The sequence below is a fragment of the Nelumbo nucifera genome, chromosome 6 (genome assembly GCF_055504915.1).
Source record: "Nelumbo nucifera cultivar China Antique chromosome 6, China Antique-T2T, whole genome shotgun sequence".
Taxonomy (NCBI): domain Eukaryota; kingdom Viridiplantae; phylum Streptophyta; class Magnoliopsida; order Proteales; family Nelumbonaceae; genus Nelumbo; species Nelumbo nucifera.
Genome location: NC_142654.1, coordinates 1713826 through 1858004, shown reverse-complemented (window position 1 = coordinate 1858004; position 144179 = coordinate 1713826). Strand labels below are relative to the sequence as shown.

Below are 144179 nucleotides of genomic sequence, written 5' to 3'. Positions count from 1 at the left end.
CCAAGTATGCGATCATAGTGAGCTCGCGTGCTTTGTACTCGCCTGTAACTTGGTTGACAACGAGCTGGGAATCACTGCAGATAACTACGTGTTTTGCTCCGACCTTGTGTGCTAGGTTCAACCCGGCTATCAGTGCCTCGTACTCCGCCTCGTTGTTGGATGCCGCGAACTCAAAGCGTAGTGCGTATTCCAATTTTGTTCCGCTCGGGCCGCGTAGCACTATTCCAGCCCCGCTGCTCTACTGGTTCGAGGAGACATCTACGTGAAGGATCCAGGGCTCCTCATCGCAGTTCGCGTTTGGCCTAACCATGAGAGATGCTACACTGGCTGCTACTTCACGGGGTTCGGACTCTATTGGCTTGGGAGCTCCGAGCTCGCCCGAACTGGGGATCTTGGGCTCGACTAGCTCAGGGGCTTCGAAGCTAAACGTGCACTCGATGATAAAATCTGCCAAGGCTTGGGCCTTAATAGCAGTTCTTGGCTTGTACTGGAGGTCATACTCGCTGAGTTCGATGGCCCATTTCGTCAGTCGACCGGAAACCTCGGGTTTGAGTAAAACTTGCCTCAGAGGTTTGTCAGTCAGGACGATGACGGTGTGAGCCAGGAAGTACGGGCGGAGTTTCCGAGCTGCTATCACAAGTGCGTATGCTAGCTTTTCTATCTGCGGGTACCTTGTCTCTGCTCCCAGTTCGGTTCGTAGTGGTTCCTCGACGGAAGCACCGATTTGTAGTGTGCGAGTTGGGTCTGTAGCCGAAGTCGGGACTACGACTGTTTCCTCTGTGGGCGAAGCTCATTCCTCGCCTTGCTCTGCAGACCGCTCTAGTTCAAGGTCGTCGGGCACCTTGGTTTTTCCCTTCAAGGCGGCAACATAACACTTGCGGGACTCGAGCTGGTCGCTCCGCGCTACCCCCACACCGAAGTCCGTAGGGAACTTAATGGCCAAATAGTAGGTGGAGACCACCGCCCGCAGGATATGCGTGATTGGCCGCCCTATTATGGCATTGTATGGGGAGGGGGTCGCGACCACCAGGAAATCATGGTTGAGTCTAACCGCACAAGGCCACGTGCCAACTTCCACAGGTACTGTTATTTTTCCGAGGGGCCTGACTTCCTCTCCACTGAAACCCACAAGAGGAGTGTTCGCGGGCTTCAGTTCACTCCTCTGTAACTGTAGCTGGTCAAATGCTGATTTGAAGAGGATGTCCGCTGAGTTGCCCGAATCTATGAGTACGCGTCTGACCTCGAAGTCGCTGATCCTTAGTTTAATGACAAGCTCGTCATCGTGGGGGTAGTGGACCCCTTGCACGTCGTCTTCCGTGAAGAATATTGGTTCTTTGGTCCTTGGTCTTTTTGGGGGGTTCCGTTCCTTGAGGGCCGCTTCGCGAGCTGAAGTCCGGGCTGCTGCCGAGGTACACCCGGCTACCACCGAACCTCCCACAATTACATGGATGGTTCCCCGAACTGGCCTCTCTTCTGGAGGCTATCGCTGCAACGGTTCGACAGGTCTGCTACTAGATTCGGGGGCATCCTTTTCGTGCTCCCCTTGCCGACCTGCCTTATTGTTATTATTGTTATGCTGTACGAAATTTCTTAAGTATCCACGACGGATGAGTCCCTCTATCTCGTCCCGGAGATTATTACATTGTTCGGTACTATGACCGTGGTCTCTATGGAAACTACAATACAAATTCTTATTTCTCTCGTTTGGATTTCCCTTTAGGTGAGGTGGCCACTTAACGTATGGGGCGTCCTTGATTGTCATTAAGATCTCGGTCTGCCTCGCGTTTAACGGCGTGTAATCCGTCCGAACTGCTAGGGGAGCTCGGAACGACTGGTTTGGCTTCGGCTCTCGGGCCGGGTTTTTTCTGTCGACTGGGTTGGAGGGCTCGCCTTCCCTCTTTCTTTTCTCATTCCCGCTTTCGGTTCGTTGGATGATCTCTTCCTCTGTCCTCATGAACTTGTCCGCGAGCTTGAGGAATTTGGCCACGGTTGCGGGCTGGTTAGCTACCATGTGCCACTTGAACTCTTTGTGCGTTACTCCTCTCTTGGTCGCCGTGAGCTGCACCGCGGGGTCTAACCGCGGTATCTGTAAGCATGTTTCATTGAATCGCTTGATGTAGCCTCGGATGGATTCTCCTTCCCTCTGGACTACTCCGAAGATGCTTTCCTCTGTTCTGGGGCACCGTTTGCTGGTGACAAAGTGTGCGGTGAAGACCTGCACGAACTGGGCCCAGCATTTTATTGACCCGGGGGCCAGGTTCCTGTACCAAGTGCGGGCTACCCCCCTAAAGGTGGTGGTGAAGGCCACGCACATGCACGATTCACTGGCCCTGGCGAGGTGCATTTGGGACTGGAAAGCGTTAACGTGGTTGTTGGGGTCGAAGGACCCATCATACTTGTCCAAAGGTGGGAGCTTGAAATCCCTGGGCAAGGGGACCGCTAGGAGTTCTGATGCGAGGGGGGAAGGAACTGAGAGAATCGGGGCAGCTCCTACCTCGTCCGAGCTCGTCTCTTCCTTGCCTCTGAGCTCTGACAGAACACGGGTGGCAGTTCGGCGACTTTGTCGGCGTCTTCCTTGTTGAGTGGGCCTGGTACTGGCGCTGCTAGCCTCTGTGTTGCCGAGCTCGATGGGCCCGGAATGCTGGTAGTCTGCTGCCAAGGCGCCGAATCGGTTTTCCGTGAGCGGGAACTCGGGCTTGGAGCGCCGAGGTGCCGATCTTGCGGGCGAGGTTCCTGACCCACCTGCGAGCTGCGAGGCGGGGATGATTTTTCTCTCTTCGGCCTGGGGACGAGGCCTGGCTGTTAGGGGGGTTCTGGGGCCGGGAGGCCTTTCCCTGGTGGGGGCGTCCATCCAGTGGGGAGGCCTTAACCGGCCTCGGAGTAGGGTGCCGAGGTGGAAGTAGTGGTTGGTTCAGCGGCAGTTGGGGGAACTGCTGTTGATAGTGATACTAAGAGATGTGTGCAGTACTTGGTGCTGATGAAGCTGGTGTTGCTGGAACTGTTGCATTTGGGCTTGCATTGCCCGCATGCACTGCATCAGGTCGTCCAACCGGTTTTGGCTGGCTACCAGGGGGACGACAGTTGGTTCAGTAAAGGTTGTCTCAATAGGGGGAGGAAAGGGGATGCTCATGGCAGGAAGGTTTACGGGCGCCACTGCTTGTGGCACATTCAAGCTGGGGATCCCATCCACCGAAAGGGGGATGGTGAACTGTCCAACGCACACCACGGGGACTTGAAGTTGTTCCCCGGTGGTGTTTGTCTCCGTGCCACGTCCAGCGTTGCCGGAAGAAGCCATGAGTGTTGGGTTTTTTGAAGAAAAGAGGTTATGAGAGTTTGAAGGGAGGCTTTTTGAAGCGTTTCCCACAGACAGCGCCAATTGATGGTGCGCAATCCGGCCGATCTTAGCTGTCAACGACCTTGCCTCTGAATTGAGTAGCAGGGAACTTGAAACGTAGAAGATGAGGAAGCTCCGGGGGGAACCCGATGTAAAGGCTCCGAAGCTCAAGTTAGAATCCTTCAAAGGCAAGATAAAACCAGATAGCGCAAAGTTTGCATACCATGTTCTTGGGGGGTAGAGAGCCTTTTATAACCACCTCGCGCACTCACTCCTAGACTTCTGTCAGGTCGGGTATGATTACTTCCGTGCTTCTGCCAGTTCGGGTGTCATCACCTCTGCTGGGACAGAACCGCCACTGCTCCTTTTGTCGGAGCCGTCTCTGTAACTGGAGATGGCAGTGGCAGGTGGCCATTGAAGTGCGACTGTCAAGCGTCAGATCCCAAGTCAGTCAGGTGCGCCGCCCCTGGATACGGACTCCTTCGGTGTCAGGTACGGTGTGGTTTGTCTAGTTCGGCGTTTTGGAGGCGAAGTGCTGGAGCGGTGTGCGAGGCAAAGTCTTGAGTTCGGATAGGGGAGTGTCCCGAACTGCCATGAGGCGGGCCAGTTTGGGTCATTGTTTTGTGTGGCTCGGGGCCTAAGGTAGAGCCCGGGCTCTTCGTAGGGAGTTCGGACAGGGGAGTATCCCGAACTGCCATGGGGCGGGCCAGTTCGAGTCACTGCTTTGTGTGGCTCGGGGCCTAAGGGAGAGTTCGGGCTCTTAGTAGGGAGGTCGGGCCCCTCGTAGGGAGTTCGGGCTCCTCGAAGGGAGTTCGGTCTCCTCGAGGGGAGTTCGGACTGCGGGTTTCTTCCCTTTGGTGTTTGTGCCCTGGGTACGCTGCTTTAAGTGTCGAGCTATTTGTTTTTTGCCACGTGGCGTGATCGCGAGGTCGGACCAAATCTTCCTTCATCACTTCCCATAGTTTGCGGGTCTAAATTATTCTGTGTAATTGTGCCATTCCCTCAAAATATTTATTCAGTTATCACATAAAACTATTTCAACGAACCAAACTGGTCAATCGATTAACCAATCGACTTCGATTCGGTTTTGATTACTGGATTTCCAAAAACGGTAATACTGTATCGACCGATAACAGATACATGCAAGTCTCATTCTCTCTCATTAATTTCATTAAATTATATTTAAGGTCGAATTACCTCTCATTAATTATATATTTACTCCTATATTTAAATGAATTTCTCTCTCATTAATTAGTTAATTACTCCTATAATTAATGCATAATTTTAAATTTAAATTTCAGTTTTAGCGCTTTATTGGAATTCTCTTCTCATTAATTTCGAGAATTAATAACCCTCTTTCTCATTAAATTCGTTTTGTTAGTATAAAACTACAAATTAGTAAAAGCAAAATTCGAACCGTAAACATTAGGCTTTAAGAACTAGAGGTTCACCACTAAGCCATGCCCATTTGATTGTTATTTGTTTATGCATTTTTATTTTAAAGTAATTTTTCTCTTTTTCTTAGTGTATGCTTATCAATAAATGTTAGAATTAATTATTAGAATTTATGTATTAATAAATATTAAGATAAATTATATTGATTATTTTAAAACTAATGTATATCAATATACATTTTAGTTTTTTTTTTGTTTTTTCACGTTTTAGTTATTCCATCATTTGTCAATAATTACTAAGTGTGTCTCGATATCTCAAATTTTATATAGAACATTAAATTACAGTTTTTTGCTTTTAAATAACTTATTTACAATCATCTAAAACTTGTAACTATCGTTATTAATATATTTTTTAGGATTTATTTAAGCTTTTTAGCATATTTATGTGTATCTTGATTTTTCGTCTATATCTATACGTATCCAAAGCATATCCCAATATGTCTCTTAAAATTATCTTTTCGATACATCTTACGTTTCCGATACTTTGAACCTTGCTCATAACTTGGTCAATATGGAATAGAGACGTAAATGTCATTCTTGTATACTTTTTCCTTATTTTTTTACCTATTTATCTTTAAAAAAAAACCCTATTTCGAAAGCCAAATTTTAATTGAATGGGGGCAATTGTAAAAAAAAAATTAAATTTCTTTATATAATTTTTATAATTATATAAAACCTTTTTTCAAATCTTAATAGGGGCAATTGACCACATTGGATTCTACTTCTACATGGATCCACCACTGCCCATGAGAGAGGGGGTTCAGAAATGGCCATTCCCCATATGGGTGAATCCCATTCCACCTAGAATGGGAATGAGATTCCCATTCCGATTAGCATAATGATTGGTAACAAAATGCGATATTCCGATTCCAAACACTTGTTTCTTGTCAACCAAATGGATCCTAAAGATACGTAGTACGAATAATTTTGATCGCCACCTCTAGTTGAATGAACCAACTAACATATCAATTGAACTAAAAGATACGATAATTTTCATCCGTGACCACCCCTTATCAGTTGGCTTTGGAGGATTACTAAAAGGTCTCGTTGCAGAAGAAAGTTAATAAATTTTTATCCATTGTAACTCAGTACGTACGATCATGGTTAGAGGTAAATCTCAGTCCGAAAAGACTGTTTTAACAACTAATTTGCTGCTTGATCGGACAAGATGAATGACACGAGAAAACCTCGAAAAATGAAGAGGGAGAGAGGGAGGTTGTATAGACAAATGGGTTTGGTAAGCGAGGAAGAAAGATGGAAAAAGACAAAGGGGTTTGAATCAGATTCACTATTCTATTATTAGGGAAAATTCCCGATTACTACCTTGTATTTTAGGCTTACTGTCACTTTGGTCCCCAAACTTTAAAATACGATATTTTACTATCCAAATTTTCAAAATGTGCCAATCTAGTATCTATTGTTAATCAGCCCGTTAAGTTGAATTTGAAAAGACATAAATACCCTTTGAATATCATCTAATTTTCTTTATCAACCATTCAAATATTGACAAAAATTGAACAGTCCTAAATCATTGTCTCTTCTATTCAATAAAGTTAGGGTCACATCTGAATGGTTGATAAAAGATTTGGGACCATTCATTTTTTGTCAACGTTTGGATGGTTGATGAAGAGAATTAGATAACATCATAACATCTAAAGGACATTTGTGTCTTTTCAAATATCACTTAATGACTGGTTAACAGGCTCATTAATTGCAATAGACCTGTTCATGGGCCAGGCTTGGACTTGGCTTTTGTCAAAATTCTAATAGGTCCGGCCCAAAGCCCGAGCCCAAGACAGTATAAAATTGGGCCCAAAACCCGGCCCGTGAACAGCTCTAAATGACATGTACTGAATTGAAATGTTTTAAAGGTTCGAATACTGAATTATCATGTTTAAAAGTTGGGGAACCAAAATGACAGTAAAATAAAAGGTACTAATCGAGATTTTTTCCTTGTTATTACGAAATTGCACAGAGAGGAAATTACACAGAAGAGGTACATAACGGCAGTACGATTGTTGTAAATTTTGTTTCATGAACGTAAGATTAGCACTAGGGAATGATCTTCGCTATTTCTGGTATTTTCTTGTTCAAAAACTTCAGAAAATTTGGCCACCTCCCTAACAAATTTTATTATTTATAACATGCTATGTTTCAATTTATTTTTAATTTTGACCATTATATCTGAATTTCAACCAAATAAGTGGATGAAATTCCAAATTTTGGAAAGATCCAAAAAGTTTGAATGAAATAAATGCACCCAAAATTTATTCCAGTTCCCCTGCTGGAACTGAGGGCAATTCAATATATGCCCTCCTTAGTGGACCCAAACTGCAAAACGGATTTCAGATATGCACATAGATAACTGTTAAGTTAAAATAGAGGGAAAAAAAAGGAAAAGGAAAAATATATATGTTCAATTCAGTATTCGTTGAGCCACCATAAAGATTCGGCGAAAATAATATAGTAACCAACCAGCTATTGCTAGGATTTTTTTTTTTTCCTGGTTGTTGTTGTTGTTGAAAGCTATTACTAGGACCAGAAAAAATTGAGAAATATATCAACCGTCAAACATGTCTAAACATATCGACCACATATTGCACGTGTATTCACCATTCATCTTTATTCGCGATGCGTGTGATTTTCAATCCACGGAGAGCCTTTTGAATCAGTTACCGTGTAAGTATGGAATCTGCAAGGTTACTTAACAAGGAATTAACGTGGTTTTGTTTCAAATTATCTAGTAAACTATTTCAGACACAGTCATACAGGGTGTAAATATAAGGGGAAACAAAATAAAAAGATATTATTCCTCTTACCATGTATAACTTTGCTTTCCTAACTAGACAAAAACGGAGGCAATTTTACATCTCCAGGACAATATCTGCATTCACAACATGCATTTTGCATCAATTATAATGACCTATTTCTTCCTCCTCTTTTTCTGTCACTCTCATATATGTGAATATAAGCATACATGAAGATCAACATCTCATAAAAAAGAACTTACACTCGGAATCTGTCTTGACCCATTTACATCCATCATCTTCATTCCCTGTTTTGAGCATTTGTCTGTTTTCTAGGTATTTTTTGGTTGATGATGTACTTGAACTTCGTGGGTATATCCTTTTGTGAAGCATATCCTTTAGAAGCTGCAGAGTGCAGACCAAGTCCCAAAGCTTAATTTATACATGGATGTCGCCCATATACAATAGAAGACATGCAAGCAAGCTTTGTCTAGCATGAAAATATATCCAAATTTCACATGCCCAGATTGATTTTTTGAGGCAGATGATGTCCATACTCCAAGCTGAACTGTTGGGCTTGGATAATTGACGAATCCCATATTTGTATATTGGAGGTGCTATTAATTGTTGCACACTATGATCATATGGGCTTTGTCAATTATCCAAGAATAGAATTCATATTACATATGCACAATAAAAAATTAATTTGCAGGAATGTATGCATGCATGTATGTTAATGTATATATGTACCTTCTCCATCTTCGATTCTTGAAGCTGATCTCTTAAACTGGGAATTGGTGTAAAACCACTTCTACAAACAAAGATCTTCTTAAGAAGAAATGATATCGATCTTCTTCGGATTGCAGTGTTACCTTCCAAATTTACGTCTTTGCCTTTACTCACAACACTGCTACTGCATCCCGGATGATCATCATCTCTGTCATCCAAATCATGGCAAAACCTTTGACAAATCGTCCGATCGACCTCCAAACTTGATGGGCAGTTTAGGAATTTGTCTAACGGGAGATGGGTGGCTTCTCCTTCTGTTGATTCAGCTCCAGTAGGAACTGGGTTACGTGACAGTAGCTTGGTTAATTCTTTCTCTAACTTGCCAACTTCTTCAGGTGTAAAACCTAGCAAGTCTTGCGATGAAGATGGATCCTCTGGAGGGTCACACATCTCTGGCTCTTGTTTTAGATCATTATTTCCGAATGTACCAATTGCCAGCAACCCATGAGGCCAGTCACTGAATTCTTCTTTGGGCTTGTAAGGTTCTTGAAAATTTTGATCTATACAATTGATGGAAAACAAAACAATGAAACACCACTAGAAATCTTCTTCCTTTAACCTTTACTAGGTAGAGGGCAGCCGTTTTAGATTTTAATAAAATAAAATGGCAAACCATGAATTAGATGTATAATTGTTGGTTTGACGACGATCTTCCATGATAAGGGTAATTGGTTCACTAGCCAGTGAGACTGGTATAAAAAGAAAGCATTTCTCAGCAAAAATATGAGCCCTACATGATGACCCACTACAAATGCATCTTTAGCCCAAGAGAATCCTAAACAATAAACAAATTGCTGTTCATGGAGAAGTTGGAGTTCCGAGGAAAATTCTATATTACCTAATCATGCATTAGAATCCTAAAAAGTCACCTAAATTCTAGGTTAGGTTAGGTTATTTGATTCACGGTATTAGAGACATTGGCTCTGTGTATCTTCTTTTGAGGACCCCTGTGGTATCTCTCTCATATACCCATCGTGGACAATCCTATAGCCACTCCTTCAAAAATATCAAAGTCCAAGAAGGCTCCACTCACACCCTATGCCTATGGGGCCAAGAGATGCGTTGTATTTGTATGAAAAACAGAAAAAACCGAGGTGGGCAATCGAGGGAAAAGGCCCAAGTACCAAATGGATAGGGATAGGGATAGGTAGATGTGTTTGCTTTTCAGTTTTTGGGCTTATGGCCCATGGACGGACTAATCCACGTATGGATATCCAGGACAATTAATCACGCGCCGCGAGCCACCTGTATAGCACACGCCGTATAATACGTGAAAAAGAAGCCTTGGGAAAAGTCGGCCCAAAAATTTCCCAAACTAATCTCAAGGCTCAAGTATACTTTCTCCCTTTTCATGGAAAAGGAAGAGTAGGATTTAGGAACGGACTTTGACTTATCAAAAGAAACCCCTCGCGATCTGGATTTCATCGATCTGTTGAACGACCCAGATTTTGCAAAATGTCAACGTTTGAACAAAAACGACGACGACCACCCGAACAACCGGAAAACACGATAGACCTGCCTCAGAAATACAACCACCCAAGTCCTCAGTCACCCACTCAGAGAGAAGTCTATGCAGCCATTGTTGCAGTTTTTTTTTTTTGGCAACCATCAAGACTAAAAGCTAGTGGCTGATCTGATCAGAAGGTCTGGATGGCCACGAGAGGGGGCCCACTTGTCAAATATGGGTCTTGATGGCCAGAAAATGACTGAAGGGTCCCTCCCAGTCACAACAACACCCTAATAAGAAAGGAATTACGGACAACAGAGAAGAAAACAGGACCATACATAAATAGGTTCAGGCTTTCCGCTATTGGAGGATTTGAATGAATCAGGTGGATTACCCATAAGAGTTGAAAAAAAAAACACAGGTATAAAAAAGAATGAGGTGGAAGACTAGCCCATTGTTTAACAAATGGAGGAACAGTTCGATTCCTTTTGATAATTATTAACATTTAATCAACAAACTAAAAACATCAAATCATCAACGAATATCACAATATAACTAGGTTTAGATTACAGTTCTACAAATGCTAAACACAAGAAAAAGGATATATATATATATATATATATTTTTTTTTTTTTGGGAGGCGGGGGGGGGGGGGGGAGTGGGGAAACAGAAAGAATTGAGGTAACTGTAAAGGCTTTCAGAAACAAATAAAACATTATATTCCCACACCACAACATTAAAAACGAAGCCAAATATGGAAGTAGTGTTCTTTAATGTGATATATACTTCAACTGTGAAGGAAAAAATGAATTGATCCATCAGGCATCTACAGAGCAAAGAACACTTACGGTTAGCTGAGACCCCACTTTGTTTCTTGCTCCCCTGTTTCCTCCCCTGAAGCTTATTTTGCACCCAATTGAAGATCTGTAAGCAATTCAAAAGCCCCTGTCAACTCACTGAAGATACTAACTATCCTTCTTCACCTACATAAAAATGAAAATGACACCAAAAAAGCCTTCTTTGAAGGACATAAAACAATAACAAAGCATTTGGTTTATTTACCTTCATTATTTTTATCCGTTTTGCGTAGATTGACAGATATCGGAGTTCTATTAAAAACGCCTATGGAGGTGGTGGTGATGGGAGCAACCAATGGTGCAGGAGGTGGTGGTCCTAGAGGAATCAGGTGTGCAAGCAGAGATACTCTGAGCCAATGAGAAATTTGGTGTGTTAAATAGAGGTTCGAAGTTGGAACTTGGACTCCTGAGCCAAATGAGAAGCTGCTATTGGTTCAACTTCCCAATGCGACCTTTCTCTTCTCTCTCTCTCCGTCTTTTTTCATTCTTTTTTTTTTTTTTTCCTTTTTCCAACTACTATGCCCGTTACCCCACCATATAGTTTCATCATTGTCATATCTTAATATATATTTGGGTAAATTACACATTAGCCACCCTCCTCTTTAGAGGAGTTATGGAGTTAAACACATGACTCCGGGGAGTCAGAATCATGCATGCTCGAATCCATAGCTTGCCAACTTCCAAGTGGACTCCATTCGGAAAGAATGGGGTGGGAGAGTCACTGTGCGCAACTCCTTTGTTCAAGCAATTTGACTCCGTTTACTCTCTCATGTTTGAGTCACTTGACTCCCCTAGATCAATTTCCTTTCATACCCGGCTGACACACGTCAACATTTATAAACTAAAGGAGCTTATAAGTAATTAAGAAATTTAACTCATTTTTTTATTCTATATGGTTTTTATATGCGGAGCTAAAACTCAAGCTGACCAATTATATTTAAATATTATGCATTTTAATTTAATTTTAATAAATAATGTTTTAAATTTTGCATTGGATTTGTAATTTGGGAGTCGGTAGGCTTCTACTTCTAGTTTCAGTTAAATAAGACCCCATCTCACAACATTTACATATAATGTTTAAACCTTTTAAAATGTTAAAACTCTCTGTAGTTAGCCTGTCAGTGACCCTGAAAACTTGTATCGATACTTTTAACCTTGGCACTGAATGAGTCGTCAATCTGTAGGTTAAGAGATGAATACTTAGATTTCAATCAATGGACAAGTTGGTTAATTTCTAAAACTCAAGCTTTGTCCAGCAAATTACAAACTAGAAGCCCAAACGGGAAAACAACGAGAAGAAAGTAGCGAGGGCGTTAAGCACCTTCTTTTTTTTTCTTTGTTTTTTGGACAGTGCTGCAGGTACAGCCGTACAAGGAGTTATGGGCAAGCTCAGCCATGCAACCCAAGTTCGCGTGGGGTTGTCCCTTACCGACCGGACCACCATTCAAACATACCGATCATTCATCTTGGGGAGGGGGTCAGTTTCTCCACAATTCATTGCCATGCACAGTGCTCAATCTTCCCTCCTCCTACCCCTAATTACCTTTAGGGCCTAATGAATTAATAATTGATCCAAACATAAACAATACAAAATGGGACCCATCTCGGCACATCCATTTTTCATAAATCGGGCATATCCCTAGTGGCATGGTCACTGGAACTTCAAGGATTCCAAAAGTTTGATATTCTTTGATTATCCTGGATTTGGATATTAGAATTTGTATTTGATCAATAATCAAATTGTATGTGGATTTAATTTCGTCCAATTTAATTAAAATCAGAGTTTGACAATAAATTATTATATATATATAATTTATAATTAAAAATTATTAATTTTTAAAAGCTTTTTATTTATTTTTTGTTGTTTTAACTTTTAAATATAATAAGATAAAAGCTACAATCGGGAGTCGGGAATCGGGAAAACAGGATCCACCCGCCCGAGCCTCAATATATCAACTTGACCTAGAGTCGAGTTAGCATGTAACAGATGGTGTGACCGTGGATTTATCGTATCCATTTGGAAAGAGAATTTCATTGAGGCTGCGTTATATGAGAAAGAAGCCGAGGAAAATGTCAAACATGATGTGGGAATGCACAATAGGTGGTTTTAAGTGAATTAGTTAAACACAACTGATGATCGGGTTAGGTTGGTTGCTGGTTAAAGCATCAAGATATGTGGTAATTGTAGGAACCATTTAGTGCTGGATCTTGAACCATAGAACTTTATATATGATAATCTAAGATGGGCTCCACAGATAGATTTACATCACCCTCTTCCTTGGTTGCCCTTCTGATTTCTGATTAGTGAGGTTATGCGCAATTGAAGTGGATGGGCAGGAGCAGGAGGGACGTTTGAACAAATGATTAATTTAATCTATGCCGCAATTTCCCCTTTCAGATTGGGGGGCAGTTCACGGGGCAGGACTAACTCACTAAAGGAGTCATCAGAGAATCAGGTGCGTGCTATTAGGTATTAGCAACGAATCCTGAATGCTTGGGAGTTGAAGACTCCGCATTCCAGATTTCACCAGGACCACCACTAAAGCCGAATTCACATCTGCTAATCAAAGTATGAAACACGGACACAGCACAGCAGGATACCCCTTTTTGATTTAAATTCAAGACACTAAACTCCAAACCAAAGTGATCTGCTTTTGCTTAACTGCTAATGTGTCCATGTTTCCTTGGGTGTTGCAAGAAAGTATTGTAACCGTGGTCGCAGCAGTAGATGTGATCTCATTACATGCATACACAGTAGTAGACTAGTAGTACACACATGAGAATAGCATTACCGCCCAACTCAGATATGAAATAGCAGTATACGGGCAAGAGTGATGGCCCCATGTTCCGGACTCCGAAGTCCACGCCTTAATCTTCATCTCGGCTCTCAATTATCTATTCAGTGGTCAGTGCAGATCCCAATAGGTGATAATTAATTATGAATTTAACTAAGCTAAGCTTGACACAAAAATTATGCCTCCAGCCCGGCACCCCTCCCCAATTTCTCGTCATGAGTGCTCCATTGGACACCATCCAGCCACGTGAAAGTGGAGGGTTTTGGTAATTCTTTAGTGCAAGTGGGTAATATATCGGGGTGGGGGGTGCAGCCACGTGTCACGACAACATTGGGATGATTTGTACCTCTGTTTTTTTGGCTCAACACGTGTGTCAAGGGGTCGGGTTGACTTTTCTACGATATCTATCTCATTCCCCATACGGCCATACTCTCACTGGTCTACTGCTATGGTTCTCGTTAAGCCTGATTCATTAACTCTACTATATTAATAGTTTCACTCGTTAGCCTCTAATACAACTTTTTACCTTCTTCACCGCCAATCCATCACTAACATCACATCACTCTAGAAAAGTATCTTATATATATAACTATTCGATCTGTCTATTTTACTAAAGATGGATGGTTAGGATGCTATGATGTATGAATGTTGTACTACACAGATAAATATCAGGACCTCTTCTTTCTAATTTTTCCCCTAGAATTCAATTAACACAAACACACTACCAAAGAATTAAAGGAAAATCAAGTGGTTTGTTCTTTAACATGCAACGTAAACACTAATTGGTAATTGCAAGCTGTCTTTCGGTTATTGTGAAACTCTAGTCCATAGTCGTAGTTGTGAGCTCTAGATACAAGAACAGTACTGGACCTTACTCCATGTGGTTTAGTTAGAAGTTTCACAAAGATTATTTCACTATCATGCCTAGAATTCCCCATTCAGATCCCTCGAGATGTATGTCTAGGCCCAATGAAAAAGAGGGATATTAAAGCAACAAAAGGAGAGCACTCTAACCACCGCATTATTTATAAATTTAGCAAATGAGGATGAAGCCATGTGATTCATCTCAACAAGTGGGGTTTGGTATTCCAAGTGAAAACTTGTTCATATTTTCAATACTTCCTAAATTTGGAAAGCTTTTCACCCTAACTCAGCCATAAAAGTTGAGTTATATCCTCCACAAAAATGGCAATGGCTGCTTTTCGAAGTTTGACTGGCTCCATGGCTCATCTTTCATGACTTTTAAAGTAATTTGTAAATTGTAAACAAGTATTTTCAGTCTTGAACAAAGGATGAGACGTCAAGGTTAATTTGAGATTAATAAAAAGTGTTAACATGAGGGAGATCTTTTTTCTTTTTCTTTTTCTTTTTTTTTTCAGATATTGCATTATAAGGGGACTATGGAGTTGGAACACTATGAAATGGGAACATATGAAGACGCAAACAGTCACATGTGAAGTCCACTGACCTTGCCAGTTGCCATGAAGAGCCTGCGGTTACACAGGTTTGATCCTTATACCTCTAATTTTGGAGGGGGTGCAGAGGTGACCTTCTCTGTTCAGCGGCAGTGGCGGTGGCAACACATTCCCCACCACAACAAGAGCACCACCTCCTCAGTCCCCACCAGGTCTCTCTTTCTCTCTCTCTCTCTATTTTCTCTTTTTTCACCCACTCACAAATAACCACCACGGCACCTCAGTGGTGCCTCACCACCACCGCACCATTAAGCCTCACCAGTGTAAACAATGTCCGCGAATCCAATTTTTATACCTAATGACTATGAGCTTATCCATATCACCCAAATCTTGTAGGCTCCTTAATGAGCAAGAGTAGAAGCATGATAGAAAGTGAGAACAAAAGGTTTTAATAATTTAACAAAACCGGTAACAGAAGATCAAATCAAATGTTTTCAAACAAGTACAAAGCATAGTGAATTCCAGTTTCAACTTATATTGGTGCTCACCACCATGGACCACCTTGCTGAGATTCTAGGTTGGGCTTTGCGCTTGGGCTCAGGTATTTATGAGGGTCGGACTTGGGCTCAAGCTTGAGCAAATTCTATTAATGAAGAGTGAAAGCCCAGCCCGGTGAACAGGCCTAATTATCAACAGCATGGAAGAGATCTCGTACTCATAAAAAAGGCGGTATAAATACATAAGAAACACAAATTTTAATAATTTATGTAAAGTATGAATTATTGAGATACATTTTGGAAATACTACAAAATGGAATAAGAATTACGATATGCAAATATACCTCGGGAAAACAATATGAATTTTATTTAGCACCCAAAACTAGTAATTATAAGTTAAAAACTAGAACCTATATTATTTTATCAAATCTTATAATATCTAGTGGTGATTTCTCATCTTTCATACGAGATGAGAAAATTAAGGGAGTTACTACTAAATAGCCTTGAACTCTTCGTAATAACATTTAATGCATAATTTGTATACATTTTTTAAGAAGGGTTCATCCTCTGGATTGGTTCTCTAAACATTGATTGGACACATGACAGCTAATAATGATTGTTCATAAACTATTATAATTATTGTGAGCGCACCCTCAGGCAATACTACTAAAATAAAACACCAAATATGATTAAGAAGGTTCTCTAGCGAAAGGGTTAGCTGAACGCTTTGGCTGTTCAGCAGGCTGTAGAATCAATGAGGTTCTACTCTAGCAATAAAATACATGGGCCTCCACCTTTCACAGTGGGGCTCATGAATTTATTACTGACGTGAAACCTCATTATTCATTCCACAGGCCGCTGAACAGTTAAAGCGTTCAGCTAATCCGGATTCCCTTTATTCCGTGGGGAGATAAAATGCGACCAAACTATACAAAGTCCACTGGATAGGGGGACCCTCTAGATTCGCTATATGTTCGTACCATGGTTTTTAAAAATAAACCGGTGATCGAACCGATTACCGATTTGAACAATCTGACTGTTCGATTCAAACGGCTGGCCCGTTCTAACAAAAAATTAAAAAAATTAAAAAAAAATAAAAAATTGAAAAATGGTCAAAACCATTCAAACGGTTAACCGGTTCGTTTAGCGGTTTGCTGACCAAAATCAACAGTTTTAAGGGAAAAAGCGGGTTTGTAGAAAAAACAGAACCGGTCAGATTACCGGTTCCCAAAAAATGTCCAACGGCCCGGTCCGGTTTTGAAAACAGTGGTTCATACCACTAATCCACATCAGACCTGTACCCCACCTTGCATTGGTATTTGCATGGGTAGCAAAGGTTCTAGGCATGAAACAAGGTGGCGAAAAGAACAAGTTCACTTTTACCCACTAAATATTTGAAACTTCAATTTAGCATTACTTCAAAAGAAAAAAAAAAGCATTACATTAAAAAATTGCCCCAGCTTTTTTTTTCTATGTACATTTTCCGCAATGTTGTATTTGCTTTGAGGCGCAAAAAGTGGACCCCAAATTTTGTATCCAGTGCACCTTCTCCCTTGTTTGTTTTGCAAGCACTTTCAAAATGGGAGGTAAAATTTACACTGGGACAACATCATTTGCATTTCCATGGGGTGTAAAATCTGCATTCCAAAAAGTAATACAAAAAATTACTCCCCTTGTTGCCTCTTCCCTCTCATATAGAGTGGGAACTAGGGGTGAACAAATGGCTAGGTTCTACCCAGAATCGAATGAAACTGACCTTGTGAACCAGCCTTGAACCAGCCCTACCCGATCTGTTACAGGGTAGGGTCTGGTTCCAAATTCTTGGAACTGACCCCTACCCATGCCAGTTCCAGGGTCTAGGGGTTTATCCTACCCAAACCGGCTGATAGTCTACATATTAACTTACACAATTTAACCAATAAAGATGATACAAGTTTTAAACTATATATATCATATTTATTGAAAATCAAATTTTTAAAGAACATGTTTTTTTTTCAAAGGAGAGAGTAAACAAAGAACAGGTTCCACGGGTATACCTGGAACTGACCCCGGAACCACCAAGGCCCTAACCGACCCTGGAACTAACCTTCAAAGGGTAGGTTTCGGTTCCAAAGACTTGGAATTGACTCCTATAGGGTAGGTTCCAGGTTCTACCATGGAACTGAACCATACTGACCCATGCTCACCCATAGTGGGAAACATCATTTTACTTCCCTCTAAACAAAGCAGAGGAAAATGAAATTTGAACTCGAAACAAGCATAACTGAAGTCTTTGCAACTTACAAATCTAGCATTACTTATGAAAAATTTTAATAGAGAATAGAAAATACACTGAAACTGGTCAATGGGTGGATCACGCAGGCAACCCTTTAGCATGGGTAAAATGGGTAAGGTTGTCTAGGGTAAGCACCCAATTGGCCCGTTCATAAATAAAAAAAAAACTATCCCCTTTTATTCTATACCTAAATAACTGTTCATAAAACCTTTTCTCTTTGTTCTATCTTATTTTGGTTGAGAGCCTGAGACTACTCGGCTTCCCTACCAAAATCCTGAATTTAGGGGATGCCCGACTCTAATAAAAACTTGCTACCAACTCTTTCTACATACACCAGATATTAGCACATTTTATGTGCAGGGTATTCACATTATAATAGAAGTTCAGGTGTTATTATACTCAATCTTGACATAGGCCAGAGCTGCTATACAATCGAGCTCAGAGTTCTTTCCCTTTCTAAGGGCATAGGAAATATTGGTTATGTGATTTCCTTGTTCAGTGCATGTTTCGTAGTTAATATTCTGGTGTTCATTGATCTAGAAAAGGCATATGATAGAGTTCCTAGAGAGATAATATGCTGGGTCTTGGGAAAAAAGGGTTCAAAATAGGTATGTAGACCTAATTTAGGATATGTATAAGGGGGCAAAACCAACATTAGAACACCAATGGGAGAGACTTCAGATTTTACAGTTACTATGGGTCTTCACCAAGGTTCAGCACTTAGCTTTTACCTATTTGCACTGATCCTAGATGAATTGACTAAATGTATTCAGGAGGAAGTTCCATAGTGCATGTTGTTTGTAGATGAAATTGTTTTAATTGATGAAACTAATAAAGGAATAAATGCAAAATTAAGCTTATGGAAAAATGCCTTAGAAACAAGAGGTTTTAAAATGAGTAGGACTACAATAGAGTATATGACATGTAAATTTTAGTAATAATAGGAGTACAAATCAAGATACACTTGGGAAAAAGGCATGCACTTATTGGGTATTTTGTTTTTTCATTTAATTGTTAGCATGTTTGTGTTTTATTGTAGGGAACAAGGAAGTATTGTAATCATGTTAATTCATTGAAACCAAATCACACAGGCAAGCACTCATTTAGTGATTTGGTTTTTCATTCGATTGATAGCATGCTTGTGTTTCATTGGAGGGTCACATGCAAGTATTGTGGTTGTATGAACTCATCATTCAACTTGTTAGGCTACATTGGTATTTCTAAATTGCCATAGGTAATTAGGTAATAGACCCTAGAGGTAATCTCTATTTTTTTCATATGTTAGTAGGTTGCTAGTGTGTCATTTGGGGTAGCAACAACAAGATGCAACTCACTAGATAATTTGGTTTTTCGTTTGATTAGTTGCATGTTTGTGTTTTATTAGAGGGTCTCACAAATAAGTGTTGGGACCATGTGAACACATTGAAACCAAATCACTAGGTGATGGGTTTTTTAAGGTGTCTAGCACTACCGGCCATAGTTAGAAGTGCAACAGGCAGCTGTCTCCTGAGAACCTCCTAACCTATAGAAATAAGAAATTGGTCTAGCCAGCAGCAAATAGTTTCAAATTATTAGACCAAGTGAAACTAGCATTTTGAAATGGCAGATCAACCACCATTTCTAGTAATTCAATCACCATTAGATTTTTTCATGGACATACCTTGTGACATTTAAATCCCCCCCAATACACCAAGGGAGTTGGCCATAAATCCTATCAGACTCAAGCTCCTTCCACAAGCTCTCCCTCAGCCTCGGATTATTCAGATTGTACACCCTAGTGAAAACTGAATGGAGATAGAAAACTGTCCTCTGTCCACTTCAATCCCTGACACCACACTTTCATTCCAAATTACTAGAATGCCACCAGAAGCACCAATTGAAGAAATAAAAGCCCACTCTTATTTTTTATCCCCCAAACCACCCTTACAAGCCTTTCTATTGTAATCTTCTTTCTCCTTCCTTAGGAAGATTCAGTACTTTGTGTATCTCTATGGATGCTTGTAAAGCTTTCAGTTATTGATTAATAAAATTTGTTTTTACTTGTAAAAAAAAGATTCAGTACTTTGTTATAAGGATGTAGCATTATGCTGATAGATACTCATACTTAGTATATTGGTAAATGGCTACAGAATAGCATGTAAACTTATGTGAAGTAGAATAAAGGCATAAATGTGGTAGAAGACCAAGACCAAGCCTGGTCTGAGTTGTGCTTGGTCAAGCTTGGCCTGGCCCAAGCCTGAGGTCTAAGTTTTTTGGTTTGTCCTGGGTTGTCCCTCAACCTGATCCAGCCCACCCAAGTTGTACCCTTAGCTAGAAATGGCCCAAGTTAATGTGCTGTCATGGGTGTCTTAAGTGTGACCTGCAAGTATGGTTCATGAGATCCATGGTCTTAGGACAGACCCTTCTTTTTAGCCAAGTATTTCATGCCACTTAGATGCATACCATAAGATAAGCATCCTTGCCCAAGAAATCAGCTAATTGATGTGCTGCCACATTGATTGCCAACAACATGCAGCCGAAAACCAGATTAACCAGGAACTCCAAACCACTACTACAGTAAGAACATAAATGTGTAATTGGCATATGGCTTCTCATTGTTAGAGCATCCAATTGTCATATCTAAGGAGAAATGGTCAAAAACATTAATCATCTAATGATTTTCCTCATTGAAGTAGATAAGGCACTGACCTGATGAACAACATATCTCCAAAGAAAAACAGCATTTTCCTTGCAGCAGATTGCAGAGAATCTGAACTATGAACACAATTTCATTCTGAGTCCAATCCACAGATGGCACTAATGCTGGAAAACCATCATCATCACAAAAGTAAGAAATGTATGGCATCCACAAAATAATACTTTCAAATGCCACAAAACACAATGAAAACTAACCAAAACCTGTGGTATTTGGTAATAAAACCCATGAAGAAGTATAAATTGTAATTAATATAATCATAAAATAAAAATGTGGAAGCAATTAATATATGTGCACCAAAATGTCTATAAATACATACAAACATATATATTATTGCAGTAATCAGCATTATTTAAGAATTAGTAAAATCATATAAGGGTGTTTGGGTGTTCAATTGCTTAGACGGTTAGACCTCATGGAGGGCCTCCACAATAAATTGCAAACACTAGTAGGACCCAACAGTGGAATGGTTTAGATCAGAATGCACATAGGCAAAATGACTTGCAGACAGATGATTTCTCATGCTGCACTTCACTATCAGGTATGGTATCATCCATATAATTTCAGAAACAACACAAATCCTTTGAGATAGATCTTAAGAATAAGTAAAAAGTTATCCATATCTTTTCCTTTTAACATGTACATATTTTGATTTTTATTTCATTACATACCACCACCATTACCTAGATGTAATTCCAAAAGATTTCAGAGGGATGCAGAAAGCAGTTTAATCTAAAACAGTCATTCTTTTGTGCTTGTGATTATGTGATACGACAAAATCAAGCTGTCTGCAAACCTCATAATCAAGAAAAGTTGGGAAAATTGTGAAATTCAAACCACAAACCAAACACATACATAAATAAATAGATAGATTACATATATATAAACACATATATATATAATGTCAACAGTGTCAGGGTTCATAATCCTAGCTTTCTTTGCATCAGTTGATTCTATCAAAGCACACCGATCTACGATTGCAATCACCTTCTCAAATTAAAATATTGTTAGGTTTGAATTCGGCCATTCACCTTCTCAAGAACCATAAAAATATTGGGTCAGCTACATGAATCCTGTTGCCCACTCGCCCATAAATCATTTCTCACCATTTCAACTCATATCCTTTAGGGTCAACCCCTAACTCTTCTAGACCTTCAGCTTGTGATAGACCACTTCTCATTAGTGCTATAGACGATCTTCTCTACACATGATGAAACCATCTCAGTCTACTTTCCCTCATTTTATCACCTATTGAAGGTACTCCTAGACTCTTTTGAAGTTCATCTCTAATCCTATCATTTCCAGCCCAATAAGGATGGGACAAAGGAAAGGGGGGAGATTCAAAACAAAAAAAAAGGATTTTGAGATGAAACAAGTATATTGGAGAACCAATTTGGGTTTATGCTAGGGAGATCAAACATGGAATCTCTCTCTCTCTCTCTCTCTCTTGCGATAATTGACAGAAAAGCTTAGAGAGAAAAAAAAAGAGATCTTCATTTGGTGTTTATTGATCTAGAGAAAGCATATAATGGAGTACCTAGAGAGATAATATGGTAGATCTTGGAAAAGAAAGGTGTTCCAAATAGGTATCTAACTATCTATTATATATATTAAAGCGGGATGGGTGTTCGCTTTGGGCTATGTGGCCCGATTTGCATGCAGGAAATGGTATCCACACATGAATTTATGGATTGTGCAAATAGATAAGGAATGAAGGTCCGGGGTTGCTATTCAGATGCTTATACTTTGTCGTCGTTTATTTATTGCCTCAATCACATATGAAGGCATGGGGTTGTTTTTCGTCTCTCACCAAACTCCACCATTTCTTTGTTCTTCGTGGAGTTGCCTTACTTCTCCACATAACCTTGGGTCTCCTCTCCTTTAGCTCTCGTTTATATGTTCCAAGGTCGGTCACTTCTTCCATCTACCTTTTATTCAGCTTAGCTGGATAGAACGATCCATGCTTTCTTCTTATCTTCCGATAGGCATTCGAAGCGGTCATGAGGGTTGAGAATAGAACTTCTGTTATTTGTTTAATTTTTTGTCGTTTTATTCTAGGATTCACTGAATCAATGAATCTCTTCACCTCACCTTTATTCTAGTGTTGTTTGCAGACCTTCATTACCAGTGCTGAAAGTGCCAACTGCGGACCTCCACTACCATAGCTACTGATCTATTGTTTGGACTCCCCATTTCATTTTTCTACACTTTCTCCATTTATGTATCAATACAAATCTCTACTAGAAGTTTTGGAACTGAATACATTTCTTCACAAGTGCTTGCTTGTTCACCACTAACAAGTACAACCTCTTCATTTTTTTTTATCTATTTCTATTTGAGGTTGCGTATGTAGTTCCATTTATTACTATGTGGCAAGTGTTCCATTCAACACTCACAACCAAATGAAGGAACTTTGGGATACACCTCACCTTGTTTCATTAGGTTTTTTTTTCCTCCGGTTCAATTAGGGGCCAACATTTGGGATGTGCTTGAATGACAAAATTTAAGTATGGAAGTTTCATTTGGCTTTTCTTCTTGGATGTTCCCTCAACACTTGAGTGGTTTTTAATAATCTTTTTCCATTTTTAATAAAAAATTTTGTTTACTATAAAAAATGCACATGAAGATCTCCTTTAGAAATTCATTCTTTTTGCAAGCTTGTGCATCACACGGGCTCTTCCTCTAGTATGGACCTAATTAAGAATATGTATGTGGGTGCAACAACCAGTGTTAGAACACTTTTGGGAGAGACGATAGATTTTACAATTACAATGGGTCTTCTCCAAAGTTTCAAAATTTGGTACTTAGCTTTAGTGAACTGATTAAACATATTCAGGAGGTTCCATTGTACTACTACTATTTGATACATAAAATAAACTTTTTTTTTTTTTTTTATCAATGATACGTAAAATAAACTTTATTAATCTTGAGAAGAAAAGTTATGTACAATGGTTGAACCAATCATCAACAGTAGCTGAAACAAATAAAACCCTTTACAATATACCCCAAAACACTTGCTCCCTTAGAAACAAGAGGTTTTAAAATCAGGGTACACTTAGTATTACAGACCAAGAGATAACTCAATGTGACCTTTTTTGATACCTGGATTGATAATTCATAACAAGGAAGAGATTGAGGACAATGTCACCCATTGAATTTGAAAAACAGGGGGGTGCATCCGGAGTTTTATGTGACAGGTAAATAAAGGGAAACTCTATAAAATAGTCATAAGGCCATCAATATTGTATGATGCAAAGTCTTGGGCAGTCAAGAAACAACATGTCCAAAAAATGAGTGTAGCATAAATGCATATGTTGAGATGGATGAGTGGAAAAACTAGAAAAGATAGGATTAGGAATGAAGTAACTCAAAGGAACGTAAGAGTAGGTCCAAATCCAATAGGTGATAAAATGAGAGAAAGTAGACTAAGATGGTTTGATCACGTGCATAGAAGACTGTCAACAACATTCTTAAGAAGAAGTGATCTATTGCAAGTTTAAGGGCTAGAAGGGCTAGGGGTAGACCAGGAAGGACATGGGTTGAAGTAGTAAGAAATGAATTAAGTGCCTAAAATTTAACCATGGATATGACATTAAACAGAATGAAATGTCAAAACAGGACTCATGTAACCGGCCCCATATGGATGGGGTAAAGCTTGGATGATGATGATGATGACCTATCCCTTCTAGCTTTCCCACTTATCCATCTCAAAATCCCCATTTCTGCTACACCAATTTTTTGGACACGTTGTTTCTTGTCTGCCCAACACTCAAACTCCATGCGACATTGTTGGCCTGCACAATAGGATACGTCTAAGTATGTTTAATTGTTTATGTACATAAACACAAACTCAGATACCACTGACACTATCAGCCCTCTAATATACAGTTTCCTACGGGCACTCTTGTGAAATTATTTAGGCGGTGGAAATGATTCATATTAAATTTGATAATCTTTTTTTAAAGTTTTGCATCTTTACTAAGTAGAGAACTTTTTACCTCATTGATTGCTAAAATAAAAGAAGTGATGACATGATAGTGCAGAGAAAGGCTCAACAAGAAAATAATAGAACCTGCATGACTACAACAGACCATATGAATAGTGAAATCTATATCCAAATTGCTACTCCATCTTAGTTGATAGCTTTAAAGATGTATTGTCAAGAGCAAATTTGATACTTGTTATCGAGAAATCACGATACCTGGTCAAGTATTTGATGTGACTAGGAAAGAAGCTCCTTTTTAGAGTCGTCTGCATAGAAAGAATCTCATATTTGGCTCATCTGCGTAGAAATTTGATGCTTACTACCAAAAGAAATGGCCTCATCAAGCTGAACCATCATCTCCTTGATGATGCTAAAGCCCGGTTGCAGAATGCTTCTCTTTGTCGTATTTGTGTAGTTACCAACGAAAAGATCCGGCTTTATCATTGCCAGCATATATTCTATCTCTATGTTCGCATAGCCTGGAGATCTCCTTACAAATTAAAAAAGAAAAAGTAGAAATTAGAGGAATGGATTCGTAGAGGCTGAAACAAAAATTTCTGTGGAGAACAAATCAAGCATCAGCAAATATTGAATTATAACAATTCAGGATAGCTGTAAAGATCATCATGTAAACAAGTCCAGAATTACAACTGAAAATTTTAATTGGATGATAGCAGTTTTTTTCCTGACAATATGAACTGGAAAAATAAGGCGATGTTTTACATCACTGCAATATAAAGACATCAAATCAACGAAGAAGTTCAAAAAATCTGTGTCTTTAACTCCACATTTCTCACATAGAAATGCAAAGCTCCATCCAAATTTTAAAGATATCCAACCCAACTTGATTACGATGAGATTTATATTTACGCACTTGAGCAGAAAATCAGAAACCATGTCAATCGAGAAACCTCTTTTGAGGAAAAAATTTGATTGTATAAGAATTTCTGCGATCCAATTAACAAAATAAAATGGATAAATTAAAAAAAAAAAATGCATGATAAACCTAGTTTTGCTTCTTACCTCAGTATGGAGATCGAAAACGCAGAAAGGAGGGCGGGAAGGAATATGGGGCATGGACTGGCCACGGTAACATGAGGATGGGACGACTGATGGCATATAACCTTAGGCTCAGTTTGGAAGGAGTATAAATACAAAATGTAGAGTGCAAAGCCTTATATTTTGTATTGTTTTGTATGTATTTGCACCGTATATAATTGTACTTTTTCTAAACTGAGCCTTATGTGCGATTTAGGTGGGTTCAATCCGAGCCCGGGTCGATTCAACCCGCAAATTTACGTGAGATGGGCTTGGATTTTCAGTCATCGGCATTGGGTAAAAAGTTTGGGTATTTTTAATTATACATGCATTTTTTTTGATAAATCTTATATATATGCATACACATATACATTTATGTCAAATTATAATGTATGTAAATTGACTAAAGCCCAATCAGAGTGCATCTAATTTCAATGTAAAATGGACCTGGCTTGAACAGTTCAGTATCGAGTCTTTTAACCTCACGTTTGATCCTTAACTCAATTCTTAGGATTGGGCCTAGGTTGAACTTAAACCCAATCTATGAGAGATCATGGCCTGACCGGGCTTCTAATATATATCTTAAACTCGATAATTTGGTTGGCCCAATTAAAAAAAGAAAATTGGATCAGTTTTAATTTGATTTTTAATACAGTGGTTGTTATACGATCCCAATGAGAGATTCGAAACAAAGCTCTTATTTCGAAATTGAGTTGGCAACTCCTACGTGGCTACGTGATCCAAATTCTTTGTGGGCAAAAATTCTTGAGGTGAAATTTTTGAAGGGTGAAAATTGAGATTGACTTATACTGATTTGGAGGGCGATTGTTTTACAGTTATCAAATGACTGTTGGAGGATTATATTAAAGCCTGTTACTTTTTTGGATCTTGAGAGGGAGGAAGTTTGTCAATGGAATTTTGGTTTTCATTGATCAAGATATTCATGTTTTTTTTTTTCAGATTCATGTGGGTTTGTGAAAAACTTATTTTCCTTGAACAGCATTTACCCAATTAATTGATACCCATTTTCCACCTAGGAGAAAGTTGTCAACACTTGAATGAGACAAAATTATTTATTTCAATAATAAATTTTTATGGTTACAAATAATTATTTTCTTATTTAACTGAAAAATAAAAAAAAAACATGAATAAATGTATTACAAACATAATTGCTAATTGCAGATTGCTTATGGCTTCCTTCCCTCATTGCTCGGTATCTTGGATTGAACCAGCGGGTAATAAGGTTGTTCACTCATTGGCTAGCACATGTCCTATCTCTTCATTTTATGTATACTGCTCTATTACTCAATCTTTTTTGATAGACATTATCTCCTCTGATTGTAATGCTGAGCAAATTTCCTAATGAATGAAGTTAGAGTGCTCTCCCTTATAATTTGCGCTTCAAATAAAAAGGCACCTTAAAATTAAATATAACCAACTATCACATCAACAAAATTATACTGTTTATACTAATGTGACAATTGTTTTTATTTTTAAAAATAAAACCAACTATATTGTCGAACACCCCTTACTGCTATGTTGTACTCAAGGCTGTGAAGTGGAGTATTGGTGATGAATGGGCAGTGGATTTTTGTAGTGACCCATGGGCCATGGTGCAATGCTGGTGTTTTACTGAAAGACCATCCCGTTAGGGTCACTGCACAAAGACGAGTTGCCATTGCCAATTTTATTAATCATATTTCCATGGTATGGTAGAAAAACCTTTTGCTCTCATTCCTCCCAGCATCTCTTGTTGATTTGGTCGCTCAAGTCCAGATTCCAAATCGCTGTGTTAATCTCCCAGATAAGTTATATTGGGCACCAACACCGCAATGCCGCATGGTACTTATTCTGCTTCCTCCTCTAGTATTAGCCTATTAGGGTTTTAATGAGTTCTCAGCCTGCAGGTTCATCTATAGGGATAGCAACGGGGTGGTTTTCGTAAACTCTCAATGCAGTCCATCTTTTTAAATCTCCCAATTTTTATTTGCCCAAAATCCATAGTGGGTTGGATTTTGAGAATCCAAACCCTCTTCATACATAAAAATGCAAAATGTTCTCTAATTTTCTAATTTTTTTTTGTTACATATAAGTAATAAATAAGTAAAATAACACAAACAAATAAGTAGGGGTGGGTTGAATTTAGAATTTGTATCTAATTTTCTATTATTTTTTGTTACATATAAGTAATAAATAAGTAAAATAACACAAACAAATAATAAAATTTCCAAATATTTGATTAAGACAAATAAAAAACACAAACTATCAATAATCCTTCACATAAAATTCAAAATATTATTAAATTCAACAGCTAATATATAAAGCTTATATACTTTCTAATAATGTATAAATTGGGGAGGGTCGGGTTTAACTTAATACCATACCCTATTTATATTTATATGGGTAGTAGAATTCCAAAACTCATCCTTAGACTTAAAGTAAAAAAAACTGTCCCATTGGAGTGGGTATCCACCGGATAGGACAGAAATTGCCATTTCTATTCATATATTTGGTTCGTATTTGGTGACTCTCTCAGCCTCAGGAATTTCATTCCTTCCCTCAAATTGTTTATTTGGAACTGTGTGAAAATTTTTGCTTCTATTGATAGGACGTTTGTTATTTATTAAGCGGGTATTGAATCTATCTAGAATCATATTTCATGCCCCGGGAGCTAAAGTTATTTGGTTTGGGTCTCAACTCAATTTCCGGCCGATGGAGCGGGAGTAAATACAATTAATGTTGGACCTGTTTCCAATCTGGTGGAATTATGATAAATCTAACCATGAGGAAGAGGGTGGTTTATTTTTCAAAGGCAGTGTGTATATTAAGCAAATATTGGCAATCTCTCAACGAGTTTTTTTTTTTTTATGGTGTTCAGGTCAATTCAATCTTATTGGTATCATTCCAAAGGTCAATGCCTTGTTAAATTTCTGTTAGCCACTTCTGTCCCCATGACTGCTCCCTCTCCTTCTCCAAGTGAAATAAATATAGTTTCATTGGAGTAGGCCTCCATTTGGAGTAATTAAAATTAAAGTTGATGCAGCGGTGTCTTCTAATAAGGCTTCAACTGGTCTGTTGTTAGGGGTGTAAATGGATCAAATTTGAATAATATCCGAATTCAAATTTGATTTGATATCCGATAGATATTAAAAATTAATAATTGTATTTGAATTCGATTCAAATTCAATTAATAAATTATTTTAGATAATTAATAAATATATAAAATAAATTTTTTATTGATATTAAATATATAAATTATTTATATAATTTAATTATTATATATAAATTATATAAAATAATTTTTATTATATATAAGAATTAAATAATCAGTCAAATTCGGATATTTATCAAATCGAATCAGATCATATCCGAATTCGACCATTAGATATTCGAATTATCCAAATTCGATTCAATTATATCGAATATCAAATTCGAAATTAGATTTTTGAATTCCATTTACACCCTTACTGGTTGTTAGAGACCACAATGGTCGTTTCTCTTTGCTCGTGTATTTGCCATTTACTATGGTTCCCCTACTGAAGTTGAGTCACGGGCTTTTCTTTCTGGCTTTGCACTGTAGCCCGCCAAATGTCCTCTTTCACCCATTTCCCCCTCAACGGATGTGGAGCTGTTAGCTCGTCCTATTAGCTCCCAATTTCATCCAAAACGAAAATTTATCCCCATTCCTGCTCATACTCTCTTAGACTCTCGACCTGCCCTATGTAACCCTCCTGCCCAATTTCACTAGTTGTTAACAGTTGTAGCCAAATCATGAGTTCTGTGTGAGGGAACTCATGGATGGAGGAAGTTTTGAAACATCCATGCCCGTAAAACTGAGACAAATATTTCCGGCTTTCCGGCAAGCCTCCTTTTGGTCTCCATGACTGATAATCATTTCTTCTTAGCTGCTGCAGAGCGCATTGCTTTTAAATGAAAGATGATTCAAAATTCAAATGACTTCTCCTCTCCGATGCATCCACTACTAATGTGTTCTCCAGTCGCAGGGATTTGATTGGCAATTCTCTCCCTTGGATTGCTATATAGAAAATAAATTGTCTGGAGAACAAAATGTGCATGTATTTGAGGGTCCAGCTCAATTGCAGCATGGAATACAGATATGACGGTATAAATCTCATTCAAGCATTGGTTGTCTGTTATCAACCTGAGTTGAAGCAAACCACAACCAAAGGGGGTTAGAATCAGAAGCTACAAATTGAGCATCCACTATTGCTCAGTATTCCAGAAATTAAACTGCACAAAAATGCGATCTAATGTATTAAAGTGGAACTTTCTGCTCCAAAACTAGTCTTTTCTGTTGCACACTTTTAAGAACATATGGTTTGTTCAATTCACAATGGTGATCTGAAACAAGATTCATATTCTAGATCTCTCTCTCTCTCTGAGTTCCTGTTAAGACTGAAAGTGTATTCTTAACCAAGAAATAGTTGATAATTATTGGAAAACCCTGGATATAAATTGTGTATTTGCTTGAAATATTGTGTGAAGTTTGCTAACCATAATACCCACAACAATAAATAAAGAAGAAGGGAAGATATGAATCCATGGCTAAACGTGGAAATAAATTCTGAAGTAGGTATAAGTTGGTGCAAGATCAACAACAATGGATACCATATTCCGTTGTTTGTTTTTTTTTTTTTCATGCATGTGGGGATCGGTTTGTTTCAGAGCGGAGTGTTCAGGTTGAAAAGTTCTGTTCTTTGACGAAGATCATCTGAAGTCTGAACCCTGGAAGAACCAGAGCATTTTTCAGTTTTGCACGCGTGCCAATGTGTTGTAGAGAACATAAACCTCAAAGTACCAAAATCACAAGGAACATCTATCTCAGTTTTACGGACATGGATGTTTCAAAACTTCTTCCATCCTTGAGTTCCCTCACATAGAACTAATGATCCGTGAATATGAGAGAGACGGAGGATACCTCCAGTGTTTCTGCCAGATTTCTCGCCAAGCTCTGATGGAGGAGGTGCAGGGGTTAGAAAGATTGCACAGGGCAGGTCGAGAGTCTGAGAGAGTATGAGCAGGAATGGGGATACATTTTCGTTTTGGGTGAAACTGAGACTTGGGAGCTAACAGGGTGAGGCCGTCCTGTTAATTCACACACGCTGAGGAGGAATTGTGTATGAGATGACACTTGGCAGGCTAAGATCGTGTGGAGGCCATGAGGCGCAGATTTGAACTCCTACTAAACCACTGTTTAATTCACTTTCGTGGAAAAATCTATGATGTGGAAAAGATATGGTATGGGAAGAGTTTTGACCAATCAAGACCCACCCATGAATTGTGTACCACGTTTATGGATAAACACTTGTAATTACTTGTGTAGTAAAGACAAATACCAACAGTATTATAGGAGATTTGCATTTGACACAGCTGATTGCATCATATTTTTAGCTGTTAAATTGGTTTCAGATCCTTTCTTTTTTTCAACCAAAAGTAGTGCTGCATTTTTTAAGCAAGGGTTCGACTATGATATGGAAAAGATATGATATGTAAAAAACTTCTGACAGTCAACTGGGATCGTAAATGTGGTAGCCAATCGGGTGTGATTTGTCAAAATTCATGGGTGGGTTTTGATTGGTCAAAACTCTTCCCATACCATATCTTTTCCCCATCATAGATTTTCCCACATAAAAATGAAAAGACAAAAAAGTACAATTATAGATGTCACAAAAGAAGTTTCAACCATGTTTTAGTCAACCGGCCTCAAATACAAGCTGAGGGAAATAATATATTTGCAAGACAACATACAGAGAGCCAAATCGGAATTACTGGCAGTTTCGATGATCAATCGTTGCCCGAACAACAGATGAAGCAGCCAAGATACGATAAAGCAGCACCAAGCTGAAGAAGAACAGTTGCACACTCATTGTTCACCTTGGAACAAGCTCGGATACAACATAGACAACAACAATCATTAGCCAACTTGCCACAACAGTTTGAAGCTGCCTTGACAAATATCTCCACAGGTTCAATGGAAATTTCACCAGGTTCGAGAGGAGTATTATCTGCAGTTGCAGCCAAGTTTCCAAAGCCCATGCCCAAACTCGGCAAGAGAGTTATATCGTAGCCTTTAGACTTCACCAGCTTTGCAAGGTCAATTTTGTTCAAGATCTGCTCATATGGACTTAAAAAGAACTTATCAGAAGGTTACACCCAACAAAAGTGATACCCTACATCAAATTAAATATAATTAAATGATCTCAAAAGTTTCTGAGTTATTCCATCAGGCAGCTACCAGGCCGGGGTTAGTATTCAAAGACCAAATTGACAACTAAATTCCAAGTATCGATGGTATTTGCAAGCTTGCTCATAATTATTACACCATCTATGGTTCAAAAAATGACAGCTCCTGTGATAGTAGCGGTTCAGCATGGCAGGCATCCAGGCGACAAGGAGTTTTGTAAGGGGCATCTTTATATCATGCCAATTTTGCTTAAGTGTTTAGAGCCCTTTGACACAAGCAAAAGGGCAAGGTGAGCACCTTATCAAGTTATTATATTACTTTGTTTGTTTGTTTGTTTGTTTTTTTTTTTTTTTGGGGGGGGGGGGTGCTTCACAATACCTAAAGATTAAAGCCATATAGCATGTACTAGTATGTTCTTCATTGCTAATTTGCTTGGATTTAGTGTGTTGTAGTATATATTTTCTTGAATTCACTATGCTTATTGACTTATTGACTTGTTGATGTGCTTGTTTGTTTGGTTTCATACTAACAAAAATTCATTTTAAATGAATGTGTTTTCATATGCATGCAAAAATCATATCCAATAAATTATGTCTTATTTGTCAAAAACCATACTTAACCGGCACATTGGTTATCTTTATAGGTTTCCTTAAGTTTCACACCCACTATTAAATTTTGAATGCAACATTTTTTTTATCAATTTTTTGAATGCAAATATTCTTTGTATAGACACAAACAATTGGTTGGTTCTATTTCGTGGGAGGCAACATGGAGGAAGGGAGGTTTCAGCAGACTGAGGTTCGAAGAAGATCTCTAAGGGTGGAAGCAAAGCAGTTCCTATTTGAAAGTTACAGGGTGAAAGGGAAGAAAGCTTTAAAAATCAGAGAAATTAATATGGCCATGGTGTTGCTGGTAGGGGAAGAAGCATTGGTGTGGTTTCAGACTTTCATGGAAGATGCTATTCAGGTGAGTAGGAAGTCTGAATACAAAGATTCAATTGAGATTAATGTCAGGAGATATATAGCAGAAAGAAGGGAGAATCCTAAAGGAAGGTACGTGGTGCTTATGGAATTCTTTGGGGAAGGAAAAAAGCAGATAGTCTGCTTCCCTGAAGGTAAGAAGTGGAATGGCTGGGGAGAAGTTTCAGGGATTTTGAAGGACTTCATTACATGGGAGGAAGCTAGAGAAGAGAGTAGAAGGGCGCTAGTAGAAGAAACACAGGGGGTTTATGAAGACTCTACAGTGAGGGAGCAGAAGGAACTGCTAGAAGAGGTAACAGAATGCAGCTCATGGCTCAAGCAGCAAAGGACTGTAGAATGGTTTGCAACATGCACAAGAATGACTGAAGAGAATTGCTGAAGAGTTACTAAAGAAGCTGAAGTTAAACAGTACTATTATTTTAACCCCCTTTGAAAAGTGTAAGGCCCTTCTAGAGTTAGTAGAAGATAAAATGGAACTTCAGGCTGTGTTGTCAATTGGAGTCAGCCTCTGTGACTGTTTCAAAATGGACTCCTCATTCTAACTCTAAGGATCTGCACGCGAGGGACAAAGTAATTGTTTGAATCTTGGGGCTACCATTTCACCTATGGATTTCAAATGTTTTTGTCTCAAAAGCAACCCTGTGCAAAGCAAGGTTAGAGGGATTTTTTGTTAAAGACCTCCATTCAGCTGCAGTATGTTTGAGTAATGTAAACTTGGAAGATATCCCACGTTCAGTAAAGGTACTGGTTGATGGAATCTCTTATTCAGCCTGGCTAGTTACAGCCATTGAAGCTGAGCTATGGAGGGAGGGAAGAAGGGAAGAAGATGAGAAGGTAGAAGAAGAATGGTTATGTGGAAGAAGTCAAGTGGAAGCAGGAAAGGAGAAAGGAAATTACACTGAAATGGCAAAGAAACTGGGGAGAGGAAAAGGTGAACTAAAAGAGGAAGAAGTTTATTAGGCAAGGAAAGAAAGGGATGTGTGAAAGGAAATTACACACAACTGGCCTTATGCTTGAGGCTCTGACTAATGGACCTCGATGTCTGAAACAATCCTAAATTCAAATTTCAAAAGAAGGGGTGGGTCAGCCAGCTGGTATATCAGACTTGAACAGAACTGATCTATTAGGGTCAAAGGTTAATAACCCATCACGAGGCACTTTAAGTAATCGTGTGATGGGTAATAAGAAAAATGGGCCTGGGCTTTTGAAACAGGGGCTGGGTACCTTGAAACATACTTTGGGCCCAGCTGTTGGGCCTCAAAGGGCAGCGGCACATGACATACATAAAGGGCACGTGAGTCCTAAGGACAGACTATTTATGGACGATAATTTTGGTCCATCTTCTTCCCCTTCGATCGAGGCAGTGACAAAAGGAAACCAAAAATACCAGAGGCAGTGTTCGTTGATGCTGGGCAGGGGCGGAGCCAGGGGGTGGCGGAGGGGAGCCATGGCCCCCCCTATGCCTTCAAAATTCCCACAAAACCCATTTAAAAAATAAAAAATAAAAAATTATAATATTATAATATAATATAAATAATAAAAAATAAATTTAAATTATAAAAAATTATAATTATAATATTATACAATTATTAATTATTAGCTTTTGCACCCCCCTATCCATGTTTTCTAGGTTTTGACCCCCCTCAAGAAAAAAATTCTAGCTCCGCCCCTAGATCTGGGTAAGAGTAAAGGGAAAACTTTGGCTTCTCCAGAAAAGCGAAACCCAAAATTTAATAGATGCGATGGTAAAGGTAAAGAGAAGGTGCAGGATCCAGATTCTGAGTTTGAAGAGAGTTCCAGTGAGGGCGATTCAGACTCGAGTGAATACTCAAGCTTGGGCAGCATAGATTAAACAGTGCAGATTGATACGAACGAAGCAGAGTTTCAACACTGAAGAATTGTTCTTGGAAGAAGAAAAGGAAAAGTCAATCAATACAAAAGAAACAAAGGAATCTGGGTGGGCAGTACATGCAGTCGAAGTTGAGCAGACAACACCCTCCCCTGATATAGAGAGATTACCTCCAATGTTCCAGCAAGAACAGGATGCACAGGAAATGAGTCAAGGGGAGACTTTGAAGATGAGTATGGAGGCAATAGAGAAGGGTGCACTTGAAAAGGTTATTGGCACAACCAGAATTGTTAATAATCCCACTCCCACTCAACACAGGCAAATTTCAGGGGATGATTCTGATATGCTGCGCTCCAAACAGGACTTCCCAACCACATTTTTCTTTGATCCTCATCCAACGTCTCCAAGTGGAATATGCCAACAGAGATATAAATGCTGTTTGACCCATCTACCTTTGCTTTACCAAAGAAGAGGGGAAGAGTTATGTGGAGGTACACTAGAGCAGCAGTGGTGTGGACCTTGTGGGACGAGAGAAATGCCAGAATCTTCCAAGAGAAAGAAAGGAGCAAACAACAAATTATGGAGTGTGTAATGACTAGGGTTATACACTGGCTACAAACATTGGAACTATTCGAAAATTTCACATTTGATGATATTTGGAGGAATTGGCCTTTAGTGGCTTCTAGCTTAGTGCAGAAGGTTAAGGCAAGGTTGGCTTGGACACCTCCCATTGAAGGATTTCTGAAACTAACTTCAATGGGAGTAGTCAAGGCAACCCAGGCCTAGCTGGAATAGGAGGGCTCATCAGAGACAAGGAAGGAAATTTAAGAGCACTCTTCTCAGGACCGGTGGGGAATGGAGACTCCTTAAAGGCAGAATTGTACACAGCCCTACAAGGAGTACAGATTGCAAGAGAGTTAGGATTGGAAAATTTGGTGATAGAAGGGGACTCCAAGGTGGTGGTGGGTTGGCTAAAAAACCCAGATTCAGTGATTTTGGTTTACAGAAATGAAATGAAGAAATTCAAATGGATACTCAGCAGATAGATGTAACTATACAATGGGTGGGGAGGGAGGCAAATGCTTTTGCTGATTCTCTAGCTAAACAAGGAGTAACTAGAGAGCAGTTGTACTGGGCCCACTTGTAACTTTATGATGTTTCTGTATTAATGAGTGAGGCTGCATCTTGCCTCATATTGGGATGCTTGTAACAGACTCTTTATCATTTGCTTCTAATGAAATCCATTGAATTTTTATCTATCAAAAAATAAAGAAAAATTGAATGCAACATTAATCTGTACATTTTCTACCAAATGAAAATTACACTATCACAGGAACCCACCGCATTGACCATGAAGTAATCTCTATACAATTTTTCATGGGTCAAAGATTTCCATTGTGAAAGGTAATTTTGGAATTTTAAAGTAGCAAACAATCACAGGAATGAAAAAAGAGGATTCTTCTTCAAAATGGTAATGATTCCTGAGGTTAAATTTGGACGGTGAAACAGAACTAAGGTGGCAGAACACACGACCCATAACTTCAGCTGCCACTGCAAAAAATTTGTTGTTTTCGTTCAACATAATAAAAGTTAATAATTAGTATTCCCTGTCTCCATGGTGCCAACTGTCAACATCATCATGATTTGCCTTATCCCATTTAAGTGGTTTTGGCAGCACGGACCCTTCTCCTTCCCCAAGCTATATCCTAACCTAAGGTCATATCTTCTGTGAAAGAGTTAAAACAACTGCAATATAAACACTATTTGAAAAAAAAAATGTTGCATACTCTATTTCTTTTAATAAAGTACTAAAACCATCAACATAATTCCAATAAAATTGTAATTCAACAATGCATTGGGAAACACTTACATATACTGATAAATTATTCGATTCTTGACATGTCCTAACACATACAATATTCTTTGCAGTACCTACTACCTAAAGCCTTCCACTACATAAATTATTTATAATATAGAAACCGCATCTACCTTTTAACTGCAAAAGTACAAGCTTCCTAATTGCAAAATTTACAAACTTCCTAACAGATAGGGGCTGGTTTTTTTTTTGTTGCTGGCTGCTCAAAAAGGAACTGGGTGTTCTAACAGTATATGTAACTTATAATTCATCAAACCAGCATATTTCTATGGTACTTCATAAGAACTTACCTCTTCTGATCCAAATGATTCTGTCACTTTCTTCCCTATTTCAGTCTGAAGTAAGACCATACGTGTATACTCAGATGGAAAGCCAATCCGTAAGCTCATTTTTGCAACCTGTGGGATGAAATGAGGAAGGCTTAAGCAAAGCAACCACATCTACCATAAAGGCAACATACAACCAATCCAACCAAATGGTTTGCAATAGATCCCCTCAAAGTCTGGATGATCCCAGACTGAGATATGCATTATGACTATTTCATTTGTAGACAAATTGGTCTGCAGCAGCTGGGTTGCTTATGATCTCAAAAGTCAAAACCATCTTTAATTCTTCTTTTTCCTTTTAAGGCCAAGGATATCGCTGATGGCTCAGCTTGGACTACTGATCAGAGAACAATCTACCCCACAGATCAGGTTGACTTCCAAACTCTGGGCTATGTTTTAAAACATGACGAAGAGGAACACTCTAATCAAGATACCAGGCAGGAAGGACCTTTGCAATACATATGGCATATAAAATCTCCATTAAGTACAAGAAAAGGTCCAGCAGATGATCCTAAAAAAGTCAATCATTAGAAGTCACACAACCTTTTGGATGGGCATCGGAAGATACGCCGGTTGAGAAAAAGTTTAGAGATTGAATTGCAGTCACAAGATCAAGATAATTTGTAATTTAGAAAATTTCTTAGGTGGCATAGATCAAGTAATTGTCACAATTGCACTGGGAAAGCACCGTGTATATGCCACAACTAAGGGACAATTTCTTTTCATATCCTTTTTTCTCAAACTTTCATCCTCCTCTATAACACCATTCTATTTATGAATGTTAATAATTTCCACTTTAAATAGGGAGGAGCATTATGTATATGCTACAGATTTTAGTTATAATGTTAGTATTTGGTCCAACCAGTTACCTGACTATTTTATTATTTTTCAATCTTCAGCACATGGATCTCCCTCCCCCCCAAAATAAAGGAAAAAGATAAAAAAATGGAATGGAAGAAACTGAAAAGAAGACCTTCTCTTCAATAGGTTTGCTCTCTGAGAACCATGCTTGAGTAGTGAGTAAATCAATTTGATTCTTAGCAGAAACCTGTTCAGATAGACAAAAGTTAAATCAAGGAATTGGATATATTCAATTTTCTACCTTGTGAGTTAATTTTCTTTTTTTTCCTCATCATGATCAATTAAAAAGGAAGCAAGTTGAAAAGCAAAATATGTTACCCAAGTATGTCTAGGACATGGATAGATTTGGTGTCAGATAGAGAATTTACACAAAAAATTGAAGTATATGACATGATAAAACACCCATGTACAGTTGGTGTCATAGAAATCAAGTGCTCAAGCAAACAAGTCACCAACCTATTCTAACACGAGCAGTTACGGGTGGTCACCTTACATGACTGATCTTTCACATACTAACAAATACTTTCCAAATCATTTTCCATTTAAAAATAGTGACTGCAAGTAATATGATGCGACAGACAAATGAATAGAAGTTCAACATAAACAAGCGTTATGCTTATGCGCTTGGAATATTGCCATAAACATCAGTAAGCCAGTGTAGAATTAAAGCCACTTGAACCAAGAATGTAAAACTACTCACCTGGCCAAAGTATTTGTCAGAATAAAAAAGAAGCAACAGATACACCATAGTAAAGTCAACAATCAACAATCAAGTATATTAGAAACAAACTAAGAATAATATTTTCTACTCATTTTCAAATGGACCCTATTTTTTTCTTAAGGAATTATATCTCCTAAAACCAAAGGCATTCAGAATTACAGAAAGAAACGAAAAGATCTATTTAGTGGACAATATATGATACACTGAACATGAAGGCAGCAAAAGAAATCTAATTAATGTCTCACAAAAAATATGAAGCCGTGACAGTTTAAGTAACAATACTACAAAACAAGATTAAATAAATAAAAAATAGAAAGATAAAAGACCAACAATACTAAATAGAATTTCAAACTATATAACTTTGAACAAAGTGTATGAAAATACCATGATATGAAGTTATTTGCCTCATAGAATCACAGATTAGCCTCATAAAATGCATTTTATGGCTTATACCTTGAGGTTCATCCCTAAAATGTGGATGAAAGAAAACATACTGAGGCTCAACCTTAAGTCTTATAATGTCAAACTATGAGGCACAGGCCTCCATGTAATGCAGCATGTGATTTATTTCATAACTTCTTTTAACTATTGTTGACACTGAGGATCAATATTTTTTCATACAAATTTATGATTGAATATTACTCTTTTAAAGTTCAAATAAAAGAAAATAGAATCTTAGTTGAGGTGTTTTCTGCATTTTTATTTATTTAAGGGAAAATTCCACTTTAGTACCCTGAACTTTGGGGGTAGTGTCTTTAGTACCCGAACTTTCAAATGTGTCACTGCAGTACCTAAACTTTCAAAAAGTGTCAAGTTGGTCCCTGCCATTAACCGACCGTCAGTTATCTGTTGAAAATGTCAAAACTACCCTTCAAAAGAAGAAACTGTTCATTGTCTTCTACCTTGAGACTGAACCAGTTATCTTCAAAGAAAAAGAAAGAAAAACATGAAATATGGAAACAATAACTGAAAGCAAATAAATAACTAAACAAGAATGTGTTTCAGATCTAAAGGTAGAAGACAATGACTTCATTAGTCTAGAATCTCAAACACCTCAACTGGTTCAGTCTCAAGGTAGAAGACAATGAACAGTGTCTTCTTTTGAAGGGTAGTTTTGACATTTTCAACAGATAACTGACAGTTGGTTAACGGCAGGGACCAACTTGACACTTTTTGAAAGTTTAGGTACTGCAGTGACACGTTTGAAAGTTCGGGTACTAGCTTGACACTATCCCCAAAATTCAGGCACTAAAGTGGAATTTCCCCTTTGTTTAAATATGGTTATGCCACTTGTAAATATAGAAGTATGGTTTCTCAATTGATTTTGTTTAATACTTGTTCCCATTTGAATTCATATTTCTATGAGAATAAATGAAGTCTGAGGTTTAATAACATGCCTTGAGGCCTATACCTCAAGCATTTGAAGCACATATTATTTTGCCTCGATACTTTGCCTTCTAAAACATTGACATGGATTTTACTTTAAGACATAACTTCAATAGGATAAATCAGGTTCACAAGTCAGCACCTTACTTTGTCTAGAGGGATATCCTTGGATTTTTGCACCTTCAAATCTATTGTGAAACTGCTCATGTCCCCCAAAATACCTCTGACTTTTACAGGATGAGGAAAACTCCCTTGGTATCTACCTGATACAATCAATGGACATCCAGATAAAAGGTCTGGAAGATGGTAGGGGTACACCTATGATCAATGAAGGGATGGACACCAATCAGAAAATGTGAAGAAAGAGATGAATCAAATGCATCAAAACGGAAAAGTACATTGAAAATCTTAGTGAACTAAATAAAATAACATGTTTTAGTACATAGAAATGGGTTCAATCCAAATCTTTTACATTCTTGCAATTATCTAAAAGGAAGATATGGAAATCCAATGAGGAAATGCATGTAAAATATAAAAAACAAATTATTCCAATCTTCCCAAAGATCAGTTCAACTGAAATGCTTATTTGAGGTCATCCTATGCAAAATGTGGTCAATATACAGAAAGAAGCATTATGCAAAACTAAAACAGAGATAATGCAAGTAATATTATCTTAGATCAATATAAAAAAATATATAAATCAAGTTGACACAATATTGACCCGCTAATTTCATTTGATGAGCATCTCCTAGCAAATATGGTAGTTGTTAAGGGATAAAGAGATACATAAAATGTTCAAAATTGCCCAAACAAAGCAGATACTAAAGATGAAACTACCTCAAGTCCATCAAGTTGCTCCAAAGCATCAATACTAATATTTGCAAGAATAATAGATGAAGCTGTACCAAGTAGTTTTTGCAATTGAGCATATATTAAATCTGCATCCAAAAAAAAAACCATAATTAACTTTGCTTTTCAAGAAGTCTTTTAATATGTAAGATTGGTATTATCAAGATCTATATTGTAGTGACATGCATTTTTTTTATTGGATATAAGTTTGGTCTGACCTGAGCCCAATTAATAAACCAAATTTAAGTAGGTAAAGAAAGGGTTGAATAGTGCAGCAACCTAACAACCCAAACCTGTGTTGTATTTGTTTATGTGTGTATATTTGTGCCTAGTGTTATCATGTTGGGTATTTATTTAGATACTAGTAAAAAATAAGAACAAAATCATTGACTTGATGACAGATGAGTTGCATTAATCAAGGTTGTCAGTTGATGTCTCTCAGACCTCTTTCAAATGACAACTCATCCAAAATACTTTTTCCTGGTCATTTAGATCAGTTTCGACTTTATTACCCAAGGGACTTCTCTTTAATATTCAAAGTTTTTGGTCATTTACATCATAGGAAAGTTGTTTCGAAGGATAGGCAAAAGAGTTTGTGTGAGTAATTCAATTTGACCACCTTGAGCAAAATAGCTTTTGTTTTCCTTTTCTTTAATATAAAATAAATATTACAGCAAAGTAAGTGGGATTAATGAAAAAACTGATAATAATCTAGATGTTCTGGTACGTGCCATGGTTTTGAAATAGAAAGGAATTTTGTCAGGTTTGAAGAATGAAAGTTTGGATCTTCACAATACTTCTATTTGAAAATAAATGTAAAGCTTGCAATAGGTCAATAGTTGCTTCCCAAGGGATTTTTCAGAGCATGTGTTTTTAAAGTCCTAATAAATGGATACATTCTGCAGGGACCTTAATTTTATTCCCATAGATGAAAAAACCAACAAAACACAACTAAAATGCAAAATGTATGCTTGTAAAGCATTATTTAGAACTTGCAATACTGCACAGCATCATGAACACTAGAACTCCTAAATAAAACTCAAAATGAACGAATACAACTATGCTACTGTTATAAAATGAGTACTGACCTATATCATATGCAGCATCATAATGACCCCGGCCTATTAGTGCAAGCATTTGCAAAAAGTAATGATTACAGTATGCACCTGGATTTTTCCCCACAATACAAGTCAGTCAGAAGAACTAAAAATGAAAATATTCCAGAAAAAGATTTCAGCATGCATCTATGTCTTAAAAGCAAAAAAGAAAAGTAACAACAGATTAGGCTCCAAGATCTCTAGCATTATAAAGGGCACATGCAAGCAACTTTTTTTATAGCCTAAGCATACAAAATGGGACTTAGCCTTGGGGGTTTTTGTAGACGTTTTAGTTCAGCTCCACCACAGAATTAATAGTTCCTGGATATTAGTCCATGTTTAGGCTTGTGTCTTGGTTATGCTGGCCCTGATTAATGTGTGCTGGCATGGGCCTAGCTCCTAGATACCCATCTAGATCAGCAAAGCCTTTCCTAGTACATTAATGTCTTGGTTATGCTGGTAGGATTGTTATGGTTAACTAAGTTATTTAAAAAGATAGTGAAAGAAAAGAAGATGCTTGATGATTGAAGAGACAGTAGTATGGTGTCTATATTTAGGAAAAAGCGGTGATATACAAAGTTGTAATAACCATTGGCTATAAAACTTTGGGAGAGAATAATTGAACAAAAATTATGGCTTGAAACAAGTGTATTAGAAAACTAATTGGCTTTATGCAAGGAGACCAACCATGGAAGTAAGGGTGGCAATTTTTCACCCAACCCGCTGAGGCGCTGAACCCACCCAACACACCCAGTATCTAACCCACCCAACCCGCTCATTTATTTGGCGGGTTGGAAATGGATTGATCACCCATTGGATCAATTTAAATGGGTTGGGTTGTGGATAACCATTGGGTTAACCACTAAAGATATAAGTATTAATTCCTTAGCCATTTTCTTAATTTTCTTCATTTGAATGAAATAATTTATAATTAATGCATTAATTTTCTATTAATTATTGACTAAAATTAGTTTTGTCTCGAATCAACACACTTCACCAAAATCAACATAAATCCAAATCAACTTGACCCGAGTTTAGACCAGCTCAACTTGGTCTAAATATGAACAGGCCCGATCACCTCAGGTCGGTTCATTTGGGTTAGTCAGCCCAGTCCAAACCTGACCCGGGACAAGCTGATTTGGGTCGACCCGAATCCAAAACAGGACCGGGACCGGGAAATCCGCCCACTTGCTTTGCCCGGTTTGGATCGCCCGGTCTGGTTCGTATTTGTACAACCCGATCCGAATCCGAACCGGTCCAATTTACTACTATCGACCCACTTTGGGCCAATCGGTTCAATCCCAAGCCCATGTGCAAACCTGATGTGGGCCGGTCCAAGTCAATCCGCCATTGATTGAACCGGTCCAGTTTGGTCCAATCGGACTGATCTAAACCTAAACGGTTCAACCACTTCTTGATGTGATTAGCTCAAAGACAATTCAATTAGATAGTTCAAGTTGGTCTGACCAGTTTGAACCTAAGTGGTTCTGTCAAACCCGAAACCTGAACATAGTCAAATGGCTTCGTCGCTTGTAAAAATAACATGCATGTAATGTGATTTGAACCTTCACCACTTGTGTAAATAGCAACTACTATTACCACCAAGCTATGACCAACTTATTTGTCAAGAGGGAGTTAGTTTTTTGTTTTAAGTACTTAAATATAAGATTAATGGGTTTGGGCAGGTTGAATTGGGTTAAAGCGGGTTTGGGTTGAACCCAAACCATTTAATTTTATATAATTGGGTCATTAATGGGTTGGCGGGTTAGATGGTTTGGGTTGAAACTCAACCCAAACCAAACCCAACCCAACCCGCCCAATTGCCACTGCTACATGGAAGCTATATTTCTTTTGAGATGATTGATAGAAAAGTTCAAAGATAAGAAGAAGGATCTTTATATGGTGTTCATTGATCTAGAAAGTACATATGATAAGAGTTCCTTGAGAAATTTATTTTGATAATCAAGTTCCTAGAGAGATAATATGGTGGGTAATGGAAAAGAAAGGGATTCAAAATAGGTGCACAGACCTAATTAATGAAGAAATCTTGTCTAACTGCCTACAATTAATGTAATACACATTTTTCCCTCTTGCTCGAAAATAAAATGTCTAATAGAATATATATTCATATTTCCCGAAAAAAAAGAGCGTCTAATTTTCATCACTTGAAAAGCAAAGAAATGTAAATGCCAGGGGTTTGTGGCTAGAGACCGGTGAGCAAAGGAAATATATGGTCCATCTGTGATCTCTCATCTCCAACAACTGCACAAGTTTTTCTTTTCCACCCATCAATGATTCTAATTCCTTTCCCCTCTAATGATTCAGTTCAGAGAGGTTATAGATCTTCCCTATTCTTTCATAATCATAAGAGATAGATGCCCTGATGTCTTTCATATGAAATCAGGAAAACCATGAATTTTCTCTTTCCATAATTATTTAGTGCTGATTGAATTAAATTGATTTTTTTTTTACATTAAAGTTTCCCTCTTTTTGAAATTGCCAAAATTTGATTGAAATATAAAGAAATTCGACCAGTGTTTTAAAAGGCGTGGGAGGCATACGCCTGGAGGCGCACTTCTAGGCGAAGCGTTCCCAAAACACCCTGAGGTGTATGCCAGAGGCGCTAACACCTCTGAGGCATTTACCTCAGGTGCAAGAGGCGTACGCCTCTTGTGCTTTTTTCATGAGGTGTGCTAGAGGCGTACGCCTCATTGTTAAGGGCCCGCGAATAGGATCTTGTCACAGGTCGGTTAACGGGGAAAACTTCTTGTTTTCCCTTGTTTCTCCCTTTTCTCGAGGAACCTATCTTTAGCGCCTTAATGGTGATTTGTTAAAGAGATCACCAACTCTCCTCTGCTCTTTCTTGACTGAAAATATCGATAATTTTATTGAATATCATTTGCTCCTTTAAATAGGAAATTACAAGAAGATAAGAGTCCTTCTTTAGGAACACTTCCTAACAACATTTATCTTTAAATAATAATAATGCTACTACCTAATTAATAGGAACACTGGATTTAGCTAAGAAATAAGATAGGGACACTGAATCTAGCCAAGAGATAAGATAGGAACACTGAATCTAGCCAAGAGATAAGATAGGAACACTGAATCTAGCTAAGAGATAAGATAACACTGAATCTAGCTAAGAGATAAGATAGGAACACTGAATCTAGCTAAGAGATAAGATAGGAACACTGAGTTAATCGCCCATTATTGTTGTTGTCCATTAAACACTGAATTAATCGCCCATTACTGTTGTTGTTTGCGGCTGTATTTCTTTCCACAACATTACTCCCCTCCTGAACTAAGAGCTTGTCCTCAAGCTCGAATTCAGGATAGGTGTCCTGAAACACAGTCAAAGGAATCCAGGTAGCTTCAGCCAATGGTAAGCTGGCCCATTTCACCAGAACCTCAACAACACCTCGATTAATTCTGGAACGAACAATAGACTGAGGTCGGGGAATGATTTTGCCCTCCTGGATCGGGTTCCAATGAAGAGGGTTCATCCTCCTCTTGTTCCACCAGGAGGCAAAAAAGTCTCTTGCACTTGTACCCTACTGAGTAAAGTTCATCACAATTAAAACACTGTCCCCTCGCCCTGCGTCCCACCATCTCAGCCCTGGACAAGCGCTTAATAGGGGATGCAACAACGTTGTTTCCCACACCGGATGCCGATCTGGAATTGTTGCTCGTCTGTGGTTTCTGTTCTTGGCTAGCTACTGAAGATGGAACCATTCCGAGTGGTTTCGGGGCTGCCCATGTTGTTTGAGGCCGCCCTATACTGATACTTCCGTGGTTGAGTTGCAATTTGCGTTCAAAAGCGCGAGCCAAATTCATAGCAGTAACCAGATTGGGGGGATTTTGCATCTCCACATCCACCCTCAAAGTTTCCGCTAACCCCGCGGTAAACATGTCAACCTGTTGGTCTGGTCGTACCGAAGATGCTCTTGCAAGGAGGGTCTGAAACTGACGCTGATACTCAGCCACAGTTCCAGTTTGTTTGAGATTGACTAGTTCGCCTAATGGATTGCTTGTTAATGGGGGTCCAAATCTGAGAAGGTAGTAGGATTTGAATTGGGTCCAACTGAGCCCAGGTTCCTCCTGCTCCAATTTATAAAACCAGAGTTGCGCCCCCTCTGTTGTGTGGAATGCGGCTAAGCCTACCTTGTCCCTGTCCTCTGTCCGTTGGTTGCGGAAGAACTGCTCACATCTGTACAGCCATCCCAAAGGATCTCCAGCTCCATTATAGGAAGAAAATTCCAGCCTGCTGTATTTGGGAACGATTGTGGTTCCCTGGGCCACGACCTGTTGCTCGCCAGACGATTCTGCCATGTCTGGTCGGCGGTCGCCTGTGGTTGCAACCCCTTCTGAACTCTTTTCCTTGCTGGAAAAATATAACTCCATCAAGCGCCTCAATTCTCGGACGTCGTCCTTGATCTCGCGCACCTCCTTGCTGTTTTCCACGAGTTTGTGCTCCAAATCATGAACCCTAGTCTTCAATTGCTCAAAATCACCCATGACGCCCTACTCTGATACCAAATTGTTAAGGGCCCCGCGAATAGGATCTCGTCATAGGTCGGTTAACGGGGAAAACTTCTTGTTTTCCCTTGTTTCTCCCTTTTCTCAAGGAACCTATCTTTAGCGCCTTAATGGTGACTTGTTAAAGAGATCACCATTAAGGCTGAAAATATCGATAATTTTATTGAATATCATCTGCTCCTTTAAATAGGAAATTACAAGAAGATAAGAGTCCTTCTTTAGGAACACTTCCTAACAACAGTTATCTTTAAATAATAATAATGCTACTGCCTAATTAATAGGAACACTGAATTTAGCTAAGAAATAAGAGAGGAACACTAAATCTAGCTAAGAGGTAAGATAGGAACACTGAATCTAGCTAAGAGATAAGATAGGAACACTGAATCTAGCTAAGAGATAAGATAGAAACACTGAATCTAGCTAAGAGATAAGATAACACTGAACCTAGCTAAGAGATAAGATAGGAACACTGAATCTAGCTAAGAGATAAGATAGGAACACTGAGTTAATCGCTCATTACTGCTGTTGTCCATTAAACACTGAATTAATCGCCTATTACTGCTGCTGTCCATAACTGCTGCTGTTTGCGGCTGTATTTCTTTCCACAACACTCATGTGCCTCATGCACATCTGATATAAAAAGACAAAAAAAAAAGAAAAAAGAAAAAAGAAAAAAAAAAGGAAAGGAAAGGAAAAGAAAGGGAAGTGAAAGAAAAAGAAAGAGAAGAAAAAAAAAAGAGAAGGAAAGAAAAGGAAAGAAAAGGGAAGGGAAGACCCCCCCCCTTTCAACTAATGTTATGCATCTTTATTCTTCTTAATATAAAATATTTTTATTAAAAATAAAGAAAAAATGAGATCCCCCTTCCTCTTCATCCTCCTCCTAACCCCCCTCCTTTCAAGGAGGCTTGTGTTCGGGAGGCTTACACCTCTTGCGTTCTGAACTACGCCTCACGCCTCTAGGTAGTGGAGTGCCTCGCGTCATGCCTCCGCGTTTTAAAACATTGGACCAAACATTATACTTTCAAATTCATGCTTCAACCCCACCAGAACCAAATTGTTTTGATCAAACTAACTCGGTTCCAACTGAAGCTTAAAACCATGCATTCAACCACTAAAAAAGGCTTCAATATCAATAAATTAGCTAAATAGGACCATTGATTCTTCACATTGGAATTTGGACCTTCTAATGTAAGAAAGGGCAAATTCTACTGATGTTCCCTCGCATAGAGAAACGTGAAATAAATAATAAGGTGCATGAGATCCAGCAACCTTTTGATCCACTTAATGAATGATGGACAATAAGAACACGTGGAGAAAGGTCATAAGCATTGAATGTAGAAGATATTTTAAAACAAGAGAAACGTGAGTGGAATATAAGATACAGTGACAAAGAACAGGAAATAATAACACTCCACCACACCACACGGGCTTTCACTGAGCATGAAATGCCTAATGACCTCTTTGGCATGTCTGAAATTTCAGTCTCTGTTCTCTGCTTGGATCAATTTTCTTCAGATGGAGTCATCCTCATAGTTCACTTTTAACAAGGTATAACTTAGGCTAACATGTGCTAGATATTAATTCATCCTCATAATTCACTTTTAGGAAAATATATACAGTCCAACCTGTGCTAGGTTAGTAGATTAGTATTGAGTCATCCTCATAATTCACTTTTAGCAAGGTCTAATGCAATCCAACCTGTGCTAGGTTAGTCTTAAGTACATCAGGATCAGATTTGGCTTCTGTTGATCCAAACTTGGGTTGGTCAGATTACAGCTGGCATTCCAGTTCCTGGGTTGGGTTTAGTTGGTTCCAAACCTGCCTGAGCTCTCCCATTGTCATAATGGTGACTCTTGACACAAGTATATGCAGCATGTTTCTTACAAAGAACCAGCATCAAGACGTCCACATTTGTGAATATATCTCATGTCTCTATATGTCCAGTTATACAAAAAAATGGTGACTCTTTACAAGTATATGCAGCATTTTTCTTAAAAAGAAACCAACATCAAGATGCCCAAATTTGTGAACATATCTCATGTCTCTATGTTACAGTTTTCAATTACTATTTAACAAGTTTAGATGATAAAAAAAAACAATTACAGAAATAGGCCAACAATGTTCAGTTCTTTATTTTTCATTTATTTCATGAAGAATGGATCCACAAATACCCATTTATGAGCCAACATTCAATTCAAGCTTTGCAAACTTGCAAAATGTTCCTGACAAACAAATCAAATACAATAAGCATGGCTCACAAAACTAAAGAATGAAAATTACATATCTTACTTTCATAAAACTAGCAATCATTTGATTACTGGTAAAACAAGATCTTAGCTAAGAAAAATATTTATTATATCATAAAGCATTAATACATTGTATATGCATGAATCTTGTGAAACAAATAACCATGTTAAAGAAAGTTAGGCGACAATAGTACCCTGGAAACAAGAAGTGAAACCTAAAGATTAGATGCTTACCAATGCCAAATGTAGAAATCCGTGGTGACATAGATCCTCTATTTTTCAGTTTAGTTTTCATAACCTCACAAATGTGTCTTTCATCCTCAACAGACCCATCAGTAATTAGGAAAATCAGAGGAATTGAATCACAAGTTTTGGATAACATCTCTATTGCCTGAGGAAACAGATAAAACAGAAATTACGGATATTTCCTTTGGACTTTATGTCAATGAAGGATTTGGGTGAGAATATTAAACTATTAATGATGCAGCAAACAAAAATAAGTATAATGAACATTTTTTTATGGTAAAAGAAACAGGTTGACTGGAATTGATTAAAAAAAAAAAAACAGGTTGACTGGGGTCCTGATTGGCATGCAGCAACAAGCAGTGAAATTGCTTATCTTGTTGAAAGGTTGAAAGATCTGCAAGAGGCCAATAGAAAGATAGGCTATTCCACAAAAGAGGGCGGTTCCCAATGTAAGAAGGATGTTGTATTCTTGGTCACAGAATGTAGGTGAGAAGATGACATAGTTGTAGGGGAGGAGAAGAAGGAGGTGAATGTCCATGTAAAGGAAGTGGGTAAGTTGCAGGAAAGGATGAGGGTGTTGTATGTTAGCTTGGTTGGCAGAATAGTTGGGAAAGAAATGGAGGTTGAGAAAGTTGAAGCTTGGGCAGGGTTAGAATAGGGAAGAGAGAGGGTTAAGGGGGTGAGGAAGTTGAACAGAGGTCTGTTACTTTTCATGTTCCACAATAGGAAAAAAGCAAAGTGGGTATTGGAATATGAGAGTTCAAGAAAGAGAAGCTTTGATCTGCACCCTGGCTGGTGGTTCCTGGCGGCCGGCGAAGTGTCTGTAGGTAGAAGGAGATGAGCAGTGTGGATTGGGGTCATCGACATTCGTTTTTTTTATGAACAAGAATCATTTTATTAAGTCAGGAACTGATTTGCATCGACATTCCTTTACATTATTTTAACATTCGAAGAAATAGGCAACAGGTGTCAAAGATTTTTGAAGTACGATGACAAAAATCGATCATAGGAGAAACTGGACATGGCGAGAATCATGATCAAGGTAGAGGATGCCTCTGCTATCCCCTACAAAATGAATCTTAGTTTTCCAGGTGAAATATATGGCCTAAGAGTGATAGTAGAAGGGGAAGATGTAATGTTTTTAGGAGGGGGGAGGAGGTGTTGACAAAAGATCAGAAGAAGGTAGAAGAAGAAGAAGGGGATGAGGGGGAGGGGTTGCTGATTCAGGTGCAGAGGTTTAAGGCAGTAGAGTAGACAAGGAGACGGGAGGAGAGGGAGTTGAAGAGTCGGGTTGTGGGAGAAAAGGATGAGGTAGCAGTGGAAACAATAAGAGATGGATGAGTGGCTATCCTGAATTTAGGTGGAAGGGTGGAAGGTGTCCATGTGGAGCAGGAGAGGTTTAAGAAGGGTGAAGACCAGTGAGCGGTAAGTGATTCTCATATTAAAGATTTTAAATGTAGAGACTTCCGCTTAAAGAAGATGGGTAAGGGTTTTAAGAAGTTCAACTGGCACAAACAGTTGCAGGTTTTAGGGGCATTTTTGGAAAAGATAGGTTGGAATCAAGTGTTAGGAGAAGATGAAAAGATAGAAGGAAAAACTTAGCCTTGGAGAGCTCATCAAATGAGTGGGTCTGGGTGACTGAGATTTAAGGGAGAGAAGAAGATAGTATTGATTGATCGTGGCGAAGCAAAGCTATATGGGAGGAGCAATGTATGCACACTTGGCCAGAAGCTGGGAGGATCATTGGGTTTTGATGAGAAGTGGATTTGCAAGATTGACGTCTCAACCAAGGATAGGAGGGCATCTCCTCGTTCCAGATCACTTCGCAGTCTATGGTACAGTGTCAGGAGTCTAGTATTGATAACGGAAGAGGAGTGCTGAGGAATGCAGAGATTGAAGATAGGGAGGAAGGAAATGCTAACAAGGTGAACTATTCAGCGGCAACAGGAATAAAGGAGAATGTTGAGGCTCACTCAAGAGCATTAGAGATTGTCGCTTGTCTGAATATTGGGGTAAGTCCGATTCCCTTATCTGAGCCAAAGACACTGGAGGAAGCCAATAGGATAAGAGGTGATCAGAGTTGAAGAGGAGGGTGAGAGGGGAAGCAAAAGAGAGAGAAAGACTCACAATTTGGAAGAAAGTTGGAGACAACATAAGAGTTTACAGCAGAAAAAGAAGGATAAATTTTCAAAGAGATAATGAAGATGGGAATGGGAAGGGGAAGGTGAGAGAACTGGAGGACTTCAGAGAGGGGATTAAGGAGGGGAATGAGGAGGTTGTGGATCTCAAGCGAGAAGAGATTCCAAAAGAGGATGGTGTAGGGAAGAAGAGGGTGGGAATTGAGAAACTAGTGGTGAGACAGGTGGAGGTGGGTAAATCTCTCAGTTATTTTTATTTTTATTATTTTTTTGGAGAGGGGAAAGGGTGGTGGTTACTGTCTGTATTTGTCTGTATTCAGTTCTATAGAAGAAGAAGAAGAAGAAGAGAATAGAAGAAATGGGTGGCACACCTCTCCAGCCCTCCAAGACAACTTTTATACTAGGGCAATAAGAAAGGGATACAATGACAAATCTGCCCCTGATTAGTAGACAGTAAGAAAACATAAAAACAAAGTAGGCCCAGGCCCATTTAGCCCAAGAAGGAAGTTACACAAGTAAATGTTATGAAATAACATAAATAGGCCCAAGCCCACAATGCTAGGCTACACAACACTCCCCCTCAAGCTGAGCATAGATATCTATCATACCCAGCTTGCATAATAGCTCCATAAATCTGGATTTTGTGAGTCCTTTAGTGAAAACATCAGCTAGTTGTTTTGTTGATGGCATGTAGGGAATACAAAGTTACTCCAGAGACAATCCTTTCACGTGCAAAATGTCTATCTATCTCGAAATGCTTCGTTCTATCATGTTGGACTGGGTTATTTGCAATGTTAATTGCAGCTTAATTGTCACAATAGAGCTTGAGTGGTCCAGCTATATCTATTCCCAATTCCTTTAGGAGGATTCGAAGCCAAAGAAGTTCAGCAACACCATGAGCCATGGCTCTGTATTCAACTTCGGCACTTGATCTTGCCACAACAGCCTGCTTCTTGCTTCTCCACGTGACCAGATTTCCACCCACAAAGGTGCAATATCCTGATGTAGATCTCCTGTCTCCACGGGAACCAGCCCAATCAGCATTTGTGAATGCTTCAACTTCTATTTTGTCATGCTTCTTAAATAATAATCTTTTCCCAGGACATGACTTGAGATATCTCAAGATTCTCAATATTGTTTTCATATGTGAGACTTGTAGGTTATGCATGAATTGGCTAACTACATGGACTGAATATGCAATATCCGGCCTAGTGAAAGATAGATACAACAGTTTTCCAACCAATCGTTGATATCTTTCTTTGTCAGGATAAGGTTCCTCATCACCTCCTTGCAATCCATGATTTTGCTCTATGGGAGTGCCGGTAGGTCTGATTCCTAACTTCCCGGTCTCCTTCAACAAGTCAAGAGCATACTTTCTCTGACATATGTAAATCCCTTCCTTGGATCTAGCCACTTCTATTCCCAAGAAATATCTCAAGTGCCCTAGATCCTTGATTTCAAATTTTGAGGCTAAGAAACCTTTTAATTCCATAATTTCCTTTGCATCATTTCCAATAACCACCATATCATCAACATAGACAATCAGAGTTGTCAACTTCTCACCATCCCTCTTATAGAACAATGTATGATCTGCACCACTCTGTTTGTACTCTATTTCCTATATTGCTCCGCACAATATCTCAAACCATGCTCTTGGGGTTTTTTTGAGCCCATACAAGGCCCTTTTTAGTTTACACACCTTTCCTCTCATGTTGATCTGGACACAAGAGAAAAATGAGCCTTCATACCCAAAACTCTAGATGGCATCCTGTTTATGAGATAAGATGCAGTGAGAACAATGAGACCAGAATTTCTTTGGCACCCTGTTTTGAAACAAGAGAGCACGAACAGTTTCCAGTAGATGTTTATTTTTCCTCTCTGCAACTCCATTCTAGTGTAGAGTGAAGCTGCAAGAGGACTGATGCAATGTTCCCTCATCTTCAAAAAACGCATTTAGAAAATTCATGAAGTATTCTCCTGCATTATCAAAATGAAATTTTTTAATCTTTTTCCCAAATTGAGTCTTAATCATTTTATAGAAAACCATGGTGATTCTAGGTACTTCCTCTCTTCCTTTCATCAAGTAAATCCAAGTACATCTTGTAAAGTGGTCAATAAAACTGATAAAGTAACGATAACCATCCATAGAAGTAATGGGTGAAGGACCCCACACATCGGAATGAACCAAATGAAAAGGAGAATTAACTTCATTGCTAGAGTTGGGATAACTTGTTCTACAATGTTTAGACAACTGACACACTTCACAAAATAGACTCTCAATTGACACATTTTGAAACAATTCTAAAAACAAAAATCTTAACAAGGTAAAAGATAAATGACCCAATCTAGCATGCCAATGATAGATGGTAGCACTAGACTCCTTGCATTCCCCAATATGACTTGTTGAAGCTTGATGAGATGAACCGATATCCTCATTGAGGTAGTAGAGACCACCAGCCTCATGACCACTCCCAATCATTTGCCTCGTCAGCCAATCCTGGAAAACACAATGTGTGGGGAAAAAGGTCACAATACAATCCAAGTCTTTGGTGATTTTAGAAACTGAAAGCAAATTTGCAGTAAAGTTTGGAACATGCAAAACAAATTTAAGAAGAAGATCCTTTCCAAGTTGGATATCCCCTTTTCCATGAATTAAGGGAAAGAGAACCATCAGCCCCTCTTACTTTATCTTGCTCAGAACCAAGATGACAAGATGAGAAATAAGAGGAATTGTTTGTCATATGTTCAGAGGCACTTGAGTCAATCACCCAAGGGTCATTCGGATGAGGCTGAATAGCACTAAGGGTAGAAAACATACCTATCTTGGCAAAGGATGAGGAAGGAATAGTGGATTGTTTTAATCGAGCTATGGCTCAATTTAGAACGTCTACCTCTGCTGTTGTAAATTCAGGGAAGCTACTTGGGGAAGTAGTGGTCTGTCCCACACATGAAGAAGCACTCAAGGTTATAGGCTTTTGCACTCCATCCACCAGATTTGAACTTGCCACATGTCCATAAGGTCCTGGACAATTCAGTTTTTTTTTTATCAATAAGAGCTGTCGGTTTAAGGTGAGGATGCAAATGGAGGGGCTCCTACCTTCATTTCTTTTCTCCGGATCTCCCCATTTCTAATTAAGTAATAAACATGCTGCAAAGAGGGAAGTTCATCTCTCCCCAGGATCTGAGAATTGATGCTCTCATAAGAAGAGTTGAGTCCAACAAGAAATTTGAACACTCTCATTTCCTCAATTTGCTTTTGGTGCATTTCTTGGTCCTCAGAATTCTTCCAATCAAGAACAAGATGATGATCAAACTCTTCCCAAATCCCCTCAAGAGTAGCAAAGTAGGTTGCAACTGATAAACTTCCTTGAGTCAAGGCTGCAATGTCTTGTGTCAGTCTAAAATTTCTTGCACTATTTTTCCTTTGTCCATAGGTAGTAGATAATTTCTCTCAAATCTTATGAGATGTAGAATAGCGTTGGACTTCCTAGCAATCTTTGGTGCCATGGAAGATAACATCCATGTCATAACAAGTGCATTTTTTTTTGTCCAAGTTCCATATGTAGGTTCTTCCTTCTTAGGTTCTTTGACTTGTCCATCCATGTACCCTAATAAACCACGACTTATGATGTGAAGTTTTGCAGAAATGGACCACTCCTTGAAGTTGTATTCATCTAGTTTCACATTAGTGATATGAAGATTTGGGAAGCTAGTGTTCTCCATGTTGAATAAGCTTTCACTTGGCTGACTTTCCTTGGAGGTTACCTCACTAGAGTTTGAGGACATAATGAACTGTTTCTGATGTGAAATTTCACCCAGAAAACAAAAGAGAACAATCAGTACTACCAGCCTGTAGACCGGAGAATACTCCAACACAAAACAACAGGACAAAAATAGAGGAACTTGGGCTGCAACAGAAAACAAACATCTGGTCTGCAACCAGACACTGTTTAGCTTCTAAAAACTTGAAGTAGAGGGCAACAACCTGTACTTCACTCCCAGTCTAATGGAAACCTCTAACCTAACATAAAAAGTCTTCCACAAAGATATCTGAAAACCTCTTGCACTGCACCTTCCTGCAGTTCAAAATCTTAACCTGCTTACTGCAGGTTACTCTAGTAGTCCAGAGAGTCTACTCACAGCTTGTCTTGTCCTATTGGAGCATTGCCGAACCTCTTCTAGGTTCCCTTGGATCTTCTCCCAAGGGAAAACCCAAGAAAGCAACTGGGTTTAGAGCACCACAAGCAGAACTAGGGTTTCTTTAACACCCCAAGTAAAAAACGAAAAAGAATAGAAGAACAGTATATAAGATTTTGAATCAGTGAAGAGGATAGTATCAATGCTCTGATACCATGCTTGTATTTGTCTGTATTCAGCTCTATAGAAGAAGAAGAAGAAGAAGAGAATAGAAGAAAAAGAAGTTTAGAAGAAATGGGTGGCACACCTCTCCAGCCCTCCAAGACAACTTTTATATTAGGGCAATAAGAAAGGGATACAATGACAAATCTGCCCCTGATTAGTAGGCAGTAAGAAAACATAATAACAAAGTAGGCCCAGGCCAATTTAGCCCAGGAAGGAAGTTACACAAGTAAATGTTATGAAATAACATAAATAGGCCCAAGCCCACAACGCTAGGCTACACAACAGTTAAAAGGGCAATTGGGCAGTTTGAAAGAAGCAGAAGAGAAGAAAAAAATAAGAGAAAAAGTTATTGGGGGGGGGAAGAGGAGTGGGAGGAAGGGGAAGAGAGGGAAAAAGATTGGGCCAAAGAAGAGTGAAGGGGTTATTGGAAGAAAAAGATAGGAGGGTAGTGGAAGCCGTGACAGAAATAAGGCTGTTATCCTGGAACGTTAGGGGTTCTGAGAGACAGGAGGTGTTAGTAAGGAGTGTGGTGAGACGCAGAGGAGAAAAGATAGCTAGAATAATCAGCAGCTGTCTTCCATTTGCCATTTTATAGAATGCATGGAAGGAAAGGAATAGAAGACTTTAGTGAAGTTAAGAAATGGAAGCTGGACAAACTGGTGGTGACCATTGGTGAATCTGTTGCAGATTGGGTTTTGATATTGCCTAAGTTTTCTCAGGCCAATAGAGTAGACTTGGGAGAAAGGTTATGGGAGGTGATGGGATTTCAAAATTATGATATGGATAATTGAAAATATGTTGTTTTTGTATTTGTTGTTGTTGTTAGGTGTGTTACCTTTAACACCTATCCAGATTGTACTTTATTTTCTTTTAGTGAAATTTACTTTCACTTGTCAAAAAAAAAAAATATTTATGAAAGGAATGATACAACTGAAATAAGGTGTTGAGGCAACACCTTCATGCATCTTAATTATAAATTCAAGGACAACATTTAAATTTTTAATAGTGTCCCAGAACCTGTCTCCAAACTCTGATCTGCTTGTCTGAGCTAAATCAGGTAGAACCAATCCATAACCATTTTACCTATATTAGCCATGATTATTTCAATCCTCCTAGATTTGTTTTCAACAATGTCATATTTCTCTCCTACCATATTCCCAAATAAATGGCAACAGGGGTGCAACTCCAGCAGATTTTGGCTTTTTTTGCTTCTTTGAATTTTTGAGAAAAAAAAAGAAAAAACCTCTTCTGGAGAAATGATCATTGACTGCATGCATACACCAATATATATTGCAAAATGTGAATGGCATAAATCATTAAAGGTCATTTCACAGATTTCAGAACAAACCTTCTAAAAAGATTTTAGCCATTCTTTGTTTCAAGTTGTGAATTAAGTGCAGGGAATTTACTAATTGGAGGTAGGATAAACCAGAAAATGGACTATTAATATAGACCAATTTGTAGATGTCTTCTGAGAGCAGCCTCTGTGTGCAACAAAAATTGCCAACAGTTATGTCCATATCCACTCCACCCCCTTCAAAGACCCTTGATAGATGAGACCAACATTTGGCAATGGCCTTTTGACCAATTTGTGGATATGTATATTCATGGGAAAGGTGCATACTCCTAATAATAATACCAAAAAAAAATTGTTTAGGTGACAGTACTTGATTTAAGGGAAGTAAAATGCTTGTTCCACCACCTGCAACAAATTTTACACTAATCCACTGAGAAGCATTCTGAATTGCTTCCTTAGTTGCCATTTCCATTGAGGGTGAAAATAGATATGTCTCCCCGTTGAAAGCTATGATGTTAAATGAATCCTCTGGATTGAGCTCAGACAGTGAAGCACATAGTCCATTTTTGACACTTTCAAGTGGCCTTCCTTGCATGCTTCCACTTATGTCAACAACAAAGACCACAGCCTTTCTGAAAACCTACCAGATTAATTAAATTGAGATTCAGAATAGAGATGAAGTAATTCTTTCATACATTAACTGCTGATAGAAAATTCTTTCATACATTAACTGCAGATAAATGATTTTTAAGGGCTGTGACATCATATCCCTTGAAAAAAAAAAAAAGAGAGAAGATACTCATCCTTCATGGGCTTACATGAAACATGTAGTGAACAACAAAGGTAAGCTGGGGCTTTAATGTTTTCTCTCTTCTTCTGGCAAAAATAGCAACACAAGTTGCTTGGTTTTCAAAATGTACATGCCAATTATGTATCTAAAACTATATTTAGTACAATTTCTTACTATATAAAAATCTAACTGTTGGCTAAATTTGATATTTTTGCAAGATTCACTAAGATAAAATCAATATCTTTTGGCAAATGGGACAGCGGATACTTTAGCTAAACAAGGGATTGTTAGACAACAAATATTTTAGGCAAAATTTTAAATTGTTTCTTGGTGGAGATTTTTTCACCTTGCTGTAATACGTGAGTTTGAATTTAATAAAATCTCTCTTTATTGAAAAAAAGTCCCTTATCTCAACATAAAAAATAATACAAATGATCAGGAGTTTGGATACTAAAATAAAGAGAATGGTGAATAAGCCACAAACCAAGGGTATTTTCTCATAATAGTATATGATATATCACCAAATTAACATGAATCACATAATCCAAGTAACGATATGCTGATAGAGGAGAATATTTGATGAATGGAAGATTAATAAACAGTATATCAATGTCAACAGACCTTCCTGTTTTGGTCATTTCCTGGGAAAAGATAAAAGAAGAACATTTCTCTCTGATCAAAGTCATTAATGAGTGGAGGTTGCAGCAACAAGGAACCATGAATTCCACTTGAACATATCTGTACATGAAGAAAATCTTGGGCAATAAGTTGAACTCTGGGAAAACATAAAATGAAATTTCTTCTTCTTTTGAATTCATGGTATAAGCAGAACATATACATCCACAATCCATATAACCATTTGGACCTAGAGTACTATGTTCAGAAAACCACAGAAATAATGCCTACAGCTCAGGGTCCTACCATATAAGAAAAAGTAAAATCCACGCTTGACCATGCAAGAACATCTGCTTCATATGAGAAACCCAACCTTCCTGCCTGGCGTCTTATTTCCTGTAATGTCCAGAAAAAAGAAAAGGAAATGTCAGTGGGTTTATTCATGGAAATTTTATATGGGAGTCCAACTGGAACTTTTATTGAAGACATACCTTCAAAGGATGGCTACTTGTCCTGCACAGGACTTCCATTTCACTACCGGCATTCACATTCAATTGTATCTTTTCTCTTTTCGGAATTTTCTTTCCAGCAGGAGAAACATATTCTGGAAAGCTAAAGGGAATGTTGAGGGAGAACTGACCATCATTATACAATAATTTCTGAGACCAACTGAATTTAATTGAGAGGTTCGATCCTCCATCAATCTTGAAACAAACACAAGAATTAGATAATTGAAAGAAACAAAATGGAAACTAAATATAAGCTCTACAGAAGAATTTACCTCTGGAATTGTCATAGTAAATATATGGGGCTTCAAAAAGCCCCCATCTTTGACCTTGGAAACTTTAACAATATCCATATTTTCTTCCATTTTAATCAACTGAGTGCGATAGGATTTTCTAATAACATCAACTTCAACACCTAGAACTGAACCCTGTTAACCAAATCATGTTTTGCTTGAGAACAATAATAAAAAGTAAATACCAAGGTTTATGAAAGCAACCTGAAACAAATACAATTTATTACGTTAATACAAGGAAAAACTCAATAAAATATTTCTATATCCAAAAGTATGACTTTTTTCTATATTTTCTATTATCTTATTGCGCATATATTGTTCAAATGATATAGAGGGGTGATAAAGACCAGAAGAGCAATATTCTTTTCAGCTTTTCAGGCCCAGCAGGAAATGGAAACTCATTACGGGCAGAAATGTTGGCCATGGTTTAAGACTTATGAATATGAATGGTTTGACAGAGGTGGAGGTAGAAGGAGACTGCCAAACTGTAATTTTTTGGATGAAGAAACAGGAGCTTCCATGGAAATTTAGGCCTTTGGTTAGGCTTGCACAAAATCTAGGTGCTAGTTTGGAGAACTCATTCAAATGGATACCTAGTGTAAGGGGATCGACCTGAGTAGCAACACAGATCAATGACCGCAACAAGACCAACCAAGCCCAGGTCAATTCGGGCCATTAAATATAAGTGGAGACAAAAATCAAGAAAGCATTCTTGGATAAGAGACAAGCATTGAGAACATTCTAGAAATAAATCCAGCTAAGCAAGGAAATAGACATGTGATTTAAGGCTCAGTTTGGAAGGAGTACAAATACAAATTTGTAGAGTGCAAAACCTTGTATTTTGTATGTGTTTGCACTGTACTCATTTGTATTTGTATTCTTTCCAAACTGAGCCTAAATGACAAAAGGGTAAAACTGAAAATGTCAATAAATAAGATAATTCTAGAAAGATATTTAACCACATGTTTTATGTGTAAAGAACATTCTAGAACAAGAGGGTTAAATGGGAAAACACAAACTTAAGAAACCTCTAGAATGTGCATCCAAAAACTATAAATAAGGACCTTGAAACCATTCTTGCCCCATCACTTTGATGTCAACCCATTCCCTTTCTCTCATTCAGCCTCTTCTCCATTTCAGCCATCACCACTTTCACTCTTTTCTCACCGGAATTCCAGCTTCGGGTGAACTACAGTAGCCTGATCTCTCGCGGAGGGTATGTAGGCACTAGGCAGCCCCTTCTTCGGGGTCCGACCACTTGCTTATTTCCCATTTCTTCCCATTTTTTATTCAGTCAATTCCTCGGTATTGACTGCGCCACATTAACGGCCTTACACCTAGAAGTGCAAATGTGGTGGGTAATTCATTGACAAAGACATGTGCTGTAAGGGATCACATAGAATGAGGTTCACTGGGGCCGGCCATCAATTTGTAACTCTAAATAGTGTGTTGATTTATCTTTTGTAAGCCGGCTTTGTACTTTTTTTTAGGACTACTGCCTTATTTAAGGGCAGCTAAGAGTTTTTGATTAATGAGGTTATTTTGTTACTTATTTATCTTCATAGAAATCATCATTTGAATAAACTAATGTTTTAAAAATGAAAGAATATCTAAAGAACAAGGGGTTCTTAGAGCCTGACACATAATGCTAGGTGACCACCTGATAAAGTGAGGTGCCACTTTTGAAAAAAAAAAGATATAAATTCTAAAAGAAATTAAGTACCTCAAAAAAATCTATTAGCTTAATTGGTTAGGAAATAATGCTATTAACAATATTTTAGCCTTGTACATTCAAGTGAGGTAAATCAAGATTGAGCAATAAGCCAAGTAGGGAAAACATGAGTTTAAGCAAGGCAAAGCCTGCAAAATGAACCTTGTCTGTGAGACTTGGGCATACTTCTTAAAACACTAGGATAATGATGACAAATATCCTAAAACAGAAACAAATCAAAGATGGCTAGACCAACTGACCGAAAAAAGGCCCTATGTGGTCCATTCAAATCCTCTAACTGGATTTGCACCAATAAATGGGTAAAATCAGTCGTTTTCAACCAAACCAACCAATTCAGTGGTCTTTTTATATCTATATATGAAACAAGAAAACTTTCCTAAAATTTATCGAAAGAGAACAATAATAATAAATCATGCCCTTACAAGTAACAACACAAGAAAGCCTCAACCACATCTCTATCAACATTCCATGAAACAGCATTTAATTACTGCAGAAATAAAACTAAACAATAGGATGCACTTTGTGCCAGCTGAATCATGGTATAGTAGACAACTCAGCCTTAGACAAAAATTTGACAGATTCATCCTTTTTTTTATAGGCAACAGAATTTGACAGATTCATCTTTAATATAAGATGATGCAATAGGTGATATCAAGTTGACGTATGTGCCAACCAACTAACAGTATGTTGGACAAACCTGTAGCAGCTAACCAGAGTAAAAATAATCTTAGTTAAAAATACATTTTTCCATTGTTCTCTTTTTCTTCATTACTATCAAACTATGATTAGAAAGCTTCTCATCTTTACCTTGTGCCACTTTACCCCTAAGCTAACAGTATCAGGCTATCAACCTAAAAGTGCATAATCTAGTTTCACATTTGTATACTACACCCCCTACTATTGCTGGCTATGAAATGAATTTTTCTTATTTGATGGGTTAAAAGATAGACCTTGAAAGAAGGCCCCCTTCTTGCTGCCATAATAGCTATATACCAGCATTGTTTTTTCTCTCTTTTTACATATCCCAATCACATATTTATTGATGTGGTTAATGTTCAATTTTCTTTTCTTTCTCTTTTCCATGCTCAGACACTTCACTTTATCCTCCGTCACTTGATAATTTCAGGGGCCCACACTATAGATATTTTTGTTGGATGACTCAAGTATACCTTTCAGTGCTAGTGTCAAAAAGTTACACACTGGAAGAAAGTCATAGCTCACTACCAAAAACCAGATTAAGCTCAAGCTCTACATGTAATATCTCTTTGAAAAATATCTACCTTCGACGTTGTCGCAATAAGATACATTATGATGGTGGACTTGGCCCTCTAGTGACATCATGACACATGGCATCTCAGAACAGCCAGATGACACCCCAACACCACCTAGGCGATGACTTGCCTTAGCCAAAGTGATGGGGTCCGACCTAGCGACCTGCCTCCGCCAACTTGGTGGAAATCTAGTTGGCGACCTCGTCCACAACTCAATGTGGCTTGCAGCACCTCGTCCAAGGCCGACCTGTGGTACCTCATTAGTACGGTCGAAGTGACCTCGATGAGGAGCGACCTCCCTCGAGGGCTTGCCGATCTGATTGAGGTCCAGGTGGCGACCTGCGAGACGTGCTCGCCGACCAATTCTGCATGCATATCCCGTCACTCCCGGGTTTCTCAGAAGTTGGCCCCCAACCCGAATGTTCCAGAGGAAACCGAACAAGGCGCGAAGACTGGTCTACGTGCACGGCTACCTCCGAGGACTTCGGACCGGTTAGGCACGTCTTCCCGGAGACCTCGGACATAATGCATGAAGCCCACGCCACACGACGCTTATATAAAGGCACCAACTCCAATGACACAAGGTACGTGCGATTACTTACTTACTAGCTCTCATATTCACAAGTTTTCAGCTCGCAACATAACCAGCATACTAACTTAAGCATCGAAGTGACCACATCGGGTTAGCCGCCCCGGGTTCTCTGAGCTTTCCCCTTCTTGCAATTCGACTCACCAGCCAAGCAACCGACGTATGAGCTGCCATCCAGCTAGGAGTGACCAGATCGCGCACCATCAATTGGCACCGTCTGTGGGAAACGCAACAAAAAGCTAAGTTCTCACCTTCTAGTTTGCTAAGTTCTCACCTTTATCAACTCAATGATATTTTTTAGCAGCACCAACATCAAGAATGAAGTATTAGTTACTAGGGGAAAGAGCATTCGTGATGAACCTTGAGAACCCCTTTGTGACAATCAAGTAAGTTCAGTGCCCCTAGCAACCATGCTGAACCCAACACTCGCATTACCCCAGACAAGCACACCGCTACCTCATGTGAACATCCCTCTCCCCGCAATAGAGCCATCAGCGGTTCCCGCCGGGATTGAAGCACGGCAGTTTTATGAGCTGAAGCATGAATCTCCAGATGTGGGCATGGGAGGAGAAGTTCGGTGCATTCATGCCGCTGCAAAATAATCAACAACAAAACGACCTCAGCAACCAGCAGTCTGGCGACAGGCACCTTGAAGTAAAGCCGCCCCCGCAGGTCGGGCCCTTTGTGGTTCCTACGAGAGTTGATGGCCAACAGACTGAGCAGCTCTGCCGACCTCAATTCAGCCCGGACAAACCTTGTCAGCTCTGTTCGCAAGGTCGCCTCTACAGGTCGAGCCCTTCGTTGCTCTCGCGAGAGTCGACAGCCAACGAATTGTGTGGTCGCCCTTGCAGGTCGAGCCTTCTAAGGCTCCCGTGCGAGTCAACGACTTACAATTAATAGAGCTGCCCCCGCAGGTCGAGCTCCTTGTGGCTTCTCGTAGGAGTAGACGCCCAGCGTCACCAAGGGGTTGATGCAGTGTAGCCGTGGCACCGACCTACCGCCCAACGCCAACAGCAACATATGTATCGACAAAGCCATCACAAGGGGGGCAGAATATGAACGACTAGCCCGGGCGAGCTTCAGGGATCTGGCCCAGATTGTATCCCAGCCCGAACTGCGAATCCTCACTACTGATCGAACTCTGTATGGCTCCCTTGAGAGTTGGAAGCGAACTGAATGTGGAACCGGCCTCATAGGTCGAGCCCTTCGTGGTTCTCGTAAGAGTAGGCAACCCGCAGACAGTAGAGCCACCCCCTCAAGGTGAGCCTCCCATAGTAGAGGGCGGCCAGCAGCTCCAGGAGCAGGTGTAGTACATGTATGCCATGGTCTCGCAAGCACCTACCCAGAGAAGCCAATCCCACGCGATGGCATGGAAGCATCCACATTTAAAGCTACTACGGAACAGCCATCCGCTTTAGTGACCTGGTCAATTTGAGTTCTAAGGGAAAGCCATACCGCTTTTTAGCTAAGGCGCCCTCAAGCCAACTTCGAAAGCATGACGGCAACGGATAGACTGATCTAAGCAGGTCGGCCCCCTATTTATCTAGCTCGGCAACACGTGTAAATCGATCTCGAAGGACATCAGTATCTCACCGCCAACTTTAAAAAAAAAAAGGAAAGAAAAAGAAAAGAAGGTAGGGAAGACTAGTTCGCTTTCAGCACCGTGGCGGATGTGCAAACTTGGCCGATCACTTCACAGCCAACCTCCACCTTGGTTTCAGGCTCCACATCGACCTCGTTGGCTACTCTTTCGAGAATCGGCTCGAGGGACATTGTGTTGTACTCTACCTGAGTGGAGCAACCTGACGAGGCAATCATGCAGTTAGAAGCCCCTCTTGAGGACGGCATGACAAACTTCACTCTTGAGGTATTTGGCTGAACTGCAAAACTCCTTGATGGTTGCATCCCTAGTAAGGTAGATGTCCACGGAGTGCTTGCTTCGTCTCTCCTCGAGCAAATGAATTCGGTCTTGCACCTCGATAATCAAGACAGTAAAGTCCTGCATAAGGTTGCATTCAACACTTAGACTCTTCTAACCTGGAGAGCAAACTGGACTGACGCCTACGACTACGAGCTCATTAAATTAGTCACTCCAGGCCAAAGAAACAAGCTACTCCCTTCGCCGATTTGATCTCAACTCGGGAGTGGGGGCAATTGATGAGGGCGGATTTGGCCCTCTAGTGACATCATGACACATGGCATCTCAGAACAGCCAGATGACACCCCGACACCACCTAGGCGATGACTTGCCTTAACCAAAGTGATGGGGTCTGACTTGGCGACTTGCCTCCGCCGACTTGGTGGAAATCTAGCTAGCGACCTCGTCCACAACTCAAGGTGGCTTGCAGCACCTCGTCCAAGGCCGACCTGTGGTATCTCATCAGTACGAACAAAGTGACCTTGATGAGGAGTGACCTCCCTCGAGGGCTTGCCAATCTGATTGAGGTCCAGGTGGCAACCTGTGAGACGTGCTCGTCGATCAATTCTGCATGCATATCCTGTCACTCCCGAGTTTCTCGGAAGTTGGCCCCCACCCTGAATGTTCCGGAGGAAACCGAACAAGGCACGAAAAGACTAGTCTACATGCACAGCTACCTCCGAGGACTTCGGACCGGTTAGGCACGTCTTCCAAGAGACCTCAGACGTAATGCGTGAAGTCCACGCCAAACAACACTTATTTAAAAGCACCAACTCCAATGACACAAGGTACGCGCAATTACTTGCTTACTAGCTCTCATATTCACAAGTTCTCAACTCACAACATAACCAGCATACTAACTTGAGCATCGGAGTGACTACACCTGGTTAGCCACCCTGGGTTCTCTGAGCTTTCCCCTTCTTACAGTTCAACTCGCTAGCCAAGCAACCAACGTCCGCACTGCCATCCAGCTAGGAGCGACCACATCACGCACCATCAATACACAACTGATATAAATTGTTTTTGAGTTAAAATATAATTCTATCTGAGAGTGGAGCAACTGAATAGCGATTATACATACACGAAATATCCAGTTAAACGAATCTTATGTCATACTTGGATTCGAAAATTGGAAAGTTCAACCCACTGCAACATTGCGGACAATCCTTATTATCAAATCCAGACTCCGAAAACTAGCAAATAATAACTAATTCAAATACGCACAAATACTAAATTGAAACCTTTTAATTATATCCAATTTAGGGAAAACTATTACGCTAAATGATTTTTATGAATTTAGCAGTTCTAAATACTTCCAAATCGACAACGAAGTTCACATTAAATTCAACTTCGAGAACTAATGGATCGAGCAACTCCAAGTTCACATTTTTATCAAACGGTTTGGAGTGCATACCCGCTCGCTCATCGGGATTGCAAGGCGGCAATCGCAGTTTCGACTACCCATAATACAATGGACACGCCATGATCCGCTGACGGTAACGAACGCAGTACCCAAGTAACAGTCTGCCTCGACCGCAATTCCATTCATTTGGAGTGGAATCAGCGCGGGTGGATCGCACTTCCCGTGGACATACGGCTGGTAGCTCGGAAGGTCGGGGTTGTCAACGATTGCGGGGTCAGAGACCACCGCATACACCATTGGTGCCGTCGGAAGGTACGTCTGGTGTAAAGATTTATCCATCGACGCCGGCCTTGGAGGCGAGACCGATCGATCTTTCCCGAAGTATATGCGCTTCGAGAGTCGTAACCCGTCTTCGACGGATTCCACGAAGTAGTCAACCATTTGAAACGACATTCCGGCGAGAAATAAAAGGAGGCTTGGACGTCAACTGTGCCGCCGGGCAATAGCAGTGGAGGAAGAAGCCGATTGAACTGTTGAGAAGAAAGGAAGACGAGAGCTGTCCGTACGGATTTGGAGATGGATTTCCATTGAGAAAGGAATATCGTGGTGACAGCGATGAAGGGTGAAGCAGGTAGACGGTAGTGCGGTACTCCATTTGCTCTCTCGTTATGCCCGACAACACGGGTGATTGATTTGAGAACCTATTTTATTTTAATTAATAACCGACAATACGCGTGATTTATTGAGAAGCTATTTTATTTTAATTAATAAAAGAGGGGGTATTACGATTTACGAGTGATTATTTGACACATAGATGACGAATCGGATTGGGCGATCTCTACTGAGAGGAATGAATTCACGTTCAAGCACCACATACAGTGCGTAATGCGTAAGCTTAGGGAGTTCACATCTCCGCTTCACAACGCCCCACAGCACATGTATCCAACACACGCCCAAGATGTGTTGTAGGGCATTGGCATTGTGGGGCGGGACGCTATGGGGCGGAGGTAACGGGATCTGCTCCACAAATGGGCGCCTCATACGCACATCTACCATGCATTGGGAATATTTCCCGTGATGTGCGTGTGAGGCGCCAGTTGTGAGGAGCAAATCCGGTTTCGAGGCAGAGACGTGGTTATGACGTATGAGGAGAGAGACCAGATCTGCTCTTCACACAGGCGCCTCACACCAACCTCACACAGGCACATCTCACCATGGTTGGGAACATCTCCCTGTGAGGTCGGTGTGATCCCAATTCATGAAGAGAGCTCTAAGGGGAACACGAGTCGAGTCCGGATCTGCTCCCAATATGGTGTGGGTTTAGAACACGAGGGAAATGCTAGCACCACTTAGCAAACACAAAAAAAAGGCGTGAATTAGATCAGTTTTTTTAAACCGAATTAGACCTAGGTTCAATTGACGCTATGTTTATTATACATATTAAAAAAATCAAAATCCAACAAAAAAAAACTTAATTAAAACCAACCTAATTTTAATCCAATAATATCAGGTCAACACCTTTTTTTATAAGGGAAAACTCTTGATTAATACCCTATACTTTGGGCTTAGTGCCACTTTGGTCCCCAAATTTGAAAATACGATAATTCAGTATCCAAACTTTTAAAACATAACAATTTAGTATATATCGTTAACTAGTTGTTAATAGTCGTTAAGTGGCATTTGAAAAAGACATAATTATCTTTCAAGTGTTATTTAATTTTTTAAAAGACACAATTGCCCTTCAAGCTTAACTAATACACCTGAACCCGACATTGGTAAGTTCGGACCAAACTGGAAGGGTCCGTACAGGGTGAGACGAGTATTCGGCAAAGGGACGTACAAGCTCGAGACGTTGGAAGGGAGACAGGTACCCCACGCCTAGAATGTCAACAATTTGAAAATATACTACTTGTGAGCTCAGGAACAAAACATCTGCCAAAATTTCCTAAGTCCAGAAGACCAGCTAAATGATACAGTGGATAGTGGACTACGAGTCGCTCCCAAAGCCCAATTGCTTCCTAAGCATATGGGCAACACAGGCGAACTCAATTTATGCCACGTCGGTGCACAGGCAAGTTGGGTAAATACCCTACTATGTCTGTCCACCTCGGCTCACATTTACTTCGGGTTATTCCTTACTGTGTCTAGCTTGTCAGCTTGGCACCTCGGGGTAACCTATACTTGGAAAAATTTTGCAAGTCCATGTTATTGTACACGAAGTGACAAAAAGTGTATTTCATTACTTCCCAGAAAAAGATGTTTCTTACATTCAAAAAAAAAAGGAGAGAAAGAAAGAGAAGCTAAGCCTACTGAACCAAGCTCAAAGGCTCGATCTACACTGTGTTTACGAGGAGGTCCAAGAAAAGAGGCAGGAAATCTTCATAGGGGCTCCTCGCCCCCACCTTCAATGCTTCCGGGGTCCCCAATTGGCTCAATCGTCACAACTTCATTAGCTGCAACAACCTCATCAGCCTCCACGGCCTCATCGACTGTGGCATTTGAGTCTTTCTCCACTGCTCCCTCATTGAGCTCCTCGTCGGAGTCTGGCTCTTTGGCAACTTCCAACACCATCCCGGTGGTGATCCCGGCAGAGGTGATGGCTCCGAGGTCAAGCTCGAGAAACTTACGCTTGGTCACCCAGCGGTAGAGCTTGAAACCTTTTTGGAAGGCATCAATACCGAGCTCCTCCTTCATCTTATAATACTCCGGTGAGGCTTGATGAGCTTTGACAACAGCGGCCTCAGCATCCTTAATGCCTTGAAGAAGAGCGATCTCGCGTTCGGTAGAAGTAGCCTTTAAATCCTCGGTCTCCTTCTCCAATTGTCCGATTCGCTCCCTCTGTGCCAGCACTTCGGCCTCTAGTTCTCGAACAGAGTCAACGATCTTCAACATCTTGGTCTGGCACTCTGCGATTGTAGCCTTAGCCTGCTCAGCCTTTTCCTCGGCAACCCTTGCCCTCGCAACATGTTGATCGAGTTGTTGCATAAGAGTGTGGATCATGGAATTCGCCTGCAAAAAAGAAGAAAAGTTTGCTAAGTATGGAAGACAAAACAAACAGAAACCAATATCAAGTTCAAGAGTATACCATCATAACATAGCCCACCGCCCTGGCACCCACTTGAGCATACGGCAGCTCGGCAAACTTGTCGCCTCCTTTCTTTTTATCAAGTTGGTTCTGCCGTTCATGATGCTTTGGATCAACTTAGGGCCCTCTCCGGAGGAACTGGCTCCAGGATGGATGGTCTGAGGCTGCTTGGATGGCGGAAATAACTCAGGTCAGTGAGGAGATTGACCCTTCTCCTGGGCCTCATCGACCAAGTTGATGATTGGGGGGTCCTCGGGTTGAGCAGGAGCAGCCGGCTAGGTGGAAGGTGCTTGGAAAGAGTCATCCCGTGCCGTCTTTCTCTTCTTCCTCTTCCTCATGCCGGCGAAGAGGTTAGCCATCGGAGCACTTGACATAATGCCTATAACAAGCAAGCACTAGATTGGTCGAAGTAATGTAAAAAAATGAAAAAGTGTGTTCGTGTACCGAGGTGGGGACCTAACCGGAGGACTCAGCCTGGCATTGACAAGCTTGTCCTCGGCCAAGTAATCTCCCAATTTCAGGTCGAGCTCAGCCAACCTTTGCATCTTCTTCCTCATCTTCCTACTTAGATGGTCCCTGGGGTCACTAATGGCAGTTCTCCACCGAGTTGAGAAGGGCCACCCCCCTTCAGCGATCACAGTGAAGTACCTATTTTTCCAGGCTGACACTTTGGAAGGATATTCATGAAGTAACTTGTACCCAAGTCGGTAAGCTATGTAATAGCTAAACTTGTTAACCCCTGGAAGGCCAGTAGGGTTTTTCTTGATTAAGCAAAGCGAGGTTAAGATGTCTATATCTAAGGAGAGGTCGCGGTCATGGAACATGGAAATGGTGCCGACCACAGTGCGAACTGAGTTCAGGTGAAGCTTATCTATGGTGATACCGAAAAAATTAAGGACTTCGACGACAAAGGGGTGGAGAGGAAACTGGAGCCCGGTGATCAACTATTCCTCAAAGACAGCGATCTCATCGTCATCGTGCTCCCAGGGAAAATTTTCTAATGGAAGGTTTTAGCCAAGGTGATCGGGGAGCTTAAAGTGGGTGACCAACGCCTCAACCCTCTCCGGCATCATGATAGTGGGACCAAAACGATTTGGACCCCAAGCATGGTGAGAGGTCGAAGCCTTTTTACCATAAGCTTTTCGCTCCTAAACATAGGCACCCTCCTCGACTGGGCTGGACTCTTAGTTGTGGGTTGACGTGGCCATCTCGACCAAACCGGCCTCTATGTCATGGACCGAGGTACCCACCTCGGCCCAACCGGACTCACTGCTCATGTCGAATAGGCTACCTGTACTACTATTACTAGACATATTGGAATGAAGGAAAAAACATGCAAGGAACGAAGGCAAAGGAAGATGACTTACCTAAAGACGAAGAGCGACCACAAGAACAAGACAAGGGATCACCGACCTGGAAGCAAGTGCACGACCTTAGAAATGCAATTACGCAAGATAAGGCGAAGCGAATGGGACCCAAGGCCCCATATTTATAGCCATTGTAGTCGATCTTGGATGGTCTAGATCGAATTGATCTAACGACTCTTGTAAAAACCAATCGCATGCCTCCCGATGCCGAAATCAGTTGAGCGCGCGTTTTGACATCCGCGGAGTTTGTAATCTGCGTGACGTCCGTGCGTCCCTGATATACGATCTGGTCCTTCATTGTGGTCTGACCGTTGGATCATACCTCAACCGGGAAGAAGACCGGGCCAAACCTACCTAAGCTCGTCATGAACTCCCCGCACCGGGTCAAGACCCCTGGCACAGGGAGTGGGGGGCAATTGATGAGGCGTGATTTGGCCTGACCTGCTAAATAGTGAACACGTGGATGCGACCTGATGATTGGATAATGATTCAACATTTCCGGCCACCTCAGTAGATCAGGTCACCTCGGGCGCCTCTATCACCTCGACCAGGACCGAGGTCCAAGTAGCTCAGGATGGCCCAACTTACTGAAGTGACATGTAGCGGACTTCTAGAAGCAAGTCAGTTGTCTTCGAGCTCTTCGGGATCACACCGCATGACTGTAAGTCTTATCGTCATCCCGCCCAGATCGGATGGACACGATAAGCCTTATCGACTAGCACGATATCCACCTCCCGGTGCGGAATGAATTCCTAACAGCGCAGACCGAGGATCTCGGAGGTGTTTCGTGAGACCCACGGCAGCTCAACTATATAAGGGTACCTACCCCCATAGCACAAGATACGCGCGATTTAGTGTATTCTAGCTCTCTTATTCTCAAGCTTTCTGCTCGCACAATTAGATACTAACTTAAGCATCGGAGCGACTACGCCAGGTGAACCACCCCGGGTACTCTGAGTTTTCTTGTCTTACAGTTTGACCGGCCAACTAAGCGACCAACATCCGAACTACTATCCAGGTAGGAGCAACTAAATCGTGCACCATCATCAACCATCTTAACGTTGACAAAAAATTAACAATCCTAAATCCTTGCCTCTTCCATTCAAGAAAGTTGGAATCACATTTGATGGGCATTTTAGTGACCCTAATTTTCTTAAATAGAAGAGGTAAGGATTTGGGAGGATGAATTTAGGTTCAACTTTTGTCAATCAAAACTTGAATAGTGACAGTCCAAAGGAATAGGACCTTCTATTGCACCCGAAGCAGGATCTGCTCCTCATAAATGGGCGCCTCAGAGTCACATCCACCGTGCATTGAGAACATTTCCTGTGAATAATAATTAATAAGTACGTGAGATGTTCCAATGCATGGTAGGATATGTGTGTGAGACGCCAGGTGTGAATAGCAGATCCGGTCTCGTTGCACCCGTATAGTTAGAACCTTGAAACATTTTCTTATGAATTTTATATATTTGTACGGGAGATATCCTCAATGTATGGCTGGATGTCGTGTGTGTTATACGAGTTCCGGACTTTATGCATCTTAGAAGCCGCCCTTTACAGGCATGAATGACCTTTGGGAACTCCATCTCCTTGCAAGCTCAAGCATGACCCCTAGGGTGATGTTTTCTATGCATGTAGGCGCATTTTTTCCTCAACACACAACTCATTAGACAGTGCTGTTATATGTTATGACATGCACCTCTTTTTAACGGTTCAAGAAGAGGTGTGCCACGTGGCATAATCTTACAGGCCTGTGTGAACTAAGGCAAAGTACAGGTGGGTTTATACAAAAGGGACTTTGCTTTGTTCTTGACCTGAGGCTGAGGATGAAGCGAGGTGAACAGGAAAGGGACAGGGTTCGAGCTTCGAGGAAAGGTGATCTTCATCAAATGGAGGCTGTAGAGTTTCGGGCAGTTCGCTTTAAATGCTGATGGTTGGATATCACGCCTTTCCTGCGACCGATCTTGGTTGTCCCGAAAATCTTCCCCACAAACAATCAAGCTAGTATGAGTTTGGCTGTGGGGAGCTTTGAGATGTCCTCTTGTCTAATATTTTCCTTGTCCAACTCTTCAAGATGTATCATTTGAGATTTGAGAGAGAGCAGCCTCGCAAAGGCTCATGCCAATCAGCTCCACTTGACTCCTATAATCAGAAACAAAAAATGCTATGGACATTATTGCATAATTTATGCAAAAAAAAAACCATAAAGTGGGAGGAACACATTATCATTCAATTAACCGGGATACATACCTTGTCAACCCTTATCAACCATGAGACACTTTTTTCGTGGTTCAAACACACACCCCCATTGTGCCCAACGAGCCACTAAGAACTGTATTGTGATTCAAAACCACAGCAAAATGCAAAAGTATATATATATATATATCCAAAATAAATTGTACAAGTGAATACTAATCAAATGGTATTCATACATGAATATTTTTTGTTTTAAAACGTAAAAGCAACCGCCACTCCGGCTTTTAGCAAGACAAATATCTGTTTTCAGAAAAACGTAACTGTTCATGCTGCTGAACACCAGCAAAGTGTGTTCAGATCTCCTACTCACTCATCATTACAGTCGCACATTAAGAACATCTCACCTATTTGCATGTTATCATTCATGGAGAGATGTTCCAAATGTACAGCTGTAGTGTCTTGTGGGTAGATATGGATAGGATTCTTGTAGGTAGAAGATCAGGATTGCATCAAAGTAGCACCCCATAATGATCTTCAAAGAAAAAAAATAGTAGCACCCATAATATGGCTAATTTAAGGGGTGTTATGACTTACGACATGAATGTTTTTTGTTTTCATTTGTTTTTGAAATCGCCATATGAGCAATAAACAGAAACATGTTTTTGAACTTTGGTTTTATTCTTGGGCAAAAACAAAATGGTTTTGTTTCAAAACACAATACATGCTCTTGTGGTGGTTCAAAATAATGGTTTCTAAAACACAGTTTGTAGTATACAAATTATATGATTTATGGAACATAAAATTAATTAACCAAACGAAAACATGTTTTTAAAATTAGAAATTCAAAAACATGTTTTTGGTTTCAGTTTTGGAGACAAAAAAATACACATATAACCAAAAACATTTTTACCATGTTTTTTTAAGAACCAATTTTGATGTTATGTAATCTGACTGCTCCCTGCTAGAGGATGATTTGGCTTCCAGTCGGACAGTGAGCTAGGTAAATCTGCAAAATAAGATCAGAGAACCCGGGGTGGCTAGCCCGGTGAGGTCGCTCTGATGCTTTAGTAAGCTGTTGCGAGCTGAATAGCTTTGGGAATGTAGAGAACTAGAGAGCTAGAGAGCTGAGAAATCCCGCGTCCCTTGTGCCCTCGAGGTTGGAGCCTTTATATAGTTGAGTCCTCGCGGGTTTTGCGGATAAGTTCTGTGGTCTCCGTTACAATGGGATCTGTTTCCGCTTTAGTTGGGAGATAACGCTATCAACTGATAAAGCTTATCAATTCCTCCCGAACCGAGCAGGGAGGAGATAAGGCTTGCCGTTATGCGGCGTGATCCTACGGGGTTCGGAATTTGTTGGAGAGATTTCCGGGGTCGTCATGTAGTGGTCTGGATCGGTATCCCCGAGCTGATACTTTTTAGTTCCGAACTGGACTAAATGCCGAAGTGCCTTGGGACCGAGGTGACTTAATACTGAAGTGACCTTGTACTGAGGTGGTTGGGTGTCCGAGTTCAATTGTTGCGAACTAGGCATGTTAGGCTGAGCTGTCATCTCTTAGTCAGATCGCGTCCACGTGTCCCCTTTTTACTAGGTCGGACCAAATCACCCTTCATCAAATTTGTTTCCAAACCAGCTGGTTTGTTTTGTTTATGGAATTGGCAAGAAGAAAAACAATTCACATTAGAAAACACCCCCTAAAGTGCAGCCAGTTCTACCCTTTATTTCCTTAACCCAAAGTCTACACAATAATAGGGTTTTGGCATGTTTTGAAAGATTACACTTATTAATAAGAGATCAAAGAAAGAAACAATAAGAGGGAGGAAGATACACCCTCAACACCCAGAAAAGAAAGAAACATAGCACATCAATGCTTTTGGATAAACGGGCAAAAAAATCACTTTTTTATGCCCTTCATATAGAAAAATACACAAAATGGCATACTGGAGAATTTTCGTATGGAGCATTTCTACAATTGGGGTAGATTTTTTATTTATTTTTTGATAAGTTCTACAATTGGGATATAATGTACCATATTGACAAAAATAAAAGGCAAAACACTTCTCTAACTGGTCCAAATCTAATTACAACTAATATAATATAATGCTTTAAAAATTTAATTTGCATATATCTATCTCAAACATGTATATTGAAGAATCAAGCCTGCATTGTGTTGCCAATTATGCTTAAATGGAAATAAAATATGAATACCATCCAGGAATTTTTTCTTATTGCTTCATTTTTTAGAGCACGGTGCTTGTCATGTTTCTTTTCAGTAAGTTGATACCTAGATCTGACCAGATGAGGCAAACTACCTGGTATCCAAACCCAGTCAAGAGACTCAAGACAAGACAACCAGACCAAGCTAGTTAGCTAGCCTAGTACCAAGGCATTCACATCCTGGTGCAAGTGTGCAACATTCAGGGGACTTCTTAAGTTATTCCCTTGCTTTGAGCTGAACTAGACTTGGGAGTGAGTGCCACAACCACTCAAAAAAAGGTTGATGCTTGGGGTTCTCTCTAGGTTAGTCATATTCACTGTAAAGAAAAAAGATTCTTGGATAAAATACAGAAAACTACCCTGCATTTTGGGGGTAGAGACAGTTAGGTCTCCGAACTTTCATTTGAAACAGAGAGCTACCATGAACTTTCATATGCCAACACTCTCCACCAGCCATTAGCATTCTGTCCATTTTGAACTTTTATGAGACCACTTTGCCCTTTATTTTATTGTTGGTCAGAGCCAACAATAGCAGGCACTCTACTTCTTTCAACTATCCTTCAACTCTCTATTAAATAAATGAAAAGAAAAAAGAAGATAGGAAAAGTTCAAAACTTGGGTTTTGGAGGTGCAATAAAGGAGAGTGCAAAATGGTCTCAGAAAAGTTCAAAAATGATGGAATGCAAAAAGCAAGCTGTGTTGGAATCTGACAGTACAAGGTAGCTCTCTGTCATAAAGGAAAGTTCGGGGGCATTAGTGTCACTGTCCCCAAAGTACAGGATTAGTTCTCTATATTTTACCCAAGATTTTTTACAGGCAAGTAAAACAAAAAGTGTATTTTTTGATAGTCACTACATCTCTTTATGTTTTTTTTTTTCAGTAAAACAAGAATATTAATCAGAGAAGTGTCACCCTGATTATGAGACAATGCATTCAACACCTCCAAATTTCTAAAGTTAGCAATGGTTTCTGTTCAGATTGGGGGATGGAAAAGAAAATGAGAAAGGGACTTCTGACTATACATCTCTCCCAAAGGAAATAACACCTGTACCAACTCTCCTAGGGTGGAGGTGGTAGATGGGAAGTGCATATTGATATGAAATGTGCCCTCCTCACATGTCTTCCTAATTCAGAGGAACCTAATTTATCTCAAAGGAAAATGATATCTTACTGACAAATTCAAAAGCTAAATGCTCAGGCCTTTTTGACATATTTCCATTAAAGAATTGAAGCATGTATACTTTATGCTTATAGTCCGATACAAGATTCTGCATTCAGCTCATGAATGAACCAAAATAACAGCAAAATAGGACTAGTCACAAGGAACTTACAAGATATTGGAGGTCTTGTAACACTGCCTTATTTAGGATGCCAATACAGGAACTGGCTGAGAGGTCTTCATTCTGTTAAGCAGCTCAACTGAAATTGCCCTTTCACAGTTCTATACTCCACAGGAGAGAAATAATCAAGAGCAGAGAAAATTCAATGCACCCTGCAAGGCAGGAAAAAGCATATGCCTAGGTAGTGGACCATTGAGTAAGATCAACCATTTAACCAGAGAAAAAGAACTTAAATCTTGATTGCACATTTAGATGACTCATCCGGTTTGCTTTTCACTTTTCAATAACATCTGAACCACAATATCCTAATAAAAAATGAAGTCATCTCTAGTTACAAAGGAAACATCGGATTCCCTTAATTTATCGAGACCCTAAAACAAACTTGAACATATTTTTTCCTAGGAAAAAAATGACTCCAGTTTAGAAGGTAATCTTGTGCTTTTACATGCAATGGAAACAAAGACACCATTTCATTCCAGTTGGTTCCAAGATGCTCCGTAAGTAATTTCAGCAGCTCACACTTTGAGGGAGATGAGCAAGTGAGACTCTGATCAATCAGCACCAAACCCTGTTTTTGCACTGCCTTTCAGGATAGATTATATGGATGCTCAGTCAGTCTGTTGCTTTTGGCAATGGGTCCTCAGAATTAAGATGTTCCTCAATCTAGGCAGTTAATATTCTTTCTCGTAAGACTTGATTAACCAGTGGCAAAATACAGTCTAGAGCTGTGCATAAAGGATCTCATTCCATGTATCAGGAATGCCTGGTAAACACCAATGCAAGCAATCCTGGACACCCGGTGTGGCTTTAATGCTGTACCGGGATATGTGTCCCTCATCTCTCAACTGGGACAGAGCAGTTATATCTAAGAACTTCACATCTGTGCCCTTCACAGCTCCTTCAGCAACAGGATCACTTGAATTATCTTGCAGAACCTCCTTTCCTCCAGTCAACGGAGTGGTATTATCACAGCTTCCCCCTGAATTCCACTCCCCATTAAAGAAATGCCTCGGTGAGATAGCCCTGAAGAAGGCTCTAAGTTGTGGATGTTTCGGAAGCTGCAAGTCTAGCCACTTGACAACACTATAGATAGTGAAATTCTTGGCACTTGCAATATCAGCAAGCTTCCTATTGGTATTGGGCACGCCTCCAACATGCATTACCCACCGGTTTGCTTTAAGTTTTCCTCTGTTCCAATGATGTCCTGTATTGAGGACCAGGACATCAAACCTGTGAAGGTAGTGGCGCAAGAATGCTGCTGGACGATCAAGGTGCATGGCATAATCTGTGGCTGGGTCTGTGATATTAAGAGGCTCCAAGTCACAAAGGCTTGCAGACCAGTAATAAAGAATAGTAGTATTGGTATTCAGGAACCTATATGCCCAACCATCAGGCCGCACAGCACCAGGATTTTTGACAAGACCATATTCACTTCCAACATCTAAGACATCTGGTGACTCTTCGCCACCTGTCACCATACACATTAGTGATTGGAACTGCTGCCTGCCCAATGAATCCCCAACAAAAGCTACAGTCTTGTTCTGCATCCTGGAATACAACATCAACATCAATGAAATTGCATATAAAACTCAACCCAAAGAAAATGAATAGGGGTTGGTTGGGCCAACTGGACCCAACCCAAAAAAGGGTTCGGTTGGATTAACAATTGGTTAGGGTTGAGAAATTCCAACCAGATATAAAGCAGGGTTGGGTTAAGGTTAATGCCTTGGGCAACCTGACCCAACCCTAACCCAATAATATTACACTAATGAGAAGGAAGAAGAGAGACAATGATTACAAAGGGTGGGTTATTGTAAGGTATTATTAATGATGTCTTTATATCATTTTCATATAGAATAGGTATGTTTAGATGAATATGATAGTGTGTATTTGTGCATTAAGGCCATTACCCAGTACTGGTCCCAGCTATCTAGGGTATTGGGAGAGATGGACTAGATATGGACCCAACCTTTGGCATGTTTTTAGCACAAAGTGGCCACTCTCAGACTCGAACCTGTATTCTCACACTTGTCAGCCCTAAATTTTACCATTATACCATCTCTTGGTAAATTTGACATGTGTTTATAATTTGATAGGTGAAGTTCCCACCTGAATGCAACCCAACCTAACCAACCTAATCATGATCAGTTAGGTTAGGGTTGAGGTTTAACACAGTGGATTAGTCAGGGTTGACCTCAACAGAAACCAACCTGGCCAGAGTTGCATCCCTAAAAACGAAATGTAGATCATAGCTTCTAATTCAAACCACAGACCAATGCAATCTGGTAACAAAAACAAAGAAGCAAATAATGTTAGATTGTTCCCTCCACTAGTTTATCTACAGATGGGGGGCCATTACTTGGTGTAATGGTAAAATTTAGGGCTGGAAAGCATCAAAACACAGGTTCAAGTCTGAAAGCTTCCACTTTGTGCAAAAAATGCCAAAAGTTTAGTACCATATCCAGTCTACCCCTCCCAAGACCCCCGATAGGTGGGACCAACATTGGGTAATGGCCATTTTTTAGTTTATCTACAGAGGGAGATTTTTTCAAAAGGAAAAAGACAAAATGAATACATGCACAAAAAGGAAATACTTAAACATGACATTGACAACATAAATGGGCAGGCACCCCTAAGGAGGAAAGTGGAGAAAAGCACATCCTCTAGAGATTTAGTGAATCTGAGGATCAAGGTTACAGGCTACCTGTATCTCTCTCACCCACCTAATTCGAGCCAAGGTTTGCCCTCCACAAACATCATCTCAGAACCAAGAGACATATTAAGGGGCCATAACATTCCAAATACTTCTCTTTTCCATAGCACTTATTATATTTCTGATCACAACATTAGGATGATAAAACAGAAATGCATTGGTGAGGGAATGAAGAAAACTTCCATTAGGTTAATTCATGGCATAGGCAATCTTCTAGTAGTTTTAACTTGTATCCTTCACCCTAGGCAGGAAGTCACATGATGGGATCTCTGCAGTAAGGTAAATAGGAAAAAGGTTCTATACCTTCTCAAAAATTTAGACCCTTCAAAGTCTGGCATCTCACAATTTTCTGGCTGCCATCGAAAGCTTTCATAGGAAAAATCTGTGCGCTGGGTCAACCTACATGCCCACATCCCTGAAAGCCACTGCTTACAACCAAATCCAGAATATAGTGGTCTTCTATCATCTGCAACCCATTTTCCTTTTGCATAATTACAGACTGACAGTGAACAAAAATGAATATTAATTATTAAAATGCACAACACTGCAAGTTGCATATGGGAAAGTAAACCAAAGTATTTCAGAGAGAGAGAGAGAGAGAGAGATCCAGAATATCCATGTTGCAAATGAAATTGATTAGCAGTCTACTAATAATCAACTCAAATAATTTAGCAGTGTTTAGATTTTGTTTCTGGTGAATATTCATTGAAGTAATTAGTGTCTGTGTACACATAAAAATATACACAAAAGGAGGGACAAACAGAAAGTCCTTAAAATGAACAAAGTTCTTTATTTAGAAAGAGCCTAAGTCTTCCAAAGCTACAATCAAAAAATCCATTAACAAACTGTAAGCATCCAAAGACACAAGGGTAAAAAATCTTTTCAATATATTGAAAATCCTTCAACTTCTCATTTTCATAACAGGCCAGCAGTTCTAAAGAAATCATGTTCCACAAGATCACTGCCCGGCTGGTTCCTTAAGGGAAAAGAATGACAAGAAAGGAGCACAGACTGAATGGAGATTGGTCAAACCCAGTCTAGTCCAAAGGAAAAAGAAAATAAGCAACATGATATCAGAGAAAAAGGTTGTTCAATGATCTTTCCAACTCTTTGCATAATAAACACTTAATCAGGCAGTCTCTATTATTTAGGCGATCAATAGCAATAACTTTCCTATCCAGCCTCATGAAGGCCTCAACTTTATGAGGAATCTGATGTCTATGAATGCAATCAGGTTTTATATTGTTGATGCAGTCTTCAGAGAGGACAATGTGATCACTAGAGGACTAGAACATTTCTAGTAAATTCAGGTATTCTTTTTTTTTTTCTTTTTTGATAATTGAGAATTGATTTTATTAAACAAGAAGGATAAAAGCTTTACAAGCATCCCTTGGAAAGGCACAAGATGCAGCCTCCCCTAAGCATTACAAGTGATAAAAAATAAAGATTACAAAGTTGCCCAAAATAACTGATCCCTAGAGGACCCCTGTTTAGCAAGAAAATCAGCCAAAGCATTTGCCTCCCTACCCACCCATTGGAATCTACACACTGTGTTAAGCATTTCACTTTTTTTATGAGATCCCTATAACTCCAAACAATTGAGTCTGGATTTGACAAGTTCTCCACTCCTAATTGTTTGGCAATCTGAATCCCATGTACTGCGGCCAGCAACTCAGCTCTTGTGGAATCCCCTATCCCCACCAGGCCTGAAAATAAGGAGATGATGTTGCCATTCTCACTCCTTAGGACTCCTATGCCAGACAATCCTAGGTTACCATGACTACTTCCGTCAAAATTCAATTTAATAACCCCTTCCGAAGGAGTTACCCAGCTTGTTGCAGCTCTGTTTTTCCTAATCGAAGTGTGTGCAATTGCAGCTCAATTCCTCCAGATGTCATCAAAGGAGAAAAAGTTGAAAGAAACCAAGGATTTCAGCCAATGACTAGCCCTAGTTAAAATACAATCCTTCACTTCTATAAAGGATCTCTCCTTATCTTGGAAAATTCTCGCATTTCTTTCTTCCCAAATTGTCCATATGGTGGCTGCTCTAAAACATCTCCACATACTGCTTCCTCTTTTTGTTGGGCAAGCAATATACTAAAATTAATCCATGTTTTAGTCAACCAGATCATACTAATACCTGAACAATAAAATCTCCAATGAATCTGTTAATTATGAGTTTTCTGAACATAAGGCAGCAAAGATTGCCAACACAATCAGGGAAATCTCGCCAGATGATCTTTTTTTATTAACTTTATCCAATAAAAGAGGTTATCCAATCATTCATATGCATATGCATCATATGTGTGGTAGAAGGATAATACCACTATAACCAGCAAGCTTCAAGGTTGTAATCAATAAAGATCTAGTAGAGACAATGCAAAGCAGTTTACCTTTCTCCTTTACAAGAGTTGGTTCATCTGCATCACCTTTTCCCTTCACAAAGGAGTTATTGGTTTCAGAATCCATCATTGCTATTCTGTTGGCATCTTGTTCTACTTTTTTTGGTCCTTTTTCTCCTTTCGGGCCTGGTTTAGGTGCTGCCCCCCATTTCCCCAATGCAGTTGGTGAAATTTCTGCAGCACCATATGAAAACCCAAAAGATAAACATGGAATCAAATGTACCATGACAATTTAGTGTTAACATAACAAAAAACCCATTGACTGGGGAATCCAAGCTTCAAAGAAGAATCTTGAATTAATAAGAAAAAAGAAACAATTGTCTCTGATATGTTGCAAACCATAGCAATGAAATGATAAATAGGGCAGATATTATGGATCTTCAATCTGTACCCTAAGCTCTTGGTGTTGAACATAATAGAAAAAACAAAAACACTGGGCCATCCAGAGAAGCATTTTGAATCATAGAAACATAAGCTAGTTTGGTATATCCAAAAACAGAGTGCTCGGATGATTGTAATAATCTCAGAGCATAGTTGTCAAGGCGGGCGCCTAGGTGACAAGGCGCCTTTGGAGGTTCGCCTCACCCAGTCGCCAAGCAGTTTTGTGCACCGGGTTATAAAATACTATTATATTTTTAAATTTTTGACATTATAATTATAAAATAGACACTATTAAACTAGAATATTCATTTTATGTGTTTATATACTAATTTATTTTTATTATTTTATTATTTTGTTAGGGTTTAATCAACGCAAACATTGCTAACTGCTGTATTGAACCCATGGTTCAAAGTATCGATACACCTGTGTATTGGCAGAGGTGTATCGGTACTTATAACGATACTCCCCCTATTTTTTTATTTCTTTGGTTTTCAATTCACTTTTAAATATATAAAATGGGTTCCCGAAAACACCTGTAAACGTGTATCGGGACCCCAAAGATACAATACAATGCACCTGATATGGGGCGTATCATATCGAAATTTTGATTCTTGATTGAACCCTCAAAAATTTCAAAACCTGAACCAATAAGCAAGGGAAGAACTTAGAATTTTGTCTAATCAACACTTCTTCTCATAAAGTGTTGATTTTCTAGACTTAAAACATGAAATTTATACTTCTCTTATGAAAATTATGAATAATTATTAAGGAAAGATGGTTATGGAACCTAGGGAACTACCCTACATATATGGTTTTACTTAAAAAAAAAATTCATCGCCTAGACGTCGCCTAGGTGCCCGCATAGGCGACAAGGCACCCCCCTATCGCCTAGCCTCGCCTTGGCACCTTGAAAACTATGTCTCAGAGAAACAGGCTGGACAAATATGGATCTCCAATAAACAAGGATTTTGGAGTACATTCAAACAAAAACATGCCGATAGGGAGCAAAAATCCATATTGACAAGTACCAAAGGCTGACCAATGAGGTGGAGACATGTGGTCATCACCAAATTGCTCATGGTAGCAAGGTAACAAACTAAATGGGCACTCAAGAGCAAAAATTATAAATACTGACAAAAAAAACTACCTTCCTTCTCCATAGGGGGTGGTGTTGAATTGTTATCAGTTATACTCTTTTTGGAAGAGCTCGTGTTTGCAGACCTCATAGGTGCTACCGCATTTGATGATTCTTCCTTCACATAAATACCTGGATTTGAAGACATTTCCTTCACCACAGGTGCACCGAAGAGAATCTCTGTACCACCAGCAGAAAATAGTCAAAATACCATAGATTGAACCAAAGATAAAATGCATGTACTTCTTTCTTTCTCTTTTCTTTTTTCTTTTGATTAATATTCTTTCTATTTTCTGAAGTAATTCTGATTTAAACATTTTATCTCAGCAAACATAGTTCTTAATATTTACTTGGAATTGTCTAGCTCTCTTAACTCTGTTGTTAGCTTCTCCATTATAAAAAAGTAATAACTTAATACCAACTGAAAACAAAACAAAAAATCTAGACTGAAAATGTGATACAAGGGGAGACTAACCTGAAGAAGGCATCGAGAACCGGCTTTGAGGTGGGAGCAATGAGGTAAGAAGCGGGGTTTTCTCCCATGCCCAAATAAAAACGAATGTGCAAACCAAAGCAATGAGACTGAGAGAAAGTTGTTTAGCCCTCAACCCATGAAAACCTCCTTTCATCTTTACATGCACCAAAATCTCAAGTTACAAGTATGTGAATGCCATCAAATACATGGTTTTCTTCATCCCCTTCTACAATTGCCTGTAAACATATGGTAACATTTCATATAAAAAGGCACATCCTAAAAAGAACAGATAAATCAGTCTCAATTCTGGGTGTACTGAACCACTCAGAAGTCATTTATTTAGGCACTTAAATAGGAAAAGGACATATGAAGTAATCAATTGAAAGAGGGGTATAAGTACTGAAAAGGATTTTATTGAGTTAATGATTTATATTCAAATACCTGTATCAAATAAAAAAAATTATGAAATTATTAACAACAAGATTAAAATAGAATTATGAAGATAGATGACAGAGTGCAGTTCAAATTTACCTAAAACAATGTTAATGAAGCAAAACAGAATAAACATGACCAGATATAAACCACATCATCAAATGCACATCTATATTTCAAGACTCATGTTTACCAAGATGGGAAAGCTTCACTGCCAGATTGGTTGAAACAATTCTCATAGTGCATCGAGAGTTTGATCGAGGGAACCTTTGTCTCAAGCTCATTCTTTTACTAATGACACTTCCAAGTAAGAAATCACTTCTCGGGTCCAACTCATGCTGCAACTTGGATAAGATCTCACTTCAAAGTAATAATCTGAACTTGCAGTTCATTGTGCATAAGATCTCTTTGTCACTGGAAAGAGATTCGGATTCTATTATAAAGCCAAGCACACAACTTCAGCTTGTCCCCCACTCTGCTGTTTGCATGGATAATAGCATCAGTACCCACCATTCAACGTGATCCCTACAAAATTTCCTATCCAAGAAAATGATCTGATTCAGTGACTGCAGACATTTCTTATGCCATAATACCATAGACTTTGGAATGCCAAGAAGGAAATAAGAAAAAAAAAAAAAAAACTTTCCTGCTATAACAACAAAACAAAGAAAATCCACATATACATCAATTAATCATCTCAAATGATTTCTAATGCCAATGAGAAAGGAGGGCCAATCTCGGGGAACATAGCTCAGATCAACTCATTTACCGATCAGGGGTTAAAGGCTTTAAAACATCCCATCAGAACTTCCAAGGAACCTCTATTATCATGTCCGAACGGGCAGACGATCTTTCAGAATAAAGTTTACGTGTTCCCAATCAAATATAAATCATTCTATCCAAGGCCCAATAGCAATAACACCTTTCCAATCAATATAAATCATTTTATGCAAGACCCAGAAAGAAATTAGGAAAAAAAACTATGGAATAGCAAGAGCACCTCTTAAACTAGGAAAAGTAAAGATGAATGAACTGAAAACAAAAATAAGTGAAGGCGCATCTCTGTAATCTTGCACTCTTGCTTCCCAATGGAAAGAAACGATCTAGAAATAGATCTGTGGCAACTTGGGGAAAGATAAACGACCGAATCTCTTCGAGAAGGGAGAAAACAAAAGCAACACCGAACAGGCGAACACTACAACGAAATAAACGAAATTTGGAGAGAGAGAGAGAGAGTACGGAAGAAGGAAAATGCACTCTGGATCCTGTCCGTTTGGACTCGGAGGGATTTTCATTCGAGTCCACTCATTTTAAGACACGTTGAAATTAGCTCACGTCACCACCCAAACTTGATATTAATGAAACCAAATCATTTTTGTTTTATTTATTTTTTGGGATAAATAGACTGTACTCTCAGAAATCTGAAATTACAGGAGTTCGACTATGATTGAATATCTCTTATTATCTCAAGATGTGGAATAACATGCTCTTTCATCCGAGTTTTTTTTTTAATGAAAATCAGAGGTATAACGAATATCTAAAAACTATTTGTTTTTGATAACAGGGGTTCAACTATGATTTGTGATGATGTGCAATTTGGCCGGTTTTAGCTGTCAGCGATCTTGCCTCTGAACCGAGTAGCAGAGAATCTGAAACGAAGGAGATGAGGAAGCTCCGGGGAGAACCCGGTGTAAAGGCTCTGAAGCTTAAGTTAGAATCCTTAAAAGGCAAGATAAACCAGATAGCGCAAAGTTTGCATACATCCTCTTTGGGGGTGGAGAGCATTTTATAATCACCTCGCGCACTCACTCCTAGACTCCTGTCAGGTCGGGAATGAGTATTTCCGTGCTTCTGCCAGTTCAGGCGTCATCGTCTCTGTTGGGGCAGAACCGTCACTGCTCCTTTTGTCGGAGCCATCTCTATAACTGGGGGCAGTGGTGACAGGTGACGGTGGCAGGTGGCCGTTTGAAATGCGGCCATCAAGCGTCAGATCCCAAGTCAGTCAGGTGCGCCGCCCCTGGATATGGACTCCTTCGGTGTCAGGTACGGCGCGGTTCGTCCAGTTCAATGCTCCAGAAGCGAAGTGCCTAGAGCAGTGCGTGAGGCGAAGTCTTGAGTTCGGATAAGGGGGGCCCCGAACTGTCATAAGACGGGCCAGTTCGGGTCTCTGCTTGTGTGACTTGGGGTCAAAGGGAGAGTTCGGGTTCCTCGCAGGGAGTTCGACCACTAAGTAGGGAGTTCGGGCACCTTGCAGGGAGTTCGACCACTAAGTAGGGAGCTCGGGCACCTTGCAGGGAGTTCGGGTTCCTTGTAGGGAGTTCGACCACTAAGTAGGGAGCTCGGGCCCCTTGCTAGGGAGTTCGAGCTCTAAGTAGGGAGTTCGGGCCTGCTGGTCCCTTCCCTTTGGCGTTTATATCCTCGGTACGCTGTCTTAAGTGCCGAGCTACTTGCCTTTTTTGCCACGTGCCGTGATTTGTAAGGTCGGGCCAAATCTTCCTTCATCAATTTGAATATCTCAAGATTTGGGATAAGATGTTCTTTTATCTGAGTTTTTTTTTTTTGTTCAATTTTAAAAATTGTTTCAGCTGTTCTCTTTGTACTTTTTTTTTTTCATTTTGTGTATTAAAACTGTCATTGATTGTCACGATTCATGTTTTTGATGTCCGCTCAAGCACAGCGAAGACCAGGTTATGGGGAGCACTGAAAAATAAACCAGAGAATCAAATGTCTGAATTGTTTCTGAATCTACACTTTCTTGGTCTCAGTTAGATTTTTTTTTACTACTTTTCTTCTATTCAAATCAAATGGAACTATTCATGGTCTCGTAATCAAACTTAGGCTGCATTTGTCGTTGATTTATCTTCTTTTATAGTTAAAATTTCCTTATAAACATCAAGATTTTAACTATGAAAAAAATAAATCCTTATAATAAGGAATTTCGAATGCAATCTTAGACGAAAAAGTTTTCAGTTTTCATAGAGAAGGAACAGAAAGTTCTCTTATATATGAGTTTTTAATAAAAGAAAATAAAATATTAAAATGAAAAAAATATGTAAATATATATATTCTGTCCCGTTTTTCCGTTATCTATTATCTTGTATACACTCAAAACAAAATAAATCGCTTCAAGTCCAATGGCACGGGATCCGAACCGTAAAAATGGGGTTAACGTTTATTCAATATCTAAGTACTAATCAATTCCACCATTTTCAAGACCATGATTGACGATAATACATCTGTCACTCCTTTGAGGACCAAACACGGTACACTCACACTAAAGGGTGGTCGGTGGAGATGAGAATTCAAAAAGCAATTCGCACATTCATGACGTGTTCGTATATGGAGAGTCCCACGTGAGTTCAGTGCTACGACTTTGGTCGCAGAAGATGTGAATTCGTTGCCGTGTGGTTGCATATACATACCGACAAACATAACAACTGCGATTAGCCGATTACTCGATATTCAAAGGGCTGTGGGCCCGTGTATTTTATGACGGAGTTTTATCTTTTTTTTTTTTTAATAAACTGCAATGCATTAATCAACTAGAAATATCACAAACAAACAATTCCTCCACAAACGATAGAGGCTCATGCCAAATACAAAGATTAACGAAACGACAAAAAGCCCTAACTAAGCTGTGGGCTACAGTGTTAGTTTATCTTTCGACATAAGCCATCGAGAAGTTTACACCTTGCTGTAACAACGAGGAACACTCATGAATGAGGGAGCCAAATTCGGACAGATCCGAAGCTGGAGCATGAAGGGCTTTTCATACTACTAGGGCATCAGTTTCAAATACCACATTTTGGATATCCATGCTGGTCACCCATTTAATTGCTGTTATAATGGCCCATTACTTCCCCTTCTTTCGAAACGAATAGACCAGGAATTGTGGACATGTAACCTTTCATGAAAGCACCAAGCTCATCACGTATAACTATCCCAAACCTAGTGAGGTTACTACTCGTGAAAGAGGCAGCATCAACATTACACTTGAAGGAACGAGGAGGGGGAGCACACCAATTACCGTTACCTTGGTGGTTAAGATTAATAACCATGCCCAATCGCTTCTATATTTGAGCTTGCTTCCAATCATGGAGAAGCTGCAAACTCCTAGTAACAACATGATTAGACAACTTAAAATTATTTCTCCACAGCTTGGAGTTACGTTGAGACCAGATGCTCCACAAAACCATGCAAGCACGTCTAGACTTGTCATAATCAGTTCCTGCTAAAAACTCAAGAAGACAATCGCCAAAAGAGGCGTTATTCGACACATTTACGCTAATGCCAGCCTTAGACCAACAAGCTTGAGTATACGGACATGATAACAAGACATGGCTCCGACTTTCAACGCTAGTATTACAGAGATGACAGGAAGTATCTAACTGGATGCCACGCCTAGCAAGCTGGTCTTTACAGGGCAAACACTCCCTACAAATTCGCTAAACAAAGCTCTTCGCCTTAGGTGGAATAGGAAGCTTCCACAACTTATCCCATCCACCCGAAATAACATCTTGAGAGATAGTGGTATTAAGATCCCTTGCAACCCTATATCCTGACTTTACTGATTTTACTGAATATACCCCATTTAGTGATAAATGCCAAATTAGTCGGTCCTCTTGACTAGCATAAGACAAGGGAATATTCAAAATTGCACTAGCATCCCTTGGGCCAAAAAGCTCATGAATCATTTCGACATCCCATTCCTTGTGGCCTGGAATCCATAGGTCTGAAACCACAATATCTTCAAGCCCCTTAACACTAGGCGAATCAACCTTAAAATTGCCCATCTCCTTAAGCCACATATCATCCCACACACGGATATGCTACCCATCCCCAATTCTCCACCTACAACCTTTCTCTAAAACAATGCGAGAATGCCAGATGCTTTTCCAAGTATAACTTGGATTATGCCCACATTGGGCTACTAGAAAATCCCCCCCAAGGAAGTATTTAGCCTTGAAAACATGACAAACAAGAGCATCTGGTTGGAAAGGATATTCCAACCTTGCTTCGCAAGTATTGCTAAGTTGAAAGCTTGCATATCTCTAAACCCCATACCACCCTCTTCCTTCCTTACACAAACCTTCTCCCATCTAAGCCATTTAATGCCCCCGCCATTAGAGTAGGAATTACCCCACCAAAATGAGTTCATCATTCTCTCCAACTCTTTGCTAAGAGAGACATGAATCATAAAGGTACTCATGCAGTAGGAGGGGACAACTTGAGCCACATATTTAATTAAAATCTCCTTACCCGCACGAGACAAAAGCTTACTCTTCCAACCCTGCAATCTCTGCCATAGACGATCCCTAATAAATCTGAAAACTTCCTTCTTCTTCCTACCTATCAAAGAAGGTAAGCCTAAGTACCTCCCTGCGTTAATAGGATTAACAACCCCCAACACGCTAGTCACTCTAGCCTTCACATCCTGAGGCACATTTGAGCTGAAAAACACACCCGACTTCTGAAAAATTGATTGCTTGCCCCGATGCTTCTTCATAAACTTTTAGGATATTCTTTATGGAATTACATTCCCTTTCCTCTGCCTTGAAGAAGAAAAAACTATTATCTGCAAACAAAAGGTGAGAAACACTAGGTGCACCCTGACAAATACGATAACCATAAATCAAACCTTCTCTTTCAGCTTTATACATCAAAGCAGATAAGCCTTCAGCACATAAAATAAATAAATAAGGGGAAAGCGGGTCACCTTGGTGAAGACCTCTATTGGGAATAATAGGCCCAACCTCCATGCCATTGAAAGGCACATAATAGGAAACTGTAGTGACACAAAGCATGATCAACCTAATCCATTTGTCAGAAAAACCCAATTTCTGCATCATAAGCTTGAGAAACTAGCAGTCCACCCGATCATAAGCCTTGCTAATGTCTATTTTGAGAGCAACCTCGCCCACCTTACCCTTCTGCTTCCTCCTCATAAAATGAATAAACTCAAAAGCTACCAAGACATTATCAGTGATAGCTCTCCCAAGCACGAAAGCAGATTGAGCATTCAAAATAATGTTAGAAAGAAGAACCTTAAGACGATTAGCAAGCACTTTTGAGACGATCTTGTACAACACATTACAAAGAGAAATAGGTCTCAAATCTTTCATAGTTTTTGGGGACTCACACTTTGGAATAAGCACTATAGTAGTGCCATTTAGTGAAGCTGGAAACTCTTCTCTAGAAAGCCAAGACACAGCAGCTTAAAAAATATCTTTACCAATTAAGGGCTAGAATTTCTGATAGAAAGCTGGATTTAGGCCATCCGGACTTGGGGACTTGTCCGGATGCATTTGGAAAACAACTTCCTTAAACTCCTCAAAAGAAAATGGAGATAGCAACTTCTCATTGTCTGAGTCTGAAACTTTACAATCAAAAAAATCGAAACATTCAATAGCATAACTAGAAGACAAGGAAAACAACTTACGAAAATAATCTTGAACCACTTGACAAAGACTACTCGGATCATCATGCCAATTACCCTCATCATCCATCAATCTCGAAATTCTACTAGTCCTTTTCCTCGTGGAAGCTGTCGCGTGAAAATATTTAGTATTGGCATCACCATCGCGAAGCCAAAAACTCTTGCTACGCTGACGCCAATAATCTTCCTCCTTCCCTAAAAGCTTTAAAAGTTCAATTTTCTTTTCTTTAATAGTCTCAATATCTGAAGGAATACTGTTGTCCCTGAGCCTCTCAATAACTGCTTTACATTGAGCAATATCCCTAGTGAATTTCTTATTTAGACCCGAACCCCATTTAGCAAGAGCTTTGCCACACTGATCCAAACGAGAAGAAACATCACCCATCCTCGACAAACTCCACGCATCCTCCACCGTTTTATTCAAACCTGGCTCCCATAACCACCCATTTTCAAAGCGAAAGCGCAGATGACGATGAACACGAGAAACACTCACTGTTTCTAATAGGATTGGATTATGGTTCGAAACAGGAGCAACCAAATTTCAAAGCTTTGCAACCGGAAATAACCCCAACCACTCTTCTGAAGCAAAAGCCCTATCAATTCTTTCCTAGACCCATGCCTCGGTCCCTCTACCTCTCTCCCATGTGAAGCAAGAGCCAATAATAGAAATCTCGTGAAGGTGATAATCTGAAATAGTCTCACGAAACCTAGCTAGAAGCCAGTTAGGATGATCCAATCTGCCCTGCTTATCCTCAGGAGAAAGCATGTCATTAAAGTCTCCAATGCAGCACCATGGCAACCTAGAAGAAGCACAGATAGCACAAAGAAGATTCCATGACTCCCTCCTATGACTTCTATTCGGATAACCGTAAAAAGCCTGTTATTCTCCAAGGACCCTTCTCATCATCACATACCTGCACATTAATATGATTATTCGACAGAGAGCACATATTAGGAGCTTTCCAAAGAAAAGCAATACCACCACCCCTCTCATCCCTATCCACCGCAAAAGCACCAACAAAGCCAATCTGAATTCAAAGTTCTTCAATTTTATTGACATGAACAAGAGTTTCAATTAAAAAGATAACATCTGGCTTATAAGAATGGATAAGTTCTCTAAGAGCATGAACTGCACGAGGATTGCCAAGTCCTCGGCAGTTCCAACTTAAACATATCATGGTTCTCGGCAGGCCTGAGAACCAGGTCCTGCCATTAAAAAATGACCAGCTAGAATATCATCCTCATTGTTTAACTGAACACTATTGTTCCCAACTTCACCATTTTTGTCTTCATTGTCCACGACCATATAGTCCGTTTTTAGTTCTGAATTTAAAGTCTCCACTGCTCTTCGTTTTTTCCTATCATCTTGCAAAGTCAGCCCATTATCTTCATGGTCCAGGCCCATATCACTTTCTTTATCTGATTGCACGTGCTCCTTACCAGCTTCATGATCTTTCTGACTAATTATAGAAGCATGTAGACACGTTTCCAAAGTCTTTGGCATATTGCTTCTTTTACTAGAGCTTCCAAATTCGATAGTGTAAGCCTTTCCATAACCGTTATTCATATTAGCCATGCACGATCCAATATTTTCCGCCCTAACCTCATGCAACTTACCATCCTCACCCTATATTCCTGTATCATTATCCCATAACCACTGTTCCCCACCATGCACGGTGGTTCGTTTGTCCGGCGCTCGCAACCACTGCCCCCATTCCTTCTTGACTTCTTCGTCGTTTGCAGAGAATAACTTGTCACAAAATCGATCTGTATGCCCCAATAAGCCACAAATGAAACAAAAGTGGCTCAGCCTTTCATACTTAAATTTCACCAACGACCATTCTCCACCCATCATTCTGATCTTCTTCCATCGCTTCAGGGGATTCCTCACGTCCAGCCAAACCTTTATTCTCATAAAGTTCCTCCACAGCCCCAAGTTGTTGTTGTCATCATATTCTACAAAACTCCCCAATGAAATTACCTAATTGTTTTCCCACGTTTATAGACATAAAGCCTACTGGTAGGTCGTAAACTTGCACCCAATAATCAACATGAAACAAATGTATTTGATTAGGGATCTCTCCTGGTTTTAGATGGTGCAGCAATAGGACATGATTATCATAAGTCCATGGACCACCCTCCAAGACACGTTTTAAATCCATACTATGAAAGAATTGGAATAAAAAACGTTGATTAGATTATCATAAGTCCACGGACCACCCCTTTCCTTGGACGCCAAATACTCGCCATTCTGTGCTTCGTGACATTGAAGTTGATACTTCTATCAGTGAGGAAACAACCAACTAGGCACATGTCATATCTCACCAGACTTTCACTCTCGGTCCCCTGTTCTAGGATCAGTTCTTCCTCCTCTTCATCCATCAATGATAACGCCGCCATATGTTGATCCATCACAGACAAGAGAAAACAGTAGGGAAAAGAGTATTCCACACGTGAAAGCAGTCGAAAAAAAATGAATACCAGTGCTCAAAACCACGAAAAAGACAAGCAGACAAGGGCACAAACTCTCATAGACAGAGAGAAGACAAAACTCTCACGAGCGGAGAGAGGACAAAACTCTGGTGTCTGCAGTTATAGCCGGAAGAATGTGTTTGGGCATCCAATTCCAAAAAGATTGGAGTATTATCATTGGTTACACAAAATAGTTATTGTTTTCAATTAATCCGATTTTTAAAAAACAAGATAACGGATAAATTAATGGCAATAGCCATTCAGCGGATTGTAAAACTAATGATACACCATTAATAAAAAAATAGGGGTAATTTGAGTTTTATCCCTCTCATGGGGTGTGTAAATAAATTTGAGAAACCAATAAAACAATTTTGAAGGTGTCAGAACTCCAAAAAAATGCCTAAAATATATATAACCTACAACCATTTATTTGTTTGATTCCGTCCATGTGTATAGATGGGTGTTTATTGTTTTAAGGGTAAATCTTTTAAACTATCCTTACTGTTTAGCGAATTAACATGCGGTACTTCTATTGTTTAGTTATTGTCTTGCGGTATCCTTAAGTTTTTTGACAATTGATATGTCGATAAACACTATCAGAAAAAAATGAAATATTGAATTTGCCCTTTACTATTCATCAAAATTTCAAAATATAACCCAACTGCCTGTGTAGATTGGTTCATTGCTTTTTATCAGAGAGAATGCCATTTTTCAGTAAAATTTCAAAATAAAACCCAACTGCTTGTGCCTGTGTAGACTGGTTCATTGCTTTTTATTGGAGAGGATGTCGTTTTTTAGCACTGCTCTAAGTAACTTGGACTACACCTCCAATGAACGGGGGATGAGATACCTTTCATTGCCTGTGTAAAGAGGTACCTTTCTTAGTTCAATCTTCTTATTCTAAAGATTGGATGGGGTGTAGGGGCTTCAGATTGGACTCGGGGTCATCTTTACATGGGAGAGCTTCCATTCAAGGGAGAGAAGGAAGTTGAAGAAAAAAAGATGTTGACGGGATTTTTTTGCTAAACAGTAAGCTTCAGATTGGACTCGGAGTCATGCTTTGGATTTTTTTGCTAAAGGGATTGTTCTGGGGCTTGGCGATACAACCGGCGAAGCTTCTGTGGAAGATGCTGGACTAAACCTTCCCGCCCAGAAGCTGCACTTGGCTGTCAGACACACTACCAGAACCAAAATTCAACAAAATGGGGAAAAGAAATCGCTCTGATTCTTTGCACAGACCAAGTGATACCAAGTACTTGGCAATATCATCTAGACATTTGTTCAAGAAGAAAGATCGAAACTTGTGGACAATAGTAGGGAAAAACGAGACACCAATGTATATCACAAGGGCCTGGTTCGATGCCCAGCCCGATTTTCAAATGACCTGGAAGTTTCAACTAAAATTTCCCAATCGGACCTAGTTTTCTTTGCAGCCTTCAAACAAGTCCCTTCTTGTTTTCGCCATGTCAGGGTTGAAGACAGTAAACAAGGGAAGTCTATTGCAACGGTGGAGATAAGAACAGGGGAAGGGGTTACAATGAAGAGAAAAAGATGACTAAAATGATGGTGGAGAAAAATAGAGAAAGAGAGAGAAAAATGAGAGATACAGAGAGAGGAACCGAGTTGGATGGAGGTGTAGAGAGTCAATCAAACAACCAATGATAAAAAGCTTTTCTCCTTGTTTTCGATCGCTTCCCAAATGGGTTTGTAAAGGAAAGCAGAAAATGCGACTCCACGAGGAGCCAAAATGAAACCAAATTGGAGTTGATATACGTAGCTTGAGCAGAGCTCTACCCCCTTCCCCTCTTCATTCTCCCTTTCCACCTCTGTATATCAATTGAAACCCTATGTTTGTTTGATTTCGAACTGGGATGCAATGAAGTACCATCATGGCCGTACGGTTTCCGTCAATACAGTTTCTTGCAGCGTGGAAGAATAGCAATGGTGGTTGGCATCTAGAGGGAGAGTTTTGGTATTGCTGCCACTGCTAGTTCGACTGGAAAAGAAAATGAATAGTGGTGAATAGCGCTGCGGCGGTGCTTTCTAGGAGATAGTAGTTCAAATCGAAGACGATAAAAAATCTGATATTTCCAAGGTCTGAGAACGACACATACTGGGGAAGAGAGGAAGAAGAAGAAGAATAAGGAGAGAGTAGAGGCAGAGGGGTTGCAGTTCAGATATTTCTTGTGACTATTTGTCTGCTACAAATTCTTTCTGGTTAATTGTATTTAATCAAAGTAGGGAATCAACCTGTGTGTTATAACAGATAAGTGATTTGAGTGATGAGTGGAGAATTAGAGACATCAAAGTGGTCCTGGTGTTCTGTCATCTATGAGGTGGCCGTCGTGTTTTGTGGTCATGCAATTGCCACAGGTGGCGATGCTCCAACAGTGGCGATGAATAATAAGGGTATTTTTGGAATTTTAAAATAATTAATACTTATGTGATGTCACTTGTGAATAGAGTGTGACGGAAAATTAAGGGCAAGGGAGGTGTTAGACAATTGCCAGAAAACTTAAGGGTAGCACAAGACAATAGCTAAATAGTAGGGGTACTGTATGTCAATTTGCTAAACAGTAGGGGTAGTTTATGAGATTTACCCTTATTTTAATGTGTATTTAAAAAATGATATTTTAAATGTTTATTACTTTTGTTATTTGGTTCGACATTTTATAAGCATCTCAGGTTATACCTCATGAAGTTACTTTTCACCTCATATTAACACCTCATAGAGGATGTAGATAAGTATTTCATTTCAATAAAACATACTCCAACCCTTTACCAACTTTATCTAACACTACATATCTCATCATTAGACTAAGACTCACCATATGAAAGTGAGACCCACCATGTAGAGGTGTAAACAGTATTCAAAAATCCGATTTCAAATTTGATATTCGAAATAATTCGGATAATTCAAATATTTAATCGGTCAAATTCGGATATCCTATTAATACCGAATAATTAATCATATTTGAATTCGGATATGACCTGATTCGATTCGATAAATATATGAATTCGACCGATTATTTAATTTTTATATGTTATATAAAATATTTTATATAATTTATATATATAATAATTAAGTTATATAAATAATTTATATATTTATATACTTTATATCAATAAAATATTTATTTTATATATTTATCAATTATCCAAAATAATTAATTAATCGAATTCGAACAGAATATTCGAATATTTAATCGGATTCGAATTCGAGTATTAATTTTCAATATCAATCGGATATCAAATTTTCTAATCAGATTCAAATTCGGATATTACCTAATCCAATTCGAATTTGATCCGTTTACACTTTACACCCCTACCGCCATGTATGAGATATGTGGTGTAAGATCATGTTTGTAAAGGGTTGAAACGTGCTTCGTTGGCAGGTGATTTGAAGTAGTTAGGGGAAACAAGAATTTGATGTTTCCCCAAATGAATCATGCACATAAATTCAAGTGTTTATGATTTTTAGGGTTTATTTAATATGTATTTGATTCCATGGGTATTTATAGATGGGGTGTTTATTGCTTTAAACGTTTATTTTGAAAACTTTAAACATTTTTTGTTTTTATTGTTTGGTTAGGCATAACTTTAAATGGTGCTTACTTTCCATCTCATATTAGCACCCCATAAAATATGCCACATAAGCATTTTATTTCAAGAAACACTAAGGCATTGGAGAAAATAAGGATTTGATGTTTTTTCCAAATGACTCATGCACATAAATACTTCACTATTTATTTGATAAATGTTGAAACCAAACAATGGTGTCATACACAATAAATGATAATGCGTACCTAACACTAATGTGACATCATTTTTAATTTTCAATAAACGCCCACAAAACAAACATATAAGTATTGAAACTAAACAATAATGTCAAAAGTAATAAACAGCCATGCTTATATATGGCGCTAATATGCCCACGAAACCAAAATGCTGTTTGCCTCCATGAAACATTGAATGTCTTTGAAGAAAGAAACATGAACACTTTACAACCACCAGATTGGAATCCATAAAAATCTCCGCATAGGAAGGAGAGCGAAAAGTGAACGCGGATGAACTGTTTGCCTCCCGCTCTCTGTGTCACCATCATCGACTTAGTTGTTACTTGGAAAATGGAAATGGTAGCAAATAGTGGGGAAAATTCCGTTTTAGTACGTGGGTAGTGTCAAGTTACTATCTAAACTTTTAAATGTGTCACTCCATTACTTAAATTTTCAAAAAGTGTCAAGTTGGTCTCTGCTGTTAATTGATCGTTAGTTATCTGTTAAAAATATTAAAATTACTATTCAAAAGTAGATATTGTTCATTGCCTTCTACCTTAAGACTGAACTAATTAATAGGCTTGTAAGCAGATCAAATTCAAATCGAATTAGGCTAGATTTGAATTCGAAACCGATTATGAACCCTAATATTCGAATTTGATTCGACATCCGACGGATATCAAATCTTTGAGTTTGAATTCGGTTTCGATTATCAAACCGAATATTCGATTCTATTCGAATTCGACCGATGGCAGTGGTGGCCGGTGAGCGGTGTTGGCAGTGCGACGATGGAGAAGGAGAGGTAGAGAAGATGATGTTTGTCGTCGATGATGGTGGTTCTCGTCAAGACTACTATCACTGACAATGGCAATGTGGCGAAGGAGAGATAGAGAAGATAATGGCTGTTGTTGGTGATGGTGGTTGCCATCGAGACTACTGTCACTCGACCGCTGTCATAGACGTTGTTGTTGCCTCTTGCTTGTTGGTGATGGTGGTTGCTCGAGCGGTTGCGGTAATGAATCGAGATTTGAAACTTGAAAGAGAAGAGATAGAGGAGAAGATAGAAGAGATAGTGATGGTGGTTGCTCGAGTGGCGTCGAGTTGCTGGTGTGGCCGATGTGGTTGCTCAAGCGACGGCGACTGTGGTGGCGAAGGGAGGATTAGGGTTAGGGTTTGCAAAGAGATGGAAGAGAGAAGAAAACCTGGGCTGAGAAGAAAATGTCGAGTGATTTAGGGTTTAGGGTCGACTGACTGGGGGTTTGAGGAACAAATTTTCTCATTTACCCCTAAGAGATTTTATTTATTATATTAATGTACAAATATATATATATATATCGGTTCGGATATTTATCGGATTGGATCACTACATATTCGAATTCGACCGAATATCTGATTCGAACTATCCGAATTCGATTCGATTGTGTCGAATCTCGGATTTGAATTTGGATTTTCGAATACCATTTACAGGCCTGCCGATTAAGGTATTTGATATTTTAGACTAATGAAGTCATTGCCTTCTACCTTTAGATCTGAAATGCATTCTTGTCTAATTGTTTTTTTGCTTTTAGTTATTGTTTTCCTCTATCATATTTCATGTTTTTTCTCTCTTTTTCTTTGAACATAACCAGTTCAGTTCCAAAGTAGAAGATAATGAACAATGTCTTCTTTTGAAGGGTAGTTTTGATATTTTCAATAGATAGTTGGTTAAAGCAGGGACCAATTTGTATTTTTTGAAAGTTTAGGTAATACAGTGACATGTTTAAAAATTTGGATACTAACTTGACACTACCCCCAAATTTCATTTCCCCAAATAGTAATCAACATTTATGAAGTAGGGGTGTCCACGGTTCGGTTAACCGAACCATGGCCCCTTTTTGTAAACTGAACCGGTACCACCGGTTTGCCGATTCGGTTCTTCAGTTTTTCGGTTTTTTATATTTATAATATATATTATATAAATATAATATATGTATAATATTATATTATAAATAATAAATGATATATAATATATTATAAATATTTTAATAATATATTTATAAATAGATCATTATAAATATATATTTATATATAATGAATATATATTTATATAAAATACATAGAAAATATGTGACATATAATAAAAATATTTATAAAATATACATATAAATATATATACCGATTGGTTCGGTTAACTGTCCGTTTTTTTATAGGTTAACCGAAAATGGCATTAAGTACAAAAAAAAAGGTAAGATTGCAGAAAACCATATAAACATTCAACCTCTATCATAAAAATAATAACCAGTTGATATTCATCAAATTGAGGGAGTTTTAATTGATCAAAGCTTTTTCAATATTATCACACCTCTCTCCTAGTAACCTTAGGATAAAAGACTTAAACATACATTGAGTTTTTTTTTTTCAATTGTACCTTACGTTTTTTAAAAAGACTTAAAAATACCTTATAATTTTTTATCCTTAAACATACCCTAAGTATTTATTTGATAAATTTAGGGTGATCTCTCTCTCCATTCATCAAACCATATCATTATTCATTCATACAGTCCACTAAACATCATAGCTTGGTGGAAGCTTCTCCTCCCATTCCCATGTTCGGTGCCATGGATCCAAGGCTTGTCTTTCTTTACTCCCTTTCTCTCTTCGGAGATTCACCCAACAAAACCTGTTTCTAAAATCACTGTAATGTGTGTGGTTTATTGTGAGCAAAACTACCAATGCAAACTCACCGACCACCTCAGAGAGGAACTCCTCGATCAACAGAACAATCAATCGATTTGGTGCTTATAGTTTGATTGAATGCATAGACGGTCCAGCCATATAATCAATTTTCCAAGCAAGTATGATTGGGAGTTTATCTTCTTCATGTAATGCTTCTAGTTTAACAAGGACATCAGAGTATCAGACAAAATGGCAATCGTATCCAGGCAAGTCAGTCTCTGCATTTACAGCTTAGGTCCATTTGGAAGGAGTACAAATATAAATATGTAGAGTGCAAAACCTTGTATTTTGTATGCATTTGTACAGTACATATTTGTATTTGTATTCCTTACAAACTGAGCCTTAGGTGCATTAAATTAAAGACCAGGCAAGTTGTTCTTCCACCTCATTTCTCTTTCTTCTCTTTCATGCTTAGAAGGGCAAAATAGGATTTTAAAAATTTTAAATGGGTTGTTTCATTGATGGAGGTATGTTTAAAGCCGGTGGGATCAGCCTTAAGGTAAATTTAAGTCTATTTGAAAATTTTAAAATATGTTTAAGTCAGTTTATGAAAACTCAGAGTATGTTTAAGTCTTTTACCCATAAATTAATGTGTGAGATTTTGGTATTTTGTGTCCAATAACACCGCTCAATGATTCATAGCTGCCTGCAACTGTTTCATATTACATGTTGTCATGGATGCATGGTCCATGGAGATGACAATCATATAACAACATGAATAGCATCTCTGGGTAGCAAATAACGTGAGCCAATCTGGTGAAAACACGATATTTTGGGAATGTTCTTATTTTGGATTTTAAGAGGAGGAAAAGTTGGTCAATGGAATTTTAATTCCCATTGACCAAGAATTCCATGTTCTTTTTTAGATTTATGTGAGAACCAGAAAAAATTTATTGGATATATTTTTTTGGATATTAGTAGGTAAATAACTTTTCCATCCGAGGGAAAATTGCCAACACTTGAATGGGATAAAAATATCCCTTTTAATAATTGATTTTTATGGCTAAAATGGTGATTGTCTTATTTATATAAGAAATAAAAGAACATAAATAAATATACTTGCCTGGGCAAATATTTCCCGAGAAACACTTACCCGAATAAATAACTTACCGAAAAACGAACGAACCTTTTTCTTTTGGCGTCACAGGAAAAGTATTATCCAAATCTGGTGGTGGTGGCGGTGGGGGTCAATATTACTGGGTGATGTTAACAAAGAACACACCTCTGTTGTAGAACATCTCTCTACTGGTAGAGTGAGATGGTTATGTGCCAGACATTTTTGACACATTAAGATAAAGATGTCAAACAAATCAGGATTTTTTTTTTGATAGATGGATCATCTTTGTTACTTAGATGTTGCATGAGAAGAAAATGTCACATTAGAAAAACATATGATATGATTCGTAACAGTACCCTTTAAAACCTACTGAATATTTTCAGCCTAGCCACCCATCGGATGACGCATCGAGTGAAACCAAGCTACTGCATTAAGATATCATGTACATCACTTCTCTGAGTAACAGGCTTACAACTGGGTGTGTTTTTTTTGGAGGGGGAGGGGGTTTGTAAGAAGAAAATAAATAAACAGTAGAAGAAAAAAAAGGATAGAATTGAGAACTGCCTGTGGATACTCGCCCCAAGACTTCCAAAATGTGACGTGATAGTCACCCCGCCACCATAAACCTTAACAATAGTTCCTCCTCTTTTCCTTGCATTCCCCCCCTTTTTCTTAAATTTTTCAGTTCTCTTTTCAGGCTTTTGCTTCTCTATTTCTCTTCTTCCTTTTCCCATGTACACATACAAGAATGAAGTCGACAATGATGGATTGGTCATTCTGATTGTATCAAAAACTCCTACAACATAACTGTGTCATGTCCCTGAACTATATCACAACTCGCAACAGCCCTGGCTGAGGCTCTGTGTAGTCAAGGCCCTCCTCTTCAAGAAGGTATCGTTCCACAGCAACAGGAAGCCTTGCTGGAGTGCGGGAACCCTTGGTGTGATGGCCCGTTCCAACACAAATATAGACCTGCAGGCGCTGTTCATTGGACCTGGCCGCAGCCCTCAAGATGCTAAGCTCTTGCTTCAACACACGAATGGATTCACTTACATGGAGTCCATGAAGGTCTATCATCTGCTCTTGTCCCCTTCTATAGCCCTGGAACTCTGGAGAAACCGGGTTCCTGCAAGACAGTGAACCAGCATAACCAGCAAATGCACTTAATTAAGAAAACCCACCCAACCATTTTCTTCACAGCTTCAACCACCCAATTAAAGATGCAGTTGATATCCCATAAGATGTTCAAATAACTATCCAGACAATATTATATAAAACCAACTTAAACCAGTAAGGATAAATGATCTTTCATCGCCTGTAGCATCATTATTCATAAACTTATAATAGGACATTGTACAACTTTTACTGCACTTTGTCATGTACCATGACACTCGACTATTTTGCCATTTTCCATTATATCAGCCAATTTAAACAGATTTTTGGAGAACCTGGATCTCCTGCAAGCAAAAATCCGTGCACACAGCATCAAACTGCACATAGGGAATATCTCCGTGCATGCATGTTAAATTCATAGGAAGATGTTCCCAATGTGCGGCTGGATGCCCAAATGCTTGCAGAGTGCAGAGTTTTTGCTTGAAGAAGATCCCATCTTATTTCTTCTGATAAGTGTTCCCATTGCATTTTTGGAAATAAACTACAACCATCTCTGGTTGGCCTTATTCACAGGACTTCTCTCTCCATGTGTGCAGTACAACTGCAATAAAATCTTCACTTGGCTGGTTGGAGAGGACTAACCTTTGTCTGTAGATAGCTTCTTGGGCTTTTTCATGAGCTGCCTTCATATGCGCATTGTGCAGCTGTCCTTTTGCACTTAATTCTTTTGCAAGAGCCTTGTTGCCAATAAGATATGCTTGTCGGGCCTGTTCAAAGGAGTGTATTTTAGTAGGAGAACATAGTGCACTAATACTAATAAGCATGGAAAAAAGTTACTATGGTATATATGGAAAAATAGATGCTCCAAAGTGTTTAAGAATAGAGATGAAAGTCCAGCAAGAAAAGCTCTTGCACATTACATGGAAACAAATCAAACAACAATAAAAAAAATGGATAAAAAGGAAAGTTGGGTTAAGTGAACCCCCCTGCAGGAGGAAATAGTCGCCCCCCTGCGGGTTAAGTGGGGTATGTGCTTTTGGATGAATTGCAAGAGATTTCAGGGGACCTTCCTATTCACTCATGCAGGTAACCTAGGTATTTCCTCCACCATAGCTGAACGCTGGGTAGCCTTGGAAGCTTGCAAGTTGGCAGCTGAGAATGGATACACAAAGAGCTAGATAGAGGGAGAATAAAGTTATGACTTGAATTTCTGAGAAAGCACATGAAACCTCCATGGACAAGTCAACAGATAATTAAAGACTGTAGTAGAATAAAGGAGGGACAAGTGATGGAAATCAAGCACTCACACCCCCTAGAGTGCCGATTAGTTGGCAAACATGGGCCACAAAGCCCTATCAATTTGTCAAGAGGCTTCTTGTGGGATCTTATTTACATTTGTAATATGGACTATTGGGGCAGGGCTCTGCTCAGATAGTTTTTGCTTCTTCCTATTGTATCAAAAAAAAGTACTAATAAGCATGATATCACTGACGAACCTAACATTGCCAACAGTGTAGTCAGTACATGCTTCTTTAGCATCTCTCTGTAGGAGGTACTGCTTACCACATTAATGTAATATGCAATGGTCATTTTTTATCAATAACAAAAGCTTTCGTAAATTGATATAAATATTAGTTACAAGGAAGGAGAGATAAACTATCTTAACTCCCCAGGCAGGGGTAAGAGCCCCCAGAAAAGCAGTAAAACAGAATTACAAAAGAGCCCAAAACATAGGTTCCCAAGCCACCCCTTGCTTGGCTAATCCATCAGCAAAAGAGTTAGCAGACCTCTTCAGTCTTCACCCAACTGTACTTTACTTCCATATCCAACCACTTGAAAATTTTCTTTTCATTGCTATAGTTCCACAACCCAGCCTTATCTTCTTTCAGCCACCCTACTACCACCTTCGAGTCACCTTCAACCACAAGCCTCTTTATATTCAATTCCTTTGTCCTTTGGACCTAAAAACATGGCTCAAACATTCCCATTCTCATCCCTGAATACTCCCCCAATACCAGATAGTCCTGGGTTCCCTCTACTACTGCCATCAAAGTTCAGCTTTATATATCCAGTAGGGGGAGGGGGTCCAAGAAGGACTTAGCCCAGTTCTAGCCTGGGCAGAACTGGCAACCTCTTCCCACTTTCTCAGCAAGTCATCTAGAGTAAAATCAGTAATTAAAATTTGCACATTCAAAGGGGGGTTGCACCTACACCCAAAAAGGGAGAATACCCACTCCCAAATTGTGTTGGCAAAATGGCAAGTAACTAAAAGGTGATAACCAGTCTCCCCATCAGCTATGCAGAGAATGCATCTATGTGGGGATAAGCATGTCTTGGGTCTCTTTCTTTGAAGCAAATCACCAGAGTTGATTCTTTCTAGGAAAGTTTCCCAACAATATGCAATGGTCGTATCATCACCTATGATGACCAAACATGGGATAAACGAACATTGACAATGTGAGAATATGACTCCTTTCCTAAAATCTTGGACACATACAGATAAGGTATCCCATGTAATATGCTTAATATGACAATTCTATTTCTACTTTTTGAAGCTAAATTGTCATTTTTCAAGACTGATGTCATGACAAATTTAATCAAATATCTATTATGTACAGATTGCTATTGTATAAATTGTAAAATTACACTGTTTTATATGTTTTAAAAGTGGTAACAATATAGAGCACGTCTAGAGAGTGCCCAAGCAGTTTCAAGTGCTGTATCTATCATGTCAGACGCTGGTATGCTAGATGTATAGGTAATATGGATAATCACCAACATGCTGAAACAATCCCAAGCCTGCATTACTGATTGATAGTGATACTAGACTACCACAGAAGCATTGCAGTGCATTACTCAATGTGTTCTAAATTTTGGCTCATCAACTCAAAAGTCAGAGCACTGTAGTTAGATTTATGAATAGATTACAAAGCCCAATTTCTAGTAAAGAGTTATTACAGTTGGGGAACTATATCAATTAAAAGGAGGAAAGAGGAATCAACTCAGAAAATACAAAGAATTTGACACCTTGCCTGGTTCCTTTTTCTAATACATATCAGGGGTAATGATAATGGAAATGAAAAATTGTAAATTTTGGTAATAGAAGAAAAGGTTGAATTATTTATCAAGCTTTCATTAAGGCTCCATTTGTTTGCAATGCAAATCTAAACCAGATACAAAATTTACATCTGTTTGTTTGTAACTATGATTTGCACTCCCACCTTAATTCTCTTCTCAAATAAAGTAGGGACTGCATCAATTTGCTTCTTACCTTACTCCCGAACAAATAACCTTCCTCCCACCTCAATTCTCTTTCATATAAAGTGAGGGCCACATCATTTTACTTCCTATTATACTTACAAACAAACAAAACAAAATCAACTCTAAAGAAAAAGTAAACCAGGATTTACACTCAGCCCATTTGTACTCCTATTCATTTATACAATTATACCAGTGCAAATAAAATTCACACTGCAAACAAAAACAGCCTACGCAATTGGAATCCTTTGGACAGGAAGTTGGGAGAAATAACTGGTATTTTATGGCTTTCTAAATGTAGTAAGAATATGCAAAATGCTGAACAAATGTATGATATATTCAGATTGTGCTTGATAAACATAGTCACTTCTGGGAATGAAATCAAGGATTTCTTGGAGATAGTCGAGGCAATCCAGGCAACCAATGTCCTTCTGGAATTGGAGGGGTTCTTAGAGACAAGGATGGTATTGTTTTGACCTTATTCTCGGGTTCTGTGGGAGTAGGAGATTCAACAAGGGTTGAATTACTCACTGCCATGCCAGGAACCCAGATTGCAAATGAGCTAAGAGTGGAGAATTTGGTGATTAGAGGCAAATCTAAGGTGATGGTGGGATGGATGAAGGATCCTGAGTCTATCTCTTGGTGTTATGGTAAGGAAATCAAGAAGTTTAAGTGATTAACAAGAAACATGCATGTCAGATTACAATGGGCGGGGAGATCAGCTAATACCGTGTCTGATTACTTAGCCAAGCAAGGAGAAGATAAGGAAGCTGTGCTGGGCTCAATTTTGATTTTGTTTTTTCAGTTGTAATTTATTCTGTCTGTTTATTTTCTTATTTAGGAGAGGTCACAGCTTGCGCCTCTCCACGGGCTGTTCATAATGCACAATTCTATTGAAATTAATAAATTCCTACTTTAACTATGAGAAAAAAAACCCTAGTCACTTCCATGGAGGTTATATTCCATAGTGGCTTGTCTACCACCCACCTTGTGAAATAACACTTGGCAACAAGGACAGAGGCATATCATTTAGAGGATCTAAGTACCACTTCAATTATGTCCATCATCCAACAACAGAATGGCCAGGTTTTAATAATGGGTGCACTGGTGTAGTTGTGTTCAAACTACCATGGGTAGAACAAGTGAATGACAGATACCAGAGGGGGTCACAATGGATATTTTCTTTGTTATTTAAATCCACTCAACTTCAAAATGAATGAATATCTTGTTTTTTTCTTGCTTGTAATGAATGAACATCTTGTAAAAATTACCAAGGAAGAAAATGCAATGCTTTGTAGGGTGGACATTACTAGAGAGAGACGTGATGAGCAAGAGCATTCTCTATTTATCAAATGCCTACAGTTGAATCTCATTATGCTTTTAAAGTTTAAGAGAGTATAACTCAATTGCTTCATATAATATGCCACCTTGTGATCAATATGCATATGATAATGTCTTCTTGCAACTCCATAAATGCATGAATACCATATTGTCTTTTGGCAATTTTGAAAGATGTATCATACACCATGTCTCTACTCAGCTACTTTCAAATCCATTAAACTTGTTTGGAACATAGAACATTAGACTACATGATCTCCTTACCTTCAGGACAACTTAGGCCATGATTCCCTTGCACAGATTGACACATAAAAGCAATGCACAATTTGCCATAAAATTGAAACCTAGCAAACCAAACTGATAATTTTCTACACTTCCAGAACAATCCTTATATGGAGCTTCCCCACAAGGATTTATCACAAAGACCAAATCTCCCTTCCAAACCAATTACCAGCACCATAAAAACAGGCATCTTCCAAAGCCATATCAAATACATTTTTTGATCATTAACAATCAGACATGCATTTATTACAGAGACCTACGAATTACTAACCTAATAACAGAGAAAATACAGCTGAAATATAAGATAGCATAGAGCTTAACAAAAGAAAAAACAAAGCATGCTCTCAAGTCGGCAGATCAAACCCCTAGCAAGTGAATTGGCTACAAAACTAGCTCTTTTGGGAACCCACCTGAACAAGCTATTCAATAGAGAAAGAAGCTAATACCTTTGCTGCTTAGCCCTCTCTTTATTATCAGTTCTGTCCAATCAGAAGAGTAGAAACTAGGTAAAATGTTACTATTTTGATCTCTAAATGTTTAAACCCACCCCAGAAGAACAACTGTTGGATATAGCACAGCCATCAAAATTAAATTTACTAACTCCCCTTTCCTGGTACCTCACAACCTTAAACCAACATCAGAAACCACAACAAGCTCGTATCCTGAAGACTTATAAAAGCATGTTCATTTAGGCTTTATAAAAGAACATTTAATTAGCAAAGTGATAATTCTTATTGTGCTACTCAACTCAATTCATTCCTTTTGCTCAGATGTTTGATTGAACACCACAGATGGTGTGAAGCTATGCCAAAGAAAGATGAAATGTGTTATTTTCATACCTCTATTTATTCATAGTTTCATTATATCATTTCAAGAGCATATTATATTTACTGCTTACAAGTAAGACACGGTGAAACTATTTTTTACCTTAATTTGTTGGAGAGCAGTTTATTAATCACAGTTTCCTTTCTCAAATACCCCAACTTTAGAAATGGGAGTCTAATCAGGTCAATTAGGCTTCTACTCTAGACAATTTACTTATTTCTTCCATGTAAAGGAGTAATTTGACCTATCTGAAGATTCTAAACCTTCCATTAGATAAGGAAATCTTTGGGGGTGGCAGTATGTTCATCCCCCGGGACAAGTTGACTCTGTAAGCCACCTTGTATTCAAGATTTATCAATCAATAATGGCTATTCAAAGCTTCAACTTTTCAAATTCAAAATAAATTTCTACAACAGTCTTTTATAGACATTGCACAAGATTTTCAGGCCGAAACATGCACTCTTAACAGAGGGTGAAGAGATCATATGGGCCTCATGGCTCTTTGGGTCCCCAAATTAATTATAGTGTAGTACTTGTCCATATATTACACATGTGACATCTGATTGCTTAAATTTTCTTCCAATGCCAAAAGAAATATCTGCATGCAAGTTTTTGACATATGCATCAACTTGAACAAATTAATTAAAAACAATCATCATTCTGAGGTGAATGTGTACAGCAATGAACTCCAATACCTGTTCAAAGCATGCATTACGAAGGCGTGCATGATCACGTGCTTCCCCCCTCAGCTCAGAATACATATTTGCTGTCATCTTAGAATTGTTAAAGCAAATATAAAAGCAAAAGTACCATTTATGTGTGTGCATGTGTATAAGCACAAGCAGAGTAGTTCATCATACATATATCAGTGTTATCGGAATGTTGAGTTGTTGACTAACCATAGATGTCAACTGACAAGTCAATTAAGAGCTAGACCTACTAAGCATTGGCTACACCAAAATGTCACTAAGGGTCTATTCATTTTGTTGATATTCGTAATGCATTCACCTGGGACAAACTAAGCATTGGCTAGGTAGACCAATCAACCTAGTCAACCATGAAATTAGTTTAGAACTTTATTTGTTTGTTATATCTCTAAGTATTTACTACGCTGGTGCCTAGGCAATGCATAGATGATAAGAATTTCACTAGGGCTGTGTTTAGATAAAGTGCAAATGCAGAACTGCAGTGAATTTGCACTCCAGTGCAGTTTTACAGGTGTTTGTTAGGAAAACATTTTTGCACTGAAAATGTAAGTAATTCTGTTTTTTCAACCGTTTTTGCATTCAAAGTGAGAGCAGTTTGCTATCAAAAAAATGGAAGCAGACGTTTCACTCAAGGTTGGTCAATGTAAAATAGGTTGGTTCCAGCCTTGAGATTCATGTTTGCACCCGTCACAACCAACAAGACACTGTAAATTTATAAGTGCAAAATTGGACCACATTTGCATCCTTCTATTTGAACAAATTTGCATACACATAAATGCATTCACCATTTTCACTCTTACAAAATGCAACCTTAAAAAACTACATTTTCCTAGTTTCCTAATTTTAATACTTTATATACCATTCATCATGCATATTTATCAAAAAACTAGCAGTTCACTTTATTAAGAACATCAAATTTCCTCTCAAAACATGGCAAATCATCATATCTAGGACAATAGTTTTTTTTTCTTGATAGATACCTAGGACAATAGTATTTCAAAGACACTAATTTCAATAGTTTCAAAAACAATACTAATATAATAAGAATTTACTAGAGCAACTTCATATCAAATTAACAACTAAAGAAGGCTATAATTTTTGTTTGAGTCTTTGGGTTGGTATTGTGGTTGGAAATTAAATTTTTCTCTCAAGTGATTTCTGGTTACCTTCCTTGTATTATTCTTTGTCCTTATAAATTTTATTTTATTATCAAAAAGATAATTTTATATAATTCTATGATAAAATCTAAGGTATGGAATAACTAAAAGACAAAGATTTACCAAAAAAAGTGAAAGACAAAGAACAAGGTGGAGCTGCTGTTTTATTTAATATAAGAGAGAGGGAGGAAGAGAGAGAGAGAGAGAGAGAGAGAGATCTTTATACTATTCTTTCTTTCTTTTTCTCTTAACAAAACCCTTGGATCTTTTAAATATCAATAGTAAAACTTTAAAACAAAGTGTAATGATATATAGTATATAATAGAATGTATTAAGTCAAATATTAGTAAAATGTAGAAATATGAATGATGTTATAATAAAGCAGCCACCTTATCATTTTTGTCACCTAGGTGACACCTCAACAACTATGATGGTTTACTGATAGTATTTAAAATAGGAATAGAGCATTAAATATAAGACGAAAATGGAGTTCATCTCTTCCAATAGTGCTGTCTTGGTACAGAGCGACAAACAAAGGGCATATCAAACAGCAAGGATGCACTTTTTCTTTGAAACAAAGGCTGTAAAACCCAACTTATCTGATCTTTTATTTATGCTTGCAAAAACAAAGATTGCAAGTAAAACGTAAAATATCATTCTTTTATTGCACAATTGCAGACTAAAAACTTATTTTATAGGGTGGCATTAGAACACATCTTCTTTTGGTTTACTAGTTAGCACCTAAGCATTGGTTAATCATCACATCAACTAGAGAAGACTAAAGCAACTAGTTATCATCAAACTGCATTGATAACACTGATATATTTTATGTATATGTGTACAAAAAAGTGATGTTTAATAAGATAAATGATCCATAAACATTACCAACTGCTTCTCCAGTCTCAAGCCAAACAGGAGCAGCCCGTGCCGAACCATGATTTTGTAACCTATCACCATAAGTGGACTTTCCGTGCCCACCACTGTAAGAGCTAGATAGGATAAGGGAACTTTTACTTGAACCAACATTGGTGTGCATTGAACCATTTTTCTCATATTTCCATTCACCAGAATCCTGAGATGCCAATTTTCTGACAGCTGAAGCAAAATCTGTAGCACCTCTAGATGATGTGGAATAGCTGGACTTGAATAAAAGAATATTATCCTTGTCAGATGATTGGTATGGATTTGTAGTTTCTTCTATAGCGTTTGCTGAATACTTTGATGGACCATTTTGACAAGTTGAGACAGCAAGTGCAGGGAAGTCCAGCGCACTGAGGTTTGGAGCTGATGAGGTTTTTGAGCTAAGGTTCTGATTCAAGCCACTATCAACTTGAAGCTGCAATTATAAGTATACTGTATTTAACAATGGATCCTTCACTGAGTACACCTAGGTAATTATTAAAAGTACAACTTACAATATATATTTAGCAAGCATACCCCCCCCCCCAAGAAAAACAAACTATGCTTGCTTTCTTCAAAATAAGAGCAAAAGCAAGTATATTATGGCCATGAAGTTACAGAATCTCAAAGGCTCTGTTTGGTTTGTGGGATGATTTGGGTGGGATGGGAAATGATGGGATGAGAAAGTGTGAAGTTTTCATTTTCCATCATTTGGTTTACGAGAAAATAAGAGAGAAAACATGACATAAACCAGAGTTGAGAATAAAACTATTTAGCTCCAAAAAATCAATTGTCCCTCTAAATAGTTTCAAACTCATTGAATCCAAAATTTTTCACATAACAACGGACCATTGCTATCCATGAAATGGCATTTGTGAGAAGGCACTTTAACCCACTTTGTCCTATAGTATCATGATTCATAAATTCTTTTTCTTCCTGTAGTGATTTCAAGTGCCCATAAGCTCCAAATTAGATGATAGGGATCACGACTGGTGACATGGGCTTGGATGAGACTGTTCCAAGCGAAGGTATTTGACAGGGAATTTTGTCGAACATATGGTGGGTGATTGCAATTTTTCAGGTTTAGAGGAGATTTAAAGCTGGGCTTCAACACTACTGCCTTGCCAAAGTTGGGATTCGTTTATTGGTTTCTGGGCTTTGAACATTGTATCTGTTACAGTTGAAGGGCATCTATTTGTTCTATAGTTGGATAAATTCTGAAAATAACTAATTATCAGAATGAGTTTGAGTGCATTTGGAAATAATTTATGAAAATCACAATTTTAATCGAAGGAAGTGGTGTTTGGAAACATTTGGTGGAAATCATTGTATTAGGAGAACAGTAATATCCATGTAGTAGACAGGGGAGATAACATAGAGTAAGAGATGGAGAGTTGAAGAGAAGAAAAGAGCTCTGTTTTTTCAAGAAAAAATAGGTTATATCTTGATCGAAGTAAAATGGTAGAAGGAAATCAAACGCTGAAGAGAGAGAGAGAGAGAGAGAGAGAGAGAGCATTGGCAATTGGTTGTCGGAAACCATGGCAGCCAGGCCCACTGTGATTGCAGCATAGGAAGTGGAGACAACCATCTATCTGAAAATGTCACCGGAAGCTTGGATGCTGCTATTGGGCATAGGAGGTGGAGAAGACAGACAACAAACTCTTTTAACAAGCAAGCCCGATACTCTTTCCCTTTATTTTCTCACCGGGGTCGCACTGTTTTTGTGCGACCCCAAATCCCAGTTTTTGATAAAGTACGTCCCCCTATTTTCCTATCCCATTTTCGTGTGTCTCACAAAACAAACATGGGAAAGTGGAATATTTTAGGAATATTCCATCTTTCCCACCTCTTTCTAGCAAATCAAACAGAGCCAAAAGGAAAACTGTTGGACAGCATGCACAAGCTCTTATGGCAAAAAGCTACATAATATGGTAAAGACAGTTTCAAGGGTTCAGGTAAGAAAGTTGGTAGAATCAATTTTAAACAAAAAGAAAAACAATCCTAACAGATGATTCTAAAATCTTTTAGCAAGAAATAATCATATTTTCCATAAAAAACAATAACACAAGCAAGTAGACCTACAATGAAAAAAAAAACGAGACTTTACCCCTAGAATTGACAACAAAGTTCCCTTCATCTCACAAAATATTCATTCTGCAACACCTAAATCAAGAGTACTGAGGGGGTAGGCCAACTCTTGGATGGTGTGCAAGAGTATGGAACAATATGCACATGTAATCATCATTGCTCCAAGGAGTATAGCATGCTAAGAGGTAAGTACTAGTACCAACTACCAAGTAGATAATGCCTTGTGCAGTTTTTCTTGAATTCTACATCTAACAGGCATGCTGGACTTATGAAATCACACACCAGAAGGCAAATAGTGACGTAGTCCCACCATATATGTAGGTTGCAGAAGACAAAGATGACGCACTTAGCCTTGCCTGCTAGAACAACAGATATGCAACTATCCCAAACCATCCTGAGCAACTATCCCAAACCATCCAAGAAATAAAAAACAAAAGGTTATTTACACTCTCTATTACAAAGAAAATTCTATGAGAAGCATGTGTCCTTTCCTTGAATAAAGATAAGTTATAATGGAAGAATAGAGCATACCTCAAGTTGAGTGAGCATCTCAATAGTTAGGTTCAAGTCACACCCATTTGCATAGTAGACTTCTGCAAGGCTTTCAGCAGCAAAACCAGGGAACTGCAAAGCCAAAAACTCCACAGGATTCAGGTCAGAATCACTCAAAACCATGTGATTACTTAACGCATGATTTAGAAATCCAACACTGGAGTGCCCACTGTAAGGAAACTCTCCATTTCCATTTCTGATGTGCTGATCACCATTAATGAATTGCTTTTCCCAAGGATAAGCGGGTAAATTTGTGAAAGCAGTTGATTGATCTTCCCCATATGATGGGACTAAATATCTCATATTCTTAACCGTGTTTTTACCATCAATGCCACAAGAAGACAATTCCTGTATCTTGTTCAACATCTGGCTACTGCCTGTGGATGCAGAAAAACTTGAGGTGTCATCCTCATCAGTTATGGACAAGCCAGTAAGGGAGAAGCTCCCTGGCCCTTGCAAATCATCTTCTTCTGTGAACTTGAAGTCTGGAGTAATATCATCAGGAAGCTGGTGCCGCCAGTACTGGTGGACCTCATCATCGGAGTTATTTGAAGCACTGGATTCTGACCGATCTAACACTGCTTTTCCAGATGTTGCTGAGCCATCAAGCCTAGCTGATGCATCTGTAAAACCGGTGGTTCCAGATGGACTCCTAAGAGCATAAGGAATGAATTCTGTAGCATTTGGATTTAAAGTTGTAGTTTTACTTGGTGTATTTAGTCTCGCATTGTTGGTTGTGATACGTTTACTGGACAAGCTCATCATCATTCAAAATAAAACAAAATCACATTGTACATGTAAAAGCCTAGAGAATAAAATGGAGCTTCCAGCAAATATTACCCAAACCCTGCAAGAGAAATTAAAAAACATCACGATAGATGAATAATTAAAATAAAACAAATTATCGCTTGCTCAGTATGGTGTATAGTTGCTGGCTGTACATGATTCACACTTGACACATACATGTAACTTTGAAGCTTAAACTGATGTTTTTTTTTTTTTTTTGATAAGCAGTTTATAGTGGTGATATAATACAAATATACAATACCTTACCTCTTTCTTGAAAAAGAATAATTTAACATTGGATAGCCACAATCCGAAATTGTATATTTATGTAGACAAAATTGGCATACCATAAAACAAGAAAATCCTAATTCTAAGACCTTTATGCCTCTGAATTTGCACATTTTAATATCAGCCATTTAATAACTGTTAAGGACCATTGAAAAGTAATAGCAATATAGGTTCTTGAGAAAATCCCATATGGAGCCACCGACTGATGGTCATTAACCATTGTTCAGCATTAATGTTAAATAAGAAACAAAGATTTCTGATATGAAAAAAGAAATGAATGTTTTTAAAGAAAATTAAGGGGAAATAGACGCATAAAACAGCATAACACTGAATTTAGAAATTAGAACATCAAAGCAGGAGGCTGAAAGTCAACAATAACATAATATGGGATCGACGAGATGCAATTCCATCAATTTCCCAACAGAAGAAGGGGGAAATAGGAATCCACAACATTAATGGATAAACTAATACAAAACCCTAACTATAGCATAAAAACCGGATAAGGTGCCATTTGAATTCACTGGCACACATTAAACGAACATTAAGAATCAACAACGAGAGAACTAAAAAGAGGTCCAAATCTTTAAAGATTTGAATCTCCAAACAGTGAACCGCGAAAAATCCCAAAACAAACACCAGAAAAAAAATAATATGAAAGTACACAAATAAACGAGCAGGCAAAGGGAAAAGTCAAACAGAGATTCCAAAGATCTGAAGAGCCAGAAAACAGAACGAGGTCCTTCCTTCCCCACGTACCTTTTCGAAGCTCGAGCAGAGGCGAAACCCAGTCGAATCTATTCATCGATTAAAGCAAGAAGAAACCGATAAGCGACGAATATTTACAGATACAGAGAAAGAAAGAGAAAGGAAACGATGACGAAAGAAAAAAAAAAAAGGGGGCCTCTTCTATATTGATTGGTTGGAAGTTGGTATTTCTAGCACTGAGCAGCTTCGTCTGGTTTGCTTTCAAGCCCTCTTCGCGACCACCATGACCACACAACCAAGTTTCATATCAAACCACTTGATTATACGAACGAGTCGAGACGAGACTCTCCCCCCACTCTCTCTCGTTCTTTTCTTTCTATCCCTCCCCCTCGACTATTGACCGTCGAATCAAAAAACCACGAAATATTTTATTTATTTTTAACAACAAATACCCTTTCATTTGCTGAAATTTTCGAAATTACCTTCGGGCAGGGCTGCGGCTGCGTCTGCGTGGTCGTAGTTCAGGCAGTCGCAGTCCGGCATTCAATGTCTTGCCACGTTGCATGTGTTTGCCAACAAGACACATCACTAAGCCAATTATATCACTCCGTAGATTGATTGACACTTGGCACCGTAGACAAACATAAGTATGCGTGTCAAATATTTTGTGCTCATTTTAAGGGTCAAAAGAGTTGCTCTACAGGTAGGGTTCAGATCGGACGGATGAAATTGATTTGATCACGGCGGGTTTAGTAAGAACCGAATGAGAAGATAGAAGAGTCCATGTCCATCCATAGATTAGACTCCATACTCTCCATATACACAATACAAGCCGTCGGGCCCACCGGAATATAAGAGCAGACGAGTCAAATGACGAGGCTCCACACCTCCACTCACTCACATGATGGGGAGCTTTTAGTTATTGGATTGGTGTGAGGTGGGACCGATCACCAATGCCTGCGCCCATGTGAATTGTGAAGATGGAGGTGGATGTGTTGGATCCTAGATTTATATTATACTTCAATCTATTAATTAGGTGGACTCCACAATCAAAAAAAGTTGCCCGTAGATTCATTTGTAAGAGCGAGAGTTATGCGTTCGATACTCAGACCCAATTCCATGTTCATACACAGAATAGATGAGTACTACTGATGTATTGGGCCTATGGATTTTGGTCGGACATACAAGAAAATCAGTATAATATCCGAAATCCCCCCGCACCCCGCAATTGAAGTGACGAAATAACTAAAATCTTGGGAAACTTAGGTCTCGGAATAGGAGTCTGAAATTGGCCCTTTTGATTCAATTGTTTGGTTGGATAGTATCGGAAATCTGTTTTCATTATCCTCCCATTTAAGGGAATAGCCATTTTCCTCTCTCCCATTGAGAAAGAAAATCCATTACAGATTATTTTAATTTCCAATTCTATTCTTGTTTAAACCAAACAGATTATGTTTTGATTCCAATTCTAATCCCCACTATGAATCAAATAGACCTTTAGAGTTTAATTCACCTTATGGAATTTTATTAGGTTTTTGGGCTTTATTTATCGACAATTCCACTTATGGTTTTTTGAATTTTAATTAATTCCCTCGGCTGTTATAAACTTTATCGGTGGACTAAACAATAAAAATCTCTTTGCTTTTCATCTTTTCATGTCCTTTGGGATTTATAATCTTCTCTGATGCCTTACCAAAATTTATGTACATTAGATTTGGTAGGTGTTCGTTTTCAAAAATAAAATCAATGATGCAAAGATGTATGTATAATTTAAACAAAAACAAAAAACGGCTGCTACATCATAAATTTTGAAAAGGTATAAGAGAAGATTATAAAGCCTGGTCTTGCACGTCAAAGACTGACAAGCATACAAAATAACGAATTGAAACAAACATATATATCGCGACGTGGAGAAGAATTAAAAGATAAGCTGATGGATTTGGTGCAGCATGGACCCGGCGTCTTCAATGGGCGCTGATGTGGGATGATTTGGCTCGATCTATTCATGTACGGACACATAGAAGCGACCTGTTAATTAGACATTGATTCGGCACTTTCTGTTACCTCAGCAAATCAGGTCACCTTAGGTACTTCGGGCACCTCGTCCAAGACCAAGGTCCGAGCAGCTCGTGATGGCCCGATCTGCTGAAGTGACATGTAGCCAACTTCTAAAAGTGAGCCAGTTGTCTCCAAACTCTCTGGGATCATGCCGCACGACTGTAGGTCTTATCCTTATCTCGCCTAAATCAGATGGACTTGATAAGTCTTATTGGCTCGCACGAAGCGGAACGGACTCCTAACAACACGGGCCGAAAGATCTTGGAGGTGTTTCATGAGACCTACGGCAGCTCACCTATTTAAGGATGTCAACCCCAGTGACACAAGGTACGTACGATTTACTGCTTACTAGCATTATAGCCTTCAAGCATCTAGCCTGCTCAACAAGAGTACTAACTTAAGCATCAAAGTGCCCATGTCGAGTAAGCCACCCTGGGTCCTTTGAGCCTTTCTCTCCTTGCAGTTCGACCGGCCAGCTAAGCAACCACTGTCCGAGCTGCCCTCCAGTTAGGAGCATCCAAATCACACACAATCAATTGGCATCGTCTGTGGGAAACGCTACACAAAAGTTAAGTTCTCACCTGTGTTCTAAGCCTCAAGTAATGGCATTCTCAAGCAACAATAACAACGCCTGGATCGAAGGAACCCCTGCGGGGGGCAGAATCATAATGATCAGCTCGAACAAGTTCTAGCAATCTCGCCCGAATAGAATCTTCCAACCCTGACTATGAGGCCGCCCCCACAGGTCGAGCCCTCCATGGTTCCTGCAAGAGTTAACGACCAACAGACTATGAGGTTGCCCCCGTAGGTCGAGCCCTCCATTGCTCCCATGGGAGTTGATGGCCAATAGACTATGGAACCACCCTGACGACCTCAACTCATTTTAAATTTGCACTTAAAAGCCAGGTTCTCAACTCATTTTAAATTTGCACTCAACGTTAATTAGCCCAGATGAGCCTCGACAACTCTGTTCGTGAGGTTGCCTCTATAGGTCGAGCGCTTCATGGATCCTGTGGGAGTTGGTGACCAACGGACTCTGTGGTTGCCCTTGCTGGTCGAGCCTTTCAAGGCTCTCGTGCGAGCTGGCAACCTATAGTTAGTAGAGTCGTCCCCGCAGGTTGAGCTCCCTACAGCTTATTGTAGGAGAAGACGGTTAGCATTTCCGAGGGCTGACGCAGTGTAGCCGTGGCACTAATCCGTCATTCAAGTGCCAATAGTGACGCACATATCAACATTGCTATCACAAGGGGGGCAGAAACTAGACAACCAGCCTGGGCGAGCTTCAGCAGTCTAGCCCATATTGTCTCCCAGCCCAACTACAAAGCCTCACTATTGATCAAACCCTTCATGGCTCCCATGAGAGTTGGCAGCTAGATGAATGTGGAACCGGCCTCACAGGTTAAACCTTTCATGGTTCCTGTGAGAGTAGGCAACCCGCAAACAATAGAGCCACCTCCTCAAGGTGAGCCCCCCATGGCTCCAGTAGGAGTGGGTAGCCAACAGTTCCAGGAGCAGGTGTAGTACATGTGCAGCATTGACCCACAAATGTAGACTCGAGAGAGTCAATCCCACGTGATGTCATAGATGCAACTGCGTTTAAAGCTACTACAGAATGGCCATACGCTTTGGAGACTTGGTCAAATCGAATTATAAGGGGAAGCTAAACCGCTTTTAGCTAAGGCCCCTTACACTGACCTTGAGATACATCAGTAGCTCGACAGCTCGGTGCCATTTTGACGGCTGAAATTATGGCCATCCGCTTTGGAGACCTGGTCAAATTGAATTAAGGGGAAGCCAAACCGTTTTTAGCTAAGGCCCCCTACACCGACCTTGGGATACTTAGGCAGTTTGGCACCGTTTTGGCAGCCAAAATTACGACCACCCGCTTTAGCGACTTGGTCAAACTGAATTTTAAGGGGAAACCACCCCACTTTTTAGCTAAGGCCCCCTCAAGCCGACCTAGAAACACATAGGCAATAGGTAAACCGATCTAAGCAGGTTGACCCTCCATCTATCTACCTCGGTAGTGTTTTGACTGCCACTACTACACTTAAATCAATCTCAAAGGACATCAACATCTCATTGCTGACTTGAAATAAAAGAAAAGAGAAACGGAGGAAAGGAAGACTAGTTTGCTTTCAGCACCGTGGCAGACATGCAAACTTGTTCGATTTCTTCACAATCGTCCTCCACCTCAGTTCTAGGCTCTGCATCGACCTTGTTGGTTACTCCTTTGATAACCGGCTTGAAGGACATTGTGTTGTAGTCTACGTAAGTGGAGTGACCTAACGAGGCAATCACATAATTGGAAGCCCCTCTTGAGGATGACATGACAAACTTCGCTCTTAAGGTCTTTGGCCGAATTGCAAAACTCCTTGACGGGTGCATCCCTAGTAAGGTATATGTCTTCGAGGTGCCTGTTCCGCCTCTCATCGAGCAGATGAGTTTGTTCTTGTGCCCTAATAATCAAGACCGCGAAGTCCTGCGTAAGACTACATTCAACCCTTAGACTCTTCTGACCTGGGGAGCAAATTGGACTGATGCCTACAAGCTCATTGAACCAATCATTCCGAACCAAAAACCTATAGCGAGCTACTCCTTTTGCCGAACCGACCTCGTATCAGGAGTGGGGGCAATTGATGAGGGCAGATTCAACCCTTCGCTAAGATCATGACATGTGGCATCTCAAAACAATTGGACGATACCCTGACACCACGAGGGCGATGACTTGCCTTAGCCAAAAATGATGGAAACCCAACTACCGACCTACTCGAGACCCAGTTGCGACCTACCTCCACCAACCAGATGGAGTCCCAGTTGGCAACTTCATACACAACTCAAGCACCTCAGCAAAGTGGCTAAGAGCACCTTATCCTGGGCTGACCTGTGGTACCTCGTCATTACTAGTCCAAGGGACCTCGACGCAAGGAGCGACCTCCCTTGAGGACTTGTCGATTCAACTGAGGTCCAAGTGGTGACCCGCGAGACGTGTTTGCCGACCTCCTCCATGTGTGCATTCCGTCACTCCCGGGCCTTCCGAAAGTCAGGTCCCACATCGAATGTTTCAGAGGAAACCGAATAAGGCACAAAACCCAGTCTACGTGCGCCACTACCTCCGAGGACTTTGGACTGGTTGGCCACGTCTTTCCGAGAGATCTCGGACATGATGCCTAAAGCCTACGCCAAACAACACCTATATAAAAGATCTTATTTTCAAGTTCAGAAGCAATTCGGACACTCTGACATTGCCTCTTTATAGGTCGATCCAACAAACTAGCCGACTCGACATCCAAAGCACCTTCCAACAGGGAATTGCCAAATTGCGCATCATTAGGCACCAAAAATGGTACATCACTAGATCCTTCTTCTTACCATATATAAGGAAGATTCAAAGTATCAAGGCATCGCATGCTATCATGCGTATCAAAGGTCACTTAAAACACAAATACCAACAGTTAGGGCACCTAACATATCTGAAAATTAAAAAAAAAAAAAACAACAAATAAAAGAGTATCCACTGTTTGAAACGCATGATACACAATTATATCGATATTTTAAACCTGTATGGAATGGTGTATAAGTTTTCTGAAAATAACAAAAGGATATTCTTTTGTCATATATATAAGTGTACGTGTATGCCTGCTATTTGCATTCACATTTTCTACCATTAATCCAATACTTAAAATATCAATTCACACAACTTCACATTTACAGCCATATGTTCAATTTTAAATCTTATATCAATCTATGGCTCTATGCAGGGGTGGAGCCAAGTATATTGTTGGGTCCTTGGTCCCCCAAACTTTTTGTTAGGTTAATATTTATATATAATTATTAAGTATAGGTAAGGTAAAAAATATAATAATGTAGGTCCTTAAATACCCCCTCCCCCCAAAAAATGAAGGCTGAGCCGAACGGAAAATGTTAAAGGATCATTCTTTAACCCTCCTCCAACTACAAAATTAAAAACTTTATTTATTTTTCTTTGAAAAGTCTATAGTAGAACCAAACTTTCCCACCTCATTTCCTTAAACAGTCTACCTCTTCTATTCTCACCTCATTTTTTTGTTTAACTTGCCCCCCCGAGAGGAAATTCCTGGCTCCACCACCAGTTCTATATGTTCAAATTAATTTGTCAAGTGTAAAAACCTAAGGTTATGTTTGGTTTGAAGGAAAAACGTATGGAAGCCTATTCAAAGTATATAAAGGTTTATCTGTCTTTCCCTATTTTTTCCTTCAAACCAAATACAAAGAATTGGAGAGAAATTATATTATTGTTCGATTGTCTTCCAAACACTTGAAAATAGGAACCTCTCTGCAAAGCATTGATGTTCTTGGAGTTTACTTGACAAGTTGCACCAATAAGGTTGATAAGCTAAGCATCCATATACTTAATCCACCGATGAATAGATTGATGACACAATAAGAGGGCGATTATTTAGCAAAAGAATAAAAAATTTATGATCCACGAAGGAAACCACCAAGTGATAGTTATCTTCCACTTCCTGTTGACAAAACAAAGTTGGATTGCAATTTACAAGGAGACCAAAATCTATGAATATGGACATTGGATGTGCGTAGTGTATATCCTTCTAAAACCCATGCCTACAACAATTACAAGAACTTGCATATGAAGATAAGCTAATCGATGGCAAAATTTTATGTAATTCAGATCAGGTAGGCAAACACTATGAGCATGCTGAGTAAGCACTTGAAAGTTTTTTTTTCTTATTTACACATGTTGCTTAAAATATCCCCAACTTACCCTTGAAAACTGAAAAGGTTTAAAACCGACTTTTGATACAGGTGTAAAATATTTATTTGTGCTCATTTATTGTGCTTACAATGTTGTGTCTACTAGTTCTGGACTCAAATTTATGGTGTATTCTATTGTACCATGAAGCAAACAACATGATTGGTTGAGTATGATGGTGAGTATACCTTGTTACATGTAAAAATATACTCTTGTGAACACATGGGCCAATGAAAAATATGTAAACTTTAACTTGATTACATGAGAAATTTAGATTTGAAATGCAACCAATATTTGTAAATTTGCCATAGTTGAATGTGAGTCCGGATAAGATAGGCACATTATTATAAGCACATTTAATGAGCACTTGAATTTTTTTTTTGATACCTGTACCTTAAAATACCCTCAGCCCACCCTTGAAAAAGATTAAAACCCATTTTTGACAGTTGTCAAAATATTTATCAAGTGCTCATTTAACGTGTTTATTTATTTTGTGCTTACTATATATCCGGTCCCATTGAATGCTTGGTTGGGCCTTTAAGAGAATAATAAACACTAAAAGGTCTGTTTCGTTCACAGTTGAAATTGGAATCAGAATCAGAATGATTTATTCCTATATTCTTTATGATTCAGACAGGAATTACAATGTGAATTGAAATCAGTTGAAATGAAATTTCATTCCCAAAGGAGGAGGGAATGGCCATTTCCTCAAATAGAGAAATATTACTCCATCATAAATGGGAATGGGAATCCAGTTCCACCCAAACAAACAGTTGGATCCGGATTATTTCCAGATCCCTATTCCCGCGAATCAAACGGGCCCTAAGTTCAAACTTCAAAAAGAACTCAAGTCATTAAATATGGGTTTGATTCCAAAGCAATGTAAAAATGTACAATGATTGATGGAACTGCCTTGCGGCCCTTGCCTGCTTTCCTTTCATCAATTCAACATCTCCCAAAGTCTTTAAGCCTGAAATACTGATTATTTGGGAAATTACAGGGAAGTACCTTATAATTTGGGGTTAATGACACTTAAGGCACCAACCTTTATTTACAGGGAAGTGTCTTGAAACACTTTAAAATCCCATAACTAAGCATGCATTTTTTATGAGACCATTTTACCCATTCCTTTATGATCCTTTAAAAACCCTAATTAAATTAAAAGGAAGGCTAGGTTATGTAAGTAGTATTCGTATTATATATTCTGCCTAGCATAGCGCCTTTTCCGCTCAATTGTTTCTAGAGAGTGGATTTCGCTCATTGGATTTTCACTTGGTTAAGATCTTAAGATCTTGGACCATCGGCAGTTTGGTGTTCAAGGTCCGAGGTTGAGCCACAATTAAGTCAACCCAACAGCTATGTTGAACTGAAAAGAGAGATGACATTTACAAAGATGATTAGGAGCCACAGAAAGATTCGCCTTTCTCGACTCTCATGCCAATGCCAACATGTACCTAGTTTGTTCCAAACTGATCCAAAAGCAAGAGGTGGTCCACAAATCACAAAGTGTTGATTTCTCCCTTGAAATGGCTTGGACTTTGGATCCTAATAAATACTTTAGCAAGAGACGATTATATCTTTTTCTTCTATTGCCAGGTCCAATATGCATATAGTCATAAGCTCCATTAATGAGATATTTTTCATGGATTGCCGATCAAAAGGGAAAAAGAAAAGAAGGCATGGAAAATCCTGTTCCCACCCTCCCAGGTGCTTCCTTGCTGATGCATGTGTACTAGTTCTTTACAGATCTCCGTCTCCCTGAGAGAGTGAGAGGAGATTGTTTGGTTCATTTAGGTTGCTAGCTAGGTTCCTTATCGGCCCACGAGGGTGCGGTAGGAACATGAGACGTTGATGAACAACCCAGAAAGCTCATAGGCCCATCATCTTTACCTGTTCTGTTTGTCTAGTGTTTAGTGTTTACTTCTCTATCTGATACAAGAAGAATCTAGCCAGGTTTGAAGTTTTCGTGTTATTGGAGCTAAGTGGAAGTTTAGATAAGATGGCAGTGTAGCACTGGAATTTGTTGCCGTCTTTGTATTTCTTGTAGCAAAATAGCAATGCAATGTAAAAAACCTCATGAGCAAAGGAGGGAAAAATCAAAACCTATCTATGCGTCCTCTTAGATTTGGATTCAAACCTAAGGCCAAATGGTTTTAGGCTTTTAGCATAACATTTCATCAGTTTCGCTTCGTGTGGGGTCGAAGCCAAATAATATGCACTGCTCCCCACATGATTGGGAACATCATCGGGACGTTGTAGGAATGTGCTGTGGGACGTTGGGGGGGGGGGGGGGGGGGTGATTTGAACTCCTGCTCAAGGTCTTGACTTGATTACTGTAGAGAACAGTGTCCATGAATGCTGCCGATAAAGGGGGATCGATCGGGAGAGAGGAAGGAAGAGGACCTTCTCTTGGGTTTTGTTCTTCCTTTAATTTACTTTCTTCCACTAAACTAAATCACGGGCATATTGGGCAACTTAAAGGATTCAACTATTCAAGTAAATAATGTGTCATTGAGGAATGGCGTAGGATGTCTTAGAGTACGTTCAGATATCAAATGTTAACCCAAGTTGAATAATATAGAAACCATAAATTAGGATATCCTGAGAATAAAAAAAACTCCAGGTGAGTGTCCTGCAAGCTTTATAATAGATCAACGCTGATGGGGAATCAGAATGAAACTAGAGCAAGTTCAGCCACAGGCAAAATAGGCTGTGTGTTATTTTGAGCATAATCCAGTAGAGAAAATAGGCTGTGTTCAGCATTAAAAGAATAGGCTAGTCTATTCCGCTTTAATCGACTCGTGTTTAATAGGATAAAAGAATGGTATCAGTTTACACTTTACAAGACAGTTCAGTTCAGTGCTTAAGGTTGGGCCTAAGCTCCACTTCTTACTGGAATTATATCGAATTATACGTATTTGCATCTTTAAGGGACAGTGTTCTTGTTAGTACGAATTTAATAACTTAGTTCTAACGTGAAACAGTAAGAAAATAAATCAATAAAGATAATATTCTCAAAATTTTTAACATGTTAAGCCCGGGTGCACATTATAGACCATAGCATAATTGTAATGATCTAAGAACAAGTGCATGGACATGCCTAGCAACATAGATGGCAAGGATTACAACATGCTTTTGTACAATTTGAACAATGGCATACCTTTTTACAGCCAGTGCAACAAGATGTACATCCATTGCAAGGGTGGCAATCTGTGCAAGCAAGAGCTGGAAGAATGCAACAATGTTGACAAGATTTTTTCTTCAGGCAGCAGCAGCACTGCCATTTCACTGATGCACGGCAGTTGCAGCAACTTGTTTTTTCTAGATGAAGAGAGCAACCACCAAAGCAACAAAGCCATGAACAGTTGAAGCAACACTTTCCACTGCATAAGAAAGGAACTTTTATTATATGGGGAAGCAACACACACTATCTCTTGTTAATAAGTTCTGCTTCTGCTCTGAGAATATACATTTTTGTGAATTACACCACAAGGACTCTAATACCCTGCCACTTTATCAATGGTGATGGCACTAATAACAATCTTCGAGTCAAGATTCAAAATTTCGATACAATATGCCCCTACAGGGGTTGTATCGGGGTCTGTCCTGGTTCAGGGGGTCGACCAGCCTTAAACCAACCCCTCTGAACCGGTTTCAAAGAAAAAAAGGGGAGAGAGAGCTTTGACGGCCTGTATCGATATTTTAAACCTTGCTTCTAGTCGATACAACACCCTAAGAAAATGAAGAGACTAGCTGACTTAGTATCCAGTTGAGCCCCTCATCTTTGATGATCAGTTAAAAAGATAAACAAGAAAGAGCAGAAGGAAAGCCAAATGGTCAACATAAAGCTTCAGTGCATGTATTGATAGAATCGCCCAATCAAATGGAGCTGTTGAGGACCAACGCTCAGCACCTAAAAATAATTATAACAAGAAGAAATCTGAGATGTTGGAAGCATGGCATTATGACCCACAGTTTTTGGAGATGTACTAAACTCTGAATGTCAGGGTTTCAGTAGGATCGGTTCCTTGAATCAGAATAGTAAGATTAGTATTTTTACTCCACAGTTGACATGTGGACAACAAAGTCATTTATGGGTTAAGGATGTGGATGTAGATTCATGAATGTATGTTTCAGACTTGCATCCGCCTGCAAGGCCCTTGAAAGTCTGGAATAAAAAAAAAGGAAAGAAAGGAAATGCCTTGGTAACTAAACCTAATGTTTCTCTTGTTCATTTACCATAAATAAGGGTATTTTACTAGCAATGGAACATGCTTTAGAGAAAGATTAATCTATACAGCTCCCACAGGCCAGACATTAAAAAAAAAAAAAGGCTTGATGCCTTGATTGCAATATTGGCATGGTGGTTCTAATGGACAACACCATAATCTTAGTAGTGTTTAGCACATGGTGTTTATTAAGAGGTCACATGGAACAAGAAGCAAGCATATGCTTATTAACAAAAGGTGCCATGGTATTCATGATTCTGTAATCAATATAACACAAGATCCATGGCAGTAGCAATCTTTATTTTACCAATGGCAACAGAAAGCCTATATATATCTTTATTAGGAACTTCAGCTATACTTGTAAAAAATATTCTTTCCTCATACATGATAGCTTTGTTTTCCATCAGTTATCTGTTCAGAGAAATGATTTGATTTCCTGACAATGTTTAACTAGAATATAAATGAAAGATAAGATGAGAACCATAAGCATACCACAGCCAATTCCAGAAGCCATGAGATCTACGAGTCTTCAAACCTCTGGTTGAAAAAGAAAACCATAAAGATGGGTTCACTTAATAAATTTTAAAGACATGAGTTGATTTTGAAGAATTTTACCTGGGTATGAAAGGATCTGGGTTCGGCATTACAAAATCATGGACCCTGCTAAATGAATGGCATTCAGTGAATTGCAAATAAATTACTAGTAGAGCCTGCATATTCCTAATTAGGCTAATTTAAGCTAAAGAACATTTGAAGAATTTGGTAAACGGGCACAATATAAGGCAATTACAAAAGGAAAAAGGAAAAATACAACAAGCATACTCTTTGCAGCCTCTAGAAGCAGGTTGAAGGTCTTCAACTGATTTTAACTCCTCCTGCTTGCAATGAAATTGTCTATAAGATGCTTCCCTTTCCATGAAGTCTCAAATATATAAACAGCTATCGTTCAGGTTGTTCCTTTCATGCATGACACGAACACTTTCTATATTCATTTTAAAATTAAGAGGACAGAATGGTAAATGCCTTCTATTTTCAAAAATTGAATTAGCAAATGAAGGTATAAATTTTTACACTTAGAGATAAACCGTGGATGACATCTAAATCATGTCTCAAACAAATTCCAGAAATGAATGAAAACAGATGCTGGTGACTGGGAATTATATAGCAATGTGATGAAAGCAGAAAGGGGCATTTCTATGATTGTAGACATTCATGGTGATAATTTGCATTTATATATTAAAGTATTCTCAAAGAACCATTCAACCTAAAAGCTTAAGCTGTTAGGTGAGGTCCTTGAATAGGTTGATATTCTCTAACAAGTATAACTCAATTAGGTCAACTGTCATTGATTGGTTTTCAATGTACTTGCACAATTGAATGGAAGAAATTATACTCATTGTCACAGGGGAAACTTCTAGATCAAGAATTAATTAATTCAGATGAGTACAGGTCTGATAGAGGATTTTTTTTTTCCAAAACAATCTTATTGGCCGTGCAAACAAAATTGGACAGCTTGAATAAATAAGGTTCCTTTATGTTATAGGAGATCTCCTGGGTTAATAACACTATAATAGTTTATCGAAATTCCCCTGTTGTGACATATAAGAAGCAATGAAGGATGCTCGTTCCATGTATAAATGCATATACTCTTCAGGTTTGGTACTCCCCTGTATTGAGTTTCAATCACAAGCAGCACAGAGGAGATTACCGCACAACTTATTCTTGTGCGTCCTTCGGTTAAGTCTATGCCGAGACATCTCCAAGAGAAATGGTTCCTCTGAAATCAGCTAGTGATGGATAATGTTGCATGCATTTTATCTTTTATAAGAGTGCAGAATGGGGAACAGGGTTCTATTTAAATGAAACAGAAACCTTCGTTTGATGAATGCTACTCTTATTTTCACAAAGAAGAAAGAAGGAAAGGGAATGTGTCAATATTCATATCCAATTAGTTATTCTTACTTCTTACTAGTCGTTTATTTGATTTTCTTTTGCAGGGGTTTCAGTGGTTTTACCACCAAACCCACGAGAAAAGTTAAGAACCGAGATCTGAACCAAGTCTACAAGCAGTAGTTAATCAAACAGAAGATAGAGTATAACACATTAACACCCTGTATAAATCAGAGAGTAAACTAAACAACCAGATCACAAAAAACATGAGAACCAATTAAAAAAAAAAAAAAAAAAAGAATCGCTGACCTGAAGAAAACCAATCTCTCTTTCCAAGACCTGAACTTTGAGCAGCTCCCGACGCTTGCCATACAAATCCGGATAATCAGGTGGCGCCTTGGGGCAAGGCGGGGTTAAAGAAGGAAAAGATGGAGAACAGTCCGAAACAGCAGCGGAGACGGCGGCCATTGATCGGAGAAATGGCCAGAACGGAATAAGGAGTCGGCGAAATACCAAGAAAAAACAGGACAGAGAGAACACTAGAAGAAGAAGAAGAAGAAGAAGAAGAAGAAGACGAGAGGGAGGGGTGAGGCAGCAATAATGAGATGGGTAAATGAATGCAAAAGAATAGCAGTGTGAGAGAAATAAGAAGGGTTTATGGAGGAACAAAGACAAGGCTATAGAAGGACTGGGGCAACAGAAGCAGCAGCAATGAATGCATTCATAAAGATGCAGTTAATGGGGTTGCAATTTATAGACACACCCAGTAGGAATTGATTGAAAGAAGTGAAGGCTTTGAGCGGTGATAGTAGTAGTAGTCAACTCAGTAGGAGACCTAAGGAAGAAGCTTTTCCTGGTTCTGGTTCTTGTTCTTCTTCTTACTTGGATTCTGCAAGCAAGAAGCAGCAACAACAGAAGTCTGCAAAAGCGTCCCTACTAAAACATTTTGATCAGACTAAGATTTTGTTCCACTTGACGTTACATTTCTATGCGCTTTCTCTCTCTCTCTGCGTTCCTGTCGTGGTTGCATTAGGGAGAGCAGCGGCAGGAAGCGCGACGGCCGTACTACTCCATCATCAGAATCATACTGTAGAGTGACGAGGGATCAGACCGCACGTGACCCATTGCGTGTGAGACGTCGCAAAGAGAGACAAAAGCGCGGGACGATATGGTAATTAAGAACATAAATTGGATTAAAAAACAATTGGGGGACGGACCGATGGACAGAATAGGGGTAAAAATGTAAAAAAGGATCAATAATCATATTGTTATTTATATCTCGGATAAAGACAAAAAGAAAGCGCCTGATGCCCTGTCGTGGTCCCACGGTAAGTGTATGGAAGAGCGAGCTATGATTCATTATCAATGTCCAATTGTCCAGCTCGAGCAAAAGTTGTTTATGATCCCAGGCATTTGATGAGTCCGGATCTCCTGCCCACATCTACCCACATAACATCGCATGCACACATAGAGAATATCTTATTCTCTACATAATTTTATATACGGGATGCACGGAATAGCATGTTGTGGGTAGATGTGGGCAGAATTATAGTGGGCAGGAGATACGGAGTCGCTTTTGATGCATGATGCAGATTGCAGGATTTCAGATTGACACGTGCGCCTCATTTCGACTCCAGAACAAACCAATCAGGTAAAATTGTCCTTTGATAGCGATGATCTCATCTGATGGCATGACATGGGTTGTACCCTGTCACCTTAACAGCTTTTGCCACGCCAACCCGTCGTTGGGCCCAAGTTATGAAACTGCATATACTATCAATTCCGGCCCATAAATCGAGAAAGCACAACATTTATATTTACTATAAAAAACTGTAAACGGAGTTCGGATCAGCTACTATCACATGTTGACAACAACGTCCCTACAGTCATTGCAACCGTACATCGGGAGCATCTCCAATGAATGATGAAAAGGGGATGCTCTCGGTGTGCGGCTGTAGTTGTTCATTGGAACAGCGTTGAGAGCATTCTATTGTAGCAGGTCCCGACCCTTATAAACGGGGTTAAGCTTATATTTTTGCAATCAAATCCGAGTCAAGACACATCCTTTTCCTTCACAGGACAGGATGTAGAGGTTAGCACTTACCAGTGCAATGAACACTGAACTGATTTTCTACAAAGAGGAACCGTGTCAGCGGCCTTTTGTAGTCTGTAATACTTTCTTGATTTCTTCCACTCCGGCTTATGCCCAGTTTTGGCCTATGTTTTTTTTCCTCTTCCTCTACGCTCTAACAAAATTTGTATTAATCAACCCAAAATACAACACCACCGTACTCAATACCCATGAAAGATTTCAAGATTCACTTTATATAAGGGATTCGGGGTTGTATGAAATACAATTACGATAAATGTTTTTTCTCTTCTTCCGGGTAGAAACAATTAATACAAATTATCTAGAATATAATGTTTGTGTACATGTTCATGGAACATGGTGGTAATCATCACATGCATGTTAATCCAAAATATACATGGGCAATATTAATTGTATTGAGTGCCCCAAAAATTAATTTAAATAACTTGCACCAAGGCACCCTAAACCTAATAATTTCTTATTTGAAATCCCTAGCTTCTAGAAAGACACCATTGCTTGGTGCAAACGGCAAAATCTCCGACTGACAAGCCTGACAACACGGGTTCGGATCTGAGAGTGGTAAAAGCCCAAAATTAGGTCATATTCAGTCTATATCTTCAAAGTTAATAGTTTAAAGACCCGTTAATTAACCAGGACCAGCCAGCATTGGGTAATGGCCTTAAAAGGATGAGTTATCTTTAGTCTTGAACTTGGAAAAGATTAGATTCCCATTGTTTGAGTGTTGGTAAGGTGTGAAACTGTGAGCCGCATATATTATTATTATTATTATTGTTATTATTTTTTATTTATTAAAAAAGCTAGGTACTTACAAGTTACAACCACATGAGCATGAGCTTGTTAGTTACAAGCCATTCCTTTTAAAAATTAAGCATGAGAATTCCACATTCAAGGTTCTCGTTTGCCTCGTAATGCAAATCCTGCCAAACCTTTGGGATCGTGATGATAAAGCTAAGCTAGCCTTCACGTACATCTATATATGATAACGATAGTCTCAACTATAAATGTTAAATGAACATCATTTAATTGAACCCTTAATTGGTTATGTAGTCGAAGAGAGATTTGAAGTGCATTCGAGGGAAAAATGGCTTGTAAACGAAAGGAGGTTCTCACGGTCAGAATAAGGCTTGTAAGGCTTGCAAAACCTCTGGCGCTCTCCTAAGGTGGTTCTCACGGTCAGAATAAGGCTTGTAAACGAAAGGAGGTTTTGTAGTCATAGACTGTAACCAGCGGGTTGTTTTTCATGGTGAACGGCTGTGGAAACACTAGGGGTGTCAAAGGAGATCGAACTTATTCTGAGGAATGCATGAAATTAGCGAACCTTTGCTCCTCATTCATCCAAAGGTAGAGAGATGTTTAATTTAATATGCATAAAATGCATTGATATCTTAATTACATTTTCTGGTAGTATGCAATAATGATGAGGGGTATTTAGCCCTCTAGTGATTCTTCTGAACCATCGCATCACACCTTGATGCTACGTAAGCAATGATATGCCTTTGCCAAGTTGATCGTATTCACCTGCGTTCAGTACCACCTCGACTAGGGCCAAAAAAAAAAAGAAAACGTTTCTTGGTATAAGCAAATCTCTTGAGGGGACAAGAGATGAGGGAGAATGAAGAATGAAGATTAGGTGTCTCTTGAGGTTAAGGTTAAAAAATATGAACCTTGTTTAACTTAGAACTGAGCCAAAGTTGAAGCATCCTCCAATCCAATTGTATAAAATAAAGTATGTCCCCATTTAGTTCGCAAGAATAAGGGTATGAAATCAGAATAAAAAATTTAACTGTTTGATTGGACAGAATCGAAATTCTATTAATAGCATTCTCCCATATTTAAGAAAATAACCATTCCCTGTCCTTGTATTGGGAATGAAACACAGTATGAGAACAGATCATTCCAATTCCATTTCCGGCTGCAACCCAAACATACCCTAAAAAAGTCATCTCAGTTTAAGCCTAGCATAAAAATCCAATAAAAATAAATTGGATTGATGGATAAAAAATAATAGATTATATTAAAGTTAAAATTGGGATTTCAATACAGAGCAAATGGGGTCAAGATTGACATCAAGTGGCAAGGTGATTCAACCCCCACCCAGTTACATTTTCTCTGGAATGTTTTTACTTTTATTATTTTTTCTGGGGGGAGGGGCATTGGCTCCCATGTGTGTAACCACTTTTATTCGTCATTTTCATGGGTAGGACAACAAAGCTATAAGAATCTTTGACAAAAAAATGTTTAATTTTAATTTTCAAGTCTATTTGGGGAGCAGAATAGACAACCAACGTTCTAACTTTCAACGAGGCAATGTATACACCATTTTGTGAGGTAGCAAATGGGAAGCCTAAGGCCGACTAGGCTTGGGTTTTTCTGGCACGGATTAATTTGACTAGGGCTGTTCATAACAAGACCTAAATCGATTAAACTGATCAACCCGGTCCGATTCAATTTGAGTTGGTTGATTTTTCTTCATCATTGGTCGGTTTCGGGTTACGAAAAAACATAAATCGATAGTTCGATTCGGTTTTGTTTTTCATGTGTGAAAATCGAAATTGAACCAACCTGAACCGATTTAGATATATATTATATATATAATATTTCAGATATATATATATATATATATATATATCTGTTATATTTCAGTTTTACTATATATATATATATATTCAGAAATATACATATTATATATAAAATTTCTGATATATAAAATATCAGTTTTACTATATATATTTTTCAGATATATACTTGAATCCTTTACCGTTCACATCGAGAGAATCATTCACAAAACCGATCCAAATCGACCAAGTCGGTTTTACTTAGTACTGGGTTGGTTTCGGTTTCATTTCTAGGTAAACCGACCAGGTCGGGTCGGTTGGAAAAACGCCAATAAACCGACCCAACCCAACCCGTGAACAGCCCTAGATTTGACCTAGCAAAAGTCATCTGAGATGGGCTAGACTTGTCAAAACCAGTTAGATCTGCCCCCCTAGTGTATAGTCTTTTCTTCCTTTTAAAATTTAAAGTATGTATTTAGTTCCGCTTATGTTTATCGAATAAATGTTTGTACTTTATTTATTGATAAAACCGAGAAATGTAATAATTGCAGTCGTTTATGACAATCAAGCGTCATTAGGCGCCACTTCAGCGTAATAATGAATAAACATCTGGCTGATTGTGAAAGCTTTAAAAAATAACTTCTACAAACGACTAATATACACATAAACACAATTCACTTTTTACATTTTCAATATATGCAGAATAACAAGAGAGAGAAAATAACGAGATGACGCCTATATGGCACCATCAATAAATGTTTATTGAATAAACTTAAATAAAACCAAGCACCGTCAAAGTCAATTTAATTACTTGTGTGCCTAACAGTAACAGTGAATCGCCTTGACAAGGCCAGTATATATATTATATTTATCTAACAGTATTGGGGAAATCTTTTTATTTTATTTTATTTTTGGATTGATTCCCGTGCAACGCCTTGAAGACACGGCGCACTGGATTTGTTAGTTTTCTGTATTGCGCTTTAACCTTCGGCCAAGGCCAAGCTGCATTCAAGATCCAGAGGAATCAGGAAACCTAGCAAGCCCCTTGTGAACAGGGAATGATGATCTTTTCCAATGGTATAGGAAAGTAAACCTAGCAAGCCCCTTTTAATTACTAGTGAAAAATCTCAGTACTTGCGTGCAGTCAAATCTAGGCTCTTATATCACTATTGTGTATTAAGGGAGTCAGAAAATCAGGGGGGACTCGCAGTCTCGCACACATACACATACGATTAGAGATAGATACCGCTAAAAATTAAAAGCCCAAACTATTCAGTTATGAGCTATTCTTGTATTCAGTTTACCTTCCATTCCTTTCCACTGTGGAAATCTTTCCATATACTATTCACACTTGAATCCCAACGGTTACATGCATGAATTTCTTTATTATTTGGACATCAACCAACAACGATAAATTGAATTGTATACATTCTTTTCTTATTTTACTACCAGAAGAAAATCAAGCCTTATCTATTTTAAGTTTGTATGCTTTCACTCTTTATTATATCTGGACTGCTGCTACCAATGAAAGAATTTTTGAAAACAGGGATATTTCTACCATTGCATTATTTCTCGTATCAACTCTTTTTATTGCTTACTGTACAATCTGAGGTAACTAATACAACAACCATTGACTCTCCACATATTCTCACATTGAATATTCCTGCTCAAGTAGACCTATTTTATTCACTGATGGTGGCATATTATCCCCACAATCTCATTCATTCGGTTGTGTTTGCTTATTTTCTTCTTTCTCTTGTCCAAGTATTGTAGGGGGATGATCAGCTAACACGGGAGGTGTGGAACAAGCTTTACTAGAATCCATTTTAAAAGGGACTTCTTTTTGCTTCAAGGATTACTACTTCTGGTCGCATCATCATCTGCTCTGACTCCCTCCATGTTGTCAGGGCACTTCAAGATCAATTTACTCTACCACGGACCTGTCTTCATCTTTTGTATAGGACTAAAGCAGCTCTTCTCATGTTTGCTTTTATAGATGTATTCCTATACAGTATAACTTCCCTGCTCATTAGGTGGTTCAAGCAGCTAAAACCCATGCACTAGATTTCTGTTAAAGCGGATTATCTATAAGGAAAAAGAAGAAGAAAAAAAAAAAACAAAAAGGAAAGGAAAAATCTCTATGGGTAGGATTGTTATTGGCTGGGCTTTGTTGTGCCAATGGGCAACATAGCCCATCTTAGGAAACATTGGTTATCCAATGGGCTTAGGTAGGCGTTGGGCCAAGACAAGGTATTGCATCTTGTTATTCTGGTGAAGCCCAGGTGGCCTTCCTATGGTGTTGGTGTCAAGTAGAGGTAGGTTTGTAACCTTGGTGGGGATCCACCTGTTTATTATGACCGGGATCAGTCTATCATGTACCCATTCATCTATTATTAATCCTCGGATCAGAGGAAGCAATACATATACTTGTAGTTCTTCCCATACTAAGACATCTCTACAAATTAACAACTTGGTAGGTTGTAGCTACTAGCTACTTAGGCTGCGTTTGGAAACGATGCAAATAGAGTGTAAATCTCGGTTTAGGGTAAATTTGTACTCTGGTTCATTTTTGCCTGTGTTTGCCAATATTATATTTTTGCATTGATAAATGACAGACAAATACATATTTACATTGATAATAAGATGTAAAAGTACATTAATAAAAAAGAAGTAAATTTGTATTTAAATGGGCTTTTGGTAAAAAAAGGCATATGTTTTATTAGAATTTCTGTTTGCATCCATTACAGCTTAAAGTCTGTTTAGTAAGAAGATAAATTTATCAGTGCAAAACCAATCCAATTTTGCAATTTATATGAACCGCTTTACCCTCTACATATTTGCATCGTTTCCATACACAGCCTTAATTACTCGACCTGATTATCCATATCCTTACAATGAACCTGAGAAGTAAAAAAAAAAAAAAGTATTAAGACCACTGTATTTTTATTAAGTATAAGATCAGTACATGCCAAAAAATAGATAGACATATCATAAAAACTAGAAATAAAGAGAAAAAAAAACCAAAGAAAGAAATATACAAGCAAAAACCACTGGTTTAAGTTATTTTTGTCCGGCAATGTGTATGTGAAGAAGAGACAAATTAATTAAAAGGCACATCACACATGCATATGGAATGCATCATGAGTGATCACAATAGTGTTGTGATAAGTAGATCGATTCCATGCTCAGGTTCAATCTGAAACCTAAGAGCAGGGGACTGAGGACGATAATCGGGAGAAAGAGAGAAAGAGAAATTGGTTAAAATGAGAGAGAGAAGAATCTTCAATTATTGTTGGAGGGCCAAGTTCTGTCCCAGACAAATGCGAGGTCCAATAACAAAAGGCATGGGCAGGCACCAACGATACCATTGAGTCCAGATTTCTTATTCACTTTTTCTATCTACAGTGAATTGGAGTCACACATCTCTCAATTCATAATAGAGATGTGTGTCTCTAATTCACGATGGATAGTGATGATGCATGATCCAGTCGGTCTTAGCTGCCGGTAACATTGCCTTTAACCGAACTGAAGATGCCTGAAACGAGGAAGAAATAGGAGATTTCCGGGAAGGACCCAGTAGGAATACTCCGAAGCTCAAGTTAATATTCTTGAGAAGGCAAGGAAAATAAGAGACTTTAAGACCAGAAACCACAAATATCACATACCTCTTTCTCTGGGGTAAGAAGGTCTTTTATAACCACCTGGTGCACTCACTCCTAAGTTTCTGCCAAGTCAGGTATAACCGCCTCTGTGGGGGGCAGACATAACCGCCACTGTCTTCTCTGTTAGGGCCGTCTCTGCCACAACTGAGATGGCGGTAGCAGGTGGCCGTTACGGCGTGATTGCTATTTGTCAGATCCAGGCCAGTCAGGCGTGCTGCCTCAGAGTACGGACCTGTCAGGTACGGTTTCACAATTGCGCGACCTAGAGCCGAGGTGCCGGAATTGTGCGCGAGGTGAAGTCTTGAGTTCGGATGAGAGTATGGCCTACTGTCCCGAGGGGCCGAGATACGACCTGGACTGACCCGAGGTGGGCTAGTCCGGGCTTCGCCCCTTGTGGGCTTGTTAGCTTCGAGATTTAGGAAGAGCTCGGGTTTCACCTCCCTTGAAGTGCGGGTTCCTTTTGGGGAGCTCGGAAGCTCGGGCCTCTTCTTGGAGAGCTCGGGGAGCTCGAGCCTCTTCTTGGGGTATGACCGTGCTATGTCACCGTGCCGAACTAGCGTTCCTGCCCGATCACCCCAGTTTCTTTCACGTGTCGCACAGCTAAGTGGTCGGGCCAAATCTACTTCCATTACATAGAAAGTGGGTGGAAAAAATGAGTAGGAAATCCCGAATGATACCATTAGCAAATCTATCAGGACTAAACTTGTGAGAATCGGGTCCCCATAATTATAATATTCTGGGTCAAGGTGCAACCATACCACCGAGGTCCACACGTTAACGCCTTGTGGAACATATAACGTCTCCAAATTTAATGTCTTTCAGAACTTCTCTTGATATTATTGCAAGTTTGCAACTGCATTTGCCAATTGCCATGCCAGCCATAACAGTAACTGATTATGATCAATAACATCTACTACTACGACCAAGTACGTAGTACAGTAATTAAATAAATATAATTAATTAAAGCTAGCTAATCAATTGGGTTAATTGTTGATATATAAAAATAAGTACCAATTTCATCTTGCGAAGCGTATCTGCATCTGAAAGTTGTCCTCCACAAACATCCAACACCTCTTGGCGAACACGAGCTTGCCACTCTGGATGGGAAGCCAAAAGCATTAACGTCCACAGGGAAGAAACAGCGCGTGGTGGTCTGACTGGTCTCTAATCCAGCCAGTTTAGAACTTTAGATGTTCTTGCAATTGTCAACTATGAATCGGTCAGTTGCCTCCGGGCTCATCACGTCACCACCCTCTTTCGCACCTTTCAAGATCGTTTGCAACAAGTCTTTCTCCAGTTGTTTACTATCAGCCAACGGACTCTAATCGCCATATTTCCCTGTTGCTCTTGCTGGGAACATATCTATCCGCCCACCCGCCCTCATATATAATTAATCATTTTAATTCCATTACAAGTTTGTATATTTTATTAGCTAGGGAAATTTATAATCTAGCTATACCATAGTCCATGTATGTAACTGTTGATGCCAAATATGGAGTTAAGCGCAATAATGTAATTTTCCGTGTTTGAGGCCAGCGGGTTCAATTTGATGAGAGAAAAATAAGATATCAGAAGCCTCGGGAGTTATTCCAAGGGCAGAGGCTTTGACGGTCAAGTTAGCTGAGAGATGTGAGAGATCGGATCAAGTAAGAGAAGAGATTTAGAGCTTAAGTTCCAGTGTGTGTTTACCTCAATATGGGAACCCCTTTTTATAGTCGGAGTTGCTTGACAGGAGGAGTAGTTGGGAGCAGGTGGTGGCGGTTGGTGATGGGTGGTCAAGATATGTTCGGTCGACGCCATGTGTAGGGTCCTCGGGATGGCCGGGATGTGTCCGGCCGACACCACACGTCAAGATCTATGGGTCAGACAAATACCCCTATATCACTTGCCCCTCACTCTCAAGGCCGTAGTGATCAAGGTTGTTTGGCGGGTTGCGTTGAGGCCTTGGCTTCGGCTGAAGAGAGTATGGTGTACTTGTGTGGAGGCATCGGCCTCGGTTGTAGAGATCTTCTTAGGGGTTGTGCGGCAACTGCACCTCCGTTCTCCCTTTATGTTAGTAAAGGACCACCTCAGGCCGAGGGGTCGTGACCCTGGCCCATGTGGGCATAGGCTGTTCGTGCCTTGCATGGGCGTTGATGTCTCCCGTCATATGTCCGTACGTAGGATGGGCGTTGTGTGTCCAAGGATGGGCGTCAGGGTTGACTAAATGAGGCCATGCATGAGACGGTGCGGGGGTCAGGTTTGGCGTATCTTTGAGTCGGAGTTGATGGATGAACTAGTTCTGTCTCTTGGCGTCGTTTCGTTTCCTAAGGTTGGTGCCACATGGAGCCCGTCGGTTCGGGCTATCAAGTCGGCAAGTCTCGACCATTGGATCACTTGGATTTGAGCCGTACATTTTTCTTTAAATAGGGAGGCTGGTTGAATGACTCCCCACCATTTGCTCAAAACCTTCTGCTTGGGAGCTATTGAGGACACCTCGGCTATCAACAACCAATTCCCTTAAACTTTCTTTAACAAAATCTTTAGGTAAAGGGTTCTTGTCCTCAACATGTCAGCCTTAGATTCGGGTTGTGAGGAATATAAACTTTCTGACTGGAGTACTCTTAACAACACTCCTAGTAGTGATGGGAGTGACAGTAGTGACTTTGAGAGCTCCTCTCGGACGTCTAGCACCCAAGTGTTGAGGGAGAGAGTCACGTCTTGTGGGGTCGAGCGTGATCAACAGAGTGCGGGCTCTGCCAACAAGAGCACCAGTTCCACGTTGGAGCGTTACCCCCGCTCTAACCTAGACAGTACTCTCGACAAGGTGCAAGTTAGCGCATTGGCCAAGAGGTACCAAATTCAGGGGTACTATAGGGTTAGAGCCCATTGCGTGGGTGATACATGGCTCGCTCTTGAAGGGGAGATGTGCGTGCACGAGCATTACCTTCACTTCGGGCTGCGGTTTTCCTTGCATCACCTCATCCCCGAGATTTTGAATCATTACAACCTCACCCTTAGCTAGCTTGCCCCCAATGTCGTTATGATGATAGTGGTCGTATTGGTGATGGCCTATCTCTAAGAGGTGATAGTGACACTGAATATATCTCAGTGTCTGTTCGCATTGAGGAAGCACCATGACGGGGAAGGCTTGTTTTACTTCCAAGGCCGTCGGGGAAGGGTGGTGGACAACTTGTCGTCTGTCCACAACTAGAAGAAGAAGTTCTTCTTTGTTAGTTGCCTCAAGGGGTGGTCCTTACAATTTGGTTGGGGGAGACCAAATGTGTTGACCGAGAGGATTAAGCCATGCATTAGCGATGAGGAGAAGGCCGTGATGACTCAACTTCGGCTAGGCGGGATGATTCACGTTGGACCCTTGGTGAAGGAGGAGGAGGCCTTGGTGATGGCCAGCCTTAATCCTACCCCCCTCGGTATGGACGCTCTCACCGTCTACCGGTTGTGAAGTTGCTTGAGTTTTATTGGTGTTCTTCTAACTCGTTTGTTTCTCTTGTTCACAAAAATGGAGAGCAGTAGAAAGGCGAAATTGCTCACAACGACATCTAAGAGGGCGGTCAGGAAAGAAACTACTGTGAGCACACCTCGACGTCAATCGGAAGAGGGGGCCGCAAGACAAAGGGCCGAGGCTGAGGTGGCTCGTAAAAAGACACAAGCACAAAAGCGCCCTACCGAAATGGCCTGAGACCCTCAGGCCAAAAGGCTTCAGTTGCGCGAGCAACATCAGCCTGAGGGGACCTCGGGCAGGTCACATCAGGCGGAGCCTCGATCGTCTGGTCCGCGGGACAAAGAGCTGCTCACCGCTCGTTGGACCTTCCAGCCAACGTAGAGTGTCTGAGAAGGGAACTCCTTGTCGGTCCCAGGAGTCGGCTGACAGCTAGCAGTCAACATGGTCCTCCTAAGGGACTACCAGTCCTGGACACAATATTCGGTGGATTCTGTCTGGGACACACTGCTAGACAAGGCCGCTGAGGTATGTGTACACTACTTCAAGTCCGTCGTGTCGACGATGTCTTCTTGGTATGTGATTGGCGTTTTTCCTTTCTTATGTGCAGATGTTCACTTACTCGGTCAACAACTTCGATGGGCACAAGAGGAGATTGAGCGTTTGAAGCAGTAAGCAGTTGAGGCGCAGTCCGATTGGGAGGCGACTGAGAGTTGGGTACGCGACGAGGGGGTACCCAAATCGAGCAATTCTAGAGAGGGTACAAGATTCCCTCTAGAAACACTACGAGTTGCCACCTAACATGGCTTATCTCCTTTTTTTCCTCTCCTTTTTATTAGGAAACTAATTATCCCCCACTTTCTCCTAAATTATCTCTATACCCTAATTCCTATTTATCTCCTAAATTATCTCTAATTCCTATTTATCCTCTCCCCCATTTAAATATTATAATAAAATTATGTTAACAACTTTAAAATATTTATTAAAACCACAAAAAATAATTATGTTAGGTTTAATAATATTCATATTATTAACAATTTTATATTTTTATAAAATTCATAATGAAATTATGTAATAACAATATAAATTATAATTTTGTGGATTATTTAATGAATTTAATAACTAAATAATATTTTAAAAACATAAATAAAAATTATTTAAATAAACAAATATAAAAATAGCTAAATATTTATGTAACAAAATATTTAAGATTACATAATAACTTTAAAGAAATAAAATTTAAATAACAAAAAAGCATTATATATTTTACATATTATATTTAAAATATAAAATATTAATATATATATGGTCGGGTTGTTCAATTTTAGTTAGTTTACAAATGGCCAAAGCGAAATCGATCCAACCCAATCGGGTTGGAAAATTGTTGAACCAAAGCCGATTGAAAATACTAGAATTCGGGTTGGTCAGTTTCATTCGGAATGGCAATGGGGCGAGGCAGGGACAAGGAGCCTCTCCCCATCCCCGTCACCATAAAAATCCCTATCCATGCTCTCGTTTCCATCCCCGCTAATGAGGACAAAGTTATCCCCATCCCCGTCTCCACAGGGATCCCTACTGCTCGTGTTTCTTTATAATGTCAACCATTATATTTTTGTTTTTATTTTATTTAGAAAATAAAAATAAAATAATTAAAATTTACAATCCTATTAGAAAAGATTCAGACATACTTTTAAAAATATTAACATTAACATATAGACATATGTGTACATATATACATGTATAAACATATGCGTATATATGCATATATATTAATGGGGATCCCATGGGGTAGGGATCGGGTCCACGCGAGGCAGGGAATGCCCTCCCCATCCCCGCACCATCCCCGCCAATAGGGATGAAAATTTCCCCATCTGAGTCCCCGTGAAGGAAAAATTTCTAGGGTCCCAGTCGGCCTCTCCAATTTTCATTCTAATTGCACCGCAACAATGCAAACTACTCCAACCAAATTAAAGCAGAGAGAGAAAGAGAATCATGGCTCTCAGTTAACAAAACTTTTTCGCCGGTTGCTGTAATTAATCGAAATTGGATTTGGTCCTTACAAAACCGTCCTCAGAAGAGGTTTCCACTTTTCAATATATGGCTGCAAAAGTTGTGAGGGCTGTGTGAGGAGGTTCCATGAGGACCAAATCCGCTCTCTAGACTCTAATTAACTAGGCCTAGCTAGCTACCTAGCCATCTCCCAAAATTAAAAGAAAAGAAAACAAAGAGGGTCATACCATATTCGCATCGCCATTGCTCGAGAAATGGGAATAGCTTGGATCAAGATTTTTAAAACCAAACCGAATAATGAACCGGTGAGGGTCTAGTTTCTGGGTTAAATGGTCTGACCGTTCAAACCAAATAGATGGAATCGATCACCTGACCGATTCCAGATTTTTTTTGGTTCGACAATCTGGTCCGGTCCAATTTTAAAAACCATGGCCTGAATGACAGATTGTGCGATATATTTGATGCGTCTTTTACTCTCAAGGACTTAGGCCATTGTTTATTGGGCTCTCTTCAGTCCAGAATATTCCCCAATATGAGTGTCCGGGGAGGACCCCTGATACCTTGCTTTCAGAGCTCTGAACGAATCCTCTCATCAGTGTAAATACACTGATGACGTTTTACACTGAACCTTAAATAAATATGACCATTGTATTTTGAAATTGATGTAAAAAGTTGTTTAAGTTTTACATTGATAAAATCAATGTAGTTTTTATATCGATTATTGATGTAAAACTTTAAATGTGATGAGGTTTTACATCTATCATCAACGTAAAACTACACTCCATCCAAATGCACGCAAAACTGAACCAGAGTGTAGTTTTACGTTAATAATGATTACACTCGTTTACCAAACGCGTACAAAAGCGAACCGATGTAATTACATCGCATCCAAATACAGCCTTAGGCTCAGTTTGGAAGGAGTACAAATACAAATATGTACAATACAAATACATATAAAATAATATAAAATGTAATGTTTTATACTCTACAAATTTGTATTTATACTCCTTTCAAACTGAGCCTTAAATACTTACGGTTTTATCTGTTCGTATCTTGATAGTTCTTATGCAAGTTCGGCTGGTGGGTCTTTTGCTTCTAAGCGGATTATGGAAGAAGATGAGCTGATGGCGATTTTAAAGGCATTATCCAAGGCTAAGGAGGGCTGAGGGCGAGTAGTGTGTTGTTCTAACTCCCTTTCAGTTATCTAGAGTTTAAATGGATTAGGCCGCCTTTCCCTTCCCTACCAATCGTGGAATTTGCTTTTTGATATTAACCTCAAGATCAGTTTCAGTCAAACTAACTTAATTTATATTAATAGATCTTTTAATCATGGTTTTAAAAAACGACTTGGAAATGAACCGTTTTGACCATTGGCTTTCGGGTTGATTGTTCGATCGTTCAGTTCAAATAGATGATTCGTTTTAACAAAAAAAATTAAAAAAATAAAAAAAAATTAAAAAGGAACTGCCAAAAACCATTGAACGGGTTGTTGACTTTTTCAACATTTTTTGGTCAAAGACCGGGTTTGGGGTAAAATGGAACCGGTTGCTTGGATGGTTCCCAGGCCGAACGGTTTGACCATCCAGGTCAATGGCGGTTGGAAAACCATGCTTTTAACTCTGCGGCTCATGCAATGGTGCAATATGCTAAAAGAACTCAGGTTGCTTCATTTTGGTTTGATCATCGGCCATCCTGGTTGCCGGGCTTTGTAAATTTTGCCCATGTGGGCCTTTAAATTAGAAAGTTTGCCTTTTCAAAAAAAAAAATTGGAGAAGTACACTGCAGCCCACTGCAGAATTCTAAAATTACAGCCCTCCATAGTCTACTAGTAGGCCCCTCCTATAAATTGTATCTTGCATGTAGATTTGGCATCAATCCATGGTCAGGATTCATTCCACCTGTACGGTGGGATTAAGAATTCTGAGGTGGGCTGAATCTCCCAAAAAAGTTTGGGTAAAAATCCTGTATTGTTGCTAAATTGAATAAAATTACTTTTTACCCTTAATTAATTTTCAAAGTTTCAAAACATGCCTCTTCTATTTATTTACCCTTGAACTTTTACCCGAATCTATTTATCAAATTATCAAAATAATAGGAAACCTTTCTAAAAGGATGGTTGAACAGAAAAAAAACGCGTCACTTATAACCCTTAAGGGTACATACAATTTCAACGATGTTATACCTCTGAAACATGAAATTTAAAATGTTTATAATTGTTGGTTGATTTGTTATTATTTTATTTAATGCTTAACCACTGAAACATATTGCTTATAAACTTTTATTTTATAGATATTTATATTTTCTATCATTCTAACTCAGTATATTATATGTTACTTTTATCAATTTATAAACTAATTAATTTTATTCTTAAGCTTTAACAATTCGCAACGCCTTGAGGCCTATGCCTCACAATGTATTAGTTTAATTTCCTTCCAGATTCTCATAAATGGCTCTCCTACTCAAGCCATTAGATCTAATAGGGGGATTCGGCAAGGAGACCCCCTCTCCCCTTATATCTTTGTCTTTTGCGCTAAGGCCCTTTCGAGTAAACTTAATATGGAGGCTGTATGTGGCTCGAATGATGTGGGTTGTAAAGCCTCTAGGGGAGGTCTGACCATTCCAATTCTTCAATTTGTAGATGATTGCATTATTTTTGCGAAGTCCTCAGTCAATGCTTGTCTCAAAATCAATGAGATTTTGGATAGCTTTGGTAAAGCTTCTGGCCAGCTTCCTAATTATCTTAAATCGACCATAACTTTTTCCAAAAACATCCCCTTTAGACTTCAAAAAGTGATGGCTAGAATTCTTAAGATTCCGATTAGGAGTAGGAAAAAGACTTATCTTGGAGCTCCCATTATTGAAGGTAGAGTTTCAAAAGATACTTTCAAGTTTTTGAAAGAGAAAATGGCTAACAAACTTGCAAGTTGGAAAAATAATTCTCTCTTGGTTGCAGGGAGATTAACTTTAATTAACTCTTCAGCCTCCATGGTGCCTCAATTTGTAATGCAGTCTTTTAAAATTCCAAGTAATGTTGTTGCTGATTTAGAAAAAGACCGAGGGATTTCCTTTGGTCTAAGGAGAGGTGCCGAAACCCCATTCATCTAGTTAAGTGGAGTAGGGTTTGTACTCCCAAAATGGGGGGGGGGGGGGGGGGGGGGGAGAGGGATTAGGAGTGAAGAACTTCACATGGCTAAATAAATCTCTACTTGCTAAATTGGGGTGGAAAATTTTAAGTTGTCATGATAATCTATGGGTCAAAGTTGTGACTAATAAATATCTTAGGAACTGCAATTTCTGGGATGTAAATAAGAAGAAAAGTAGTTCTTGGGCTTGGAGAGGTATTGTGGGTTCAAGAGATCTTATTAAAAGTGGTTCAATGTGGAGGATTGGCAATGGAAAGAGTGTGAACTTCTGGCTGGATTCATAGGCCGGGAAAGGCCCGTTGGTTGAATTAAGAAATAGGAGTGATTTAGCTGATTTGGATATGTAAGTAGGATAGTTGACCTTGAAAGAAGAGTATGGAAAGAGGATCTCATTAATTCGCTTGCCAATCACCAGATTTGGCAACTTATAAAACCTATCTTAATTCTCCATGGTGATCTTGAAGATAAAAGAGTATGGAAGTTCACCCCTGATGGAAATTCCTCGGTTAAATCGGCCTATGAGGAAGAGTGTCGTGTTAATGGTGGTGAGTGTCTTGCTTCTAATTATCAAAAAAAATTTTGGAAATTCATGCTCCCCCCAAAAGTTAAAATTTTTCTTTTCTTCATGTTAAATAATAGGCTTCCTACAAAAAAAAAAAAAAAAAACAATCTCATTACCAGGGGTTTTGAGATTGATCTAGCTTGTTTTTTTTTTTGTGGGGAAGTTGAGAATATCGACCGCCTTTTTA

The 144179-nt window shown here is 39.3% G+C and overlaps 5 protein-coding genes and 1 long non-coding RNA gene across 24 annotated transcripts; all 6 read right to left on the bottom strand.

The window, feature by feature from the left end:
• Positions 1-7183: 7183 nt before the first annotated feature.
• Positions 7184-11075, bottom strand: LOC104609282 (protein NEGATIVE GRAVITROPIC RESPONSE OF ROOTS-like). 2 transcript variants are annotated; one of them, XM_010275556.3, is made up of 6 exons: positions 10834-11075; positions 10620-10695; positions 8286-8824; positions 7799-7940; positions 7608-7672; positions 7184-7491 (listed from the first exon to the last, which is right to left on the bottom strand). In XM_010275556.3, exons 1-5 carry the CDS (start codon positions 10837-10839, stop codon positions 7653-7655), a joined length of 783 nt encoding a protein of 260 aa, XP_010273858.2. In that variant the 5' UTR covers positions 10840-11075; the 3' UTR covers positions 7184-7491; positions 7608-7652. The 2 variants fall into 2 exon arrangements, with proteins under 2 accessions (XP_010273858.2, XP_010273857.2); XM_010275555.3 differs by having other exon boundaries at positions 7184-7480; positions 10834-11073.
• A 9998-nt stretch (positions 11076-21073) lies between these two features.
• LOC148790540 (uncharacterized) lies at positions 21074-25468 on the bottom strand. Of its 5 annotated transcripts, none has more exons than XR_016077893.1 (4): positions 25314-25468; positions 24507-24780; positions 24304-24385; positions 21074-24099 (listed from the first exon to the last, which is right to left on the bottom strand). It is a non-coding gene; the product is annotated as an uncharacterized LOC148790540 (long non-coding RNA). The 5 variants fall into 5 exon arrangements; XR_016077895.1 differs by having other exon boundaries at positions 24304-24377; XR_016077891.1 differs by lacking the exon at positions 24304-24385 and having other exon boundaries at positions 21079-24099; positions 25314-25467.
• A 5543-nt stretch (positions 25469-31011) lies between these two features.
• LOC104609280 (uncharacterized) lies at positions 31012-66063 on the bottom strand. Of its 8 annotated transcripts, none has more exons than XR_016077285.1 (13): positions 65435-66063; positions 58493-58645; positions 58203-58415; positions 58018-58107; positions 57718-57834; positions 56677-56946; positions 48498-48654; positions 41470-41547; positions 40370-40470; positions 39675-39850; positions 37538-37612; positions 36529-36636; positions 31012-31460 (listed from the first exon to the last, which is right to left on the bottom strand). XR_016077285.1 is itself a non-coding variant. In XM_088889506.1 (13 exons), the coding sequence occupies exons 1-13, from the start codon at positions 65834-65836 to the stop codon at positions 31465-31467; spliced, it is 1944 nt and encodes a 647-aa protein (XP_088745632.1). In that variant the 5' UTR covers positions 65837-66063; the 3' UTR covers positions 31012-31464. The 8 variants fall into 8 exon arrangements, 6 of the variants coding, with proteins under 6 accessions (XP_088745632.1, XP_010273853.1, XP_088745634.1 ...); XM_088889506.1 differs by having other exon boundaries at positions 31012-31473; positions 39680-39850; XM_010275551.3 differs by having other exon boundaries at positions 39680-39850.
• Positions 66064-75783: 9720 nt separating this feature from the next.
• On the bottom strand, positions 75784-84315 carry LOC104609279 (protein trichome birefringence-like 14). 5 transcript variants are annotated; one of them, XM_010275547.3, is made up of 7 exons: positions 84127-84315; positions 83320-83663; positions 82695-82930; positions 82232-82399; positions 80695-80877; positions 78605-78800; positions 75784-77136 (listed from the first exon to the last, which is right to left on the bottom strand). In XM_010275547.3, the coding sequence occupies exons 3-7, from the start codon at positions 82846-82848 to the stop codon at positions 76308-76310; spliced, it is 1530 nt and encodes a 509-aa protein (XP_010273849.1). In that variant the 5' UTR covers positions 82849-82930; positions 83320-83663; positions 84127-84315; the 3' UTR covers positions 75784-76307. The 5 variants fall into 5 exon arrangements, with proteins under 5 accessions (XP_010273849.1, XP_010273851.1, XP_088746123.1 ...); XM_010275549.3 differs by having other exon boundaries at positions 83896-84311; XM_088889997.1 differs by having other exon boundaries at positions 83320-83651; positions 83896-84311.
• A 15679-nt stretch (positions 84316-99994) lies between these two features.
• Positions 99995-113983, bottom strand: CID7 (CTC-interacting domain 7). The gene is made up of 6 exons (XM_010275546.3): positions 113633-113983; positions 111782-112649; positions 109148-109598; positions 107094-107164; positions 101338-101462; positions 99995-100708 (listed from the first exon to the last, which is right to left on the bottom strand). The coding sequence occupies exons 2-6, from the start codon at positions 112568-112570 to the stop codon at positions 100408-100410; spliced, it is 1737 nt and encodes a 578-aa protein (XP_010273848.1). The 5' UTR covers positions 112571-112649; positions 113633-113983; the 3' UTR covers positions 99995-100407.
• A 5950-nt stretch (positions 113984-119933) lies between these two features.
• On the bottom strand, positions 119934-127654 carry LOC104609277 (guanine nucleotide-binding protein subunit gamma 3-like). Of its 3 annotated transcripts, none has more exons than XM_088889233.1 (6): positions 126821-126953; positions 125444-125603; positions 125237-125281; positions 125114-125158; positions 123553-123775; positions 119934-120144 (listed from the first exon to the last, which is right to left on the bottom strand). In XM_088889233.1, the coding sequence occupies exons 2-6, from the start codon at positions 125536-125538 to the stop codon at positions 120031-120033; spliced, it is 522 nt and encodes a 173-aa protein (XP_088745359.1). In that variant the 5' UTR covers positions 125539-125603; positions 126821-126953; the 3' UTR covers positions 119934-120030. The 3 variants fall into 3 exon arrangements, with proteins under 3 accessions (XP_088745359.1, XP_088745357.1, XP_010273847.1); XM_088889231.1 differs by having other exon boundaries at positions 119955-120144; positions 125444-125496; positions 126821-127654; XM_010275545.3 differs by lacking the exon at positions 119934-120144 and having other exon boundaries at positions 123388-123775; positions 125444-125496; positions 126821-127650.
• Positions 127655-144179: the final 16525 nt, after the last annotated feature.

Coding starts and splice junctions, on each gene's coding strand:
- LOC104609282 (XM_010275556.3), bottom strand. Junction 8,825..10,619: donor AAGTGGGGTCTCAGCTAACC/GTAAGTGTTCTT, acceptor TCAATTGTATAG/ATCAAAATTTTCAAGAACCT. Junction 7,673..7,798: donor GGTCAAGACAGATTCCGAGT/GTAAGTTCTTTT, acceptor TTGTGAATGCAG/ATATTGTCCTGGAGATGTAA.
- LOC104609280 (XM_010275551.3), bottom strand. CDS start 65,836: ATGTCGTTTCAAATGGTTGACTACTTCGTGGAATCCGTCGAAGACGGG. Junction 57,835..58,017: donor ATTTTACTTTTTCTTATATG/GTAGGACCCTGA, acceptor CTTCATGTACAG/ATATGTTCAAGTGGAATTCA. Junction 37,613..39,679: donor AGGATATCCCTCTAGACAAA/GTAAGGTGCTGA, acceptor CTATCTGAACAG/GTTTCTGCTAAGAATCAAAT.
- LOC104609279 (XM_010275547.3), bottom strand. CDS start 82,848: ATGAAAGGAGGTTTTCATGGGTTGAGGGCTAAACAACTTTCTCTCAGT. Junction 82,400..82,694: donor GTTCTCGATGCCTTCTTCAG/GTTAGTCTCCCC, acceptor CTGGTGGTACAG/AGATTCTCTTCGGTGCACCT. Junction 78,801..80,694: donor AACTCTTGTAAAGGAGAAAG/GTAAACTGCTTT, acceptor GTTCACTGTCAG/TCTGTAATTATGCAAAAGGA.
- CID7 (XM_010275546.3), bottom strand. CDS start 112,570: ATGATGATGAGCTTGTCCAGTAAACGTATCACAACCAACAATGCGAGA. Junction 107,165..109,147: donor TGAGACTGGAGAAGCAGTTG/GTAATGTTTATG, acceptor CTAAGATGACAG/CAAATATGTATTCTGAGCTG. Junction 101,463..107,093: donor GTAATGCATGCTTTGAACAG/GTATTGGAGTTC, acceptor TCCTTTGAACAG/GCCCGACAAGCATATCTTAT.
- LOC104609277 (XM_088889231.1), bottom strand. CDS start 126,979: ATGGCCGCCGTCTCCGCTGCTGTTTCGGACTGTTCTCCATCTTTTCCT. Junction 125,497..126,820: donor GAGAGATTGGTTTTCTTCAG/GTCAGCGATTCT, acceptor CATTGCAAGCAG/GAGGAGTTAAAATCAGTTGA. Junction 123,776..125,113: donor GGCTTCTGGAATTGGCTGTG/GTATGCTTATGG, acceptor TTTCTTATGCAG/TGGAAAGTGTTGCTTCAACT.